The sequence below is a fragment of the Ursus americanus genome, chromosome 8 (assembly GCF_024610735.1).
Source record: "Ursus americanus isolate L20-20 chromosome 8, mUrsAme1.1.p, whole genome shotgun sequence".
Lineage (NCBI taxonomy): Eukaryota > Metazoa > Chordata > Mammalia > Carnivora > Ursidae > Ursus > Ursus americanus.
In genome coordinates this window covers 12,934,573-13,056,468 of record NC_142134.1, presented here as the reverse complement: position 1 = coordinate 13,056,468, position 121,896 = coordinate 12,934,573, and the positions used below count along the sequence as shown (strand labels likewise).

General features: G+C 36.4%; 1 protein-coding gene across 2 annotated transcripts; it reads left to right on the top strand.

Annotated features, from left to right (window-relative positions):
• Positions 1-19,043: 19,043 nt before the first annotated feature.
• Positions 19,044-82,908, top strand: MMRN1 (multimerin 1). 2 transcript variants are annotated; one of them, XM_045791930.2, is made up of 9 exons: positions 19,044-19,158; positions 24,916-25,738; positions 46,333-46,452; positions 49,576-49,682; positions 60,442-60,564; positions 61,934-62,107; positions 67,307-69,295; positions 80,432-80,584; positions 82,052-82,908. In XM_045791930.2, exons 2-9 carry the CDS (start codon positions 25,164-25,166, stop codon positions 82,471-82,473), a joined length of 3,663 nt encoding a protein of 1,220 aa, XP_045647886.2. In that variant the 5' UTR covers positions 19,044-19,158; positions 24,916-25,163; the 3' UTR covers positions 82,474-82,908. The 2 variants fall into 2 exon arrangements, with proteins under 2 accessions (XP_045647886.2, XP_045647891.2); XM_045791935.2 differs by lacking the exon at positions 19,044-19,158 and adding an exon at positions 19,250-19,312.
• Positions 82,909-121,896: the final 38,988 nt, after the last annotated feature.

The following is a 121,896-nucleotide window of genomic DNA, read 5'->3' as shown; positions in this document are numbered from 1 at the left end:
TTTTTTTGAGACAGAAAGCGAGCACAAGCAGGGGGAGGGGCAGAGGGAGAAGCAGACTCCCCACTGAGCAGGGAGACCAACGCCGGACTAGACCCAGGACTCCCAGGATTCTGGGATCATGACCTGAGCCGAAGGCAGATGCTTAACCAACTGAGCCACCCAGGCGCCCTAAAAGAGAATTATTAATTCAAAAATTAATGATGACATATTGTGTAGTTTATAACATATGTAGAAGAAAAATATATAGCAGAAAAATAGCACAAATTCTGGAAGAGCAGAAAAGGGAAAATACTTTTGTAAGCTTCTTACACTTTACAAGAAGTAGTATAATATCCCTTAAAGGTAAGTAGTGATAAGTTCAAAATGGATACTATTAACACTACAGAAACTAAACTGATAATATAAAGAGTTATTGCTAATAAGCCAACAAAGAAAAATCATAAAGTGTATCATAAAACATAATTAATTCAAAAGAAGGCAGGATAAGGAAAAAAGCCGGGGGTGGGGGAAGTGGTGGCAAGGAACAGACAGGATGAATAGAAGACAGACAGCAAGATGATAAATTTAAATCCAAATATGTAATAATCAAGTATAATATGAGTCTAAACATCCCAATTAAAAGGCAGACAACGTCAGATTAAACAGTAACTATATGCTGTCCATGGTAAATCCAAATTAAATATAAAACACAGAGTCCTGGGATCTAGCGCACTCAGGCTACCTGTTCAGCAGGGAGTCTACTTTTCCCTCCCTCTCTTTGTGCCCCTCCCCTCCCTAGCTTGCACTCAGTCTCTCTCTCAAAAATAACAATAACAATAATAATGATGATGATGATAATGAAAATAATTATGCCAAGCTTAAGAAGCCAGATATAATAGTGTTCCAATAGTAGAATTTCACTCATGAAAGTCTAGAAAATGCAAAGTTATCTGCAGTGACAGAAATACCATCAGTGTCTGCATGAAGATGGGGTATGGCGAGAGGGAGAGGGAACACTTACAAAGGGTATGTAGAAAGTTTTGGGGGTGATAGATATGTTCATCAGCTTGATTTAAAGTGATGGTTTCATGTTCTGCACATATATGTAAAACTTACTAAATTATATATCTCAAGCATGTGCAATTTATTGTGTGGTAATTATGTCTCAATTAACAAGTGAAAGCAAATAAATTGAATTTGCCTTTTTTTAGTGTTATTAAAATGACTTGGACCCCATGGCCTGGAGTTCTCAAGCATATTTCTAAATTCATGAATATATAGGCATACTCTAGATTCTACCTTAAAAAAATTAACTCCCAATTAAATTTAAAGAGCAGAGCTATACATGCAGCAAAATTATTGTATAAATGAGTCTAAAATACTTTGATTATATTTAGTATTCATTTAAAGAGTTCAAAGGGAAAGGTACCATTAAGGGAATCAATAAATCAGAAAGTTGAGGTATTGTTGAAGTTTGGGGATATATCCATATTCATGTAGTCTCGAGCCACATAATTTAGATTTGGAGAGAACCCCAGTGGTGTGCTGGAGCCAGCTCACACCAGTTTATGAAAAGCAAATTTGCATTCAGTAACTTCATACTGGTATCTTGATACTTACACCAAGGTAGTTATGGCAGGAGTGTTTATGAGACAAAAGTGGCAAATGATAGAAATCAAGTCTCCTCCTCACCCTCTAAAGAACCAGTGGTTAGACATTTGACCATCACTAACTTTAGGGATCATTAGTTGAACTCCTTTAGTTTATACCTAAGTTGAACTCCTTTAGTTATACCTAAGGAAACGGAGACCAATTACTTGCTCAAAGCATACTGCCAACTAGTGCAAAAACGGTTTAGAAAATCAAAATAAGAAGGGTGCCTGGGTGGCTCTTTCGGTTGACCATCCGACTCTTCATTTTGGCTCAGGTCATGATCTCAGGGTCGAGGGATGGAGCCCCACCTCAGGCTCTGTGCTCAGCAGGGGATCTGCTGGAGATTCTCTTTCTCCCCTTCCCCCTCTGCCCCTCCCCTCCTCATGCTCTCACTCTCTCTCTCTCTCAAATAAATAAATCTTTTAAAAAATCAAAATAAGAGAACCCTTTAAATGATTATCATTGTGTTCCTCTAATCAATTTTTCCTTATCTTTTTGCTTTCTCCCTTTCTCCTCTATACTCTTTTGATATTAAACTTCTCTTATTTAGTATCTGTTTCAGTATCTCTGATATTTGTTGAAATGGGTACCTGACAAGATGATGTAATATTATATATGATGAAAATCTTGTCTCAGCATTTAGGAGCAAGACAATTTAAGCATATATTCAGGTGAAATTTCAGAAAATATGAAAAACCACAAGGAAATAAGGATATTTCAAAGAATACTTCTGTGAAGTACAAGATCATACGTTTATTAAATATATTCAATCACACTTTAAAAATAGGATAAAGATTCTGGTTTCAGATTTTTTTACCCCCTTTTTTTTTTATACTGATGCAATAATTCCATAGATTACCTGGTGCTCATCACAAGGGCTCTCCTTATCCCCATCACTTATTTCCCCCCATCGCCCTCCCCCCCACTCTGATAAACATCAGTTTGTTCTCTATAGTTAAAAGCCTGTTGTTTGATTTCTCTCTCTTTCTTCCCCTTTGCTTGTTTGTTTAGTTCCTTAAATTCCGCATATGAGTGAAATCATATGGCATTTGTCTTTCTCTTACTGACTTAATTCATTTTGCATTATACTCTCTAGCTCCATCCATGTCATTGCAAATGGCAAGATTTCATTCTTTTTTATGGCTGAATAATATTCCATTGTTTAATATGTATATATACACACACATACATACGTATATGTAAGAATATGTATAAGTATATATATGTGTGTGTGTGTGTGTATATATATATATATATGTATATATATATACACACATACCACTTCTTTATCCATTCACCAGTTGATGGACACTTGGTGTCCACTCCATGTCTAGCCTATTGTAAATAATACTGCTATAAATATAGGGGTGCATGTATCACTTTGAATTAATGTTTTTGTATTCTTTGGGTAAATACCCAATAGTGTGATTGCTGGATCATGAAGAAGGTCTACTTTAAATTTTTGAGGAAACTCCATACTGTTTTCCACAGTGGCTGCACTAATTTTCATTCCCACCAACAGCGCCCCAGGGTGTACCTTTTTCTCCACATCCTTGCCAACATCTGTTGTTACTTGCATTGTCGATTTTAGCTATTTTGATAGGTGTGAGGTGATATCACATCGTAGTTTTGATTTGCATTTCCCTGATGATAAGTGACTTTGAGCATTTTTCCATGTGTCTGTTGGCCATCTGGATATCTTCTTTGGTGAAATATCCATTCATGCCTTCTGCCCACTTTTTAATTGGATTATTTGGGGATTTTTGGTGTTGAGTTTGACAAGTTCTTTTTTTTTTTTTTTTTTTAAAGATTTTATTTATTTGACAGAGATAGAGACATCCAGTGAGAAAGGGAACACAAGCAGGGGAAGTGGGAGAGGAAGAAGCAGGCTCATAGCAGAGGAGCCTGATGTGGGGCTCGATCCCATAACCGGGATCACGCCCTGAGCCAAAGGCAGACGCTTAACCGCTGTGCCACCCAGGTGCCCCGAGTTTGACAAGTTCTTTATATATTTTGGATACTAACTCTTTTTTTTTTTTTTTAAAGATTTTTTATTTATTTATTTGACAGAGAGACAACCAGCGAGAGAGGGAACACAGCAGCGGAGTGGGAGAGAAAGAAGCAGGCTCTCAGCAGAGGAGCCCGATGTGGGACTCGATCCCGGAACGCCGGGATCACGCCCTGAGCCGAAGGCAGACGCTTAACGACTGCGCTACCCAGGCGCCCCCTGGATACTAACTCTTTATTGGATATGTCATTTGCAAATATCTTCTCCTATTCTGTGGGTTGCCTTTTAGCTTTGCTCATTCGGTTCCAGATTTTAGATATATCTTTTAAGCTATCAATTTCATAGCCATAGAATTTTGTTATAAAAGTTTATATATTAATATTTATAGATATTATGTTTATATTGTTTTATTTCATAATTAATATATTATTATATTTTATGTAACATATATAATATATACTTGTATGTTATATTTATGGATATATTTTATATTTATAGGTTACATTTATAGATAAAATAAAATTGATTAAAGTGCCAGTATTTTACGTACTTGGGGGCCCACTTCCATTTTGTCCTCTCTGTCTCCCGCAGGCCTACATGTCGGAGTGCTCCATCCTGTCTTGTATATTCTCCAAAATGTCTCCATCATTGACCCTTTTCACATGAAAATATTTGTCATTTCTTGATTGTCAAGGATATCTTATCTAAGAAATTCATCATAAAGTATGAAAATATAAAAGATTTAATGTTCCAAAGAGGTTATTTTAAAATGTAACTTTTGACCCAAATGGGATCTTACGGTGTGGAACGTTTCTGAGATATATGCCATGTGTTTGCACCAATACCTAAATTCAATGGCGCTTCCTAAAGAGTAAAGACAATTTTACTGTCCATGTAGTCTGTCTTGAATCACCGGTTTTTTGGTTTTTTTTTTAAAGATTTTATTTATTTTTTTGGCAGAGAGAGTACATGCAGGGGGAGCGGCAGGGAGAAGGAGAAGCAGGCTCCCCACTGAGCAAGTACCCCGATGTGGGGCTCGATCCCAGGACCCTGGGCTTATGACCTGAGCTGAAGGCAGATGCTTAACCGACTGAGCCACCCATGCACCCACACCTTGAATCATCTTATTAAAATTTTTTCATCTTCTTGAGTACTAAATTAAAGAATTAAGCAGTTAATTATAGTTACAAGCATCTTAAATTCTATACTGTATGCGACTTTAAATGAAGATGCCCCAAATTAATGCATTAGTATTATTTTTATTGTTGTTATTAGTAACACACTAATTCATTATACTATTACCTAAATCATAGATCTGTTGTTTTATTATTTTTTTTTAATCATAGAGGGCTTAGCTTACATACATATACCTTAGATACATTTAAACTTTATGTGAAATCACTTCAGAAAAGAAAATAGGAAAAGCAACCCGGGTGATAACAGCATAGAAAATGAAAATGGTCCCAGCAGGGATAAGTGGAGGCCCAGTGTCCTTTCAAATAACCATTTATTTTGCATATTACAATTAGGAATGTTAGGTCCTAGTTCCAACATTATTGTAATGACTTTACAAAGCAGCACTTGATTTAGGTCATAGGAACACTTAGCAGGATTTTTACAAAGCCTTCAATTTTCCCTTCATATATTTCCCTGAAGCTTACACATGCATTTTTATAAAAATTAAGTTTCTCTCCTTTTTTAGTTCAAAATCAATGACAGCACCTCTCATTTGTCTCATGTATATATTGAGTTTGGCCTTCCTTTATTAACTATTCTTCAATAGCAAACCCCTTGGTGTAGAAAATGATTTGATGCTGATGGCCCCATTTATCAACTACCAGAAAAACAGAATTTAGTGTCTTCCTCCAGTATACATTATTGAAACTGAACTGAGCAAAGGAGACAACTTTAATTAATCCTCCTCTCCTTTTCCAAAAATCATATGCTGACTGATGCTAAACTTTCCCATGTCCTTCAAGTTTGAGGGAGAAGGGATTTAAAAGTTCTAACATATTCAAGTCACACATGTAAACTTTTCATAATGTAGATTGATCTCCGGCTGACATTGAGAATCATAACATCAACTCCCCACAACTGCAATTAATTTTCCACCTTCACAGATATGCTTTAAATGTAAAATATTATGTGTGTTTTCATTGGAGTTTGGGAATACAAAGTTGAAAAGATGGGTTATGCCAACCTCATTATTTTTCAAATAAGTAGTATGATCTCAAGAATTAGGAAAAACTGAAAGATCCAAGTCAACTTATTATAGGGTTGATATGTAAAGAAAAAATATGTATTATGTACATCCCATTTAAGAGAATTGAGATATAGGAACTTGAAGAACCTCACCAACATCATACAGCAAATAGATGCTACTGTCAGGATTTGAACTCAGATTTGACTGAGTTCCAGCTTCAGAGTCAACACCTGGGACTATTTTTTCTTCCCTTGTATAATGACATATTTTATCACAATGAAATTTCTAATATAAATGAAATCATGCTGTGGTATCAAATTTTCTTTTTCTTCTATTGGCAGATGAAAAGTTATATTTGAGTTCTATTTAACTAGGACACTAGTTTCTTAGAAATCAATTGTTTTTCACCAAGTGCAGAGAGAAATATCAACTTTTTTGGCATGATTTATTCTTTTCAAAGTTTAATCATTTTAATAGTATTGCTCTTAGAGGATTGTATAAAATACCCTGTTTTTTTAGGCCTTACCAAATATATCTTAGGAGGTATAAAATCATGTTTATGGTAGAGATTCAAGCGAAGAGGGAAATTAGGGAACTGTGAAGAGAATACATTTTTTTAATAGACTTATTCAAGGTCATTTAAATCAAAGTATAACATTTTCTATTGTCTTTTTTTTTCAGTCTTCGAATATAAATTGTTAAGGTGCCATTCATGGAATAGTCCCATTGTTAAGATTTCTTTGCTGCCTTCTGCTCTCCCGTTGTCTCTCTCTCTCTTTTTTTTTATTTTGTTATATTAGTCACTATACAGTACATCCCCAGTTTTTGATGCAATGTTCCATGATTCATTATTTGCATATAACACCCAGTGCACCATGCAATTGTGCCATCCTTAATACCCATCACCGGCCTATCCCAATCCCCCACCCCCCTCCCCCTGAAGCCCTCAGTTTGTTTCCCAGAGTCCACAGTCTCTCATGGTTCATTCCCCCTTCTGTTTACCCCCCCTTCATTCTTCCCTTCCTTCTCCTACTGATCTTCCTATTTCTTATGTTCCATAAATGAGTGAAACCATATGATAATTGTCTTTCTCTGCTTGACTTATTTCACTTAGCATAATCTCCTCCAGTCCCATCCATGGCTGTAACCTCTTTGACATTGGCCACAGCAAGTTTTTTCATGACGCTTCTCCAAAGGCAAGAGAAACAAAAGAAAAAATGAACTTGTGGGACTTCATCAAGATTAAAAGCTTCTGCACAGCCAAGGAAACAGTCAAAAAAACTAAGAGGCAGCCCACAGAATGGGAGAAGATATTTGCAAATGACATTACAGATAAAAGACTGGTATCCAAGATCTACAAAGAACTTCTCAAACTCAATACACGTGAAACAAATAATCAAATCAAAAAATGGGCAGAGGATATGAACAGACACTTTTCCAATGAAGACATACAAATGGCTAACAGACACATGAAAAAATGTTCAAAATCATTAGCCATCGGGGAAATTCAAATCCCATTGTCTCTTAATCATATTCACAGTGAAAATTTGCCTAAAAGTGGTAACTCTCCTGTAATTATATATTCATTTATTAATTCAACTTTCAAACCAATATTTGAAGCTCTGTGTCACTCTCTATGTTATTTAGCATTTAGGTTGGATGCCAATCACTGGAATTGCCTATTAACTGTGGCTTAAACTGGATAGAAGTTTATTGTTCTCTCTATTCGGGAAGTCTGGACATGCCCAGTCCAGCATCGGAGTCCAGCATCACTATGTCCAGGACCCAGGCTCTTCCATGCCAAAGCTTTGCCCCAAGTGGATTTTGTTTCCAAGTTATTCTCATGATTCAAGGTGATTGCCAGAACTCCAGATAGTCTATGCTGTAAGGAGGAAGGAGCAAAGAAAGATGCAAATACAATATTTTAAGAACATTTTCTGACAGGTGGACACACAATTGCTCTTATAACCCGCTAAATTTAGTCACATGGCCACAACTGACTGCAGGGAACAGTAGGACATGTGGCCTTCTTTCAGCTAAAAATAAAGGGTCCTATTACTATGGAAAAGGGGGAAATAAGTATTTGCAGATGTTACAGTTCAACATCTCCTGGAAACAGATTATAAGATGGAGATTACTTCCAAGGAAGTTTATTAGAGAGTGTTCCTGAGATCAATACTTACAGAAGGTTGAGGGAGTAGTTGTGGGCTGAGGGACAAGTTGAGCTGTTCTTTAGTCCCACTAAAGACCTGGGTCAATCCCATTCAGAATTATCCCTAGTCATGTGAGGAAGCTGAGTCTTCATATTTCAACTTTGGTCACGTGTTGAGGGAGACCGCTGGAAGGAGGTCCGGCACTGAGGAAGACAGTTCCTTTCAGCTGAGATAATTCCCAGAGAAAGCCGACGGTTGCAGCCCTCTTCCACCAGTCGGGGGAATGAATTCATTATTTCTGAAGAGGAACCTTGGTAGCATATCACGGCATCTTCCACAGCAGACTGCAGAACTGTGCTATGGACAATAAAAAAGGAAATAAAGAGCACACCTTGCCCTGGACACTTGAAGACTTTAGGTTCCAGTTAAATTCCAAATAGCTCTAACACGAGTAGCAAGGATTAAATCTTTAAAGAGAAATACAAATAAAGAACTATGGGTGTGCAGAAATTACTTTTCATCTCAGTTACAATTCTTATTCAAAACCTACTGTTATGTTGGATTCCATGCTAGGCAATGAAGATAAAACGAATGTGATTGACATGTTCCTTTGCCATCATGGAATTTAGTGGCTCATTTGGGGGAGAATGATTGAAAACAAATAAATAAATGAAATAACAGCTAGTTGTGATATGTGATAGGAAGGAAATGAACAGTAAATGAACAACTAATTGTGAAATACATATTTGAAGGAGATACTTGTAGGGGAGAAGGAACTATACAAGTTGAGAATTAATGATAAGAAGAAAACAACCTTAGGAAGACAGATTTCTAGGCAAGGGACTCCCAAATGTTCAATGACAAAATGACAAATTTAAGAACTGAAGGAACATCAGCATGACTGGGACAGAGTAAGCAAAGAAGAGAGTGATGTCAGGTGAGACTGAAATAAGATCATTAGGGTCTGAGAATCTGGGTTGCATTTTAGGCATAATGGGAAAGACAAGAATTTAACAAACGCAGGAACACACATAATCTGATTAGCATTTTACATAAATCACCCCTGGCTGCAGTAGACAAAGTGATTTTTAGGGATTGAGAAGGCTTCAGTAAACTTGACATTACTTTTTTTTTTTTTAAGATTATTTATTTATTTATTTGAGAGAGAGAGAGAGCATGAGTGGGGGGTGGGGGGAAGGTAGGAACAGAGGGAGAGGGAGAAACACACTCCCTGCTGGGCAGGGAGCCCAACAGAGGGCTTGATCCCAGGACCCCGAGATCATGACCCCAGCAGAAGGCAGACGCTTAACCCACCGAGCTACCCAGGTGCCCTAAATTGACATTACTTTTGCAAATTGATTTCAACAATTATTCTAGAAATCCAGTGATGAGATAAAAAGAGAAAAAATTTAACTCATGAAGTTACTTTACCACAAGGAGATTCTCTGACTCTCTCCATACACACACACACATGCACATAAATTTATGAAAATGAATATAGAAGAGAAGTAACCTCTGAATGACTCCCATGTCTCTTTATTTCCTTCTGGCTCTTTAAAATGCTTATTCCTTGGGGTGCCTGGGTGGCTAAGTCAGTTAAGTGTCTGATTTAGGCTTAGGTCACGGTCTTGCTACCTGGGATCTATCCTGGCCTGTCACCTGTCTGGCTCTGCACTCAGCTGGGAGTTTGCTTCTCTCTTTCCCTCCCACTCTGCCCCTCCCGCTGCTCATGCGCTCGCTCTTTCTCTCTCTCAAATAAATAACTAAATATATATATTTATTAAATGAAAGGCTTATTCTTTACCTTGTATTCGAGTTATTTGGGATATATATACACACACAAAAAAAATTATTTATATAGTCTCTAGGCTATACATGTAGCTTATACATGTATCCATGTCTATATTACGCACAGATACGATGTAGTATATACATTATACCACATAGACATTACATAAAATACACTGTATACTAAATTACGTAAAAATATTGTGTTGTCATGTTTTTTAAAAATTTGAGTAAGATACTAACTTTACTAGAATAGTTTGAACAGTAGGTTCTCAATTCTGTCATGCCCAATACTAAGCATCAGGCTCACACAATATTTTTTGTTGAATTCGCATACTTCTGTTTATATATTTCTATGAAAATAATTCTATATTTTTCTTGTAATGAACAATTGATTTAAATATCTTTGCCTCACGTATTGCATGGTGCACTGGGTGTTATACGCAACTAATGAATCATCGAACTTTACATCAGAAACCAGGGATGTACTGTATGGTGACTAACATAATATAATAAAAAAATTAAAATTAAAATAAATAAATAAATAAATATCTTTGCCTCTTTTTCAATTTTATGTGAAATTACATCCATCCAAGCATAATTTTTTTATTTTACAATATAATGTTTAAGGCAGACATTAGTGTCAAAGCAAAAATATTTTTATTTACTTATGACTCATGATCTAATTCATTCTATTTGTGATGTGATAATATATTTATAAAGTAATTCAGAAGTTTTCTACCCAGACCCTAAATAGGACCGGCCAATGGGGCACAGAGGAGAGCTGGATGCAATGCTCTTCATGACATTGTATTTTTATAGAATTCTGTGATAGAATTTTGAATTACTTTATGTGAGAGATTAACGATAGTATGTTCTGGTTCTACCTACTTCCTAAAAGCTGGGTAACTAATGGAATACATGCTTCAAAAGCAGACACTAAAAACTCACTGAAATTTAGTTACAATGACATTTCTACCCATATGCATCTAAACTTTCAAAAACGTTTCACACAGACGTGTCCGAATGCCGTAAAATCTGGAGACTGTATTTCAACAATGAACAATGTGCTTAGTTGGGGAGTCTCGGCTGATTGGAGTGAAAAATCTCTAAGGGAGCGAATTATACGTGAGGAAGAACGCAAACTTACACCAAAGCTTCCACTACTTCTCGCTACAGAGGCAGGCACCATATATTTATCGATCACCTACCCTGTGCAAGGCAAGTCCTGAAGCATTTAAAAGACAACAAAGCAGACGTCCTCCCACTGGCTTGCAGAAAAAGATTTGTTTACTCAACAAAAAAAGGTGACAAATGCTAAAACAGGCAGAAGCTGAGTGAAGGGATTCAGCTGACTGAAATCTATGTTCTAGAAAAATTCTGTCTAAGATGCAGACTTCCAAGAACTCATTTTCCACTCACCTGAAGGAGCTGTACAAGAAACTATAGAACGCTCTAGCAAAGAATTCGAACAGATTTATCAGTAAGGTGTGGCTGACTATGAAATGCTCTCAGGAGTGCAGCCCAGGGCTGCAGTAATGGTGTGAATCAAAAAGCCAGAGCAGTTTACCCTAGTTTCCATTTCTGTTTTTCTTGTTTCTGAATGGGATAGAATTAAAAGTCTCACTCTTAATACCTACGATTACAGACTATGCCTGCTTTCATGCAGGCTTAAATATTACTAATTAACAAAATATATTGCCATCAAGAATTTTGAGAAAAGTCTTAGCCCTGCATTATTTGGAATATGTTAATCACGATGGTGACTAAACCTTAGCTTGGATAACACTTTTTAGTAAGAATCTAGGATCAAATGCGACACTGAAAGGACAGGAGGCGGGCCGGGGTCAGTGCCCTCAGGCATCTTAGTTTCTTGGTCTCTGGGCTTCCGTTGCTAGGCATTCACAGAGAGAATAATGGCAGGGCCGTTGTAAGGGTGCTGTCCCCCTGCCCCTCTTAAGCTCCTGTTTCTCTGCTTCTGCAAGTAAGTGAATATTTGGAGACAGCCTAAAGAGAGACCCACAGAGGTTTCCACAAGTTAGCATCTACTATACATCACGTGCAAAGGATATTAAGGTAAGAGTGACCCATGGATTTATTTTTAATTAACATTCTGCTTGAAAGGAAAAAAAACCCCGTAAAGATAGAGAACTTTGCCCTTATTGCTTCTAATGAGCTTATAGGTCTATTTTGAGTATTAATAGTGTTAGTTATTACTTTGTGTAACATACAATGACAAAGAATTTTGAAACATTTACTTTCCTTTAAAATGTGTGACACATCACAATCCAGTAGGAATGTGGGGGGGGGGAATCTTCTGGCAGAATTTAACAATATTTATGAAAATAGCCTGAAGAAAAGCATTATATTGGAAACGGTTGTAATGTTATTATCACTCATGGTACAGTCAATTGTTAAGCTATTCTTGTAGTTGATAGACTAAATCATCTATGAAATCAACAGACTTCGTTTTGTGAAACTGTTATTTTTTGGACGTAGTCTATTGCTGTTTTAACTTTACAGATACTCTGATTGCTCCGGGTACAGAGGCCGCAGGGTAAGACAATCCGTGCATTTGTAAATACAGCAGCTTTCTTTGGAAACCAAGCTCTGTGTTGGCTGTTTCTACTAGTTTCCTAATGTAACAGAAGTTGACCTCTATTGTTAACAAAAATTAAGAATCTAAATCAATATGTGAGATCAGGTTAACCTGGGGGAGAGGGTTTAGTTGAAGCTGTAGACTTAAAGGATCTGGATTCAAACGGCAGTTCTGTCATCTTTCAGTGACCATACCTTGGCCAGTTACTCGATTTCCTGGTAAAATGGGGACCGTGAGTCACAACATCACAGGTTGTTAGAGAAATTAAATAGGATTCATATAGTTTATGTGCCACTCAATGCAATGCTTAGCACAGAGTCAGTGCATAATGAGCTAACAATCATTATAATTGTCAGGGGAAGGCAAATCAGTGTGAATCTGTCCTTCTATTGGCCTAAGATCTGTCCATTGAGAGTTTCTAGAACAGAGGAGCCACACAGAAGGCTTTCTAGTGCGTTGAGTAAGAATAAGGATTAAAGACATGCAAGGATAGGTGGGTCCAGGCTCTTGCCTTGGCAAGAAGAGAGGAAATGTAATGGAAATTAAGCATAGGATTGGTAAAGAATAGCTCTGGTTTCCTGAGATAATAATATTCCAACTTTTACCAGTATTTGACTTTACATTGTATAGAACGGTCCCACATGCCCTGAGCCATGGAATCATTGGACCAAGAATACAGAGGAGGTAGTGGAATCTTGGTGAGATCAAGAGACATGTCTAAAACCATACGAGCGGTACATGACAAAACGGGATGAGAAAAAAGATCTCAGGTTCAAACCTGCAGCCATTGGACATGCTGCCCCCTTTCTATGCTACCCTGCCTATGGTTCTCAAAAGAATAGTTAAAGGATTCAGAAGAAAGTGGTCCATGAAAATAAGAGAGAAACTTTGTGTTTACTAGGCTAGACGTATTCAGGAAAGAATCTCTTGGGATTTGGAGGCAGAAGCATTGATAAAATTAAGGGAAGGTTATTTGTTGGCTTTTTCAATGAAAATCTGGAGAGTTTCTTTGCCTATATTCATAGGAATGTTTTAAGCAGGTAAATTCCTTTTCTGTTTCTTTAACTTAACCAGTGATACACAGATTTTCAAACAGTAAGATAAGCAACAAACTGTAACTACCGATGGAGGTAACTTCTTAATTTTATTGGTGTGTTGTTAGCATCCAGTTAAATTTAAATTAAATGTGAATTCTAATCTGGCAAATACATACTTCAAAACTAAAATTTCATTTGTAAATTTGAAGCAAACACATTTATAACATTTTTCTTAAATTTAGGAACCGCTTATTGTAAGTTATTAAAGGAGCCCAAGGGAATGTGTCTCTGTCGTGACATACAACATTTCTAAAAATTGAGAATTCATGTTGGGTGTACTTGTTTTGTAAAAGTGAGTTCTTCTAACCATAAAAGCGAGTGTTCTCATTTTGTGTGAATGATAATACATGAATAAATTATATGCCTTTTCTTTCCTTTTTTTTTTTAATGAAGGGCTGAGAAAAGAATATTAATGAAAGGTGTTTTATGTCTGTCAGAGTTGCCCAGGGCGACTGTAAGATGTCATTCTAATCAGTACTGTTACTACAACTTTAGTAATGGTGTATCTAGCGTTGATTCATGTTCCTACCCAGTTAAGTATTGTATACCTTCTTCGATCTACTGATGTATTGTTGCAAATTATACATTGAATCCATTTCCACAGGGCTACCTTTCAATTTATTATTTAGCTTTTGAGAACTGGACAATAATGATACAACTGATGAAGGAATTGGGCATAATAAGTTATGCATCAAAGTTACTAAGAATACTTCAGACGAAAGTGTAGTGTTTTGTGAGCTATTTTTGTTCTAATTATAACACTTGTTTACGACATCTGGCTCTTTCCTAAATTTATTACTAATCAGAGTTTGTCAGCAGCTGATATGTCTCTATATTTAAGCTACATTTTTTTAAATCGGGGTGTTATCTGAACCATTTCCTGCTGCTTAGGAAAAGTAACCCTTGCAGAAAGATTACTTTCATATTTTGATGATATCTATATGTTACAATGGCATTTCAGTAGAATGAGCGTTCTTCTTTAATTTAATTCTATTAGATGGGTGAAATATTATTGGCTTTTCATTTTTCTACAGTAAGTGTGTTTTGTCATGGCAAAAAAATAATAATAGTTGGATTGCTTTTCGTTTACGTTTTTGTTGTTGCTATTTTTTTAATAAATCCATGTTCTTGATATTTAAGTATTTTTACCAATATTTTGGCTTAAAAGTAAATATGTATATAGACATATGTAATTACATATATATGTGTACATATATACATATTTTATGTACGTGTGTGTAAATATATCTATTGTTGAAACAGTACTTTAACATTTTCCCCCATTAATAAAATTAGAACAAGTCTAAGCTCTAAATTTAATTGGGTTTAGGTGGTTTTAAGACAATGTATTATGAGGACAAAGTTAAGTATAGAAAGACTATTGACTTGGTTTTAGAAAACCTAAATTTTAGTCCTGATTCTAACAGTGAAGTTTTCTCAGTGTCCCACTGTATTCTTACCCTCTGTTTCATGTTCCAAGCATATGAAATTTTTGGTAACTATCAAGCCAGCTTAAGTTGACTTTCTGTCCTACAGATCATCTCTGCTTCACAGATGAATGTAAGAATTAGATTTGTTCTATTTTGAAAAGGAAAGATTGTACACTTGATTTAAGAAAGATCAACTCACTGCTAGAAAGGGGCAAACGTTCTTGATTTCAAGCTTATTAAGTTCTTTTTCTTACACTTAAAAAAATAATGTGTAAATTACATACAACGATATGCTCAGTTAAGTGTTCAGTTCCCTGATTTTGACAATTGTATATACCCAGTACCCATAACCCAAAGCAAAATGTAAAGTATTTCCATCATCCCAGAAAGATCTTTTGCTTCCGTTGCTAATAAATCCTCCTACTCCCAGAGGAAGCTACTTTCTGATTTGTACCATAAATCAGTATTTCCTGATCTTGGACATTACATACATAGAACTATAACATAGGTACTCTCTTCTGCTTCAAATCTCTCACATAACATATTGATTTTGAGATTCATTCATGTTCTTACATATATCAGCATTTTATTCTTTTTTATTGTGGAGTTGTATGCCATTGTATGGATATTTCATTCTTCATTTATATCTTCTTCTCCTGATGGACATTTGGGTTGTTCCCAGTTTGGGGCTACTACTGTGAATAAGACTTTTCTAAATCCTCTTGAACAAGTCTTTTTGTGGACACGTTTTTATTTCTCTTGGGTAAATATGTCAGTGTAAAATTCCTCTGTCAGGGGTGAGGGTCATGTACTTTTGTTGCAGGATCGCATGGTTCTTGTCTCATGGAGTCAAAGAATGAATCCCGGGGACGCAAAAGGGTGAAGTGAAGAGAAAGTCTATTAAGTGAAGGTGAGAGCAGAAGGGAAAGAAGAAGCTCTCGAGAGGGAGAAGGGTCCCGAATGGATGCCACTGAGGTATTTAGTGGCAGTCTTTTATTGAGAACTGACTGGGAAGCTTGTGGCCTTCAGCCTCTTGTGCCATCTTGGTTTGTTCTCTTATCTCTATCTCAGCTTCTCCACCTGCCAGGAATAGTTTGGGAGCCCAGTCAGGGGAGTCAGGGACCTCCTATCTCTCCTGCCTAGAACTTAACCCCTACTCACGGGGCAGGGCCTGTGGGCAGAAAGAGCACTGGGATTGTGAGGAGTGACTGCTGGTATACTTTTTAGTTAGTGAGGGTTAGGGATAGCGCAAGTCTCCGAAGAATCTGGAAGCAAGGCTTTTAGGACCTTGAGGGGCCAGCTGCTACCAAGATGAAGTGACTTTTAAACATTAAGGCACTTAGGCGGCCATGAGTTCCTTGAGGAAGGTCACGCTTTGCATGTTGCAGTGAGCAGCAAGCTGTAAGGAGATTTTAACTGAAGCTACATTTCTTTTGCCTTTGTTTCCCACATCACTTGCAACTTCATAATTGCCACACTGTTCTCCAAAGAGGTGGTACCATTTTACATTTCTACTAGAAATATGTGAGAGTTCTGATTGCCTTACTCCCTTCCAGCACTTAGTGTTGCTTTTGTTTTTTGTTTTTTGTTTTACTTTTAGTTCTTCTAATGTCTGAGAAATGGTATTTAATTATAGTTTTATTTGCTTTGCTCTGATAACTGAATATGTCAGGCACCTTTTCATGTGTATGTTGGCTGTTTGTATATATTCTTTTGTTATGTGTCTGTTCAAGGGGATTTGCCAATTTATTAATTGGATTATTTGTCTTTTTATAATTGATTTATAGGAATTCATTTTATATTCTGGATGGGTAATTTGTTCAAATATCTAAATTCCTATTATTTTTATCCAGTGTAGGGATTGCTCTTCATTTTCTTAATTTTAAATAGCTGAAGCTTTTAATTTTGAAGAGGTTCAATGTATCACCTGTTTATGGTGCATGCATTCTGTGTTACATCAAAGAAATCTTTTTTAAGATCATGAAGCTATTCTGTTTGCTACTTGAAGGTTATGGTTTAGTTTTTATTTAGTACTTAGTGTACGATCCATCTTAAATTAATTTTAAGTTTAGAGTGTATTACAGGTGAAATTTCACTTTTAAAATTTATATATTTATTTGCTCCAGTATCTTTTTCTAATAAGATTTTTTTTATTATTATTATTAGCATTGAGTTGACAGTGCTTTTGCCCAAAATCAGTGTGGATTGATTGCTGGGCCTACTCTTTTCTTCAAGTGTTCTATTTTTGGAGAAAACTCTTACCCTTACATTATTTGGAACCAATATTCTACTGTTCTGACTACTGCAGATTAAAACTTAAAATCAGATAGTGTGAGCAATTCACTTTAGTTCTGTTAAAAATTGCTTGACTATTTTGCACCCATTATATTGTGAACTTGCCTAAATTCACTGATTAGTAGGGTTCTTTTTTTTTTTTTTTTTGAAGATTACATGGAGTTTCTATGTGCGTAGTCACGCCACCTCTATATAAGAGCATTTCACTTTCCTCTCGTCACTTTGCTTCTTGTTCCTTTTGGTTGCCTTGTGATGGCCAAGACTTCCAACACAATAGTGAGCCAAAGTTGTAAGAGCAAACATTTTTGTTTGTTTGTTTTTTATATTGGGAGAAAAGCATTTAAAGTTTCATGATCAATAAAGATGTTATCAGCACGTGCTTTGTTGATACTTTTGTATTTCTAATGTGCAGAAGTATTTTAATATAAACCAGTATTTAATTTTGTTCAATGCTTTTGCTGTACTTATTTGGACATATGCACAGACTTTTTAAAAATTAATTTATTTTCTTTTGATAATATGGTGAATTACATTGTTTGATTTCTAAATGTAAACCAACCTTGAATTCTTGGAACAATCTCCATGTTGTCATGATATATTAGCCTTTTACATAGTGCTATTTAGGTACAGTTTTTGTTTTTATGTCTGTGAAGGATACTGGTCAGTGTTTTAATTTTTCTTAAAATATTTGGTATTGTACTATTTGGTATTAATCTTTTTTGCCTTTCAGTTTGGATAATTTTTTTTGGCCTGTCTTCAAATTAGCTGATTGCTGTCTTTGATATTTCCACTGTGCTATTAAGCTTATCAAATGAGTACTTTATTGCTGGCGTCATATTTTTTATATCAAGCATTTCTATTTAATTTTTTTAACAGCTTTTGTCTCTACTGAAATTCTCTTTGTGGTCAGACATATTGCCTGCATTCTCTACCACCTTCCGTCATAGTTATGTTAAATTGTCTTTCGAATACATCTAATATTTCGGCCTTTCCTGAATTTTTTCTATGGATGTTTTCTTTCCTAACTATGGGTCACATTTTCTTATTTCTTCATTTGTCTCATGATTTTTGAGAAGCATTATGTGTAAAAGAACTGTAGTAAATAACCTTTGCCTCAGAAAAGGGCATGTCCTTAGTCCTGTCAGGCCTCTAGTGTGGGGGCTGAGTCATACCAATTTGCATTTGAGCTAGGTCTGATCTAAAGTTGTTTCAGGGCACCTGGATGGATCAGTTGGTTAAGTGTCCACCTTCAGCTCAGGTCATGATCCCAGAGTCCTGGGATTAAGCCCTGCATTGGGCTCCCTGCTCAGTGGGGATCCTGCTTCTCCCTCTCCCTCTGCTGCTCACTCCTCCTGCTTGTGTGCTCTCTCACTGTCTGTCTCTCTCTCTCTCAAATAAGTAAAAAAAATTTCTAAAAAATAAACTAAAGATGTTTCATCTTTTATTGGTTTTAACTCAACACAATCTTTAAATACTTTGACAACATGATCAGGATTGTATTTCCAACTAAGCTTTCTGAGCACAAACAAAACTCCAGAAAGTTCTTACCCTTTACAACACAGAAAAAGGACTCTCTGAACTTTATGTGATATGAGGTCTAAAATTAAGGTGCAATATCATGTGCTGCCTTGCCATGTGAAGCCCGGAAGGCCTCAGTTGGCCTAACCACAAGCTGCCTTCCCCACTTTGCCGTGGTGGATAAGGTCCCCTGGTCAAACAATCCTTCTTATCGAAGGGACCAGGCACACTTCCTGCTTGTCCCTAAGTGGTGGGTTTCAATTCCCAGTCAGTACATGGAATTATTTAAACAAGCCAAGTGCATCCTCCCATGGGAGCCAGGAGACAGCACACACCCTCATTATTATAAAGCCTACTTCATGTAGCCCCTAGTTGTTCACTCTGTTCCTGAGAGCTTCTGTGTGGTGTGTGGTATGTGATGTTGTCCTCCTCAGTGTGAGTATATGTGTGAACTGCTACCAGTCTCATCCATCCAGTGTCTGGTATCACGTGTTCAGCCATCCCCATAACCCTAGGGTGGGAATTCCTCCTCCTCAGTGGGGTAAAGAGGAGGTGATTACAACACCGCGGGGAGGCCTCCTACTTTACAGTAAGAAATCATTTTTCTTTTTTTTTTTTAATCTCTGGGGAGTTCTCTTATTTTTCCAGATCCACCTGTGAATTTCTACACCATGAAGATATCTCTCTGAACTTTTGCCTTCTATCCAGCTTTTTGGGGACCATTGGAGTGTACTCAGTGAAGACCTGGCATGCCTCAAAGCTATTTTTATTTTCCAGTTCTCTTGCCCTTTACCCAGCCTTTGGAGGGTTAGAGCAGTGACTCAGTGGAGCTCCCTTGATGATGAAATTTCTGGCTTCTCTATTGGCCTTTTTCCAGCAGCCAGGGGAGAGATGGGGGGCTGATACCCTGTCGCAACCTTGAGAAGGTGGAAGTCTAAGGCCCTCCATTCAGCCTTTGCGTCAAGGGTGGGCATGGGATCACATGTTTTCTGTAGCTTTGGTGGGGGTAGTGCAGCAATTGACTAGATGCCTGTCTTTCTGAGCTGGCCATTTTTTAGTCCTTTCTGGGAACTTTTATTGTTTGTGCTGTTGGTACTCCTAGTTTGCCAAATTCTCTAGCACTGGGATCTGAGACAAAAAGAAAATCCAGAGAACTCAATGTTATGTTGTTCCTTGGGTCCTCCTAGCCAGTCTGCCTTTTTTGTCTCTACCTTTCAGAGTCTTCTTATGTTCATTTGATATATACTGTGCAGGATTTTCAGAGGTGCTTAGCAGGAGAAATAGGGGAAAATTGCATCTATTCCATATTTTCAGGAGAAGTCACTCAAAGGCCAAAAATAAATTGGGAAATGAAATATTGTTATTTCTAAAATTTTCAAAAGAAATAAATCTTAATTTCATTTGAAGTATACTGTTCTACTACAATGGGAAATATAAATTAAGCACTAAGATAAACTATCAATATAGACTTTTGCTTATGTGGGATATTTTGTCTTGTGTTATCAAGTGTTCTCTATGTTCTTAATTGTAAAGTTAAAAATTTAATATTAAGACTAACAATGTTGTGTTTTCTTTCCTGACAAACTAATATGCTTTTCTCACTTAATATTAAGAATGATATAATTCATTATACTTCCATATTCCCTTTCCTACCAGCCCACAAAGACTTAAATTTTGTTCTTAATTTTAATTTGCATACCTTAGATTTTTTTCTGCCATTACTACTGCTTCATTGTCCTTCATTACACAGCTCTTAGTCTTTGCTTTGATTCTCATGTGCCTGTGGTGGTTTCAAAATAACCTATTTAAAATACATTTTGAAAACAGGTGAGGTAGAAATAATGGGCTTTCTAAATTTTATTTTGGAAAGATTTACAAGAGGCAATCTGGTTGAAGGGGTGGTCATAAAGTGAGTATATTGTGTTTATTTAGATTGTTTTTTGTTTCTTTTGTGTGGTTATGAGTTGGAAAAATAGATACCCTTTTTAGCCCTCTGACAGATGCTGTTACTGAAGTACATTCACAGTTTCATCCATTTATTCATTTATTTAACAATAAATATTTATTGAATACCAACTAGGCACTGTTCTAGGTGATGGGAAAGTAGCAGTTTTCTGCTGTCTTGGAGGTTCCATTCTAGGAAATGAAAGAAGCTAATTATTGTGCTGTCAAAAATAAGGCAATGTCATCCCTTACAATACAGCACAGAAATTGAAAAAGGCACCCAGCCAAAGGGAAAAAAAAAAACCACAAAAGTTTATACTAAAAGCAAACTTAAAAAAACACAAATTTTCTCCTCTAATTCCATAAACTCAAAGTAACTGAAGTCATTAAATTATTAGTGTATCTCCATATATGTTTTAGCTGTGAGATAAAAGCAAAAAATAAAGAAGTTAAAAACCATTGAGAAAATGAATTTAAGACAATTCGACAGTTATTTTCCTCAAATTTCCATAAATTTAGAAGTTTACTACCTCTTTTATGGGGTATATTATTAGATGGTGGAAAGACTCAGAATAGGACATAAATATCTGTTCTGTCAATTACCAGTGTGTTACTCTAGGACATTATTTAACTTCCTTAAGCTTAATTTTTTTATCAGCAAAATTAGAGTAGAATACTTACCTAGCATGACTGGGAGAATTAAATAATATGCCAAATTTAACTTATCTAGCACATTTTATGGCTCACGAAATTCTTGCTTAAATCTGTTTTTTTCCCTTTCCCTCCCCTTCCCAGCCCTTTGACTGTATGCTTACAACTCCCTTTGTCTGTATATATGTTCAAAAGGTTTTCATTACTTTCAAGAAACATAAAATTGAAAAAGGCTTAGAACTTTTTCTTTTTTTTCTTTTTCTTTTTTTTTTTTTTAAGATTTTATTTATTTATTTATTTGACATAAAGAGAGAGAGACAGCCAGCGAGAGAGGGAACACAAGCAGGGGGAGTGGGAGAGGAAGAAGCAGGCTCCCAGCGGAGGAGCCTGATGTGGGGCTCGATCCCAGAACGCCAGGATCACGCCCTGAGCCAAAGGCAGACACCTAACGACTGAGCCACCCAGGTGCCCCTAGAACTTTGTTTTCTGTGATTATTTTTTGGCAGTGACCATTTATGGAGGAGGGTTATAATGAAATATTATTTTTAATGTTTTAGGGCACCTGGGTAGCTCAGTCAGTTAAGTATCTGCCTGGGCTCAGGTCATGATCCCAAAGTCCTGGAATCACTCCTGCATCAGGTTCCCTGCTCATCAGGGAGTCTGTTTCTCCCTTACCCTCTGCCCCTCCCCTCCGCTCATGCTCTTTCTCTCCCAAAATAAATAAATAAAATATTTAAAATAAAAAAAAATAAATGTTTTAAACTATTTTTTAAAAATAAGAATTTCTCATGTGAAAAGGAAAGAAAGAAGTGGCTAAGAAATTCTATTAATCTAGTAAAAGTTACTTACACCTCAACATTCTACAAAGAATAATACTCTTACAGCCATAGAAATTGTTTTAAATAATACATAGCACCATCTACAAACAAGGAAATCCTCAATCTAAGATTCTCTTTTAACTCATTTATATTTTTATTTCAACTTAATAAGCATTTTTTCTAGTGATTAGAAAATCGATCCATGCATATTATAAGGGAAAAAAGAAAAATAGAATGAACCCATTATCTCATTACCTAAAGAGAACTCAATTTGCAATATGTATTCAATCCTATATTTATGATACAATGAAAAATGACCCAAAAAACCTCCTGATAGCACATAATATAACGAGTTTCATAGTTCCTTGCTTATAAAATTACTCAAAACGAATACACGGCAATAGGGTAAACCATAAGGTAAACAATCTAGTGAGCAATATGGGATATAGCAAAATGATGGCATACATGTATATGAGACTCTGATGGTACGGCGTGATCCACAGATAGTATTTAAAGCAGTTAGAAGAATGGATTGAGTATCTTTAGACAGTAATCCCAGGAATATTATTTTTCTTAATTGTTATTTGGTGAGTATTAGTGGGTCTGAGAAAGCAGAAGTTGAGGTTAGGCCTCTGACAGTTTCTGGAGTACAGATATTTTATGTCTCTAATTACAGGATGACCCGTACATCTAAAACCGCCATATGAGCTGGGGATTCTCTGGGGAGTTAGATGGAAAGATGGCTTGGTGGGTTGATAATGAGATGCAGAACCTGTAGCCTTTTGATCACAAGGTCATTTGTAAGCTAGGAGGAGGGTAACCAAAAGTCGTTATTGGTCAATACCTTACAAGAGCAAAACAAATTGCGTAGCTCAGTTCAGTGTTTATTACCATTTGAGAGCAATTTGTTAGCAGTTATAGATCCAATGAGAGACCCTTTACCACTAAAGTTCACTGTCCTGAACAGGATCAAGATGTATTTTACAAACCATGGAAGCAAAAAAAAAAAAAAAAGAAAAGAAAAAAGAAAAAGAAAGAAAGAAAAGAAAAGAAAAAAAAGAAAAATCTATGTGTGCCATCGTTCTGGTTGTTTCTTAAACTTTCAGGACAGTCTTTTCATCTGCTTTTACTAAATCTAAGAAAATGGATTTAAAATTGTACACCAAACAAAATTTTTTCTTGGGTTTTTCCCAATTACTCGTTTGCTCAAAGCCAAGACTAGTTGTTCGTGTCTTTTACAGATAAAGATGCTGTAATGTCTTTTTCTTACTAGTGAAGAAACCAGGTTTGTGTTGTGAAAATTATGCCCTTTTCAGTGATGAATTGTTGCCTGGATTTTCTGTGCTAGACCTATTTGTTCTTTTACTAATGCAAGGTTTGTAGGATTGTTCCATGGTGTATCCAAGAAACAGATGCTTTGTACTTCATATTAAAGTTAATTAGAGTTGCTACTGGTTAATATGTGTCTTAGTTTAAATAATCTCATATTATATATCTCTAATTTGTCAACAATATACTTGTAGAAATAAATGGCAAAAATTAAGGGGAGAAAAAAGTATTATGACCGAGTAGTTAGTAGTTCAGAGAAAAATTAAGCCTTGTCTCAAATCCTGGTGCTCTGTATACATGATTAGGGACAGGAGTGTATATCTGTGGTAATAGATAACCCAACAGGCACGAGGTTTCCGGTTATCCAATTCTGAAAGAAAAAAATTCTATGACTGAATATTCAGCAAGAGCCCAATGCCTGGCACAAAAATTAGCAGAAAGATTAATTACACATAGATCTGGCTTTCAGATAACATAATAGACCATAAGCAGGTGGAGAGCCAAGAATATTCTTGCTTTATAATCTCAGCACCTAAAAGAGTGCCTGGCTGAAGCTGACTGAGGGTTTGGGTAATTACTGAATAATGAATGAATGGATGAACTGTTATAATGTGTTATTTATATGTCCAAAGAGTCTGTTGTGGAGTTTTTTACAGATGAGAGAGCTTAATTGAAGCCTGAAAATCAGAGATTTGCTGTAGTAGTGAAATCATAAATCCCATGAAGCATCTCTACTAGGAAAACAACCATAGAAAAGTCTTTAATTGATTTAGTTCTCTATTATCTGCAGCTAATATACTTTTGCACCACAGTAAAAGTACAAAAGCATTATATATGATTCCATTTTAATTTATTTCATGTGACTTCATTCTTTCTTCATCCGTTATTATCCAAAATCTTGATTATTCATTCCATAAACAGTTCTGGTAGAAGTTCTGAGAGCAAAATTTAAAGTAAGTTCCATATCTACCTGTATAATTCAGTAATTTTTACTTTTCTGTTTTGTTATTACTTACCATCATTGAGATTAACTTCAAGTAATGCTTTGGCTGAAGTGTATTTATAAAAATAGGGAGATATATATATGTATGTATCATAATTCAGCCTGTGATGTGTAAAAGGTTAGAGGCTCTGTCAATGAGTTTTTGCTTGTTGTATGTGCATGAGTATAAGCATTTGAACAAAATGTGATTCTCTGGATGGGGCACAGTGGAAAAGAAATGTCATACTTTTTTTTCTCTCAGTTTCCCTGTGTAGTAGAACAAAATGTTAAACTCCTTGATTCAGTTCATCCAAACAAAATTCCATACTCCCTATCATCAATGTGAAATTTCTCTTCAAAATTGGCAACCAATGAAACATGAGTGGACATAGTAGAGGAAAGTTACTTCATGTTTTTCTCATGGGTTTTCCTGATAATAATTGCCTGTATTTTGCCATTTACCCTTAGCTTCATCAGACACCCTTCACCATCTCCACAGATCCATCCCACCAGAGGTCACAGATCACACAAAACCTACAGAAACAGGAAATCAAACTTCCTGAGTCCACTACAAAACACAGAAACCTATTTCCTCTACACATCTCAAATTGGCAAAGCTCTGTCTCAGCAGATCCAGTGTGGAAGCAGCTGTTGAAAACACTTGAAGGACTGTATCTCCCAATTTCACATGAGCTTTCTTGCTTCAAACTACTGAGATGAAGAGAGCAAGGCTATTTATCCTGCTTTCTAGTTTATGGAATGGGGGCTTTGGGCTTATCAACACCACGCATACTTGGACTACTGCTGAGGATGCAGGCTCCCGGGAGAACATGGCCTCTGCTACGGTTTCTCTAAAAAAAATGCTGCCGACCCCTCAGATCATGTCAGCTGAGATTGTCACAGTTCCTGAGGCAAGAACCTCTGAAGAGAGTCTGCTAAAATCAACTCTGCCTCCCTCAGAGACAGGCTCACCTCCTGGGAATGTGAGAAACCCAACTCTCACACCCCCAGAGAAGACAGAAGGGGTGCTGAAGTTACAGCCTCTCGCCCTCCCAACCAAACCTAGCCTCAAGTTCAGCCCAAGAGCAGAGTCGGTGGTCCTTTCCAACTCTACAATGAAATTTCTTCAGAGCTTTGCCAGAAAGACAAGTCAACAAGCCATCTCTCCCAACGCAGTGGCAGGCGGCCCGGGAAATCGATCCCCACGGGAAACATACCTCAGCAGAGGTGACAGCGGTGGAAGCCAGAAAACCAACAATCAAAAATCAAGTTTTGAAACAACGAAAGGAAAGTAAGAAACATTCTTTTCTTTTTTTTTCCCTCTCCCCAACTATTAAGTCTTTAAGATTGCAAGCTAACAGTTTCTCACTCTCAGAAAATGTTTTCATGTTCAGGGTGAAATTGAATCACATTTCAGTTAGATAGGTAATTAAGCATTACTTTATCTAATGGAGAAAAGATGAACCAAAAAAATGCAGCAATTTTGTTTTAATTGAACCTCTCAAAGTCACGAAGGGGCTTTTATTGGAGATATTCACTAACAAACAATGTAACACCACAGTGATTGTTAGTTGCTTATTCAACTCAAGGGTATGTTGATGGTGCTCAGAAGGACACCCACAACATGAAAGAAAAAATGACAATACGGTTGGGATGTGAACAGATTTAAAAATTGACAGAGCCTGGTGCTATGGAAGGTAGAGTTCTCAAGATCGAACCAGGCAGAGCTGGGGTGGAATCCTGGCTTCAGTACTGTCTTGGGGACTTTGAGCAAGTTCATTGAGCTCCCCGAGACTGAGTTTTTTCATATGTAAAATATAGATATGGTATAGGGGATACAGATAAAAATACCAACTTCACAGGGTGAATCCTGCAAGATTCATATTAATCAAATATACTTAGATGCATGCTTCTCACAGAACAGGTGCTATGAAACATATTTTACGAGTCCTGTTATATTGAGTTAATGCCATTATCATGAATGTGATGAATAGAAAAGTCAAATTTTCGAATTGATTTCGATTCAAAATTTGAGCAAATCCTATGTGAATTGTTAAAGTAAAAAAATAAAACTTTTAAGTATTGTTAATGAAGACTTTCAAAGGGGCCAAAAAAAAAAATACTAAAACAAAGAAACAAGCAAACAAAATAGCTGTGAAAAATGCAGGTCAATGTTTTTATTTGTTTAATGTTCAGAGTGATCTGTTTGAAATACTAGTAGTTTAGTGTTATGAAATTAAACTTTCAAATACCTTTCACCTACAATAAAATAATTTCAAGACATCAAATAATGCCTTGGGATCTTAGTTGAGTTAAACATCTTACTATGTAACATGGTTTAAGTTAATGATAGGAGCTTACACCTGCTCTGTGATAGGCATCGTGTCAAAGCTGTTGTTGATATAAAGATGAGGAGACACTGGGAAGAATATAAGCCAATAGATTCATATTTATGTATTCTTCATTATTTAAATCCATTATTTCCCTGTATTTCAGAGGTTATAGAATTTTTTAGAATATGTAAGTAAATCTAACTCTAACTAGATACTTTTTTACTTAGTGGAATCTAGAACAATCCCAATTTACTGTAAAACAAATGCTACAGATGACAAAATGTTCAACTTAGGTTGGGTAAACTTTGCCTATAATAGACATTTTCACATACACATTAAACTTTTTCATGTTTCATGACCACAGAATGTGGTCTATTAAATAGCGATAGCAAATGCCATGTCACTTACACAATCACTTCTATTAGTCATATTTTATTAGACTCTATAATTTTATTTTTTAAACCAATTATATAGAACTCTTAGGCACTCATTAAAAATGATTATGAACTTTCTAAAGATGCTGACATCAAAAGATTTTTCAGTAGAATATGAAATATAATCAAAACAGGAAGGGGAAAATGCACATTAAAATGTCACTTAAATTTTATATTGCATTGTTTCATAATTAGAACTAGTAATTGATCATTTGAGAAATACTAGTTTTTATATAAATGCTAGTTGTTTTATTACGTGCCTAACACTATTCTAGTTTCTAAGGATACATAGAATTTTTAAAATAAGAATGATTCTGCCTGCAGGGATATGTCTTATAAAAAGTAAGCAATAACGTATCTGTCAGATTTCTAAAAACTCAATGTGTTAGGAAGAAGCACGATATTAAAAGTGTAACCTGCCGAATAGAACATCGTCCCATGGAATTTCCAATGAAAATAATTTTAAATTATTTCTAGAGAAAAATACTGACTGTACTTAGAGATTCTGTAGCCTGAGGTCCTGGAAAGCCTGAGGTTTTCTTTTGGTGATCCTTTCCATCAAATCTAAGACTTCTTACTCATGATGCCATGGGATAGATAATGATAGATAATGGTGCTAGAGAAAACAGTTCCGTGCCTTATGGACACAATGCTGATACAAGGAAGCCTTGATAAAGTCTTCCATATTTTCATTTGATCAGCAAGTTATAACAATAGCAAACCGTTTATGACATCTCTTCCTAGCACTCTATTGCTTTGAGTGAATATATGTGTGTGTGTATATATATATATATTTTTTCTTCAATCATTTGATCACTACCATAACTTCATGAAGAAGATTCTGTTATTATTTCTTTCAGAGAGATTAAGTAATTTAACTAAGGTCACTTAAAAGTAAATCTCGGTATTAAGAAGGGCACGTATTGCATGGAGCATTGGGTGTTACACGCAAACAATGAATCATGGAACACTACATCAAAAACTAATGATGTACTGACTAACATAACATAACAACAACAACAAAAAAGTAAACCTTGGGGCAGAGATTCAAACGGGGTTGGCTGGCTTCGGAGACAGGCTTCGAACTCCTACATTATACTCCTTTAGCAAGTGCAGTCTGATCTCCCAAGTGGGTGAATGAGAGTGAACAGTTTATTTCCCAGCGTATGAGCCCTCAGAGGCTATTCTTTGCTTCCAGAATAAAGCCCAGATCCTTACCCAGTTCCCTATACAATGCCATCCTTGATCTGGCTTCTGCCTCCTCCCCAGCCTCATTTTCTGGGACTTCCTGGCAAGTAAAATTTGAAAATCTCTCGTCCATAATATGCTATTCATTAAACCTGTCTTTGTGCCCTGTTCATCTCTTTGGCTAACATGGTCTTTTCCCATCAACTACTTCCGTTACGCCCAATAATAATAGCTCCAGGAAGCCTCCTCAGGCTGTGAGGTGGCCCTTCTAACTTTCACAGAGCTCTCCTTGAATTCTTCTATCACTGCGTTTACATTAATAGTGCATTATAATTATGGTGAACTTTGTGAGCTCCTTTCTTATGGAGACATATTTGAATGCTAGCAAAGTCTCTGGGTTATAATAGGTACACAATAAATATTTAATAAGCTGAATGTAAAATTTATAGATTAATATTTGAATATAAAGAGGAATCTTTTCCAAAGAAATATCCCTTTTTTCCTCTGTGATGAAATCTAGATGATTAATTTTAGGTTTCCATTGTTGTTGTGCTTGTTTTGTTTTTCCTTACTGCTTTTGGAATATTATAGTGATTTTAGGTAAAAGGAATACCTCTGTCTATAGGATTTTTCTGGCATAATTTTTGTCTCATTTTGTACTTTCTCTGGTCTTAGCAGTGCAGAAACTCCTGGCTACCCCAGAGCTGTGGTTTCTTATCTGGTAGAGTGGTTGTTGGTCAGTGACCAAGTACTCTGAAATAGGCAGGATGAAAAGAAGAAATTAGAATTAACTTCTTTATGCATTGAACAATTATTTGCTGAAGATCTAATCTGTCCCCAGCATTGTGTTTGTGCTGGGGGTAAAATAGTGAACAAAAACTGCCACCTCTTCTGCCCTCGTAGAGTCTATAGTCCAGTGGGAAGGACATGAGGAGGAAAAACAGTGAATCCCAAATGCTGATGTTGAATCCGAATGGTGGTAAACATGCTGAATGAAGCTTACGAGAGTATGTAACAGAGTGAATGGCCTGCCTTGAAGGTGGGTAAGCCTCCCCTGAGAGGACACTAGGTAAAATGAGGTATTGATAGACATCAATTGCCTACTTAACTTCTCCCAGAATCCCAACCCCTGCACACACGTACGTGAATCTTCACCATCTCAGTAAATGTCTAGCTCCATAACTAGAAACCCCTGATATATTCATGACATTTTTCTTTCCCTCCTAACTTTTATCTAATCTATCAAGAAGTCTTCTTGGTACTCCTTCCAGTGTATCTTAAATCCCTCTCTATCTTCACTATACCGTCCTTTCCTAGCCTCCATTATCTACCACTAGACTCAGCTTTTCCACATGTTACCACTCTTGCCCCATGTAATCCATGTTCCACACAAGTGAGAGATGCTTTTAACTTAAAAAAAAATAGACATATATCACTGTGTAAATCTAAGGTGCTTAAACTTTTAAATCAGACTAATGAGTTTCATTGGATGTAAGACTTCATCTTTTGAGACACATTGTTTTACACACTACAAGAAAGAAAAGTATGACATCAATATTTCTTAGAATTTTTAAACTTAATTATCTTGTAGACATTATTTTGTGTATACATATACATGTCACTCTTTTGCATACTTAAAATGAAAATGTAAATGAAACTGACTAAGGTGTCTTTAAGGCAATGGCAATAACCACCGTCTGACAATAGTGACTGAAAGATACCATTGATTTTAAAATATATTCTTGATTTCAGAGATGTTGTCTTAAAATCTGTGGAATTTAACATTTTGCTCACATTCTAAAAATCACTCAGTAGCTTTCCATTCCATTTAGAATAAAATCCCAAATCCTCACCATGGCCCACAGGGTCTTGCTTGATAGGACTCCTGACTATCTCTATGATCTCATCTTCATCACACTCCGAGTTCATTCAACTTCTTTTCCTCTGGCCACACTGACCCTTTCTCTGGCCTTTTCTCTGGGTACTGAACTTGTAAAGTTTATATGCATCTCAAGGAACCTTCCTGTTTGCTCTTGCTAGAATGCTCTTCTTTCAGTATATGGAAAAAGAGAATTCTTTTCCTCATGCAACTTCAGCTTAAAGTCCCTCCTCAATGAAAATTCTGATTACCCAGTGTGAATTTGCCATTTTTATTGTAGCAGCCTTATTTTTTTCTTCATGGCACTGACATGAAATTATTGGGTTTATTTATGTTGACAGTTGTGTCTTTTCTGTTTTTCCACAAGACATCATACATCCCATGAAAACAGGAACCTTGCCTTTCTTTTTTGTTGTTGCTTCAAGAGTAAAATTCAGTGATCCATCACTTACATATAACACTCAGTGCTCATCACAAGTGGACTCCTTAATACCCATCACCAATGTAGCCAATCCACCCTCCACCTCCTTTCCAGAAACCCTCAGGTTTCTCTATAGTTAAGAGTCTCTTATGGTTTTCTTCTCTCTCTTTCTCACTCTCTCTCTCTTTTTTTTCCCCCTATGTTTATCTGTTTTGTTTCTTACATTCCATATATGAGTGAAATTATATGGTGCTTGTCTTCCTCTGACTCACTGATTTCACTTGGCTAACACATTCTAGCTCCATCCTCATTGTTGCAAATGGCAAGTTTTCATTCTTTTTGATGGCCAAGTAATATTCCATTATATATATATATATATATATATATATATATATATATATATATATATACCACTTTTTTTGTACATTCATCAGTTGGTGGACATTTGGGCTCTTTCCATAGTTTGGCTATTGTTGATAATGCTGCTATAAATATCGGGATGCATGTATCCCTTCAAATCAATATTTTTGTTTCCTTTGGGTAAATACCTAGTACTGCAATTGCTGGGTCATAGGAAAGTTTCGTTTTTAACTTTTTGAGGAATCTTCATACTGTTTTCCAGGTTGGCTGCACCAGCTTGCATTCCCATTAACAGTGTAAGAGGGTCCCCCTTTCTCCACGTCCTCGCCAACATCTGTTGTTTCCTGTGTTGTTAATTTTAGCCATTCTGACAGGTGTGAGGTAGTATCTCGTTGTAGTTTTGATTTGCATTTCCCTGATGATGAGTGATGTTGAGCATCTTTTCATGTGTCTGTTAGCCATTCTTATGTCTTCTTTGGAAAAATGTCTGTTCATGTCTTCTGCTTCTTTCTTAACTGGATTATTTATTTTTGGGGTGTTGAATTTGATAAATTCTTTATAGATTTTAGATATTAACCCTTTATCAGATATGTCATTTGCAAATATCTTCTCCCATTCTGTAGATTGCCTTTTAGTTTTGTTGATTGTTTCCTCCACTGTGCAGAAGCTTTGTACTTGATGAGGTCCCAATAGTTCATTTTTGCTTTTGTTTCCTTTGCCTCCAGTGACATGTCTAGTAAGAAATAGCTATGGCTGAGGTCAGAGGTTACTGCCAGTGTTCTCCTCAAGGATTTTGATGGTTTCCTGTCTCACATTTAGGATATTATCCATTTTGAATTTATTTTTGTGTATGGGGTAATGAAGAGGTCCAGTTTCATTCTTCTGCATGTTGCTGTCCAGTTTTCCCAGCACCACTTCTTGAAGAGATTGTCTTCTTTCCACTGGATACTCTTTCCTGCTTTGTCAAAGATTAATTGACCATACAGTTGTGGGTCCATTTCTGGGTTCCCTATTCTGTTCCATTGGTCTATGTGTCTGTTTTTGTGCTAACATCATACTGTCTTGATGACTATAGCTGTGTAGTATAGCTTAAAGTCTGGACTTGTGGTACCTCCAGCTTTGCTTTTCTTTTTCAAGATTGTTTTGGCTATTCAGGGTCTTTTGTGGTTCCATACAAATTTTAGGATTGTTTGTTCTAGCTCTGTGAAAAATACTGGTGGTATTTTTTTAAATATTAATTTGAGAGGGGGAGACAGAGAGAGCATGAGCAGGGGGAGAGGCAGAGGGAGAGGGAGAAGCAGACTCCCCGCTGAGCTGGGAGCCCAATGTGGAACTTGATCCCAGGACCCTGGGATCATGACCTGAGCTGAAGGCAGACGCTTAACTGACTGAGCCACCCAGGTTCCCCAGTACTGGTGGTATTTTGATAGGGATTGCATTAAATGTGTAGATTGTTTTGGGTAGTATAGACATTTTAACAATGCTTGTTCTTCCAGTCCATGAGCATGGAAGGCTTTTCCATTTCTTTGTGTCCTCTTTGATTTCTTTCATAAATGTTCTATAGTTTTCAGAGTACAAATCTTTTACCTCTTTAGTTAGGTTTATTCATAGGTATCTTACTGTTTTGGGTGCAATTACAAGTGGAATTGATTCCTTGATTTCTTTTTCTGGTGCTTCAATATTGATGTATAGAAATGCAACAGATTTCTGTATGTTGATTTTATATCCTGCAACTTTGCTGAATTCATGTATGAGTTCTAGCAATTTTTTTTTTTGATGGAGTTTTTGGGTTTTCTACATAGAGTTATCATGTTGTCTGCAAATCATGAAAGTTTGACTTCTTCCTTGCTGACTTGGATGCCTTTTATTTTTTTGTTGTCTGATTGCTGAGGCTAGGACTTCTAATAGCATGTTAAGTAACAATGGTGAGTGGACACCTTTTTGTTGTTCCTGACTGTAGAGGAAAAGCTCTCAGTTTTTCCCCATTGAGGATGATATTAGCTGTAGGTTTTTCATGCATGGCCTTTGTGATGTTATGTTCCCTCTATCCCTACTTTGTTGAGGGCTTTTATCAAGAATGGATGCTGTATTTTGTCAAATGTTTTATCTGCATCTATCAACAGGATCGTATGGTTCTTATCTTCTCTTTTATTAATGTGGTATGTCATATTTATTGATTTGTGAATATTGAACCACCTAGGAACCTTGCCTTTCTTATTTATTATTCTATTTATTGCCCCCAACAGTGTCAGGCCCATAGAAAGAAAGCTCAACAAAACTCTGTGCGATAACTAATTATTGGATGAATTTGGAGTTCAGAGCAGAGATCAAGACTAGAGATATAAATTTGGAAAATATGAAAATATGGACACTTGACTAAGGAGAGTTTTTTGCTTGTTTTTATTTGTTTGTTTGCTTCTGTGGTTTGTTTGTTTGTTTTAATGAAAGGGAGGAGAGAATAGAGCAGAAACCAGGGCTGTCAGAGTTATCTACTTCTTTGTTTTTTATTTTATTTTGTATACACAATGGTTATAAATATGGTAAAATATTAATGAAAGATGCCAGAAGCAAAATAAAAGTTGAATACCAAATGAGATGAGCATTTAATTTGCTAAGTTCAATGACCTTTCTTTTAGAACTTCGTTTATTTATTGATTTTCTATAAGCTACATAACTTGCTGTATGCACAAATAGGTAGCTTACTTTAATGAATTATGACTTCTAATATAATGTCTAAAATGGTAAGTTCTCCAAATTTTCCACTAGACCATTTGCAAGTAAAAATTTTGAACACCACATTTTAAAAGATACTGTTTAAAATTTAAAAACTAACCATTAAATTAATTCTACTATTGTAATATTCATTTTTCTGCTTATTTCTGTGAATTATGAGTAGGTTTTGAGTGTGAAAAATCTGATCAATTAAATGTATACGTTGTCTCAGTTCCTTGAGGCTGATATATACCAAAATAACACAGACTGGGTTATAAACAGCAGAACTTCTCACAGTTTGGAAAGCTGGACATCTGAGAGTAGCATGGGCAGGAGAGAGCCCTCTTCTGAGTTTCCAGATTTCAAACATGACAGAAAGTATGAGGGATCTCTCTAGGGCCTCTTTAATAAGGGCACTAATCCCATCAAGAGGGCACTGCTATCTCCCAATGGCCCTAGTTCCAATATTATTATATTGGGCATTTGGATTTCAATGTATAAATTTCGGGGGGACACAAACACTCGATCTTTGTCATGTGTATTTTGCAAAGTTATTATCAGACCTAATAGCCTCCAAAGGGGATTACTCTCACAAGCTGTAAAATTGTCAAGAGAAACACACCATTATGTTAAAGAGTATTTTTTTTTAATTTCCTTGGGAAATAAATGCATCTACTAGATTATTGCCAGTGAAAACCAACACTCAGTGGAGTATATTCTGTGTCTTAATTTTTTTCTCATTAATCATTTCCTTTTATTTCATTCCTTTGATATTTCTCCTCCCTAAATTGCTACTGAATATATAAATACATACTATATTATATATGCTAGAATTTAATGAGTGCTTATATAATCCTAGATGATTAAATGAGAAATTTTTGTATTTCCACAGCTTTTGGCTTTTTCAATATGAAAATAGTATTTTAAACATTTATTATTTAAGACAAAATGCTGAAAGAGTCAGTTTACAGGAATAACTGGAGTAAGTATAGAACTAAGCATCATAGCACCTGTTAGCCTGCCTTTTCTGAAGCTTTCTGGTCTGCACTCTGGGAAAGCCTGACACCTACTGGAATAGAAACAGTTTACAATGTCCCTGAATAGGCTGAAGTCACAGCATGGGGGGAGGAAGCAAAAAATAAAATAAAATTAGGTAAAATGAAACAAATTTATGAAGAAGTATATTTAAGTAACTTTAAGAATTATTACCTATAAATATGTAAATAAATTACATATATAATATGTTATACATTTCTAATTCAATGTGTCTCTTAAAAATATACTGTCATTAGCTTTAAAATTTAAAAAATATGTTGGATCAAAAAGCAAACTCCATACATATCCCCTAGAATGGGGACACATTCAGCTCATTCTCCTAAAATTTTACACTGAAAATATTGTATATACACAATAATTTGTGACTCTGAGGCACTGTATAGCCATCTATCATCAAAAACTCAATTATTTACCATACAGTGCCCATGATGGAAGACAAATTAATGATGCCTGACAAAAGACTTTAATTGCAAAAGTTGGTATATAAAAGAAGAGTTTCTTCATAAAACCTAAATTAACCAGAAAATTAAAGTGTCAGAATATCAGAAATTCCCTATGATCTGAGCTTTGCATGATTGCCTTTCAAACTTTGTTTTAAATACTTTCTACATGATTCTTTTATAAAACTAATATTTCTAGCCAAGTTTAAATATGATGTAGAATTTTGAAAAACATGGACTATATAAAGGTACTTACACTAAAATGTTAATGAATTACAAACATAAATTTTGTTTGAAAATAAGTTGTTTTCTTAAGGAGATTAGTATCTAGATGAACTCACCTTTGGACTATTAGCCAAACTAAATATAACAAGTCCAATGTTTTATTCATGTGTGATTTACATATCAAGAATCTTTTTACTAAATCTAAGTACTTGCTTTCAATTTCTATTATTTCTTCTTTCATATTGTGTATGTGCATATTTCCTTTGAAGTACTTTCTCATTTATGACTGGTGAACTCAGGTAAATTCTAGTCTCTCAAATTAATAATTTGATATAGGCGCTCTTGTTATACTTTGATTAAAAAATAAAGACTTGTATAAAATAAAGATTTCATAACATTTGGGAAGTGTTTATGTTGATAATTTTTTAAGACTACAGAAACATTTTGGGGCATCTGGGTGGCACAGTTGTTAAGCGTCCCACACTTTGTTTCAGCTCAGTTCAGGATCTCAGGATCCTGAGATCAAGCCCCATGGTGGGCTCTGCTCTCAGCAGGGAGTCTGCTTGAAGATTCTCTCCCTCGGCCCCTCTTTCTGCTCGTGCTATCTCTCTCTGTCTCTCAAATAAATAAATAAATCTTTTTTAAAAAGACTATAGAAACATTATATATATATATATATATATATATATATATGTATATTCTAAGAGCTAAGCTTCATCATGCGATCTGAACATGAAGGATGATAATATTCTGTAATGGTTTCCTGGAAATTATTTTTATTATTTTTAAAGATTGTATTTATTTATTTGAGAGAGAGTGTGAGTGGGGGAGGGGAGCAGTGGGGGAGGCATAGGGAAAGGGAGAAAAAAATTATATAAAACCAATTATGGTTGAGATAAATGTATCAGATCATTAAAGAAGCATAAAAGGAGCCATGTCTCTATTTGCATATATGGCAAAAATTGGGAGATATGTAAATATATAGGTAGATATACAGATTTCTATTCCCTTCATAAAAAATCCTACTAACTCTCTGAACCATGTAATCAGCAGCAAGTGTTTTATATATATCATATTAATTCATTTGGTCTCACACAACCCTGTGAGATAGGTTATATGATTATACTTACTGTGTAGAAGAGGAAGCCACAGTTAATGAACAAGCTGATGGCTAATAGTTGTGGAGTCAAAATCTCAAAGGAGGCAGTCTGCCTGGAGCTTAAGTCAACAACTATGTTACCTGCCTCTCTAGTCAGGGAAACTTTTCCTTGTTGTTTTGTTTGGTTTATGTAGGTATCCCGGTCTCTGCTCCTCCCCTTCTGCTTCGTTCAGGCAAAAACCAGAAGCAAAAACTCCAGACACAGACATGCAATCTCTTCTTCATTTGCCCGCATGTGTGGAGTAAAAGAAGAGAATGAAAACCTTGTGCGGGAGTCAGCTCTTGCTCATCAGTAATGACCTTCGAAGTCTGATTAGAGAGGTGGGAAAAACAGTGTTTATGACATCTGTGAAGTGGAGAGAAACACTCCTTTCCCTTCTCTTCCCTTTCCTTCTCTTTCCCTTTTCATCTATTCATACTGTAGCATGTGGCAGAATTCCTTTCCTTTTGAAGGCTGAATAATATTCCATCGTGGATAGATAGAGGACAGATAAATACTATAGATCACACTTTGTTTATCCAGTCATCTGTCCGTAGGCACTTTGATTGCTTCCACCTTTTGGCTATTGTTATCCATGAAATTTGAATGATGTGCTGAAATTAGGATAGTGTGCTAGGGAGAACATTTACCCTGACTGGTAGTGTTATCTGAAAACTGTTCTTTTTTTTACAAACTTACGGCACACATTTATCCTTAGGAACTTAGTAATGGAACTGTTAAACCAAATAAGGCTTTATTTGATTGTTTTTCTCTCTTATTATTGACATCAACAAAATTGGGCTTGTTAGGATATATTCTTGCCTTTATCATTTATTTTCCTTTTAAAATGAATTACTTTTTACTGATTTATAGGAGAGAGAGAGGCACAAAGAGAGAGGAGAAATTGAACACATATGTTATTGAGTTGAGGAACGAGCAGGTTGGATTTACAAAAGTAGTAAACACTTGTCATTAAAAACACATGACTACTTTTGATGCGTTTAGAATATGTTTACCTCACTTATTATCGTTGAACTTGGTGGGGATTTAATTGCTATGTATTTGAGGGTTTTAGTGTACAATGATGTACGATATCATAATTTCATAATTTCTCTATTAGTGCTGGTCAGACTTAGCTCAGGTAGGTTTTGTTGGAATGTATTTCCATGCAATCATCATTTTGTAATTAAAACAAAAGTGTTCCTCATGAGATGAATGAGTGGCAACAGGAATGAACTACTTTTTGGGGGAGGATTAATTAATATTCTTATCTATAAATTAAATCCCATTGGAAACTTAGTCCTTTCCTTGAGGCAATTATGAATTCATTAACACATGTATATATTTTTATCATTTGTAGTTTGTTGTCACCTTTAGGTACAAGGTAAAGAATGATTCTCAAGTCAGGGAGGCATAGGTGGTTGTTAGGTGAGGTGTGGGAGGGTGATAGGAGAGCTTCAAAATGATCCTCTTTCTTTGAGAATGTTGTAATTTTTCAGTAGCCATGACTGTGTTTCATTTTCCTCTTGTTCTTCTTTGAATCCCTAAATTCATCTCAAAAAAGAGATGACAGGTAACAAAATTATAGAGGTCCTTCACTTCATACATTCCCCCCAGACACAAAATTTTCTCCAACTTCCTAGAAAAAAATGACATACCGTTGGCTAGTTTATGGTGGGGGGTTTGCTGGTTTACCTTGATGTCTACTGAATATCCACAGTTCCTATTCTTTTCATGCCATTGTGTCAATTCAAGCCACAGATTATCAGTATACAAGTTTAACATTCAGCCTTTTATGAATAGGCTGGCAAGCAATATTAATATGAGTTTTAAGGACTAGAATAGACAATGTTAATTGGTTGATTGTTGTCTTTTATTTCTTAAGGAAAATATTTATTGTGGTCGTTGTTTAAATGAATCCTTTTTGCTCAGTCTACTCTTGGTTCAGGATAAGAATGGATATGATTGGGTCATGCTTTGGTCAGGGTATGCTTCAAATGACAAATCAGTGATTAATGGAAGATTTTTTTTTTAATTTAGTCTTTTTACTAGGTCCCTGGAAGACTGGGTTTCTAAAATGTTTCAATCAGAAGTACAGTAGATTGTCTATTTACAATGCTTCTCTTAGTTCATTATCCACAACACTTCAAGTTGCGTAAGTCAAACTAGAATCCTTTTTCTACCTTCTCTTTTGCATGGTCTGCAAGCTAGGCTAGTGTTCGTAAATAACCAAAGCTGCCTGGTTTTCCCTAGAACAAACCTTTTACCTATTAACTTGGAAAATCCAAAGAATCAATACAAGTTTTTTCAGTACATGCTGCTGCACAAAAGAAACCGTGTTATTACCCTTAAAGAGAATCCCAAATGCAGTCTGCTGTTTGGAGGGTTACGACCCCATGGAAAGCTAAACACTTCAAAGTAACTGCTCTCCGTCCGCCATAATCAGTCTGGAAAGGTACAAAGCATTTTTAGATTTCAGCAGAATGCTTGTCTGGGATCATTACATTTGCCTTTATACTGCCTGTCACCATTTTGCCATGCTTAATTTTCTGTTTTTAAACTTATATTTTCCCACAATTTGGTTTTAAAATTTCTATTTACATTTTTAACATGCCTTAATGAGCTTATTTCATCAGTAGCATAAGCCTAATTACAAGTCACACCAGGGCTCTTTGGCTGTGGAGACTTCTTCTAATTTACACTGGATCAAAGATTGCTGGGCCATGAGCAATCTGCTGGTCTGATTTTTGCCTACTCAACTCTTTCAGTCATGAGATTGTTTTAGTATTTAGGAATTTAAAAGATCTCTGCAGGTGACACTGTGATTTAGTCTCACAAACAATACCTATATCTATCTATCTACCTATGTATCCATCTATCCACCTAGTTATCACCTCTTATTCTAAAGCCCAGAGCATGTAGGGAGGGTGGTACTTCTCTCTGTCCTGCGTTGTACACCTCCCTCAACACTCATGTAGCCAAGTGAGGCGACAGACTATATAACTGCTTCTGTTGAAGCTGGTCATTCTCTATAATCAGGATAATCAGTGGATTTGCTTAAGAAATCCCATTCATATCTTAAAATATCCCTTTTGTGTGGTCCTCTCAATTTGAAATCTTTCGTATTTCTATTTCTTGCTTTTGCCAGTTCTTTGTTTCACAGTATTTTTGCAAGTCTCACCATGCTTTTATAAAATGTGCCAAAAGGTCTTTTTATTTCTGTATGGAACTAACCATTCAAACTTCTTATCCAATACGATAATAAGCTGTATGGTGCTCAATGTATCTGCTATAGTTGGATGAATGACAGAATCCGTTTCATTTGTAGAAAAACATTCAGTCCCAAGAAGCCTAAATATTCCAAAGCAGATGTTTACTAACTTCAGTGGTTCTACCCTGGGGAAAAACTGTGTTCCCCCTTTGGTCTTTAACATTTAGATTGATTTTTTTTTTTAGGATTTTATTTATTTATTTGAGAGAGAGACAGAGAGAGTGAGATAGCACAAGCCAAGGGGAAAGACAGAGGGAGAAGCGGGCTCCCTCGATGCAGGGCTTGATCCTGGGACCTTGGGATCATGACCTGAGCCCAAGGCAGCCGCTTAACTGACTGAGTGGCTCAGATGCCCCTAGATTGATTTTTGTATCATTTTAATTATTATTTGTATTTTTTGGCAAAATAGATTTCAAACGTTCTACTGATTTAGAGGCATATATCTCAGATTGATTTGAACTTGCAGTGATTAGATTATACAGTTATTTTTTTTTTTTAAGATTTTATTTGTTTATTTGACAGAGAGAGACAGCCAGCGAGAGAGGGAACACAAGCAGGGGGAGTGGGAGAGGAAGAAGCAGGCTCCTAGTGGAGCAGGGAGCCCAATGTGGGGCTCGATCCCAGGACCCCGGGACCACACCCTGAGCCGAAGGCAGACGCTTAATGACAGAGCCACCCAGGCACCCCACAGATTATACGGTTATATAACATTTCTTTTAATACCATATTTTGTAAATCATCCCTGACCCCCCCCCCAAAAAAATCTCATCATAAGTAAGAGGGAAGAATATAAATTAAATGTAATAAGATGCATATTTACAATAGGAAAAAAAGTAAGAAGAAAAAGAAATCACGATATAATCTAATTCAATTAACCTACAGTTATTAAGAATTTCCCATAGTTTGGTGTGGGGTCTTTTATGATACAATAACTGGTATTGATTGCAACCAGAAGTGAAGCTGGTTTTCCTAAACAGTGTTTATATAAAGATTCTGCTGCCTACCTTTAAAAATTTTAGAGAAGTAATTTATATAACACATTACAAGCACAATAAAAACACTTTCCAGACTTCTACCTACAGCACCTACGTCTCACCCATGTGTGTTAGATAACTTACTTTCTCATGTAATTTGTTTAATAACTTATTTTTATGCAACTGCAAGTAATTAATGTTTTGTATCTGCACTTATTTAATAGTGAACATTTACTTCTCTCTCCATCCCCTAGGACTCCATTTGTAGCATTAATGTATATTTACAACTTCAAATTCCTTGAGGTAGGGAACATCTTTAAAAATCTTTATCTTTTGGGTGGCTTCTAATGTTAGAATGTCATCTAAAAATATGTACTTTAATAAAGGCTGTTTTTGTCTGATCATGACATTTTTGTGGCAAATGACTTTGATGCCATGAAATCTTCTCAACTATTTCTGTACGATTTTATATGTTGAAGGGAATAAGCATACATGGATGGATATAAAGAAAGTTTTTTAGAAACTGGTTTGAGAAAAGTTATGGATTCAATATGGTCTCATTGTTAAGACATGAGTATCAGAACAGCAAGTCAGCGAAGTCTTTCAATAAGACAGGATTTATTTATTTTATTTTTAATTATAATATTTTGAATTATGCCATATTTGATCCATACAAAAGAGGTATTACTAAATATAATTTTACCATATATACAGGTATCCCTAAACAATACATTATCCATCTTTTTTTTTAGCTTTATATAAGAAAAATGCATCATACTGTTTCTCCTGTAACTTACTTGTAACACACAGGTTTGTTATATAAGTTCAGTTTGGGCTATTGGATAACATTGTAGTTCATTTTTTAAGGGTGAATAATGTCCGCTGTGTAAATATTTCAGCACGTATTGCTCCATGTTAAATGGACATTTGAGCTACTTTCGGGTTTTGATAATTATGAATAATGCCTGCTGCTATAAAAATTCAGGTATATGATTACTGGTATAAAATTATATTTTAATATAATTAAATTGATAGGATGTAGTTATAAAGCAGTTTAGTTTCTCTAAATATATATATATTTGGAATCGTTTCTCCTAAATATATATCAAAAAGTATAACCACTGGGTCAGAGAGTATTTGCATGTTCATCTTTACAATAGTAACAAATTGTTTTTCAAAGTAGTTGTACCAATGTGTACTTCTATCAACAGAATTTAAGAGAGTCCTTCTAGGGGCGCCTGGGTGGCAGAGCGGTTAAGCGCCTGCCTTCGGCTCAGGGCGTGATCCTGGCGTTGTGGGATCGAGCCCCACATCGGGGTCCTCCACTATGAGCCTGCTTCTACCTCTCCCACTCCCCCTGCTTGTGTTCCCTCTCTCTCTGGCTGTCTCTATCTCTGTCGAATAAATAAATAAAAACCTTAAAAAAAAAAAAAGAGAGAGTCCTTCTATTCTCTATATCCTCTGAATATGTGAGATTGTCGAATTCTCAATGTTTGCTTATTCTGGAGTATCAAATATTATTCCATTGTGATCTTAATTTGCATTTTCTTGATACCAACAAAATGAACCTTCTTTTTATATGTTTAATGGCCATTGGTATTTCCTTGAATAAAATGTTTGTTCAAGCAGTTTGTCCATTTTTCTATCGTTCTATTTTTTCCTTATCCTTGTCTTACTTATTAGTGGGAATTTGTTATATATTATGAATGCTAATCTTTTGATTCACAGCCTCTCTCTCTCTCTCTCTCTCTCTCTCTCTCTTTTTAGACAGAGAATGAAAGAGAGAGAGAGCAAGGGGGGCAGAGGCGGAGGGACAGGGAGAAAATCTTAGACCCGTTGCTGAGCGCAGAGCTGGCTGCTCACAACACTGGGATCATGAACTGAGCTGAAACCGAGTCGGACACCGAACTAACTGCACCATCCAGGTGCCCCCAGCCTCTTTTTAAATCACTTTGGTGTCTTGACATGAACAAAAGTTCTTAAACTTTATGTAGTTAAGTATTTTAGTTAGTACCTAGAAAAACAGTTGATTTTTCTGTATATTTGCCTTAGATCTTGCTAAGTTCACTAATTACTTAATTTTTTGTAGATTCATCATGATCTACATAAAACCTGTTCTGCAAGTAAACATAATTTTAACTTATTAACATTCAGTCTGGGTGACTTCACTTCTCTTTCTTGCCTATTACACTGGCAAGATAATCCCAGGACATGTGGATATATGCCTTTGCTTTCTTCTAACAGTTTTAGCTCTTACTTTTGTCTTTGATCCATTTTTGAGTTGATTTTTATATCTGATATGAGACAGGTATCCAACTTTACCTGTTTGCCTCCATTTATCTTACCATCATTTGTTGAAAAGAATGTTCTTTCCCCATTGAATTGCGTGGCACCCTTGTCAAAAATTAGTTAACCATAAATGTACAGGTTTATTTCTAAACTCTAAATTCTATTCCATTGATCTGTAGCACTATTCTTATGCTGGTCAAATACAGTCTCACTTACTGCAGTTTGTAATAAGCTTTGATAGTGGATAGCGTGAGTACTGAGCCTTCCATTTATTTTTCAATATTGTTTTGGCTGTTCTGAGTTTCTTGTATTTCCATATGAATTTTTAAAAAAAGCTTCAAATTTCTGCAAAAAAAAAGGCAGGTGGGATTTTGACTGGGATTGTGTTGAAGCTGTAGATCAACTTAGGGAGTAAACCCCTTCGAACAACAGCAAATCTTCTGGTCCATGAACCCTTTCCATTTATTTAGGTTGTCTTTCTTTCAATGATATTTTGTCATTTTTGTACTTCTTTTGTTGAATCGATTCCTGAGCATGTGCTTAATTTTGGTGCTATCGTAAATGGAATTGTTTTCTTAATTTCATCTTTGAGTCATTCATTGCTGCTGTGCACAAATACAATTGTTTTTTGTATATTGTAACCTTGTTGCACTTGCTTATAAGTTCTAGTAGCATTTTAGTGGATTTTTAATAATTTTCTACATAGGAGAAATATGTCTCCCTCTCTCTCTCTCTCTCTCTCTCTCTCTCTCTCTATATATATATATATATATATATATATAATTGCCTGACTAGAGCTTATAGCAAAATGTTAAATAGAAGTTACAAGAGCAGACATTCTTGTTTTACTCCCGATCTCAAGGGAAAGCTTTCATTCTTTCACCATTTAGTATGATATTAGTTGCAGGTTTTTCATAGACGCCCTTTATCAAGTCGAGGTAGTTCCCTTCTCTTCCGAATTAATGTCCGTCTGCTTTTTTTTTCTCTTTATATTTTTTATCTGGAATTTATCTATAACATACTTAAGTGAAGTTTTACTTTGTGTTTATCTTTCTGGATTTATTGAGCTTCTTAGATCTGAAGACTGATAGTCTTCTACCAAATTTAGAAAAATTTCAGCCCTTATTTCTTCAACTACTTACTCTTCCTTGATCTTTTTCTGCTACTCTTCTGGAACTCTAATATATTTTGGACCACTTGAGTTTCTGCTCATTTATATTTTAATATTTTTCCCTCTGTCCTTCAGTGTGGATAGTTTCTTTTGCCCTGCCTCCAAGTTCATTGATCTTAATGTCCAGAGTCCAAACTTCTGTTAAACCCAATCCAGACAATCTTTATTCATATTTTGTATGTTTTGGTTCTATTTGATGGTTCTTTTTTTTTTTTTTTGATATTTGCCATGAGCAAATATTTTTTCCTCGATATCGTGAACAGGTTTACAATAACTATTTTAGTCATCGGTTGCCAATTCAACATCTATGTCATCTCTGTTTTGTTTTGGCTCTGTTTATTGGATTTTTACTCATGTATTGGCCCTATATTCCACCTTCTTCACATATCTAGTTCTTATTGTTGTTTGTTTGTTTATGTTGAGCTGCTATGTTATGAACAGGTTTTGTTGTCTTCCCTTAAAGAGCTTTGACTTCTGTTCTGGCACGGAGTTAGTTATATCAAGGATGGGAATTTTTTTAAGGCTTTGTTGGCGTGTGTGTAGATTAGCCTTACCCTACGGGATGCAGTCATTGCTAGGGTCAGGCACTCAGATGTTTAATGAGAACTCTCCTCTTTGGTTGGTCAGAATTCTCCACAATGGGGTAAAATCTGGAATCTTTGTTCAGCTCACACAGCTTCATGATATTTGTTCTCAGGTGGCCTTGCAAAGACTACTACTTGCAAGCACTGTGTGGTATTCAACCCAAGATTTAAAAGAACCCCTACGTTGACTTTTAAGATGACACCTCTGTCATTCCCCCTCATTTTATGAACTTCATCTACATATTCTGACCACGTCAGCAGCCCCAAACTCAGATCTCTATTTCCTTCATCCAGTGCTCTCTCTCTTTGCGACCCACTCCTTTGCGATGTCGTTTGAAAATTGTTTGCAGGCAGAAAACTAGATTCAATGTGGAATTCACATCATATTGCTCCCTTCTCTCAAAAAATCATTTCACTGCATTGTTTGTTGTTCAACATCTGAAAATTATTGCTTTATATATCTTGTCCAGCTTTATAGATTTTGCCAAGGGAAAGTAAATCTGATGCTCTGTATTGGTCAGAGCCAGAAATTCTGAAATTTGGCTTATTAGTTTATTACATAAAAAATAGAATAAGCTTATTAAACTTGTATCAAATTAAGGTTTGCCTTAAAAAGGCTCTAAATCTGTGGATTAATTTGAGGAGAATTGATATATTTACATTGTCTGCTCCCATCCATTAACAGGATTTATTGGATTTTTGGGGGGGCCTTTCAATAAAGCTTAGCAATTATCTGTTATATCTTACACTTCTTTTGTTGGATTTAAGAAGAATAATGTTATTTTTGCTATTGTAAGTAGTACCTTTTTAAAATTTATTGTTGGTACATTGAACTGTAACTGATCTTAACTTTGTGGCCATATATTTTATTAATTATAAAAAATTTATATTGACCTTAACTACATTGCTGAACTCTTATAATCATTTGCATCTGGGCTATTTCATATTTTTTATTTATATCATATCCTCTGCTGCTAATAATAGTTATTTTTCCTCTTTTTTGATTCTTACAGCATTTACTTGTTTGCTTTTGTCTTACTGCACATTGTTCAATAGAAGGACTGGACCGAGGTCTGAGTCTCCAATTAAGCGCTAACACTGACATTTGCCATAAGGGAGGTCTTGGATTTTTACTTAACTTACAGCTGAACAATACAAGTTCTGGTTTTAAGTCTTATTTATTCTTAACTTACTGTGATTTTGTAGCTTTCCTTTCCTTTTCGTGCATACAGCAATGCAATAACAAGTATGTTTTCTCTCATCAGATATTTTAAAGCTAGATACCAATTTTTCAAAGTATCTAATCCACAACTCTGATAGCAATAGATACAGACCTATGAAAGTTATTTTAATGGAAAGAATTCTTTTTGACAATGATTTCTTTTTAACCAAAATTATCTCTTCCTTAGGAATTGGTGCGCTTATGTACATACGAGATTATCTCCCACAGTGATACTAGACAACCAAGTCACTTATGTTCCAAGTGGGAGAGGGCCCTGTGGCTGGGCCAGTGGATCCTGTCCTCAGAGGTATGTGAAACTTTTTGAAAATAGCCACTGCTTATACTGTAGTTATGTATGTCGTGGAATATATAGAGAAAGTTAATCATCCCAGGTGCAAATGTATAGTAGGGTTAAAGTACGGTCATCACAGTAAATTAGGTGCATGATTTGGGGTAAGTGAAAATGAAGATACCAATAATACATGCCTCATATGGGAATTTTTAGAATATATGAGAATGCAGTAATATGCTTAGCCTAGGGACACGTACTTTGTGAGTCTTCAATAAATGCTAACTTTCATGCTTATTTCCATTTTTACTGTTACTATTACCTTTATTCTATGACCTGATCAATAATCCTGTCCTTCAATTCTTATGAAATTCATACACAGTTTTAAAATTGTATTGATACTTTCTGCTTCATACTAGGTCAGAGAGAAGTCCATAACTTGGCAAGCCACCTTAATTGGCAATTGTGCATGATAAAACAGCTAAGTGGGGCCTTTCTTTATATGCCTATTTTAATGATTCATGTTATTTAATTTTCATTTATTCATGTTACTTAATTTTCATTTCTTAAAAAACCTATTGAGAACATTTGAAAGTTGTTCAGATGTGGGGCTGAGTAATTGGTAAATTCTCTGAATTCATACAGTCACATTAGCTTATCTGAGGGTGTTTCAGAAGACCCTGAAATAAAAACTAAAATTATTATTCAGGCCATGATGGCTCATGTTATGCAAATTGTCGTACAAATAACTCAGGCAATGAATCTGACACATTGGCAATCTGGAACAGTGCACAGGAAGGATATGTAAAATCAAGGTGTTTCTTACTCCCTGGACGAATAGCTAACGTTCATGGTCCAGAGAGCTAAGCACATCTTAGGGATTTGGAAGAGCTGAGCTCCAGTTCCGCTTTCAGCATTTGCTCCCTTTGTGGCAATTTCCTTGTCGACATGAGATACAAAGAATGCATTGTTAATTCTTCAGTAATGAAAATATTGCCACAGTAACCCCATTATACTGCCCTTCTGAGTTCAAGGTGAGTTTTTTTTCTCTTTCTCTCTTTAAACAAACCAGAATATGTATATTTATGCTCATCTCTTCACCTTCGAATGGGTCTCTTCCTTCATTATTTCAGGACACATGCAGTTTTTGTCACTTTCTCCTTTATTATGTCGGAGCCGCATATAGCAGGGATCCAGTTTGCTAAAGCACGGACATTGACTCTAGTAATAATGCAACTAACTGCTTGAGTTCATCCTAATAAACTCTAAAGAGTCCTTTTCCAAACAGCCTTACTTTCTATTTAGCTTTATCTCCTGGACTGGAGCTATTTCACTAGACTGAGTTACTTACTGAATATAATTAACTGACATAAACACAGGTAAATGACTAGCCTACTTTTAGAGATGGAGAGAACTTATAGCTCCTTTTAAAGCTGAGGAATAACCTCACACAGATTGAATTACCCTTCAAGTCACAGCAGAAACTAAAACCCAAGTCTCTTAAAGCCCAGTTGGTTAAGCTACATTCCCTCCACGTGATCGGGGTTTATCCAGGAAATTGACTACTGTCCCCACAGAGTTGTAGGGGACAAACTCTAGATAGTAAAAGGGAGGCTAGCCCACGCAGCGTGGATGAAAATCCCACCTCGATCATTTTTATTTTATTTTTTAAATATTTTATTTATAATTTATTTGACAGAGAGAGAGAGACAGCAAGAGAGGGAACACAAGCAGAGGGAGTGGGAGAGGAAGAAGCAGGCCCCCCGCAGTCCAGGGAGCCCAACCTGCATGGGACTCGATCCCAGGACCCTGGGATCGTGACCTGAGCCTACGGCAGACGCTTAACAACTGAGCCACCCAGGCAGCCCCTTGATCACTTTTAGTTTCGAGACTTTGAGCATGTTGTTTCAGCTCTGTGTTCCTCAGGTTCCTCATCAGCATATCAGGATAGTAACGATATTTTCTACATAGAACTAATAAGTAAATTAAACAAGGTAATATATACCCATTTCATAGGCCCACTTGATACATATTAGCTAAATTTTGAAGTCATAAGGGTAAGAATAACATGGACAAATTGTATTTATGATTTACATTTACATATATAGGGCCTACAATTTAGTACCATTCACCATGTATATGGATTGCTATGCTAAAATGTTATAGTTTCTTCATTTCCCTTTCACGGTTTCTTCTTAGAAATATTTTCTCATGTTAGATCCCTTCCTCTCTCCCTCTCATTCTCTTTCCTTCTCTCTTTCCATCCCTCTCTATCAGAGATAAATACCATATGAGAGAAATAATATTAAAAATTTAAAATCTACATCGAGCTTTACATCGGAAACCGGGGATGTAGTGTATGGTGACTAACATAATATAATAAAAAAACATAAAATAAAAAAAATTTTTAAATCTAAAACTTGAGAAAGGACAAAGTGCAGGTTAAAAAGCATAGTGGTTATCATAATTCAATTCGATCACTCATACACAGTTTCAGTTGTTTGATGTTGATCTGGGGGAAAACAGATCCTTTTAACTATAACGATATAAGGAATATTAAGAATTGAAATGAAAGAAATTGTCCTCATAAGCTATTTAAAAAAATAGAATTAAAATAAGTTTTAACATTGGTTTAGTAAAAGTATTATCAAGGGAAAAGTTATACTACGTTTAGAAAATGTAATGATAGGTATAAACTTAAAATACCAAATAGCATAACTCTTAATGTTTTTTGTAATTTCTTTAAAGAAATGTAAGTTTAACAATAATATTGAGGAGGGGCACCAGGGTGACTCAGTTAGTTAAGCGTCCGACTCTTGATTTCAGCTCAGGTCATGATCTCGGGGTTGTGAGATGGAGCCCTACATCAGCTCTGTGCTGAGCGTGAAGCCAGCTTAAGATTTTCTCTCTCCCTCTCCCCCTTCCCCACCCCGCCCTGCCCCACTCTCTCATGTGCTGGCTCTCCTCTCAATAATAATAGTAATAATAATAATAATAATAATAATATCGATGATGAAGATTATAATAATAATAACAGATAATGTTTACTGAATGTTTCTTACATTTTAGGTATTGTCTCCAAAACTTTAATTATCCCAACTGATAATTTAATGTAACACAAATAATTGCTCTCCTGTCCAGATCTCAGAAGATATCAAATCCTGTCTACAGGATGCAACACAAAATCGTTACCTCATTGGAATGGAAGTGCTGTCCTGGATTCAGTGGAGCAAAATGCCAGCTAAAAGGTATATTCTAATAGTACTTTTATAATAAGAATGAAAAGCATAAAACTTCTGAGGAATAAGCAACTGATTTTAGTGAAGAAAAGAGTTGTATTTTCCCTTTTGAACCAAAGTTAATGAACACATAGCCAAATCATTAAAACTGTTACCTCTCTAGAGCTTCCTAACTTAGTAGTTTAGCACCCTAAGTCTTCTAATGAGATATCTTATATATTCCTATATTGTATGTTAGTTTTAGAGGACGAATAAGTGGAGATCTGACTATCTACTGTTTCTTAACTATATGCTATGGAGGCATGCCTTATTAAAATATCAGAAATCCTAATTTTATATTTAGATAATCATTAGAAGTGCCCCTATATGAAAATAAAACTACCTTCTAGTTTTGTTCCAGTTCAATTATTTGAAATAATATTATGTATATGAATGAAATTCAGTTTTAAAAAATATACAAATGTGGCATGAATAATTGTGCTTTTCTTCTTAAATCCTAATAGAGCCATTTTATCAACTGTGATTTTAAGGATTTTCTGGTGGCAAGGCTAATCAAACACCCGGTAACCTGCTGTGGCCTAACATCCGTGTGGCTATTATGTTGCTTTTGAATTTAAACAGGTTTCCTTTGAAAAATAGGATATGGCATCAATTTTAAATGAATGAATATTACAAGAAAGACCATTAGTAGTGGTGAGGAATTCAATCAGCAGCGTGAGAGACTGTGATTAAAAATTAATGTAAGTGTGGAGAAGCCATTATGATTCACATTTAAAAAAAGAAAGTTGTAATACAAAAGCTCTAGGAAACTTGCAGCTTCGTTAGGGATGTTATATATGGTTTTTCTAGCCCATTCAATGAGAATCTGTAGGTAAATTCAACTGTAAGCCTATTTGTTCTGGGTCTGGCCTGAATTGCAGAGCTGTTATAAAAATTTAATACATTTTCAGGATATAGTATGAATAGGTACTTCATTTATAATCAGGTAGAATAAACTTTTAAATAAAATATCATCTGTGCCAAAAGTATTTAGAAACGAGGTAATTTAGCATATTCTAAAAAAGTCCAAATAGGATCCTGCTTTCACAGGATTCCTAATTTACGTGACGTGCACAGGCATATTCCCAGTGGTAAAACATATATAATCTGTACATAGCAGATGGTTACAAGTTTCTGAACGGTATTTAGAATTATATTCCTAAAGTCTAAGACTAGTTTTTGTATTTTTCCTCTTGCATGCAGAAGATCTTAGGAGTATTAATTCCATGAAGGATATCTTAGGAGTATTAATTCCATTATTATTCTTAAAGATTCAAGCGTTTGTTCACAGCATACCTTTCTAGAAATTAAGAAGGTCATTACACACCCTATGGCACCTACAGAACTAAATGCTGATGTGTGGCAGGAAACAAAATCTTTAGGTCGAAGAATGTCATGGGCTGCAGCTGATTAAGACAGCCGTTACTTCAGACTTTGTCCTTTTATACCTACTAATCGATTATTAATCACTAAGGTGGACTGTATCCATCTGTGAGGAAAAATCGTAGAATTCTATCATTATAAATGTATGCACAAGAAACAAGTTGGCTAGTTGGCAGTTTTCAATATCTGCTATGTATTGTCACCTCCTTTTTTTCAAAGCATCACATGAAATATTTACGTTGAATTCAAATAGCTTAGCTTTGATGATTTACTGACGTCTCATGTTCTATTTGGAAGCAACTTGTGGATATTTTTAATACCTGATTTGCAAATCGTTACCTTGAATCCCATTAAGAAAAATATTCCAGCACTGATCTGACATGACCTTCTGTCACAATACTATCAATAGAATTACTCATAATGCAGGCGTCTGCTGATTACGCTGTAGTGGAAAGGTCATCTTTCTACTGAAATCTGTGGTGGGAATAACTTTCTGATGGCAGCTATGCCCGTTGTGTCATGTCATCCAATCAATTCAGTATCACGGTGATTCCTAAAAAAAAAACCCTACTGTCGCCCCTAACGATCCTGTGACCATCCTCCTCCATTTTGATTGCAGTGCATAAAAGCTGTTGAATTTTTTATTAGTGCAGTTGATGCACTGGTGGCTCCAAGAACTAGTGTGTCCCTTTGTTCCTTGAATCAGTCTTCATTATTTCATCTATCCTGGGTTTGTTTGTTTCTTTCTTTCTTTCTTTTCTTTCTTTCCACGTTTTTCCCTTCTGATTCCTCCCCCACCACATTCCAAGTCCCCCCCACCACCACACTTTATCTATGTGCCAACAGTCTCGTTCTTAAACGGAAGGGAAAATTGTCAGGTTTCCTTTGACAAAACTCTCTCACTGTCTCATATGTCAAGCAGCCCCAAATATGACAAGAATAATCAGCGTGGCTCATCCATTCTTTAAACTTCTTCGGAGCCCTCAAGGGTTTGGTCATGTAGCTGCTGTGATAATTACTTCAGTGCTAGTCCTTCACATCGGGAGATCATTTTATCCACAGAAAATTTGTAAAATACTACATACATTTTACAAATCCCTACTTCCCCCAAAAGTTTCATCCCCACAAATAAAATAAATGTCATAATACAAAAGTAACAATTTCTTTTTCATTTCGATTACGGTAGGGAGATTTTTGTAAATATACAGGGAAGATCCGTAGAACAGGGATAAAATGGAACAGCTAACAACTGTACTTTTATTTCTCCTTCTCCACTTCTCTACCTTTTTCTCCTTTTCTTTCAACCCCCAACCCCTCTATAGCTCCATCTCCAACCTGTTAGAAAGGGATATTGTGATTCAAAATCCAGGAGGCAATTCATCTTGGTGTCTTACTCCACAGTATGCTGTTTGTAATATTACTGAACCTCCACACGTGCTCATTTTGCTACCATTTAGATAATCAAAATTCTGGTAAAACGTTCTGGATTAGCTAATTAAAAATATTAGTCATACTATCAAGACGAAACCAATTTTTTAAAAGTCTAGGTGAATAGAATTTTGTTGGGTAAAAAAAGGAAGAAGTATTAAGTCCAACAGCAAAGTACCAGTTTTGGTGTTTTTCACATTTGGTATACCTTTTTGAGGATCAAAGAGTTTATCTTCAGAAAGGGACCTAATTTTGTGATGTGGGCTCCAAGACATTTTTTTTTTTTTGGAATGTCAGCAACAATATCCTTTTTAAACCAATTTTATAAAATTTGCAATAATGTGCTTTTCCAGTAGATGTCTCTAAAATGTTCTGAAGTAAAACAAGGAAACTCTGGCTTGCTCTAATGCCACAAAAGACAGGAATTTAAGTTCAAATAATATTTGATTAGAGAGGAGGAAAGAAAAGCTTCTTTGTAAATCTGTTAAAAAAAAAAAAAAAAAAACTCCAGTCAGCTTTAGTCAGATCCTCTCTATAGGAAAATTATGTTTTATGAAATGTATCACAGATAGCATGAATGCTGAAAAATACAATCATGCAGTTATTGAAATAAACTGACCCCCTGCCATGGGTTATGAATATATAAAAATCATTTCACAAATGCTGTGAAATAATTCAAGAAATTTTATAAGCAATTGTAACTAGCATTTTAAATATGGGACTTCTCCAGTAAAATTATTTTAAGATATGACTTCAATTACTATAAATATTTAAACCAGAAAAAAGCCCCTGTATTTCTTATATATTTGCATATCTAATTCATCCTAGTGGCATTTAATGCTTTCTCCTTTTAAGAAAGAACATTACCATCTATAAGCATCTTGCTCAATTATGATACATTTAGTCAAAAGTCACCATGTATCTTAGGTCTTTGTAGCACCAAATTGCTTTCTTTGGTTTGACTACCAAATCTCAGGAAATCTTTATATATGTACTGACCATCACCAAGTAAGTATTCGCCTGGTATTGCAGGATCAGCGGGAAACTGGTCTTGTCACACAGGAAGGTTTTAGTTCTAAGAGCAAGCTTCCTCATTACTGAGTTGCCATCAATGACTTCCTCTATATGCCTAAAAGGTCTGGAAGAAAAAAAAAACAAAACACTTATAGATAACACCTGTCTAATAAAAGGAGGCGGCGGAAGGAAAGAGAAGAAAGGAAGGAAGGACGGAGAGGAAGGAGGGAGTAAGGAAGGAAGGAAGGAAAGAAGGAAAGAAGGAAGGAAAAGCACCTACTAGGGAAGTTGTAGCTCTTGACACTTGCTGACCTTGCTTCTCTAAGTCCTTGATGCATCAAGGTCAGTGTTTCCATGCAGGGAAAAAAGAGGAATTTTATTGAGCGAATAGAAAAAAAAGGAATCTGATGTTTAAAAATACATTACATTTTTTAAAAATCTGAAGTGCGTAAAGATCTTTAAAAGTTATTTGACTTAAATAAATGTCCTTCTGTCCCAGCACGTATGTCTCAGAAAGAACCAAGAAATCCGCTCTATAGAACAAAGCAAAGGTCTGTGCTGAAGTGCAAGATAAGATTGCCTGGGAAACCTAGAATTTGTAGCAGTTCTTGTGGTAGCGAATCCATTTGGGAAGACAGAAACATTGCTCAATGAAAAAATAAAAGAGCATCAATCTTCCAGGAACTTTATCACAGGAGAGTAACTGATTCCAGTGTCAGAGATGCTATCAGCACTGCTCCACTGGCTAAATCCCATGCAGTAAACTGGGATGAATGCAAGTATTGAACTCCAGTCAACAAACAGAGCTAGGAAAGGATAACATAAACTAGTGAATTTGTTTAACAGGCATTTCAAGTTTTTAACAGCCTTGGCAGGGACCCGATCCGATGAATTCCTGAGAAGAGAGATTCATATGACAATTGGATCTCAAGGATCTTTTTATGGTGGTTAATAGTTGTTTCTTTCACTTAGGAGTACAATTTCCTCACCTAGTTCCTCTTTAAACAATTAATTTAAAAATAATTACAGCTAAGAGCAAGTGGAAAGTTTTACATGTGTACACACAACACACAATCACATCAGTTTTTGTCACTTAATATTTATTTTTCCCATTACATTTTCTTTCAAACCAGTCTTCTTAAACTTCACAAAAATATGGAGAAATTTTCATTTTTCTTATTTACCATACATTATGTTTTCATAAAATGAGGAGTGAATTACTGAAGATTAGTATGCAAGAAAACTAAAGACTTTCACTTGACACTGCTATGTATTATTGTCTCTTTCAATAGATTTCTTTTTTTCTCTGACAGTTTTCTTTATTTGCTTTCTCTTCCATTTGTCACTGATTCAAGGGGTTTTTTTGGGGGGGGGTCTTTTTAGTTTTTATGTCTAATCTGCTGACTTTCTTTAGTATGTCGCTTTCTATTCCCTTGCTTACAATGCAATAAATAGCATTTTTCCAGATTGCATGAATGATATTTATCTGAAATACTTTTGACCCTAAGGGCAATAGAAAATCAGACTTGAATGCTCTTCGTTTACCTCCTTTCTTGCCCCTTTACTTTTTGTCCAGATTTGTTTTTACTTTTTGTACCTTTAGGATCTTGCCCAGACTACATGGCACAGAGAGAACTGTGACTTAAGGAAGTAACTAACCCGGTCAGATACAATCCTAGAAGACTTAAAATACCCTCTACCTTCTCGTGTGTGTGTGTGTGTGTGTGTGTGTGTGTGTGTGTGTGTGTGTGTGATTGTCAGTCCTTATCAAATGAGAAAGGTCACTAAGTGAAGTAATGTTATAATCTCTACATTAAACATGCAACATATAATACTTATGAAGAGTGAGATGAAGGACCTGATTTCATTAGAATATAATAAAACAATTTAAAACAATGCTTTACTATTCATAATTAAGCTTAGGCTAAGTATTTTGAACGTCTGGAAATAAACCCTGTATAACATGCTGTTGTGATTTTTATTGTGGTTACTCCACACCAGGATCATCAGCACCCAAGCTGATTATGAGGATGGGGTGAGAAGGAGCAGGGGTCATAGTCAAACATATAACAGCTAATTTAATAGCATCAATTAATATATAAATCAGTATAAAAATCAAAGGTTAAAAATGTATTACTTTTAAGTTAATGCATATATTTTCTATGTATATATTTCATAGATATAAATATTGTGATTTTTTAAATAAATGTTTAATGATTATATTTAATAATTTACTTGAATACTTATAAATATGTATTTATAAATAAAAAATATATTATAAAACATATCAAGTAATAGAAACCATAACACAAACCATTCATCTTATTATTCTAGTATTTCTAAATAATGTATTAATTTCTAAAACTTATTGGCACGCTCTTTTTTTGACAAGGGTGATGCCAGCTAAATGACGTCTCTGTCAGATAGATGATTTAATGTAAGGTACTGTCTCAACCTCCTTTAAAGAATTCTCTGTCAGATTTAGAGTCACTGGGTGATACCAAGACTCAGCAAGTTGGTCATTCCTAGTAACATAAATGATAATGTCATTCTGCTGAATTATCTATTAGTCTTTACTGAATTAACAATGACTGCATTTAAATATTTTCCAGCCCTTAGATACTATGTGCATTTTTTAATATTCAATATATTTATTACTAACTAAATCATGAACATCGTAGGAATGTATACTTAATTAATTCATAGAGCTTTGCAAACATCATTTGGCCAAATTCATGGCACCATAAATCAAGGAATGTAAACATTTATTATATTTTTTAGTTTTGTCATTAAATACTATTTTCATATAATTAGAAAAATTGATGTTTTCTCATATAATTGATTGCTTATTAATTTTTTTTCAAATACTATATATACTTTTTCATATCTGAAATGTCTTTCAGTTTTCAGATTATCTACAGTTTAACAAGGTGAATATTTTTTCCCCTATAGAGTTTAAGGAGAATTGACATCTCTATTAGAATGTCATTTCTGGGGGTGCCTGTGTGGCTCAGTCAGCTAAGCATCTGACTCTTGATTTTGGCTCAGGTCATGATCTCGGGGTTGTGAGTCTGCTCAGCATGGAGTCTGCTTGAGATTCTCTTTCTCCCTCTCCCTCCACTCCTCCTCCACCCCCGCTTGTACTCTCTCTCTCAAATAAATAAATAAATAAAATCTAAAAAAAAAAAAAAAAGAATGTCATTTCTGAAAAGCAGTTCTCCACTTTTCTAAAACAAGGCTTGTTTTACAAATATGAAACATAAAACATTCATAATGCTATGCCTATGTAGGAATTATATTAGGTAATTCTATAATATTTTCTTTTCTAAAAGTGATCTATTATTTAAATTATATAATGTTAAAATTCTAATTTTATTTCCTAAATATTTTCCTTTCTTTTGATTTTTTTATTAACACTGATAAAGTGTTTGTGGAATTTTTTTATTATTTCAAAAATTTTGCTTTACTTGAAAATTTTTATTATAAAGCTTACTTCATGAGACTAATTTCATAAAGTTCTTTAATATTTTCCTCTTGATTGCCAATGAACTTTAACAGAAATTGATTGTCATTATGAAAAATAAATCTAGTAATTTAAATTTTAAATGACAAAAATTTAGAATATTACTTGAGTCAAAAGTTTATATAGCACATAAAAATCCACTGATTTTTATTGAAAATAAAATAAAATTGATTTTCATTCCAGAAATACCCATTGTTTTACGTTTAATTGACTTTATATCAATTTGATGTTTTCATATCAAAAGATATTCCAGAATGATTTTTTTTTTTTTAGAGAGAGAGAGTTGGGGGAGGGGCAGAGGGAGAAGGAGAGAGAGAATCGTCAGCAGGTTCCAAGCTCAGCACAAAGCTGGACACAGGGCTCCATCTCACGACCCTGAGATCTTGACCTGAACTGAAATCAAGAGTTGGGTGCTTACCCTACTGAGCCATCCAGACATTCCTATCATTGATAACATTTCTGTGGTTTTCCTTTTTTCAAAAAAATCACACTCATAAGAAGTGCTCCTAAAATTTAAACTTTTGTCTTTTTTCCAGTGTTTTTAGTATTTTATTATGAATTCTTTAATTATGTTTATCAAAATTACCTCCTCCTTATAAAGGCCCACTTCTCTATGGAATGATAGGAGACTCAAGGTTGTCATTTATTAAAGTCTAATAGATCATGTCTTTAACATATGTTCTCATTATCAACAGGCAGGTGTGGTTGTTTAAAAGTTTATGAAGATCAATTTCTGGATTAAAATTTTAACATGAAAATATCTGTAATTTCCTGCCTTGTAACAATGAAACATTGGAATTAGAATTTTTTTGCAATTTTTTCTAGATCAGTACTTCTTAACCAGGGTCATACATCAAAAGTCACTTGTAGAGTTTAAAATTATATGTATACAATATAAAATTTATATAATAAAATATGTAAATATACACACACATATATTTATATTATATGTATATAAAATTTATATAATAAAATATGTAAACACACACACACACACACACACACACATGCTTAATTCCCAGAACAGATCCACTGAATCAGAATCTCCGAGTCGGGGGCGCCTGGGTGGCACAGCGGTTAAGCGTCTGCCTTTGGCTCAGGGCGTGATCCCGGCGTTCTGGGATCGAGCCCCACATCGGGCTCCTCCACTATGAGCCTGCTTCTTCCTCTCCCACTCCCTCTGCTTGTGTTCCCTCTCTCGCTGGCTGTCTCTATCTCAGTCAAATAAATAAATAAATAAAATCTTTAAAAAAAAAAAAAAAAAAAGAATCTCCGAGTGGGATAATGGAAAGGACAATGACACTTTTAGTGTTTCAGAAGTTATAGGTGCTTCTGTTTTCCATCCATGATGAAAAATCACTATTCTAAAGAGGTAGAAAAAAGATACTGTGTTATAAGTGAATAACAGATAGAAAAGGAAATTGAAATTGTTACTTGTTTGTATGCCACAAAACAATATAATATTTTTTTTCTCTTATCATGCATTGCTTCCTAACAAAGTACCCCCTCCCTACTGTGTTACGGAAATGCCTTTAAATGCACCAGCTCTTTTCGTTTTCCTATGATTTTTTGGTTTTGTTTTCCTGTGATTTGATCAAAAAGGGAAGCAGTAAGAAAATGTAAAGATCATTTGTTCATCCTGCTGAAGCCACATGTTCCTTTTGCTATAAATACTCGCATGTATCCTGAACCCTCTTCCACTCCTAAGAGAAATAGAGAAGGCAGTTAGGTAGGCAGCTTCTAAGGAAGATTTATCTTGATGCTTTATTCCAGTGGTTCTCAAACTTCAGTGTGCATTGGAAACATCAGCAGAGTTTGTTAAAACACAAATTACTGCCCCACTCCAGACTTTTTTAAATTAGTGGGTCTGGGATGGGGCCTAGAAGTTGTATTTTCAAAAGTTTGCAGGTGGGGAAAAAAAAAAGAATAGTACCCATAAAAGAAAGTTTCCAGGTGATGCTGATATTGCTGATCTAGGAACCCCGGTTTGAGAACCATCACTTCACTTTCTAGTTACCCTCTTAGGTAGGCTTAGATTTTAGCTGGTAGAAAAATGCCCTGTACATCATCTAAACAGGAAATTGATTAAAACCTATGCAATTATTTAATAGATGTATTTATATGAATTAATTTGAACTTAGGCTAAAGGAACCTTATTGCTAGGACCTAAGAGAAAATTAACACTTTTTGCCACTTATGTAGCCCTGAAATAAGTATAATTTCCCCAAGCTGCAGATTGTTTTCCTCCAAATAAATCAACAATTATACAGAACTTTCTATAATACAGTGGAGAGAAAAAAAAAAGCAATATCAGAACAAAAACCTTGAACATGAATGGAAATTCGTTAGTTTAGCTCAATGCCCTGAAGAAAAGCAATGAAAAATTCAATCTAACAGTAGAGACTAACTCACATTAATACCAAATACATTATTCTTTCCATGGAGTAGAGATCCTTTAGAATTATTGTCACAGGCACATATGCCTTAGGGAGCATAATTAACAAGGGCCAGAGAGACAGTTTTATTGGTACGTAATTTCACATGGGAAGAAGCAGAGTTAGACACCAAACACTTGTTTTCTCATGTCTGATATGCAGACTTCAATGAATACATTTGTTTATTAAAAGTCTACACATTACAGGCCTACCCTACGTGATGTGTTCAATATTTTTAATAAATTTTCACTCTAAATTGTTTTCTCCAATGAAAAACTCTATTTCCATCGAAAATATTACTTGATTCATGGGAAAGGGGAATCAATTCTTTAACAGAGAAGACTTATTTTATAAGAATTTCTATTTGTCTGAAATTTCCCTGATTTTACCAGTTGATCCCCTTAAGATTTGCCATGCATGTAATAGTTTACTTTTACCGGTAGTCCTTATGTTTTGAGTCTGGGTATTTCCTAAAAACCTGGGAACAACCCATTTATTTAAACGATACTCTTTCAGTGAGGAACCTGTAGCTCTCCCTTATTTCCGAGGAGACACCAGTTGGAAATTACGTTGTTAAACAAGCCTTTGTGGCAGTCCGCTTAGAAAGCCACGGTCGCTCTTAACACAGCTGGTTTTAAAGTCCCCTCGATTATGCAGGCAGCGTACGTCCTCCAGTTTGCACAGTAGCCACAAACTACCATCCATTCTCGCCTAAAAGGAGACCTGAATAATTTTGTTTTTTCCAAACGGAATTAGAGTCCTGCGCTTCCAACGTGCTGGCACGTTGCCCTCCGGATGGGGGCGGGGCAGCTCCCTCCGCAGTGCTCGCAGACCATCACGCCTCGGTGCACGGGAAAATGAACCGCAGCCACATCACCGAAGGGCTGGAAAAAATGAGGCAGTCCCAATGCTTAACTCGCCCTCTTCTCTTTTTGTGTTCTTCTAGCCCAGGAACAGCAGCACTTGATACAGAGCAGCCAGGCTGAGAGTCACGGCGCTGTGGGCAGGGGGACAGCCGAGCCGCAGCAGCAGCAGCCCCAGCCGCAGCAGCAAGACTGTGGTGACCCAGGTCGCAGACTGTAATTACTAACATCCCTAACCCAATTATTGTCAACACTATTTATAACAACTTCCAAACGAGAAATCACTCGGCTGTCAAATGTTTGGGGGTGACACATTAGCAGAGCCCTCAATCCTTTTCTGTTGGTGGCCCACGTTGGGAGAAACCGTGGAAGGCTGTAGCTTCCCAGCCTGAAGGGGCTACGTATACTTTTGAAGCTCTGCGTGCAAACACAAAAGACGATTAAAAATGCTGTTATCCTAGTTGCAAGGAAATCACAGTTTTTTCCAAAGTAAGGTCAAACCTTTGTCCTCCAAAGAGGGCAGTCATGGAAGCATCTTGAGGGGGAAGGAATGATGTGATCATTTGAAGGAGCTAAAAGGCTCCCTTGCACGGAGGGGTAAGAGATCACCAAGGATATGGATCATTGACTAGAGAAAAGAATTCTAAGAATCAACAGGAACTTCATGTTGATCCAAAGTTGGCAAGCCACATATCTTCTCATCTTTCCAGTCATAAGTATTTTACCATTTCTTTTAGGCCTGACTTGATCTCTTAGAAACATAAGGTTGGTTACTGCTGAAAACGTCTCTGTGTTTGCCACAGATCTAGTCATACTAAATAGGGCACTCAAATTGAGAAATGGGACTTGGGGGGCATGAAGGTGAATATACCACAGAAACTGTACATTTTTTTATAAAGGGATTGGAATTCAGTATCTTCATAAGATACTATAAAATCCTCCTTGAATTATTAAAGTGCGTGCAAAAAAGCATGGGAAGTATCATTGCTATATGAAGCGATCAGACTAAATCTGAATCTTTATCACTCATTAAAGAACACCTCAGTAAAGATTAAAATCCTCAGACTACAGCTACGACCACACACATATATAGAGCCACACATATTTAATTCTGTAATTGGATTCGAAAGCAGGAGGTGAGATATTAGCTCTGCAACCTCAAACCGGTTACTTAGGTTTTCTGTCCCTCAGTGTTTTCATCTCTTAAGAATGTAACAATAACTCTTTGAAGTAAAAAAAAAAAAAAAAAAAGACTGAAGATTCTGGGAAAATTAAAACATTTTAGAAATCTAATATATTATAAATGCTTATATGTATATGTATTTTTTATTTATATATTATATATTTATATATTATAAATTTTCACCCTTAGTGTAAAATTCAGGCTGCCATTTAGTCTATATTTTCAAATATATAGTACAAACATGATTTATTTGAATTACCTTTAAACCTATCATGATATTTGAATAATGATGTTTGAATGGTATTATATGTATGTGTGTGTGTATATATATGTGTGTGTGTATATATATGTGTGTGTGTACATATATACGTATTCTTTTCTTCTACATGCAGCAGTGACACAAAAGATGACTGAGCAGATGAACCACCAGGCAATGAAACTGACCCTTCTCCAGAAGAAGATTGACAATATTTCTTTGGCTGTGAGTGATGTAAGGAACACGTACTCCTCCCTAGAAGGGAAAATCCATGAAGATAAAGACAGAGAATTTCAATCTTTTCTAAAAGGTAAAAGTAAAGTAAAATATTCATTCAGTTAAGACAAGAGGTGAATGACTCATTTATCTTCTCTCATATCATTTTGGAATCTTTGCTTTAGGTTGGGTGGTATAAAAGTCTAAGACTATATTTTTGGAATAAGCTATTTGTAACTCAATCTCTGGAAGAATTTGAAACATCTAAATATTTTTTTGTACTGTAGAGTCAAATCTTTTACCCAATATCTCATCTGATTTATTTTCATTAAATACTAGTTACAGCTTCACTTGTATTTCTTTATAGTTAAAATGAGCCGTACTTAATTTACTTCCATTGTGGTTTCCAGTTCAAGATAAAGATGAGGTTAAGAAAGGATTATCAAGGCACAAATATATGGTTGTCTTAATAATATTGATGAAGATATTGAGGTTAAACCTAAAGTGTGTTGTTACCCCAGAAAATTATCTAGCTTATGGAGTATAATCAATAAAATATATCCTAAGACATCTCAGGTAATAGAAATTATAATTTCTTTATAAATGTAAATCAGCTTCGCCCAACTTTTGTGCTCTTTAAACAGCAGGCTGTATTCCTTTCTGGAGGTTTTACAGGATAATCCATTTCCTGTTAATTCCAGTTGTCAAAATTCATTTTTGTGCAGTTGTGGGACTGAGGTCCTGTTTTGTTGATAGCTGTAAACTGAGGCTTGGTCCCAGCTTCTGGAGCCCACTACACTTCTTGGCTCATGGCCTTATTCCTCCATCTTCGAAAACCAGCAACACTGTTGAGTCCTCATGGCATGTCTCAAGCCCACTCTTCTACCTTCCTTTTCCTCTTTTAAGGGCTCAGGGATTTCACTGGACAGACCTGAATAATCCAGGATAATCTCCTCACCTCAAGGTCTTTAACCTTAATCACATCTGCCAGGCCCTTTCGCCATGTGAGGTAACATATTCACAGGTTCAGAAAATTAGGGTGTGGACACGTTGAGTGGAGCGGCATCAGTCTGCCGACCACAGGGATCTGTGGGTAGTGAGCCATCGCCGTGGTAGTGCTATGCACAGGGTGCAATGGGACCATTGATAGTTTCAACAAATCCAATCTAGGGGCGCCAGGGAAGACCTCTACAAAAAGAAACCATCTCAGCTAATAGGCTATGGATCAGGAGGAATTAATTAGGCAAAGGGGTTGCAAGGAGGACATGGATTTTCTAGCAAGTAATTTGGTCACTAGGAATATCTCAATTCTCTGGGTCTATTGTATGTTTCCAAATTTCAGGATTAGTGATCCCTTCCACTTCGTTTTATACATTAAAGTATACTCATTGTATAACCCCATATCTATCACGTTATTTTTTCTTTCTTTTTCACCTGTGATTCACAGGGTAAAAGACAAGGTAGAGGTTTCTGTATCATCTACCAGTGTGGCAGCAACCATGATTTTTTTAAAATTATGTAAGTAATTGATGCTGTTAAGCTCCTGAAGGAAAGCCCTGCCCTACATTTCTGTCATGTCTCCCATGGCCGAACTTACCATTGGCAAGCATGAGAAAGGAATATATTTTCCCTGAAGTAATAACATGTGAAAGAAGTCAAATAGAAACAGTATATAATTGACTATAACCGCCATAATGAAATTTGTTTAGAAAAATTTGGTTATCATTACCAAAGAGAATTAGAGAGAATTAGGCCTGTCAACAGCTTTTTGTGAAACTACTAACAAAGATTCTAGTAGTGACACAGGAAAAAAGCATACACTCATAACAACAACAACAAAATTCTCCCCTCAGTTGGAGGCGTTAGTTGTATGCTAAGCATAATCAGTTATGAAAACCAGAGAGCTTGTAGTTAATGAATGTCCGTTCAGGTAAAAAAACCAAACTCACCCCATGGCACTGTACTTGCCTAACAAAACCACAACCTCTTCTCTTGCTTACTTTACAACCAGGATGAGGAACACGGCTTATCTACTAGTAGCCACAGAGACCATTCGACATCAAATGTCCCAATTCCTTAAGAGGTACCTGAATGTTATGAATAGGCTACAGTCACAAACACAGAGGGGCACGTCAACATGTCTGATATCATACGTATCAAGCCACCAAACACAATGTCATCTTTTTTTAGGAAGTAGAAGCACGTGAGTCACATGAAGCAGAATCAAATAGAGTTAAAATTATATTCCCACACAGGTATTGACATAAAGCACTTTGATATGTATTTGCAAAATCAGATTCTCGTGCAGACAATTTTTTAGCAACAAATTATAGAAATGTTATCTGAAAAGCTCCTTTTCCAGAAACATTATCTGTTTTTAAAGCTAATAGTCTGTTTGATTTCTTTTCAGACACTGCTGTGATTTTACCCTTTACCCAGTATATTTTTCCAATAAAGATTTAAAAAAAAAGGGCCCTGGGTGGCTCAGTCAGGTTGAGCATCTGCCTTTGGCTCAGGTCACGATCCTGGGGTCCTGGAATCGAGTCCTACATCCGGCTCCCTGCTTCACAGGCAGTCTGCTTTTCCCTCCCTCCGCCCCTCCCACCTGCTCATGCGCTGTCTCTCTTTCTCTCTCAAAGAAATAAATAAAATCTTAAAAAATATATATAGTAGCTGAAGAACCTCCTAATTTCCATTTTCATTGTTCCTTTTTTCCTAGTTACTTTGATCAAAGGCGGAAATACACTTTACCTATTTACAGTTCTTTTACCTATCATTCTTATTCTGAGTTTCTGATCACATAGGTTTTTTTGCCTTTAAAATTTTTATTTATTTATTTATTCATTTAGAGCATGCTTGCTTGTGCAAAAGTGGGGGCAAGGAGTAGAGGGAGAGGGGGAGAGAATTTCAAGCACTCTGTGCTGACCACGGAGCCCAACACTGAGCGGATCTCACAGCCCGAGATCCCAACCCCAGACAAAACTAAGGGTCAGACACTTAACCCCCTGATCCACCCAGGAGTCCCAGATCACATAGTTTTTTGTTAGCTGAATTTAAATAGCTATTTTTATTGTTCACAATTAATTAATTCAATTACACTTGTTTAATTTTACCTTTTCAATCTTGAAAAACACTTTAAGGTCAAAATGATATAAATTCCAAGAAGGTCTGATGCCTAACCTTAAGTATTTTATTGTATTTCATCAAATTGTCATGAAAATTTAAGACAATTTTAACTGACAGGAAATGACTAAATGATCTTGTGGGAGGTGCAATAAAAATAACTTTGCTATCGAGTAGCACCTTACACCCAGTGAAGCTAACATACTCTACTTTTAGTATCAGAAATCTCATTTTCCAAAGTTTACTTTATGTGTAGAATATAAAATACACTCAATGAAGATTTGTTGTGCAAATGAATAACCGGTTAAATGCTAAGTAAAATTTAGAAAATAAAAATACTTTAAAAGCCTGTGGTGTGATTATTCATGCTAAAAGCTAGGACTGTTTCAGTATAATTTATCCTAATTGTGACTGCTTTAACTTTTCTAATTAATTTAGCCTTTCTTTAGTACTTTGGTGCTGTGTCATTATCTAGTGTTCCCATACTTTACATTTCTACTATTTTTTTCCATTATATACAGATTGATTTTCAGTTATTTATATTTTTTGGACTTTAAAATGTATTTCAGTTTTCACTATGTTTGGAAATGGAAAAAATATATATATTTTTTTACTCTGGAAGTACTATTCCCTAAAGATCAATTAGCAATATTGACCTGTAGGCTATAGGATTTCCAGGGAAATATTTTTTTTTAAGATTTTTTTAATTTATTTATTCGACAGAGATAGAGACAGCCAGCGAGAGAGGGAACACAAGCAGGGGGAGTGGGAGAGGAAGAAGCAGGCTCATAGTGGAGGAGCCTGATGTGGGGCTCGATCCCACAACGCCAGGATCACGCCCTGAGCCGAAGGCAGACGCTTAACTGCTGTGCCACCCAGGCGCCCCTCCAGGGAAATATTTATTCATGTAAACAGCATTTACAGCTTTGTCTTTCTATCAGATTAATATCTAGATGCTCAAACAATACATCATTCTATTTGCTATAATTGATCTTTTACATACTTTTTATGTAAATTTCTCCTGCATCTCAGATACTTTTTAAAACTTGCTTACAAAATAGAGACATGTAGAGACTAAATATTTTTATTGTACAATTATCTTTCTTAAATAGGCTTCATGACAGCCATAATTCATTTCACAGTTGTGCAGACCTTCCTGTTCAAATACTTTGTAGTGTGTTGCTGGTATTTCATATGACAGTCATTATCTACTGTTTGGATTTGAGTGGAGATAGCTTCCATTTGTATGTGCTTCATAGCTATGTACTATAAATACACCTCAACCATATGTTTTATTTTTTCCCATTTTCTGTTTTTATATGTAGCAGGGTTGGTTTTTTTCCATTTTTAAATATTAATTTCCTCTTCTGAATAGTTCTGAGTTTTGAGTACTTCAAGACCCTTTTCCTTTCTTTTTTTAATGCTACTTTTAGAGCTGTCCGTAATTCTGATTTATGATCAGTCTATGCTTTCTAAAACTGGAAATACTAATATGTGTTTCATTAGAGGCGAGTTTCTTCTTATTTTTGTTAAGAATTAATGTCATATTATGATAATCGAGGTACATCTTGAACCCCTATTTTCATTTGACTTTGTTTTGTGATCCCCAAACCTCTCATTGTTATTTTATTGTTGATATAAACTATTGTTGAATCTTGTGACTATTACTTCATATTGCTCCTCATTTGGGAATTTCATTAAATTTCTTCTCTGCAGTCAATTTATTAGTTTTTATGAGCTCAAAACACAAGCCCTGACACCTAATTACCAGCAACCTAATAACATAGTCATGAGATAACACCAAGTATTATTTATTGAGCCAGAAGGCCCAAAGCCATTTATTTTCGTACCAGAATACGACTAGACTTAGACTCTTAAGATACGAGGATCTATTAACTGAAGTCAGTAGCAATTCCTTCACGTCTTTTGTTTATGGTTCTGGTATGTTCTACACCACAATTGATCTCTCCCCTCAGACTTATCAGTTAAGAAGGTAATCACCTTCTATGAACTATAGTAATTTTTAAAATTTCGTAAGTGTAGTGAAGAAGTATTTTTATTATCGTGTGTTATTAGTGCTTAGTCTCAAACTTTTTATCTTTTTAGAGATATCTAAAGTTTACATAGTTAAAATCATATATCATTTATTGTTTAATATTTCTTTCTCTAGGTCTAAAATCCAAAAGCATTAATGATCTGGTAAAGAACATAGTAAGAGAGCAATTTAAAATTTTTCAAAATGACATGCAAGAGACTATAGCACAGCTCTTCAAGACTGTATCCAGCTTATCAGAGGACCTTGAAAACACCAGACAAATAATTCAACAGGTTAATGAATCTGTGGTTTCAATAACAGTCCAGCAAAAGTCTGTTTTAATGCCAGAAAACAGGCCCACTTTGACTGACGTACTGGATCTAAAAAATCACATTGTGAATATAAGGCAAGAAATGACTTTCACATGTGAAAAGCCTATTAAAGAACTAGAAGCAAAGCAGACTCATTTAGAAGGTGCTTTAGAACAGGAACATTCACGGAGCATTTTGTATTATGAATCCCTCAACAAGACTCTTTCCAAAATGAAGGAAGTACATGAGCAGCTTTTATCAACTGAACGAGTATCAGATCAGAGGGGCGTTCCAACCGCTGAATCAGTCAGCGGTAATGTCACTGAGTACGTGTCCGCTCTACATGAGACTATAAAGAAGCACGGTTTGATGATGCTGCAAATGTTTGATGATTTGCACATCCAAGACAGCAAGATTAACAATCTCACAGTTGCTTTGGAGATGGAGAAAGAATCTATCAGGGGTGAATGTGAAGACATGTTATCCAAGTGCAGAAATGATTTTAAATTTCAAATTAAGGACACAGAAGAGAATTTACAAGTTTTAAACCAAACATTGGCTGACGTTCTCTTTCCAATGGACAATAAGATGGATAAAATGAATGAGCAGCTAAATGATTTGACTTACGATATGGAGATCCTTCAACCCTTGCTTGAACAGGCAGCACCGTTTAGAGAGACAGTGATACAAGAACCACCAAAAGAAGCAATAGCTATAAAGAAAAAAGTGGAAAACCTGATTAGTGCTGTCAACAGTCTAAATATTCTTATCAAAGAACTTTCAAAAAGACACAACTCACTGAGGAATGAAGTACAGAGTCGTAGTGATGCCTTGGACAGACGTATCAATGAATATGCCTTAGAAATGGAAGATGGCCTAAATAAGACAATGACTATTATAAATAATGCTGTTGATTTCATTCAAGATAACTACATGCTGAAAGAGACTTTAAATACAATAAAGTATAATCCCGAAGTCCATCACAAATGTACCCAAAATATGGAAACTATTTTGACATTTATTCCTCAATTCCAACGCTTGAATGATTCCATTCAGATGTTGATCAATGACAATCAGAGATACAACTTTGTTTTGCAAGTTGCCAAGGTCCTTGCAGATATTCCTAAGGATGAAAAAGTAAGTCAGTCCAGCTTTCAAAGGATTTATCAAATGTTCAATGAAACCATTTCCCAAGTCATAAAGTACCAGCAAAATATGAGTTATTTGGAGGAAAAAATACTCTCAACCACAAAGAGTTCCAAAAATTTTGAAACTAGGTTGCAAGATATTGAGACTAAAGTGACCAAGACAATCATACCTTATTATGTTTCACTAAAAAAAGGCAGTGTGACTACAAATGAAAGAGACCAGGCTCTTCAACTGCAGGTACTAACTTCCAGATTTAAGGCTCTGGAAGCAAAATCCATCCACCTCTCAGTTCACCTCACTTCACTTAACAAAACTCTATCTGAAGTTTTACTCATGTGTCATAATGCTTCTACACGTATCTCAGAACTGAATGCAACCATACCTAAGCAGATAGAAAGTTCCCTACCTGATCTTCCGCTTCTTCAGAAACGTCTGACAGAATTTGTGGAATCAATAATTGAGATAAAAACTCAGATTGCCGTATCTAATTTAACTTGGTATGTAAATCGAACACTGTCTGATAGCCTTGCCAATGTTGTCAAGTCTCAGAAGCAAATAAAACCAATACTGAAGAAACCCAATTCACTTAAAAAACCAACAGTGAATCTTACCACTGTCCTGATAGGCCGGACCCAAAGAAACACAGACAACGTTCTAGTTCCTGGTAAGCAATTGCTGAAATAATAACTTTTAATCTCTCTTTCTATTTAAAGGGTATTTAGTAGATGTGTGGGGTTTAATAAGACCATAAGACATAAAAGGCACTTTCTTAAACTTGGGTAAATAGTTAAGAAATTCAAAGATCGCTGATGGACCACTTGAATCTGATCCCATCCTATGTAAATTAGGCCTCAAGTGCTTATAGTGTAAATATATGTCTACATGTTTCTTAACTTTTTTTCTGACATGACCCTATAATATGACCAAATTTGCCCCTGTAGAACATTTTCGCTTTCATATGTAATTAAGGAAAGCTATTAGATAATGAGCTTCTGGATGAATGAATGAGTCTCATTCATTTTGGCATTATCTAACAAAATGTCTGGTAGGCAACTGGAACTCAGTAAATGTCTGTTGAGTGACAGAATGAATGAATCCAATTTGGGGATATCACAGCAAGCCACGAATGCCAAACTAAGTGTCTCAGTGCATTTGGGCGGCTGTAACAAAATACCAATGACTGGGGTAGCTTTCAAATAACAGAAATGTATTTCTCGCAGTTTTGAAGGCTAGACAGTCCAAGATCAGAGTGTCAGCATGGTCAAATTCTGGTGAGGGCCCTCTTCCAGGGCCACAGCTGGTGACTTCTTGCTGTGTTCTCCCAAGATGGAAAGTGTGAGAGACCTCTCTGGGGTCTCTTTTAAAGAACGCTGTTCCTGTTCATGAGGACTCCACCTCCCAAAGGCCCCGCCTCCTAATATCACCAACTTTGGGGTTTAGAATTTCAACATATAAATTGTGTGTGGACGCATTCAGATCATAACACTAGGCATTTATTTATTTATTTAACACTAAGGCATTTTGATACGGTTTTGTAAGATGGTCTTTGCAAATTTGGAGCAGAGGGTTGGGTATGGTAAGAACTATATCTCAGAGGCATGAAGCTAGCAGGAGTATAGAGCACATCCGCAAAGAATGAAATTAGAGATACCAGTCAGGGCAGCATTAGCAGGGCAGTAAGAGCCAGATCTAAGGAAGAGGAAGCTGAAACAGAGCACATATGTGAAACTTGTTGCGGAAGCAAAATTAATGGAACAGCAGGAGAATGAGAAAATCAATGATCCAAGGAACAAAAAATCAGGATTCTGGTCCCAGTTGTTCAGTGATTTCTCTGTAACCTTAAGCAAATCCACCTCTCTGGGTCTCTGTTTCTTCCTTTTAAGTGATGGGATTGTGGTGGGTGTTTTGCTGAGCTCATTAGTAGGAATACTTTGCAGAGCGCATTATTGTCAAAAACATGAGCTGTTCACGGCCTGAATGCATGGCACTTGGGGAGGGAGAAGACCTAGAATACTCTGAAGTTTTGAATTTGGGAAATGAGAGGGTAGCAGGATCATTCGCAGATGTAAACACCAGAAGAGAAGCATAAATTTGGGAGGAAGGCGGAAGAATAGCTACTGATTCTTACTAAAAGAAATGACAGTGTTCCTCTCATATGAGTCTGCTATTAAATTATATGCCCAACTTGATGAATTCTTTTATTTTATTGCTTTCTAATTACGAAAGAGTGATCATTGTCCTGACCTAATATGACTCCATCTTTAATCTCTGAATGTTTTGATAATATTAAAACTCACAGAATAATACAAAGCTGAATTGTTTCTTGACCACTTAAATTATTGTATTTATTCATGACTTGCTTGCAATTCGTCTGACCCAGGAAGACTAATCTTGTCATGTGGAATCACAGAACAAATGATTTAGACGTTCGTGTTTCCTAGAGAAAGGTGTAGTAGTTCAATACAAGATGTTCTTATAATAATTTTGGAAAAACAATAAGTTGTTCTCTTGCCATTTTATTTCAATCCTTGGTCTCCCTGTGGACATTGCAAATGAGTTTCAGTTAAGCTCTACTCCAGCACATGCGATCATACACCAGGCAAATCATGTCATACTTTTTTCTTAAACCAAAAAATACCTGGATCTATATAGTAAATATAAAATTTAAATAGCTTCAGAATTAATTGAGGTAAAAGCTTTAAAAGAACACAAGAACTTATAAATTTTTGTGGTATAAAGAATACATGTTAGGAGCTTATAAAAATTGTGGTTAGATATTTGTATAGCAACTGACTCAATATTAAACTTAATGGGCTAATAATTAACTTAGTTCTGATTCTCTTTTTTTTCAACGATGCCTTGATAAAATTGTTTCCTGTTCCTTTATTTACTGGAAGTAGAATTTTTTCTAGACCTCTCTACCAAAATTAATAATTAATTTAAAGTTCTTTACTTCAGGAAAGATAGCCAACGATGTCAGGGCAATAAAGATATATTGGCCTAATTTCGTGAACTGGGTGGATAGTCACTATACGTAGGACCAGCAGCATGATGTGTAGGACCCTTTTAGTAGGCGTGTGGATATGCACGCTCACTAAGCCGGCTTCTAGGGGCCATGAAACTGATGGCATTCGTTGACAGCTGAGCTGGTAAAGTCTGTGCGTGGTGGTAAAACCAGTAGACTCAGGCTGAGGTCTCCTGTAACAATAAACCAGCTGTGGGGTGCTTGGATGGCTCAGTTGGTTAAGCGCCTGACTCTTGGTTTTGGCTCAGGTCATAATCTCAGGGTGGTGAGATCAAGCCCCTTCAGGCTCTGTGCTGGGTATGGATCCTGCTTACGCGTCTCTCTCTCTCCTTCTCCCTCTGCCCTTCCCCCTCCCTGCTCATGCTCTCTCTCTCTAAAAAAAAAGGAATAAATAAACCAATTGCAATTAACTACTTCACCTGATAACCCTGTTTCATACCAGGGGTGAGACACACTGGCATACTGGCTAAATTAGACTATATTTCCTTTGACCTTTGCTATTATATTATAAATACCATGTAGCCAGATTGCTCCCCTACATAACTAACATCAGAAGATAATTTATCATCATTTTATGAATCTCACAGTAATATTAGATTAGAGCCACTATCACTTGCAGAATAATAAGTGCAGTTAATAGAATGAAAAATCCTATGAATTTAGTATTTAAAATTTAATTTTAATACTGGTAACTTCCTTTGAAGCCTAATAATAGCAGTATTATAATAACATAATATTGGATACTACTTATTAACACTATATCATAGGTTCTGTACAAACTATACTATATATGTTAGCTCATTTAACGATACTTAGGAAGTAGCTATCATTATTGTTATTTTGAAGACAAACTAACCCTCAGAGACATGAACTGACCTATTCTGCTTAAGGTCATGCAACTAGTTAGTGATAGAGCCTGGCTCCTTGTCTGTTGGACTCAGGCTCAGTCCTTAACCAGTCTACGCAACGAGATTGTGGAGTATGTTCACCTGCCTTTCTCTTCCTTCTGCTTCTGTTCAGTGCATCAGATCTATCTCAGAGCCTGGCCATATATGGATATTCCAGGTGGCCAGAATCGATACTCCGAAGGAGTTTCCCTTCTTGAGGATCCGAATACTGCCGTTCATTTCTGTACTTACCAGGAAGTAAAGGTGCTACTTCTCCGTTTGGATTTTTCTGCAATATGGCTGATAGGCAGTTGTCATGGGGAGTGACCATCAATTATTCACACAATCTTTTTTTTTGACTGATGCGGTAGAAGGGCAAAATTCAGAGTCCTCATCCCTAGCACTTCTTGTGAGGCACCCCCACATTCAGTGATGTTAATTATGATTCCTCCTAGGCCAGTGCAGATCAACTGTTCCGGTTGAATCACTAAATATTTGATTTGTGTCTAAACAATATTCCCATAGACACTAGGAGGGTTTTATTTCATCTTTGAAGATTTGTTTGTACAACAATTGGCAGACTCGTCCCTGCAGAGAGCGTTTGGCTGCTTGCCTTCTACGAGGAGCTCAGTCCTGCCGTAACGCATCCATATCGGCGGCAGGACTGAGGACGAGCACCTGCTGCTCGTGAGACCACCGACTTCTTATTGCGACCAATAATCCCAATATTTACCAGATATACTTAACTCTCATAATAAACCTCTTTTATTCATAATTGCCCCTTTAACTACTCCTTTTAAGAAAGATTACATTCCACATAAGACTTGGTCGTGTAACAAATACAACTTTTTAAAATTATCATTGCTGAGGATATAAGGAATTTAAAAGAGAAAAAAAATAAGAGTCTGGATATCAATAAAGGTGTCAGTTGTTGGAAAAATCATGAGCTGGACAAGAAACTGGGAATATAAAGGAAAAGAAAGCGAGGCTCTGGCTCAGAAATTGTAATTTTACTTTAACAAACGTTGATAGTGGAGGATGTACCTATAGAACAATGGGATATTTGGTGGTTGTTGTGTTTTATGTATTTTTAATGTTTTTGATTTTTCATGTGCTTAGGAACATTGCATTGTTATAAAACTATTTTGAATGTGAAAGAAACATACCAAATGTATACTAAGCACTAAATAAGTGTTCTATGTCTTCATTATTATAAGGTTTGAGTTTCTTATCGAGAACTGGATGTTTGGGCAAATATCACGTAAGAGGTAGATTTGGACTGAATATTCATTCGATCAGCCATTTACATCCTGTGTTGAGTGTACTATGTTCAGATTTATTCTGTTGGTAACAAAAATTTTTAAGCAGGAATATGGCTAATTATGTATGTGCATTATTAAGTTTGAGTTCTTCAGACAGACCAGGTAGAAAATCATTATAACAGCTCTGGCATGAATAAATGAAGATCTCAACTAGGTGATAGAGACAGGACTAAAATGGAGGCTGGGCGTGCCTGTTAAATGTGAATATTTATTTAGTAGAAAACAGCTAATTGAAAATACGAATCCTTAGAATGAAGAAAATACCAAAGTTTGAATAAAGCATCCCTGATAGGAAGTTGATTGAATGGAAATAGGAATGTTAAGGAGAAAGGACAAATGTTTACAGGAAGAGAAGTTTAGTCTGTGACACATTAGTTTAAAGATCTATTATGTCTATGGGAAAGTCCATAAGTTAGTTAATAATGTAGGCTTGGAACCAGAAGATGCTTTGCAGATAAAAGTTGGAATTTAGTTGCACAAAGGTGATATTTGAGGACACAAAAGCAAACTAGATAGAAAAGAAAAAGAAAAGACCAGAAGATAAAAACGTGGAGATTTCCTATATTTGATGAAAGCAGGAGAGAGAAGAGGGAAAGAGAGAGAGAGATCACTGAAGGAGAAAAGAAGAGTGATAAGACCCAGGGATGTGGAGGGATGTGCAGTCTGTGAGTTTTGACAAATGCAGTCATGTAATCACCACAACAGTCAAGACAGAGAACATTTCCACCACTCCCTGAAATTTCCGTATGTACCTTCGTAGTTAGACCCTACCCCCACTCCCAGTCCCTCGCAATAAGTGTGGTCTGTTGTCATCCCTCACAGTTTTATCTTTTCCAGAATTTTTTATAAATGAAAGGCGAATACTTCAGCTTCTCAGTCTGCCTTCTTTCATAGTATACTATGAGATTCATCCATGTTGTTGCATGTATTCCTTTTTATTAGCAAGTAACATTCCACTGCATGGACGTACCACAGTTTGTCCATCCATTTACCAGTTGAAGGGTATTTGGGTTGTCTCCAGTGCGGGGTGATTATGAATAAATCTGCTGTAAACATTCACACACCGGTTCTTGTGAGCACACAAGTTATCATTTCCCTTGAATAAATATATAGCAATAGCATAGCTTGCTTATAAATAAGCAGAGTTTTAATTTTATAAGTAATGGCCAAGCACTTGCCATTTCCACTAGTAATGTACGAGAATTGCTCCACAACCTTACCAATACTTGGCATTGTCAATATTGTTTATTTTACTGTTTTCATAGGTGTTAGTTCTATCTAACTGTGTTTTCTTTTGCATTTTCCTAATGACTAATGATTTGAACATATTTTAATGTATTTGTCATTTTTTAAATAGTGCTTTTGATTAAAGGTTATGACTTTTAAGAAAAAGGTAAAAAGAGTTGGTAATATAACATAAAAACATTTCATTTCCTAGGTCATGACTTAAGATAAATGAATGATGATTTAATGACAAAGCTTAGAGTAAATCTGGTACAGGACTAATACATTTGGTAAAGATTGCTGATATGATTAAATGAGCTTTAAAATTATATTTGAAGGGCTGAGAAAAAAGATCCCAGAAACAGTATCAGGAACAACAGATGTGATTTATAAAGAACAAAAATAGAAACATAATTTGAAGGAAAAGTTGTAAAGATGGTTGAAAACAATATTTCCATCCATCTATACACCAATGGACAAAATATGAGTAGTTAGAACAATGAATTTGGAAATTTCATATAAACAAATATTCACATTTCTTAAAATTGTTGGAAAGGAACATATGGAGTTTAGAACAATGGGAGGATAAACCTTATTTGATAGGAACAATTTTGATAAGAGGACACAGTATAGTGCTGACAGTTAATGTATCCATAAGTGGAAGGAATCATTTTAGAGAGCATTGGAATTGGGATGAAAAATAAAGTCCTAATGTTGTGTGGACATGTTACCTTGAGCAAAGTTGTGTAGTGGACTTGTATATAAAGAGTTTGACAATGTGTATGACAAACTGGCCCAGAGGCAATGCTAGGTTTCCTCACTAATCTGTTGGAAACTCCTTTCTGCTCCAAGCAGAGATCAGGGTTATCTGCCCTCTGCAATGTTATTGTTAAAATAAAGAAAGAAAAAATAAGATCTTGATGATGAAACAGGACTAAGCAATGAAAATACTAAATAAAATAAAAATAAAATATATAAAGCATTATATAAAACATACATAAAAATACGAATGAAGGAGAAGGCAGTCTCTATAATATGCCACTTCATTTTATCCATTTAATACTTATTGAGTATGTGTTGAATGAGTCCTGAGAAAGATTGAGTGGACAGAGCGGTAAATTCAACACACTCCCTCTTCTGATGGGCCTCATACATTACGCAAATAATTATAACAAGGAATGGCAAATATTAGCAAAGGCAGAGTGCTTTTGAAAATGTAAGGAGCTCTCCAATCAGTTCAAATTTAACGTGAACATTTATGAAATATAGAAGTAGGATTAATAGGAAAGTGTAACTTGAGCACATATTAGGGTCCAGAAAGAACAGACCAGAACAAATTGAAGCTTATGAAACATTCCAAGACAATGGCACAGGAATTTTAGTCATGTTCAGAGCAGGGAAATGAATATTGAAAGATTAGTTATGCCATTTGCACAAGACAGTAGAATGTTGAGTTGGCAGAACTGTTCAACAAATTGCACTGACCTCTACCAAAGAAAATAAATGGGCTGGAAAGAGTTTAAGAGTTACTGAAGCCCCAGGTAGGAGAGAAGCTGTGGGAAGTTTGCTTGAGAAGATTCCATGTCTCTAGAAAAACATGCCAATGACATCATAGCATCAAACTCTACCTGGTCTTTGAGAACTGTGGAGAAGGGATAGAGTGTTGGATTAAGAATGTTGTCTTCTACTCAATCTTTCATTAATTTGTTTATTCGCCTTTATTTTTTTTAAGTTTTTATTTTCATTCCAGGTAGTTAACGTACAGTATTATATTAGTTTCAGATGTACAATGTAGTGATTCAGCACTTCGGCATCACCCTGTGCTTGTTTATTCATCTTTGAAAAGACATTTTCACACTTGGTATGTCAGGCACTGTGCTAGTTAGTAGTGACACGAAGTGTCGTGGAGGACCCGAGCCCTGACTTCGCAAGAGCTCACAGTCTAACTGGAAGTCAGGACATGGGAGCAATTACAGTGGAGTGTGATACGTTCAACCCGAGAACTTCTGAGCACCTGACAATAATTAAGAGAATTAACGTAATTAATTCTATTGATGGGGGTGAGAGAAGATTTCAAAAAGAAAATTATGCTTTCTGGGGGGTCTGATTTTTGTTGTTAATTCAACAAAAACACGCCTTTTGAGCACAAATATGTGCAGGAACTTATAAAGGTACCGAACCATTTTCTAAGTATTTTAGTAATAAAGTAAAAAATGTAAGTTGGATGATGTAGGTTTTAGCTGATTGTATATTAAAATGTAAATAGTTTCAATTTGATAAATCAATGCCAGTCAGTCTCAGTTGTTATAAAGCTCTGTGCTCGACACTGAACCATTAAGTATTTTTATCAGTGACTGGGATGAACACATAAAATTGGAAATGATGAAGCTGGGAGAGTTCATTAAGACATTGTATGCAGAATTAGAACAAAGAACAGCTTCTATGGACAGATGATAAGTCCAATAAGATCAATGTAATTCTTGATAATAATTGCAGATTCATGCCAACATGAATTAAATAAACATAAGATTTTAGATAATGTCAGTGACATCAGGGCATAGAAGACCTGTTATGACACAATGTAATACAGATGCAAAAATAGACAATGACTACTTCATGCTAATATAATGTTAACAGAAGTATCAGGTCATTTCATTTCAGTATAAGATCATAACTGGCGATTGTTACTGTAGCCTGCTCTGATTAGAGTCTATCCTAATATATCCAGTTCTGAAAGCCATGGGCATAATTTTATGTATCATAATGTGAATTATTTAGTAAGGGACTTGGAGACCAGAGATAGCTAAAATATCAAAGAAGGCAAGAAAGGAACTTAAAACACAAGCGATGGAAGCAGGTGCAGACCAGTGTGCCAAGGACCCTGAACAGGAACTCAATGGGAGCATGAGAGATGTCCCAACACGCAAACCATGTGTATTCTCAGCAAGTTCCAGCTACTACAACGATAGGAGATAGCAGGCCCCAAGCAAACTCAAGTGAACCTTTCCTCCAGATGAATGACCCTGCAAAGAGATCGGAATAAAGGGCAAATGGCATCCTCTGAAACGACTCAAAGAGAACAAGGAAACACCATTCCTAGAGGTAATGGAATATGAAAGGTGCATCCTAGACATTAAATAGAAGGCAAAGGCCTTGGTCATATAGAATCACAGTAGTGCCAATAGCAATACAAAAAAAGTACATTTGTTTGATCCCTGATTCATGCAAGGGGCAGAGTCTCCAGGTAAGAGTACATTCTCCCATCTAGGAAAATGAGAATTATAGAGCTAATCAGATTGCATAAATAATTCAATGTCCCCCCAGCTCCACTGCACAGTTGATTTATTCCTAGTGAAACACGGTAATTGACCACCACCCTGTGAGTCGATCACTGTGTTAGATTCAGAAAATGTGAAAACAAATGAAGCCAGTGCTTTGACATCAAGAATTCACATTTCTAAGGTAATAAAGAATCGCTGAGGTTTTTAAAGCTAGGAAGTAGTGGGCTAGGTTTTAGAATGGTAGATGACAGTAAATAGAAGGGTTTAAGAACCTATTCACCTGGTCGAGAAAAGATGTTAAAGAAATGCAGGCCAGTTTGAAACATTTTTGAAAAGGTATTGCATGTATGTAATATTTTCCATATGTATCTTAGTAAGCAAAATAGTCTATGAAATATTGCAGAGAATATATCAAAATAAGGTAAACTGATTTCTAATTGCATATATTTTCTTTGCAAAAAAATTCTAATACAGGCAAGTAGTTTAGTCACAATCTATGTGAATTTGAATTATTTAAATATGAAACATAATGTATATAAAACATTTACAGATCTCACTTCTTGAGAAGACTGTTAAACCAAACAACCCTATAAAAATCATTAACGGGATTGGAAATGAGTGAATTGTAAACTGTTTACACTTTTGTCACAAGATGGCGCCATAGTGGTAACTGTGGCCTGTAATGTATCCTTCCCCAACCTTTGTGTTTACATAATTATGTATTATGTTTATAAGCATATTCATAATTTTAAGTTTTCTAGCTAATTAAAATTATTCTATAGTTAATGTGTGAACTGGAGCTTGCTGCTTTCAGTAAATCAAATGTGTTGGGAGATCTATCTCATTCTTTAACTGCTGTCTAATATTCCTTAGGGAAAAGATACCTATAATTTATTTAACTATGAAGTGGTCATTTAGGTGTCTTACAATTTTTCACTAATGCAAATTATGCCATAGAGAACATTTTTTAACAATTCTCTTTGTATACTTAAGCAAGTGTGTCTGGAGTATATATTGGGCCGGGAAAAATTTCTGGCTTTGAGCAAATGAACCTTTTTAATTCTGATAAATATGATTAAATTGTTCATTCAGAGGTTCTAGCAATTTAAGCTCTAACTAACATTGCATGAGAATGCCCATTTTCTTCATAACTGAATATTTTCTATCGTTTTGAATGTTGGCACCTGATATAAAAATGTTGGTGGTGAAAATGTATTATTCCTTAATTAGTAGTGAAGTTGAATAAGCTTTAAAAATTTTAATGAACTTTTGCGGTTTTCATTCAGTAATTGGCCAGTTCATATCAATTGCCCATGTTTCACTTTTTTTTCCACAAAATTTAAGATTGGTCAGAACTTTTCATGTTATGGATATTATCCATTAGATCTTTGTGTCTGTCAAGACATTGTTCTCTTAATCTGTCACTTATCTTTGAACTTAATAATGGTGACATTCATTGCAAATGTGTTTTAATTCTTAGGTGGTCAAATGTCAGGATTTTTCTCTTATGGCTTTTGGATTTTTTGTTTTGTTTTGCTTTGAGTTCTCCAAAATTTTAAAGCTCTACAAAGATATTACTTTCATTTCATTGTAATACAATCATATGGATTGTTGGGTTTTTTTTTTACCTTTAGTATTTTTGTACATGTGGAAAGTATGTTTTTATGAATATTCAATTATATTAGCAACCTGTAATGAATAGACATTTTTCCTCTCCAACGATTTGAAATATTACCTTTATCACGTATCAGTTCCAAATATATATAAACTGTGTCCAGATACCCTATTCTGTTCTACACTTGACCAAAATCTTAACATTTTCACACAAAGAAATACAACGGATTATCCCCACTTTGACTATCATAGAATGATCCCCACTTCAAAGAAGCCGCAGAAAGAGCTCAGAGACTTAAGAGGTTTGTATTAAGTCCTGTGACTACACTGGCAGCCAGCCTGGGCCTAGGGACCCATTTTTCTTACTTCTCTTCCAGCTTTTTTCCCATTCTGCTGCAAACTATAAGATCTACGAGAAAATAGGTCACTATCTTGATTCTTTTTCAGTAACAGAGGAGTATTCAGACTGTAGCAGGTCCCCATGCCAGAACGGGGGCACGTGTATAAATGGAAGAGCGAGCTCTGTCTGCGCTTGCCGACATCCTTTCACGGGCGACAACTGCACGGTCAAGCTGGTGCAAGAAAACGCGTTAGCTCCAGGTACGAAAGGGCATGCGTCCTTGGATTTGCTCGCTATCGTAAACAAAAATACTTGTTGAAAAAATTTACCAATGAATATTTAAACCGGATTAATCTGGACTCATGTGAGGATTACTTCCTTTTACTTCTGAAACTTCCTGAGTAACATACATGATTTATGAGTGGAAATGTCGGCCAGGTAAATCCCTATTGATGTACATTCGTTGACATTTTCAGTGTTGATATGAGAGGCAGTCTTCCCCCCCCCCCACCCCGGACATCTTAAAAGAAAAATAAAGATGCATATATCTAATTAGTATAAACTCTTTCTCCTCAAACAAGTTGGTAAAGAAATATACCTTTGATTAATATCACATATGATCATTTAAATGAAACTTTAAAAAGTAATTAGCAGCGTGTCTTCCATGAAGACAATAGCTTACAATAGTAAGCTAATAGTGCCATTTTGACTGGGTGAGGACTTTAGAACCTGCTCAAATGTATTGAGTAGAACAAAACACATTTTTTTTTGTCCATTTACCTTCATAGGTATTGTTCATTATAAATTAACTTCAAGAGTGTATCATTTCCGATTTTTATATAAAAAATGTGTGCAGCATTTAAAATATTTTTTCTTTAATGACCACAAAAACATATTTCAAATCAGGCTTGTCTTAATAATATGCTGCATAGCGAAGAGTAAATTTTTTAGTCTATTATTTGAATCTCAGCCTTTGTAAGTACGTTTGGCATTAATTACATAGAAAATTGCTTTTGTCTACTTCTCTATAGTGCATATGACTTCGTTTGGTTTCCGTTTTAGCCTCTAGAAACTGTTTGACAAGGTGCTGGAAAAATTGTTTCTACATCATGTCAGCTTCAATTCCTGCAAGGGGCTTTAAAACATTCTGGCATACCATAATAATCATAGAGTGCTTTGAATTCCTTTATCTCTGGAGAGATCAAAGCAACATGCAAATTAATCTTTGAGACATGTCTATGAGGAATATATCAAGTGCTATTATCATTCTATCTTGGTCTGAATGAAGAAACTGAGGCTCACAGAGAGCAAATGATTTCAGGTAATTCAACCAAGAGAAGAGGCAAGCGTGCAAACATCTATTTCCTCGTTAAAAAAAAAATCTGATGAATGACCTTTGTTCCTTCTGCTACCTCTTTTTATAACTCGATAAAATGATAAAGAAATGAGGAAAGACATGGGGCGCCACAGAGGTTAAGCGTCTGCCTTCGGCTCAGGGCGTGATCCCGGGGTTGTGGGATCGAGCCCCACATCGGGTTCCTCCGCTATGAGCCTGCTTCTTCCTCTCCCACTCCCCCTGCTGTGTTCCCTCTCTCGCTGGCTGTCTCTCTCTCTGTCGAATAAATAAATAAAATTTAAAAATCTTTAAAAAAAAAAGAAATGAGGAAAAACAAAACCTGATAAAAAAAAAAAACATGAAAACTGACTCCATTTTTTTCCTCTAACAGATTTTTCCAAAGGGTCTTACAGATACGCACCGATGGTGGCATTTTTTGCATCTCACACGTATGGAATGACGGCGCCTGGTCCTATCCTATTTAATAATTTGGACGTTAATTATGGAGCTTCGTATACTCCAAGAACTGGAAAATTCAGAATTCCTTATCTTGGGGTGTATGTGTTTAAATATACCATTGAGTCCTTTAGTGCCCATATCTCTGGATTTTTAGTGGTTGATGGAAGAGACAAGCTTGCGTTTGAATCTGAGAATATTAACGGTGAAATACGCTGTGACAGGGTTTTAACTGGGGACGCTTTATTAGAATTAAATTATGGGCAGGAAGTGTGGTTGCGACTTGTAAAAGGAACAATTCCCGCCAAATTTCCCCCTGCTACGACATTTAGTGGTTACTTGTTATACCGTACATAAATTAGGATGAAAGACAGACTATCACCTTTCCTGAGAAGGAGCCAGTGTTTTTATTTATCTTTGCCTGCACATCTGCTCTGTTTTTGGCTTTTCTACATGAAACAAAAATCAGCTTGTTTTTTAATCTGAGTAAGGCTGTAAGGTTGTTTATGTCATAAGATTATTTGAATAACTTTTGGATAACCTGTATGCAGAGAAGTTCTTGCTCCTGAAGAGATTTAGTGGCAGAGAAAACAAAGTGCATTTGTGAACATAACAATTCTTATTCTCTCATGTTAAGTCATTTTAATGTAATGTAATCTGACTAGATGGCAATCATGCAGTTTTGTCAGTCACAGTAGTCTTTCCAATAAAATGCTTACCTCTTGTTATCAGTATGTATATAAATATATAACATCTATTTCCTAAAATCACAATTCCAATAAATTGCTCAAAGACCACAAAGTGTTGTTGTTGTTGTTTTAACTTTGATTTTTACTCTACACTATTGGGTTGATCAATTGTATATGTTAAAATTTTCATTTTTAATCAAAATTAAGAAAGTTGTATTTGAAACTTGAAATATGCTTAACTATTGTTATCTGCCTGTAATAAGAGGCTAAAGTAATAATTGACAAATGGTTGAACATTTACATCTACGTCTAAGCGTATATAAGTGGATCTTTTACCTGCACCCATTATACGATATCTACAGGGAAAAAAATAAAGGCTTCGTCTAATGAGCATCCTTCCAGAGTAGCACATGCGGGCCTGCTCATATTCTTATAAAGCGCACATAACCTTCCAAAGTAATACTATGATTTACATAGTGAACGTGTCCTGATTCTCTTCTAAGGAACTTACCTGTAACATCTCACTGATTCTGCATAAAAACTATAAAGTGGGTATTAGTGTTATCATTTTTACAGCCAAAGAAACGGAGACACTGAGAGATTAAGGAATGGACCAAGCTCCACAACTTAGCAAGGACTGAGGCAGGATTTAGACCCAGGTCAGGTCTCCTTCTATCACAGGTCTCCTCCTGTCTGGCCCGCCTGTCACAACTTGTCTGTACTGCCCCCAACAGGTCTACCACAATTTATGTAATAATCTCTTTAGATTATAGAGTTTATTGTAATAATATTATGGTAATGAACACCCTTAAATGTACATTTTTTACATATTTGATAAAGCATTTCTGGAGAATAGGTTCCTGTAAGTCATAGTGAAAATAATAATGAAAAAGAATTTTGGCATGCCAAGCATTTTTCATGAATTAATTTATTGAATGTTCACTATAATCCTATGAAATACATATTAAACCTATGAGATACACATTACGTATTATCATCCTCTTTCCACTGCTGAGAAACTGAGGCACACAGAAGCAATTACAGCAAATTCTGGGGAGTTTCTGGAATAAAGGATAAGCATATTCTTTTTTTCATTTCTATAAGTACTGTCAAATTACGCCTGAAAAGTTTGTGCCTATCCAGAGTCCCATTTCGCTCATGCGAAAGAGTATTCTTTATCCCCTATACACGCTCATCAAAATTCACAGTTTTTTAAATATTGCCAGTCTAGAAGGTGAAAATGGTATTTTCTTACAGCAGAAGCTTGGAAAGATTTCAGATTTGCCAAAACTTGATACCTTATGTCCATACAAAGACTCATACATGAATGCTCCTGGGAGCTTTATTTGCGATAGCCAAAAACTGGGTATCACCTAAACGTCCAGCAAGAGATGAATGGTTAAGCAAACTCTAGTATACACATTCAGTAGACTGCCAAGTTGTAAAAAGGAATTAACATGCAAGAACATGTAGGAAACTCATAATAATCAGGTAAGAGAAGATTTCAAACTATAGCCTGATAAAACTTGACCAACCCTGCAGAAAAGTATGGAGTGAATTTTTTTAATTGAGATATAGTTGAATGTTTAGTTAACATTTATCACCTCACATAGCTATAATACATTGTTTTTTAGTGATGAGAACTTTTAAGAATTACTCTCCCAGCAACTTCCAAGTATACAATTTAGTATCATTAACGTTAGTATTGCCCATCAGAATGTCACATGTTGAGCCCAAATAGCTCACAGAGCCTCACGCAGTCATAGACTCAGGCTACCAGGGAATTGTGTGAGCTAGATACTGACAAGTGGAGGCTTGGTGACTCACAACTTCTATTCTGTGTAAATGTGTCATTTTTGAAAATATTTGGAAAGTTTTGATAGTTTCTTTAGTCTCTGCCTAAAATTGCATCACAATTTATAATGTTTTTCATTTTATTATTTCAAGTACTCATAGATTAAACAGAATTTCTGTCTTACAAACATACATAGATTCCAATGACTTCACTGTACTTAAATATTAGCAGAACAGGGACGCCTGGGTGGCTCAGTTGGTTCAACATCTGACTCTTGGTTTCAGCTCACGTCAGTCATGATCTCAGGGTCGTGGGATCAAACCCTGCTTTGGGCTCTGCACTCAGTGGGGAGTCGGCTTGAAAATTCTCTCCCTGCCCCTCGCTGCTCTCGTGCGCTCTCTTTCTCTCTCAAATAAATAAATAAAATCTTAAAATATTAGAACAGAAGGAAGTAAACCATTTGACATTATTTGTCATTGCCATGCACAATTTAGTTAATCGATTTTGTAATTAGATAATTAAGAACATTTAGCATTAAATCGTGCTTTGTTGTTTGGAATTTTAATTATTAATATAATTCTTTATCGTTGTACATATTTTAGAAATACATAAATGACAAATTACTATGAATAGCAAAGAGGCATTGTAGCAACTCTTAAGTTGCTGTGATTTGTTTGGCTATTTTTTTTTAAATCCACCCAAAATAATGTAAGACAATTAATTTAGTCATATTTTTCTATTTGTCATGACCAAACATACCCAGGTGTAAAAACTCCAGCACTGGGGTTTTCTCGATTTCTCCTAGTGAGACAGTGACTTTCATGGATATTATTTTGTAGTTGAATTCCAGAACCCTTCTCTGTTGCCAGACCTTCCTGCCCAGCAAGCTCCCGAAGTAGAGAAGGACCCTAGTTACTGATGACAATCTCATATCCATTCATTCATCAATTATTGAATAAATACCTACTTTGTGACAGGCAGGATAAATCATATTTTAAATAATATAAAAATAAATATCAAATAAATCAGTACAGACGGATGCTGCATTTGAAATACATTATCCAGACTCATGCTGACATTTGTTACCACAGAAATCCCGAGTAGCTCTGTAAGGATGGGAAATGTATGCTTACTAACCATCCCCTCCTTTTTCTGCACCTCTGACCAAGCTTCCATCACCTCCTTGGGATCACTGCAGGAATTGAAGAAGTTCATATTTAAAGCCAGGTGTGCCTAAATTGTTCTTCCTGACTCTCTTCCATCAGTCAAAACTCTTATTTTGGAAGAATGAGTAATATCATTTGAGCATTAAGAAATGACAATTTAAATGTATTAAAATAAGCCATGTTGATTTTCAGTTGACTAGCCTAGTTAATCTCCTTAGAGGGGATCTTTTGTCATTGTTCATCTGTTTCAAAATTTAAATTTACTGAACCAAATGAATTTCTAATTTGTAGAAATTCAGTTACATTATATATAAATATGTTAGTTGTATATTATATATTTATGTTAATTTATATATGCATGCAGCTATGTAACTTAAAATTTTCATTGATCTAATATATAATATAAATATATATCATTTTCTAATATATAATTTATAATACATATTTATAAAACTTAAGATTTTGATCACATATTTTCATTCAAGTCTAAAGAAAATGTATACACAAACTTGCACCTTTTTTAAAAAAAATTGCTGTTACAGTCAACTTTTTCATATTAGAACCTAGTTGAGTAATATTCTTCATCTTCCTCAAAAGCAGTCTTTAATGTAACAAAATTTTTCTTATTGTTCAAACCCATTCCTCTATCCTTGCAAGGCACATGCAGGACCCGTTCAAGCAGGAATGATAAGCCTGGCCTTCTTAGACTGTACATTTAGTTGGGTGGATCTCCCCTGTCAGAGGCAAAGACGTTTGCTGCCCCCGGGGTTTCAAATCCAGGGTTTCATCAACAAGCCGAGGAGTGTTATAAAGCCCCTTCCCTTGAGAGCTTTTACCACAGCTCAGTGAGAATCTTCGTGAGCTATACTGTGTTTGTGCTTAGAGAAAACAACAACAAAGTAGTGTTCATTTCTCTGGGCTGACATCCTAATTAAACAATCCCAAACTCTGGAAAAAGTCCAAATTTTGGAGTTTTCATTACTTTTTTTTCATGGATTGCTTCATGAATTGTTAAAAGCTTTAGTCAAAACATTTTACAGTTACCAAGTGTTGAATGTAGTAATATTTAGAATATTTTAAAATGTTATCTTCTTAGCTTCAAAAATATCAGTCTATAGCAGATCCTGGTTGAAATGTGATTTCCTATTAGATTCAAATAAATACTTATATCGCGCCCACTGAAGATCATAGTGAAAATGCTCCATGACATAATCTAGGAATTAGTGGGTTGTTGTTGTTTTTTTTTTTTAATTTTCAGTGTCTTTTCAGTGTATCTGAATCTAAATCCAAAAATTTGGATTCAAACACTTATTTGAATTTCCTATTTTTTAGATTAAAATAAACACTATATCAAATTCATTCAAGTTAAGAGCAAGAATGCTACATCACACAACCCAAAGCATGGGTGTTTTTATAAATACCCTACTTTGCTTACTAATGAAAACAATGACTCACTATATTCTTCTTACTAGGATATGATTACAGATAGTTTCTAAACGTTTTTTTTGTAATTTACTTCCCCTCACTTACCTTTGCCACCACCATCATTACCACTAAAGCATGTGATTGTGCATAATTTGTATAAAGAAGACCACATGTGTATTCCTTTATCTCTATGAAATCTGTAGATTAGGATGACAGTAATTTGTCAGAAAACTTGTAGGAAAAATTCATTTATTTATATTACCTAGCCAGATTTGAGGTTGCTAGATGGATAATATATGATAAGAGAAATATTAAATTTTGACAAAGATAGTGGCCACTTATAAACAAATGTATGTCAAGAACACATACTTTTTAATTCGAATTTCTTAGATATATTCACACGCACTGATTTTCGTGATGTATCACAGAGTTATCTTGCTGTTAGCAGAGAATATCCCACAGAGATGCCTCCCACAGTCTCAAATCCTCTTTCAATTCCCTACTGTCCCTCACTCCCTCTCCCATCATTGTAGATTTGCTATTTAACGTACATATTTAGATCTCTTTAATCCTGCTGAGGAGCCAGCTAAATAGTGTGGAAATTATTCTGTAGATGAAATTTAAAAGACCCTCCAGAGATCGCATGTCTTCTTAATGTGACTTTCATTGCCCTTTCCAAATTTTGTCGTTAAATCTTTTGAATCAGAATTCTGTTTCGTACACTCTAATTCTATCACCTTTAAATGGTCAGCACACTAAGAGGTCATCAGTGAGTTTTAGTCTCTCACACAGCTTCCTCTACTTTAACAGCAAACACTGAACTCAACCCCAGGCAATGAATGGAAGCAATAATCAGACTATCATGGTATTTCTGTATCATTTTGGCTTCTCTTTTTCCATGTATATACTCAAAGTAGAACATGTTTGAGAAAACAACAACACCTATATACCCTAAAGGCACTCTTGAGTACCACAAAAAAATTAAGAAATACATTGTAGATATCATGGAGCAATATTGGTATATGAAAACTGATTCTGCAGTCTGTTCTGAAAAATGGACAGACGCTAAGATGCCTCTATGGCGTCTGAGAATTCCATGAGGCCTCTTGATAATGTTCTTGGCACTACAGCTGGTAGAAGGTCATTGATATTACTAAATGCACAGAACATGCTGGGAGTGTGGAAAGAATTAAATGTCTTAAATTCATTAATTAAATTTTAGAAATTCAGAAAATTTTCTAGGAAAATTCATTTTACTCAGACTAATGGAGAGGTACTTGAATTTGTAATCATCAATCGCAAAACTATTCCAATTTTTCTTCTTTTTTTAATCTAGGAAATTAAAAGGTGACATCTGTATTTGGCTAATGTTATCTTTCTTAGACAGAGGTCTTAGGTCTATGATGAAGACTTCAAATTGTCTTAAAATGCTCTCATTCTGGGCTGTAACAAATAGCTACTACATGCCCTAGATATAACCTTAATATATTCATGCAGTTTTGTCAACAAGATACATCTTTTTCACACCAGTGGAGACATTATTTTGGCAAGTGACCTTGTGAGAAAACTATTTGCAGTGGGGCCAGTTACCACCTCAGGGAAAATGATCACTTTCAAGAGTAAAGAATTAGGCAGAATTTGGTCTGCCATTCTTTTTCTGAAGTACGCAGGACCCCAAGGTACTAATCTCCCTTATATCACTATAGTTTAAAAGTTATAACATCATTTCCCCCTACAATTAGAAAGTCAAAAGCAACACAAACTTGAGGGAGAAAACTCCTGTATATTTTCTTTCCCTATTGCTTCTGGTGGCTATGTGTCAGAAAATAGCAGAGACGTGAGGAAGAAAAACAAGAAAAAAGAGCAAATCAGAAATAAGGAGGAAGAAGAGGAAGAAGGGTGGGAGGAGGTGGGTGTCAATGAGAGGAGGAAGGCAGGAAGAAGGAGAAGGAGAAAAAACGAGAGCCCACTTGGTCAGTGGTGAGAGTATGAACAGACACAGAATGAGAGAGTGAGGACGAGTGAAAACCAACTGAGTTGTAAGATACTGCTACCACTTCATCAACTTCTCTCTAGCCCAGATAATATAAAAAACTAGCAGAGGAAATTTATTTTTATTTTTTTAAGAGTTATTTATTTATTTATTTGAGAAAGAGAGAGAGAATGAGCAAATGAGTGGGGAGAGGAGCAGAGGGAGAGAATCTCGAGCAGACTTCCCACAGAGCTCGGCGCCTGAAATGGGGCTCCATCCCACAACCCATGAGCTGAAACCAAGAGTCTGGTGCTCAACTGACTGAGCCACCAGGCTCCCCCAGAGGAAATTTATGATAGGGAAATTACTGTCTCTATTTATCCCCAGCCGCCATTTTGAAAACCCGTGAATTTGTCTTAAAAAATTTTTAAGATATATATTGCCCTTTGGACTTTGTGGAATGCTATTCTTTGAGTAATTGTAACACTAGCCTCACAAACTCGGAAGGAAAGGAACACAAATTACTCCCTATCTCCCAAAATTCTTTGTGGTTAATGTGTTCTTATTTTTTCTTCTCTTGTTTCTTAAAACACAGCAAGCTGTCAGACAAATTGTCTAACAAGAGAGAAACGTAACACTCCACACATCTTTTAGTAGAATCCCAAAATAGTTTCCTAATAACACGATCACCAGTGTGTTCAGCGTACTTCTTGAAGTCCTATGAAGCAGCTCTGTAAATTAAAATACAAGTCATGGATGGGGAAAGTGGGCACTTTTTTTTTTACTAAATGGAGCTTAAGCTCCGGTAATGGAATTGCTAAGTTTCTACACAGGTATTGCCGCTGAATTAATGTAGGAAGTTAGCAAATTTAGACTTTCTCTGTTTTCTGAGCTCTGAAAGTGAAGAAAATGCTATAGATTTTTTAAAAAATTTCTTAGAATAGTGGCTTTATTTTATTTATTTATTTTTTAAAGATTTTATTTATTTATTCGACAGAGATAGAAACAGCCAGCGAGAGAGGGAACACAAGCAGGGGGAGTGGGAGAGGAAGAAGCAGGCTCATGGCGGAGGAGCCTGATGTGGGGCTCGATCCCATAACGCCGGGATCACGCCCTGAGCCGAAGGCAGGCGCTTAACCGCTGTGCCACCCAGGTGCCCCAGAATAGTGGCTTTAAAATGAATCTGCTCTGAATTCAGGCTGCCCTTAATATAAAGCAGGTTCTGCATAAAAATTGAGCAGAAAATGATTGTAATAACATGTACTTCTCTCTCTCCAAAACAGCTCTTAAAAGAGAAGAGACAATTTCCATCTGAAATAAAATTTCATTGATTTCACCTGCATCTCTTTTGGAAAAGGAGAGAATACTGGTAAATAAACATATAAGTAAATAACTGTGGGGGTGGAGCTTGGGAGAGGAGATTTTTGTAAAATCTCAGGACAGATACCAGAGGCACATTCTTCTGATTTTCCCTTCCTGAGAGAACGCCATCCAAGATTAAAACGACAGCTTTTCAGAATGAATGGAAAGATACTCTGGAAGTGACCCTATTTTGTTTTCCAAGGCTTTGGTTGGAAAAGGCAAAGAAATATGAGTAATTCTGTTCCTTTTCTGCCCACTTTACATATTACTTTGACCTCTAGATTCACTCTCCGTCCCCAGGTTTCCTCAGGAGCCTCTCAAACCACTGTCATTTACCCAGTGATCAGGAAGCTTCCAGGTGCAGACGAATGGCATTTGCAGTACCTGAGAACTAGCCAAGACCCAATTGCCTCTCTCCAGGTCCCATTGGCAGGAATTTTATTCATTTCTCCCCGCACATCCACTCCTTTTCTATGAAAGCAAGCCTCAAGGCAGGAGATCACCTTCCCATTACCCAACAGCTTGATTCTCTACGTGAGCCCCTGAAAGGCTGCAGAGAATGTCTGGCCTTGCTAGCGGAAGGGAAAGCTTTGGTCTTTAACTTTCATGATCCTGCTTCTTTTGTAACTCCTGTCTCCTCTTTCTCCTCCCCCCTTGTCCTTCCCCCACCCATCTTCCTCCTCTTTTTCCTTGTTTTTCTTGTTGATCTAACTGCCTGTGTTCTCTCTGCTTATCCCCTATTCCTCTTCTGCTCCCTCCTGTCCTTTCTCCTTCCCACTCTGAATTTCTTACACAATTTCCCATAAAGCATCATCTAAAGAGCGGTCAGATCATAAAACCCTGATGATCATTTTGTCATGTTTATTTTTACTCCATATTTTCTAAGGTCCAATAATAATTCAAAATACTCCCTAGGAAGTATTATGTTTTCAATGAAATTTATTTTCATTGTGTACAGTACTGAAGCAGGCCCTAACTGTATTTTCTTTATGAAACTATTACTGCTAATGTGCATTGGCTTCTATGGCTATCTAAATAAATTAAACTGCCATCTGAGCAGTATATTTCAAAGAAATAATTTAACATCATTATTTACAAATTGCATCCAATTTAAGCATAGATGATAAAAGAAAAAAAGACCGTATCTGTAAAAAACAATAGCTACCTTTATAGTCAAGTAATATGAACAAAATACACAACTAAATAAGATTATTTATTTATTTATTTTTAAAGATTTATTTATTCATTTTAGAGAAAGAGAGAGAGAGTGCCCAAGTGGGGGGGAGGGGCAGAGGAGAGAAAGGGGAAAAACAACTCCCCACTGAGCTGGGAGCCCCACTTGACTTGGGGCTAGATCTCAGGACCCTGAGATCATGATCTGAGCCAGAAACCAAGTGCCTGACACTTAACTAACTGAGACACCCAGGTGCCCCTAAATAAAATTATTTAGAATAGTGGATGAAGAAGTCCTTGGGGTAAATTAGCCACCATACAAAAAAAAGGTCTCAGTCAAAAAATTTGCTCCTAAGTATCAGAAGCCTTTTGAGTGTACAGCCCTCACATTATTGAAAATCAGTACATTTCAATTGATGAAGATTAAGCGTGATGAATGCTTGATTGTCTCCGATGAAATCACATGTGCTGACAGAACATCTGTTACAGCCTCCCTTCTTGTTATTTTATTGCAAATTTACAACCTATTGCAATTAAAATAACATGATTAAAATTATAGACATTTTGAATAAAGGATAATTTATAGACCTCTCTAAATAATCAAACCTACTTTGCAAATGATTGAAATTTTAAAAAAGAAAAGATTTCTGAAACCCTATACATATTGCTTTTCATGACAAAGAAACACTCGTATTTAGTATTTATATTTGGCATAGCTATTGGAGAAATTTTTTAAAAAAGGGAGTGAGGGAAGAAAAAGAATCCCAAATCTGCAATACAAACTTATTTGTTATTTTTATTAAAGCCATTTCATAAGGCTTTAATATTGTTTTTGTTGATGTTTGCAATATCCACAAGGTCCAGCCCAATGACCAAAGTATAGCAGGCATTTAGTTAGTGTTTGTTTACTGAATGCTTGACTTGAGAAATAAATGTATGAGTAAGTGTTCATAGGACATATGTTTTTGTTGTGCACAAGTATATCATGTTTCCTTAGAAAGTAACTTCGACAGAAGGATGCCATAAAAATTGCTTAATTTATATGTGCAGGTGTATGAAATAGTAAAAGTCATAGCAAATGTTTATAAAAACTATCTTTCCCCTATAACTGCAGTTGCCTGTAATCTGTCTGTTCAGTATAACCATTAAATTAAATCTGTGGAACTGGATCAAATCCAAATAGAAGGCTATAAGGATCATTTTTAAACTACAGTTTGACTATTTGCATGTTGCTAAAAGTTTTTATTTCATTATTTTTCATAATTATTTCATAATTTTCTGACCAGAATTCATCACAGATTTAGGTGCCAAGAAAATCAGGTGTTCCTTTCTTACCAAGGCCAGAAATTGGAACAGGGAAACTAAAGGGACCCCCTGAAAATCCACTTTTTTCCCCCTCCTTTTCCTGCTTCTATTCTTGCTAGGTCCTACACGCCTGCCTCATACACACCTTATACAATAAATAATGTATGTTCTCCTTGTAAAGGTCAAAGATTTAATAATTTCTTTGGAGTCTTCCAGAACAATAGATAACATCTAAGGAGTGACTGGGCAGAGTCAGCCTGAACGGTTTCCAAGACCACTGACTCACCAGGACCCCTGGCTCCAGGGCATAAGTGACTTAAGGAGAACACCTAAACACTTGTCTTTGTTCCTGGATGCCTGAAATGACAGTTGCACCAGGTCACCGTCCTCAATAAAAACCCCAGGTCCCAAACAAAGAAGAGACTCACTCTTCTTTCCTTTCTGAGTCTCCCAGACACTCTGTTTGTATCTACACTCTCTCTACATCTTTAATGAACTCTGCACCCACTTCCTCTCAGCTTGTGTTTGACTTCCATCCTGTGCAAAGCCATGGACCCTCTTGGCTGGTCGTGCAGGGCCCCCTCTGGGTTCCTGGAGCTGGCTGCCTGCATCAAAATCAGCTGTCAGTTGGTCAAACCCAAAGGTCACACATAGTTTATGTGAGAGGCAGTCTATAAAGGATGGGGGATCTGATGGGCAAGGATTGACTGTATTCAAACTCCGGTCTTAGGCCATTTGACTTTGGCATTCCTGTGCCTCATTTTCTTCATCTGTAAATAGACATAAAAATTAGTTCCTACTTATTATTAGGATTCTTTTGTGGATGACAATGCATGTAAAGCATTAAACACAATGACTAGCACTTAGCAGATCTATGGCCGGCTAGCACTGTCATGTTAGAAAGAAGATTGTGAAGGGGAAAGAGGGATGCCCAGAAGAGATGATTAGCAAGCTCTCAATAACTGCTTCTTGTTGGATTCAAATTTTAACAAAGAAAAAGAAAAGCAACAAAATGAACAGAATTAGTAGAGTGAGAAAGCTCATGAAAATGAATAGGGCAAAAGATACCATGTCACCAGAAAAAATCTTGCACAAGCATCGTGCGACAGATTAAAAAAAAAACTGAAGGGGAAAAATGGATGAAAAGATAGTCGCACACCCTGGATTGCATACATCTGAAAGTGGACATTCCCTCCATGTTGACATTAGTCTGTACTTTCTAACTGATTAAGTTCTTCTTTCCAGCTTATCTCTTAACTCAGGCAAAAGACCCGGCAGGCAAAGCATCCTGTGACCGAAACTGAAATTACCCCCTCAAGCAACAGGGACTTCCCTGACATCAGCAAGCCCCCACGCAATTGACCCCAAGACAAGGATCGATTTGACCTTCACTGCCCACCTGCACACACCCACCAACCTTTGTCCCATGTTTTCTTTATATAAACCTAGAAGTACTTTCAGCACTTGACCGTCTGAGACGTTAGTCTGCTGTCTTCCGGTGTTTGTCTCACGGAACTAAATTCCTTTCCTGTTTTACCACCGCTGCTCTCTTTGCCTTTGGGTTTTGTCAGCAGTGAGTAGTGAACGTGATCTGTTTGGGACCCCCGGAGCCAGGTGTTCCTGCACTCTTGGGCCCCAGTTATAATTCCGAAATGAAATAGCCTATTACCTCAGCTTGAACTAACACATCAGTGTTTAGGGAAAAGACATCGGAAATGAAGGCATATGAAGAAGAAAATTATTCATTGGACTCCAGGTGCTATGCTAATTCATCATTTTTCTTTACATTTAGTGACATGTTTTAACCTTGCAGGGATGTAAAAAAAAAAAAAAAAAAACCCCAAAAAACCCCAAAATGGTTAGTTACAAAAGAATATGAAAAAAAAAATCATTGCCAAGATAAAGAATTTTCCACATAAGTAAATTTTATTTTAGGTATTATATGAATCATAAATGTCAAAATAACAAATCACACAGAACAGGTAGAAGTTAAAGCTATGGAACTTCACAAGCTGTTCTAATGCATCAAAATTGTATGAAAATTAAGGAAATCATTTTATATTGCTAAAAATGGTTTGGTTCAGTATTAGTAAAGTGCTTCACTGAACTTTCTTGATTGAACTATCTAAAGTAAGAATTTTCAAATTGGATAAAAATATTCATCTCCCTCTCTAGCACACTGGAAAAGGCAAAAAAAGGAAAGCAGATTAACTAAAAGGTTTTAATTAAGAGGCAGACTGCCTAATGGTCACTCAAGGTTGCTTAGCTCAAAACCTGGCTCTGCCACTTACTCGCGGTGTGACCTTTAGTTAGTAACTTAGTCTCTCTGAGTCTCAGTTTTATCTTCTGTAAAATAATTAGTAATCATAATAGGTAACTCAGAGGGTTAGTGCAGGGATTGAATTAATGAATATGCAACATTTAGAATGGTAATTGGTACATAAGCAGTACTCTTGGAGTATTCATTCACTAGTAGTGTTTCTGGAATTCTTCACTTAGGAAATGATGGCAACAATTAACAACCTCGAAGTCCAGAAAACGTGATACGAACGTTTTGGGTGTCAGTATCGTGTTGCTCGGGGTTGTCTATCTCAATTTATTACCCAACAAAATATTTGTCCCTAATTTCAAGAGATTTCACTTGAAGCAAATATTTTGAGATTCTCCAAATCTTGCCTGAAACAAATATAAGGACAAAGCTATAGAAAATATTTTATAAGGAATCTCTTGAGTAAGCCAGTGTAGAACAGAAACATTCAGATATGAAAATGAATTTCCCACTCATGATTTCCTTCTATCTCTGTGGCCCTGCTAAAGCTTTTTTACATGATGAAGTTCCTCTCCTACCGCAGAGGTAAATCACAGATTTCAAACTTAATCCACATGGCTTCCTGCATGGATTTAGTTGTCTGTCACTCAAGCAGAGGGTCAGAAATGTTCTGATTAGCTATTTCACAGAGTGGTTCAATCCACTTGTGATGTGGGTGATATAATAAGAAATGTATATTTGGTCTTTATCCCAGGTTCCTGGCACAGAGTTCCTAAAACCCTTGTCATTTCTTGAGTGATATGGTTGAGAGGAGTGTCTTTTGTTATTCATAAGCCCCATTCAACCACACCTGAGTTTATATTAATTAGATGACTGATGGCTGGAACCTACAAAGCTTCAGGATGAGGGCTGGTTGCCAGAAGAACCAACCATGTGATTAAAGAGTTGAAATTTTCACCTCCACCTGCTGGACCTGCAGGAAGGAAGAGGGGCTGCGGTTTGAGTTATTCATTAAAGATCAATGATTAAATCAATCGTGTCTCAATAATGGAAACCTCCATTAAAACCTTAAACAAAGGGGTTCAAAGAGCTTCTGGGGTGATGAACACATCTGAATGTGGGAGTGTGGTATACCCCAAACTTGATGGAAACAGAAGCTCTTGCATTTGGGACCCTTCCAGTCCTCACCCTATGTACCAGAATCTGACTGTTTCTAGATCCTTTATAATAAACTGGTAATCGTAAGTAGAGTTTTTCTCCTGAGTTCTGTGAGCCACAATACAAAATTATCAAGCCTGAGGAAGAGGTCATGGGGGCCCCCAGTTTGTAGCCAAGTTGGACAGAAACGTGGGTAATCTAGGGACCTATTACTTGTGATTGACATCTAAAGGTGGGGAGGCAGTCTTGTGGGACTCAGCCCTTAACCTGCAGGTCTGCACTAACCCTGAGTAGCCAGTGGCAGAATTGAATTAAGTTGTAGGCTACCTAGTTGTTGTCCACAGAGAATATGGAATTGCTTGGTGTGAAAAACCCACACATTTGGTGTCAGCAGTGTTCTGGATAGATAAAAAACAGATCAGAGTAGTAGACCGCTATAAAAAGGTATTCCGATTAAAGGAGTATTGATGAAAGAAGAAGCGTATTAAAACAACCCAACATCCATTGACAAAGAATGCAATTAGGCAGAGCAAGCTGGGGCTAGAATTAACTAGGTTAAGACTAACTCAATTGTGCTGTCAGATTACTGATTTGGCAGAGAAAAAGAAAAGCAACAAGATGAAAATTGACAACGAACTAACAAAAGATACTATGTTCTCTATCACACATATACATATACAACTGAAAAGTTGAAAGAAAAAAAAAAACACTAAGAGAAAATGGTTTTGTTCTCTGGATTTCCCATCCACTTCTGAAATGCAAATGTGTCACTAACCTCTAATAAAACAGTCTGTGAGGAAAAAGCTCGGTATTTAAAATGAGAGCATAGAGATGGCAAACGTAATAGGAGATTATTTTCTGAAATTCAGAGTTCCACTTACTGTATGCTATTGTATAAAGTAAGTAAATATTTTGTTCCATTTAGAGGTGAGAATAACAGCACTGGCATGAATTATAATATGATTATAGATTAAAACTATTTTTATTATATAAAAATGCCTGATTTTGAGAAAAATTAATTTATTGTTTTAGGATATGTGTTCACTTGACTATAACAAGTTCTGAGAAAAAATTCAACTTAACATTCCGTATGAAGAAAGGACCAAGTTACTTGTCATGTGTAATGGTATCAACCTGCCACAAACACAGGTGTCAAATCCACTTCCCTTTCTCCTAGTACTGGCTCCCCCCCCCCAGGTGAAACCTGCCTCCTGACTTCATGATCCTGTGCAGGGAACACAACAGCCCGGGGAATCTGATTCAGTCACACCTCTCAACCTTATCCCCCATCTTCTTCCTTTTTCTGCCTGCTTCTCTCTTGGAGAGCAGCTCCCTCACACAGGGCTTTCTATATCATTGAGAATAAAAATTTCGTCATTTGGTCTAGTCATTTGATCTGTCATGAATTAGGAGACAATACAAAGAGTAGAGATACAATCAGAACAGGGCAACATTTTTGAAATTATTCCAAAAAAATCCATTTGCATAGTACAGTAAGCTATCATAGCTCTTAAGACACACAATGGGCGGGGCGCCTGGGTAGCGCAGTCGTTAAAGCGTCTGCCTTCGGCTCAGGGCGTGATCCCGGCGTTATGGGATCGAGTCCCACATCGGGCTCCTCCGCTGGGAGCCTGCTTCTTCCTCTCCCGCTCCCCTGCTGTGTTCCCTCTCTCGCTGGCTGTCTGTCACATAAATAAATAAAATCTAAAAGTGGCAAAAACTTTAAAAAAAAAAAAAAGACACACAATGGGCTGCACAGTTCATTCTCTGGGGAAAAAAAAAAAGGATGCATCGGTGTGTAGTGGTTTTTAAACTGAGGAAAGCACAACTGGTTAATACTAAAAGAAGTTCTCATGCTGATTTTTAAATTATTAAATTAATAATAGTCATAAATTAATAACAAATTTAATAAGTTATTTCAAATAATAATTTAGTAATAAATAAATTGAATTATAAATTATTAAATTAAGAAGAAGAATACGGTAACTATCCTATTGTATTTCATAGTCTTTGACCTTCCAAAAACCCTGGATGCCTTCAGATATTAAAAGGGTATTCAATTCAGCTTTGAACATATCTACAGGTTTTTTCTCTGGGTGGAGACAAATCAGTAATTGCATGCAGAATTTAGATAATATGCAAATAATCCAATTACATTAACAGTAGAAATTAGAAGTGTAGTTCATGGAAGGTGGTCTAGGGATTATCCTGCCTCCAAATACTTTATTGGATGGTGGGGGTAACTACATAATGAGAAGTCCATTCTATTTTAAGGCACATATGTTGTTCTCAATATTAAGGTGAAATACATTTCCTGTTATTCTCACAAGTGAGTTTAGTTCAGTTACATAGAGTGGCACAGAAAATAATTTCTACAGCCTTGCTATTGCTCCTCAATGCCTCTTTCAGAGTGTCCCACCCAGAAGGGAATGCTGTATTCCAAGGAACAATTCAAATGTCATGTGGGAGGAAGCTCAGAACAGGAATTGTCAGCGTTATCAGGCTCTTGACACTGAGATTGCCAATGTCAACCCTCAACACTTCCAGCTTTCCTGGAAGTGTCACTCAGGGATCATTTGAGATAAGACTATAGGCATCTTTCCCCACTTTCGTAGCAGCTGAGACCTAAAATCTAGAGTCTATTTCACATTATTTAAGACATTTTGATAAATGAAAATGAAACACTGAACTTAACGGTAAAATTTAGCAACTGTAAGCAAACTCTATTAACCATATGATAGTACATTTAATTCATATAAAGTATATTGTTATGGGCTGAACTGTATGCCCCCCCACCAAATTCATACGTTGAAATCCTAAGCACCAGTACTTCAGAATGTGACTGTACTTAAGAGGTAACTAAGTTAAAATGAGGTCTTTAGGGTGGACCTAATCCTTTGACCTATGTCCTTGTAATCAGAGGGGCATGGTCTCAGAGGAAAGACCATGCGAAGGCACAGTAGAAGGTGGCCAACTGTAAACCAGAGAGAGAGAGGCCTCAGAAGACACCAAACATCTTGATCTTAGATTTCTTATTTCCAGATAAAATAATTTTCTGCTGTTTGAGCCACTCAGTCTGTGGAATTTTGTTATGACGGCCCTAGCAAACAAACACGTATATATTATATATAATCTCATACATACATGTATTAATTATGTACAATACATGCACTGATATGTAAATTAATATGTAAAATATAATATTATATATTAATGATATATAACATTAATTTATATGTTAATATAAATTGATAACATTACATCTATGTCTATATCATTTAAACCTGTAAATGTTCCCATTGGGTGAATTCGCTTGGAAGAGATATTGAGTTCAATACCACTTATTTATGTCAGCAAGCAAATTTTTAGAAGTATTTGCTCACAGTGGAAAACACTAACTGTGAATTAAAAAAATAATAATAGACTGCAGAGATCATTTCTCATAGATAGCTTACAGGGGATGTTTAATTCTACTTTGCTACCAAGCAATTTGCCTTCTCCAGCCAAGAGCATTTTAAAAAGTGCTGACAACACACTTACACAATTGCCTCCAACCTAACAACCTTAATGAGAAATTTCTATCTGTGTTTTGATCTTTCCACAGCATGATGGCTGCCTCTTTCAGAGTATTGTACCAATCATTTGCTCAGGTACGCTGATAACAGCATGCCGTCAACTTCCACATTGTTGGGCCGGTCTATTGTATTTGACGTACTTGATCATGGGTCCACACATTCCTCTACTGCAGATGTTATTGCCCTAAATAAGGCTTATTCTTTACTCCTGCAGTATATATAGCACCTTATTGCTAATATCGCCGAACATCTTCCCATTTGTTTTAAACATACCCATTAAGACCCGTGGGATTTAATTATTGAATAAAGGCGGCTCTGGAATGGTTGAATCTAAGTTATATTCTCCTTTTAAGACCATCATTCTGAAGTACAGTTTCAGTTGACATTGTTATGTTCATGATATATGAGTTTATTTTTCATCACTCCAAAAGCAATTTAAAAATTGATTAAGTGCCTGAGTGTCATTTGTAAAGTAAAACTGTGAGCATCCATCCATCACCTGAATGGTGCTTTATAATTCTCGCATTCACATGAGTTGTATTTATTCTGCAACTATAGGGACATTTTGATTCATATATTTAATGACAGCAAGAAACTTTCCTGGATCCTACTATAGTTCAGGTTGAAAACATTTTGGTACTTTCCTTCTTTTAAATGCTTCTGGAAGTGGCATCTTAGAATAACATCATATTAAAACATCTTATATATAACAATTTAAAATGCAAAATGAGTCTACCAGGTAGACATTGTTACCCCTATTTTACATAAGAAGTTACTGAGACGCTCACAAAGTTTAGATTATCCACTACTCTGAACTGGACGTCAGAGGAAGTATATGAACCATGTCTGATGCCAAAACCCACTCTCCTCCCTATTTTGCTACAGTAACACATAGCTCCCATTAAAATAATTGGGAATGAAATGTAACTGGGTCTGCACCTGAAGATTCATTATTTTATGGTTGATGTTATTCCATAAACCAGGTGTTTCAAAATAATTATTTGAATTCATGCAGCTGGTTGATCACACGATTAATAGCAAGCATTAAAATTGGTTATGTAAGCCCTATCATAATAGAAAAAAATTAGGGCGCCTGGGTGGCTCAGTCCGTTAAGCATCTGCCCTCAGCTCAGGTCATGATCCCAGGGTCCTGGGATCGAGTCCCATGTCAGGCTCTCTGCTTGGCGGGGAGCCTACTTCTCCCTCTGCCTGTTCTCCCTGCTGCTCCCCCTGGTTGTGTTTCTCTCTCTCTCTCTCTCTCTCTCTCTGTCAATAAAGAAAACCTTTAAAAAAATAACAGAAAAAAATTAGATATTGTGTTTGATACTAAAATTAACAATTGGTCCACATACAAAAATGACACTAAGAAAGTGAAAAGCAACCTACAGAATGAAATAGATTATTTTCACTACATGTATCCCACTAAGGGTTTATATTTGGAACATACAGAGAACTCCTATAAATCAACAAGGGAAACACAGCTTAGAAGAGAAATTGGCATAAGTCTTCCGCAGGAACTTGACAAAAAGGATATTCAAACGGGCACAACGTCGAAGAGGACGAACAACAGCAGGAAACGCAAAGTAGAAGCACCAGGAGGTAAGCGTACGGACCCCCGAACTGCTGAAAATAAAATGACTGAACATAACGAGTGTCAGTAAGAATGTAGAGGAATGAAATTAAGAATTTTCCTGAGAATAAAATCAGGAAACAAGAATCAGAACATGGTATTTGTCAAAGCTCATCTTTCAAACGCGGTGTGGTGGGGCTGAAGGCCTTCATATCTGGAAAAGCTTCCTCAATACTCACGTGTGACAGTTTTGAACAGCATTAGGCCTGACCCAATTATTTTCAAGATGTGCCAGTTTTATCTCTTCATCCCTCCCTCTGACAGCTTTGAGTGACTGTGGAATATTCAACTTCAATTTGAATGTTTTTCTCTTCTATCATTTGGTTTTTCACCTAATAGGACTGATGTGAAAGCTGGAAAAGTTTGCAGTGATGACTGATAACAGCAATTTTACCATAGCAATACCTTCAGTGGTGTGATTGAATCATCTAAGAAACTGTTTTTAGCTTTTTTTTCTCCCTTTGGCTAGGAAACCTGATGTGTGGAGTGTAAACAAATAAAATGGGAAAACCTGATCTGGCTGTAAAAAACGATTTGGGAAGCATGAGGGTCTTGGCCACAAAATGCTTAACTCTCTCTCTTCAGGTAATTGAGGGGAAATAATGTTTAATTATCTGAATGATTAATACACTGAAACGCAGATCTACACCACCGCTTCCAAACACTGTTTCTTTAGAAGAAAATTTTCCAGAACCCTCAGGAAAATTGTCCCCAAATTCCAGTTGATAAACATTAATTGAAGACACTAAACTCTTAATCTAATAAAACATTTTAAATTATGAATTAGTGCGATAAATGAGAAGTTTCATCTGTATAACTGTGAAAAAATAGTTTTTAGGGTGATCATTGAAATGGAACCGCGCGATTTATGATTTCTTTTTAAATTTTTGATTCCGGGTTTCTGTGTATAGTGTGCCTATATGCAACCAGTTTCAGAAAACAGGAAAACGCGTCACCGGCTTCTAATTTAATGCGAGGTTTCTGCAGCGAGGAGGCTGGCATCTGGCTTCGGCCCCGTCTGTTATTAAGTATGTGCCTGAATAGGTCGCTTCGACTCAGCGTCTTTTTCCTTCATCAGAAATGTTACACTACGTGATCTCTGAGGACTTGTGTAGGCCAAACAATGCCTCTCTCTCCCAAATCTAATTCCTGGAACCTGTAAAATTTACCTCTATGGAAGGTAAGGATCCTGAGATGTGGGGATAATCCTGGATTGTCTGGGGGGCCCTAAATGCAACCGCATTCTTTATAGGGGGGAGAGGAGGGGTACTTACAGAGGGGAAACGGCAACGTGACTAGGGAGTGAAGCAGCCGTAGCCAAGGATCGCCAGAGGGACAAGCCGCGGGAAGAGGTGAGGACCAGATCCTTCTCTAGAGCCTCTGGAGGGACTATGGCCCTGCTGCCCACACCTGATTTTGACCGGTGACAGTGATTCAGACCTCTGATCTCCAGAACCATGAGAGAATAGCTTTCTGTTGTTTAAAGCCATCAAGTTTGGGGCGCCTGGGTGGCTCCGTCGGTTAAGCGGCTGCCTTCAGCTCAGGTCATGATCCTAAGACCTTGGGATCAAGTCCCGTGTCGGGCTCCGCGCTCATCCGGGAGTCCGCTTCTCCCTCCCTCTCTCCCTCTCCCTCTCCCGCCTGCTTGTGCTCTCTCTCTCAAATAAATAATAAATAAAGCCACCAAATTTGTGACCATCTGTTACAGCAGTCATAAGAAACTACTATAGATCCTTCCACTGATACAGACTCCTTTAAAATTGTTTGACTGACAGAAACAAATTGAAGATGCGGAGGTCGGCAGGCACTCAGAGTAACTTGCTTTTGCTAACTAAAATTCTAAAGTACAACTGGGAAGTTAAGAGCCTCTCTGACGTCTGTGACCCTGATAGGTGGAGAGATTGGCTTTGAATCTTGCTCACTCTATGTGAACGCTTTTTACTAGAAAAATAAAACCAGTCATTTGTTAGTATGGAACTGACCTAATGTCTAATTTCGGACATCCACATTCTAGTCCCCTGTGGTACGGGCCTTCCTGACCTTTGTCTTTTCCTACCCCACAGTTCATCCTGTGGCCGGCTCAACATTTCACGTTTACTGAGGGACCCATTGGTTGTTTGGATATCCAATTCTCAACAACTACCTCTCAGGAACCTACTCTTTCTCTGTTTTCCATTGTTGTATTTGATTTCTCACCTCTTTCTCACTCTTCAATCTGCTCGGCTCTGGCTGTTGCCTCCACCATTCTGATAAAACTATCTTTCTACGGTCACTAACATCCCCCATACTGCCGAGTGCAAGGGACGTATTTCTGTTCTCTCTTTAACTTCACCCCCACCCCCACCAGCAGCACTGGACAGAATTGATTTCTTTCCATCATGAAAAAATTTCTTCTTTTAACTGATGACTGTGGTACTTAATTTCATGGTTTCCAAGAACATGTTTGTATTCCTACTTCTTGATAATTCAGTTTTAGGAATCATTTGTTTACTTGCTACTGTGGAAGATAAGCATTTAACTTTCTTCCCTTAAGTCCCGCCGATACACACCCATCCCACGGCCAAGCCTCCCAATATAGTTATGTCATTTGATAGATTAATATTTTGTGTGTACATTTGATGATTTTGCAAATGCTAGTCACAGATGTGTTTTCTCTGGAGTTAATAATCATCTTTGTTTTCTCAGTTTTCTTTATACTCATCACTAATTCAATCCTAAACCCTTTGCCAATTGTCTAAATCTTCTTCTAAATGATCAGATCCATGAGTCATTCCATCAACTTCATTTTTTTGACTCCAATCTACTTTCATTGCCTTTTCAGCCTGATGGCAGAGCTGTCAGCCAGGTACTTTTTTTACTCTCATAGTGGGGATTCCCTTCATGTCTTTCCAAATTGAAACTGTTCCATGTTTTCCTCTTTCAAGGTTTACTCCTTCATTTTAATGGGTCACCTTCTCTAGCCTTCTTGGAAAGAGTACAAGAGACCTAATTCTTTGTTAGCCTGCAGGACTAAAATATCTTTCTTCTATCCTCATTCTTGATTGAGTATAGATTTTTTCAAATTCTCAACTTGAAATAATTTTCCTTCAGCAATCTTAGCATATTACCCATGACCTTATTAGCTTCCAATGAGACTGCAGAGAAGTTCAAAGTCACTTTGACTCTTCATCCTTTGTTAGTGCCCCTCCTCTTTCTGTTTTCTTTTCCTCTCTGTAAGCTTGTAGAAGTTTCTCTTTGTCCATAGTGTTCTGAATGTTCATTATGTATCTAGGTGTGGATTTATTTGTATCCATTAGTTTGGGTGCTCCATAAAAAGAAGGGAAAAATGAAAGAGGGACCAAGTGTATTTGTACCCGAGTTGGCAAAATGGAGGTAATTTCTGGTGGATTTTATTTTTTTAATAAGGTAAGATCTTCTCATAAAACTTTGGGGAAGTTTTTCAGGTCAGGCACATGGGTGGCTCAGTCAGTTGAGTGTCTGCCTTCAGCTCAGATCATGACCCCAGGGTCCTGGGATGAAGCCACTTGTCGCACTCCCTGATCAGCAGGGAGTCTGCTTCTCCCTCTGCCCTTCCCCCTTCTCATGCTTTCTTTCTCTCTCTCTCTCTAGCTTGGTTCTCCCTCAAATAAATAAAGAAATTCTTTTAAAAATTTTAAAAAAGAAAAATTTTCAGGTCTATTGTGGAGAAGAAGAAAGAGTTCATATTAACCAAGTTTATTCTTTTTTTTTTTTTTAAGATTTTATTTATTTATTCGACAGAGATAGAGACAGCCAGCGAGAGAGGGAACACAAGCAGGGGGAGTGGGAGAGGAAGAAGCAGGCTCATAGCGGAGGAGCCTGATGTGGGGCTCGATCCCAGAACGCCGGGATCACGCCCTGAGCCGAAGGCAGACGCTTAACCGCTGTGCCACCCAGGCGCCCCAACCAAGTTTATTCTTATCTATAAGTAAGATAATGGAACTCTGGGACTTGAGTTTAGCTGAGAGCCCAAAAATTCAAGAACTTGTTGCTAGTTTGAGAACTAACAAATAAATTGCAAGTATTTTCACATTTCCTAGTGATATGCTAGGCATCTATGCAGAACTTGTAAAACAGGCGATCAAAAATCAGTTTTATACCATTCGGCCCAATACCTTCCCCAACACCATCACCCCCTTGAGTGCTCAAGGTTTGTTGTTAAATGATTATGAGAGAAAATTTCTTTGAGGCAAGTTGGTGAAGTACTGTAGCATTTCCTCTTTCCTTGCCCCTTTCTCTGAAAGGACGAGAAGAGCACGTTGTGGCCTTTCACCATGAGCATATAGTGTGAGTACTCAAAACTACTCAGTGAGTTTAACTTGTATTGCCCAGAGTTTTTAGGAGGTACTGAGTCAATGCCACTAACACCTGGAAAGTTTAAAAGTGAGATATTATAGATGGCTAGCTTCTCTGACCTCAGTGCAAGTCCAGGTGGCTCTTTTGAAAAACAAAAACAAAAGCAAAACTTATATGTGTGGGTATGCAGAATCTGGGGACAGCTTAGGAAAAATATTTTTTCTGAGTCAGTGTCATCTTGAAGGAACCTTTCCCAAGAGGGTGGCCAACCAAGGGAGGAGGAGACACAACAGGAGCTCAGCCAGATAGATAGATAGATAGATAGATAGATAGATAGATAGATAGATAGACAGATAGATAGATAGACAGACAGATAGATAGATAGATAGATAGATAGATAGATAGATAGATAGACAGACAGATAGATAGACAGACAGACAGATAGATAGATAGATAGATAGATAGACAGACAGACAGACAGACCGACAGATAGACAGACAGACAGACAGACAGACAGATAGATAGATAGACAGACAGACAGACAGACAGACAGATAGATAGATAGATAGAGATAGAGATAGAGATAGAGATAGAGATAGAGATAGAGATATATCTCATGACATAGATACATATCTCATGTAAATGAAAGATACATTATGCAAGTCTTCACAGAAGTGTTCCAGAATGAAAATCAGCTTTGAACACGTGCCAGACATAACAATCTTCAAAGCCGGATTGCAGCAGTACTGATAAACAGATTCCTGATCCTTAATGGATTAAAATCCAGTATTGTGGTTGTCAATATTGCTGCTCAAATAATAGGTCCAGATATGAACATTAGGCTGAATCTTGTCCCTTTCATCTGACCTCCATCTCTTTTTTTTTTTTTTTTTTCCTCTTCTAGCCTGTTTGTACATTCTGGTCCCACAGATGCTCTAGACTCCTCCTGCATTTTTCCTGCCACAGCCCTAGAATTACACCTTCGCCAAAGGGCTCCAGTTTCCCTTATTGCAGAACGCATTAAAAACCAAGGTCTGGACATTAGATGTGCTCTTTGATGATGGACTAGTCACTGCTTCTGGACTCTCTCAGTGTTTGGAGCTAGGAAATATATGTATGTACACTCAACACTTACTTACACATCTATACTTACATTTATTTATGTACCTATCTATTTGTAGGTACGTATTTTTAATTAGTTGCTCCTAGTACCAATCTAATCAATATCATGGACTTCATTCTGCCCTTTGCTTATTTGTAACCCCTTTCTCTGATAGTGAAAAAAATACTGAAAACCTTTAAAGGGCTTTCCTTTATACTCAGAATAATATTATTTTCATGGGCTACAAGTCCTGCTCACTCTACTCTTACTGTTATATACTCTGCTCTGAGCTCATTGGCCTTATCTCCCTGTCTTGAAAGCCTTGCTTTATTGCAAATCTGGTTATTTGCTATAGAGATGTCTTTCTTGCATTTTTTTGTCTTGCTGGCTCAACCCAAATATCACCTTCTCTGGGAGGGATGCCATTCCTAGCTTTGACCTAAAAGTGACACTCTCCTTATATCTCTGTCATATCATCCTGGTGACTCTGTTTATTGCACTCAACAATAACTAAAATTATCTTTTCCGGGACGCCTGGGTGGCGCAGTCGTTAAGCATCTGCCTTCAGCTCAGGGCGTGATCCCAGCATTCTGGGATCGAGCCCCACATCAGGCTCCTCCGCTAGGAGCCTGCTTCTTCCTCTCCCACTCCCCCTGCTTGTGTTCCCTCTCTCCCTGGCTGTCTCTGTCAAATAAATAAATAAAATCTTTTTAAAAAAATTATCTTTTCTATTGGTTAACTTGTTTATAGTCTGTCTCCTCAAATGTAATGTAAGGGTCATGAGGGAAGAAACCCCTCTCTGTTTTCTTTACAGCTACATCACCAGAGCATAGACTAACTCCTGGCATATAATAGAGACTTAATAGAGGATGACCCACAGAATGACTGACAGTCAATAGTGGCAGTCTGGGGGGCGCCTGGGTGGCTCAGTCGTTAAGCTTCTGCCTTCGGCTCAGGGCATGATCCCAGCATTCGAGATCGAGACCCGCATCAGGCTCCTCCACTGGGAGCCTGCTTCTTCCTCTCCCACTCCCCCTGCTTGTGTTCCCTCTCTCGCTGGCTGTCTCTCTGTCAAATAAATAAATAAAATCTTTAAAAAAAACAAACAGTGGGAGTCTGTTTATCAAGATTGGATGCCATGAATTTACTGTAGTACCAATTTATGAAATCGTGAGAATTCAGTATCTCCTGCATGGGAGAAGAAAGGCGGAGTTAATTTCATCTAAGATTGTCATTTTGCCAAAAGGATACAACAAAAAGATAATAGGATAAGACTATTATGAATATCGTCAAGAAAAAAGCTAGGCAGCAGAAGAGGGGGACACAAAGCATGGAGGATGATCTGGATATTACCTTTCCAGAATTATTAGTCAAAGCAAGATATTGCTGGTGCAGGTGAGGGGGAAGAGAGTAGAAGGCAGCAGGTCTTAGATCTCTCTGAAATTATATTCTGTATTGAGTAATTGGATTTATGGCTAAACCATAGCACAGGTGGCCAGCAAAGACTGTCAGTGTAATTTTTTGACCTCTACTAAGTTATTCTGATACTTATAGACGATTGAAGACTTAGGACTCTGTAGGAGTAAACATTGGTCAGCTTCTGAATTCCAGTTAGTACATAACTATCTCGGTAGAACACCTTAATATGTTATCACATAAGTGGCGATGGTAAGTTCAATTTTTGTGTTCCTCCAACCCCTTTGGAGCTGCATCTTGCTAGAATGAAGTCTGCCTGGTAGCTACAATTAGATCAGTGAGTGCAGTCCCTGCCTTTTTCTGCTATAATTAACTATGGTCATTTCCCAAGAACGAGTTCTGAAGACATATGTGTTTAGATGAAGACATAGGGGGCAGATGATCTGTGAGGTTAACAGTGAAAAATCAGAGAGAGAGACCAAGACTGATCCTTGACCTAACCTAATGGGAATAAAACAAACAAACTACAACAACAAAACAACTTAAAAGACCCAAGCTGTCCAGAATGTCCAGAACCTAACAGAAAGAATTGAATGAGACATAGATTTTTTTTCTCCTAAATTTCATGATCTCTTTCAAGCCCCTAAAGTACAATTTAGTTCACTAGAAGTAATTTACTAAATGTATTCTGGAGGAATCCCTGAGTCCATGTATCACTGAAAATGAGCAATTTGTTCCTTTCTTGTAGTAACAGGCCCAACAAATTTTATAGAAATAGGGGAAGAAGAAATGTCATTAAATATATTGAACTAGTTGAAGTAGTGGTTTTCAAACTGTGTTCCAAGGTCAGAGGCCCCTTGCAGAAGGGCAAAGCACAGGTGGCTTCTTTTTATATTGAGCTTCTACATGGGATTAAGTTTAAAAACAGGATTCTGCTCTACAGTAAATTAGGAAATCATTGCTCTTCTAAAGATAGAAAAGATGGAACATCTTTAAAGTATACCACACAGCTATGTTCAAATGCTATATAACATATTAATGAATATAATATTTTCAATTTCTGTAGCTATCATTTAAAAACAATTTTGTATATCTAATTAATAATTTTTAAACAAAAAGAAAGTAAGAAAGAAAAAGTGAGAGGGAGGGAGGAAGATAGCTTGGGCTGGATTCCAGTCTCAAATTTATTCCTGTACCCTAAGGTAAAACACTGATTGGCAATTCTTAAAGCCTATGACTACAAGAAAATAAATTTTAACTAGACATGTGATCATTTCTTTTTATTCATAAAGCTAATAAAACATTGTTTTAAAAAAATTAAGTTTCCCCAGAAGGAGGAATCAAGTGATACTAAAATTTATTAAATAAACAAATAATGAATAAAGTCTCAGGAAAAGATATAAAGCTACTATTTCACTTATTCATTCAAATATAAGATGATTATTGAAATTTTGTGTAAATATATACTTCCACACATTGTCAGGAAAATTTTTTACCTTTCTCTTGGTTCTCAAGAAAAGGACTTATTTGGTTCTCTCTTTTTTTAAGGTAAAATTCACAAAGCATAATATTTTGAAGTGAACAATTCAGTAAGATTTATTACTGGATTGACAATGCTGTGTAACCCCTATCCGCATTCAATTCCAAAACATTTTCATCATCCCGGAAGAAAACCCGTACCCACTAAGCAGTCATGCTCCGTCCCCTCTCGCCTTAGCCCCCGGCAACCACTAATTTGTTTTCTGTCTCCGTGGATTTATCTGTTCTGGATATTTCATATAAATGAGATCATGCAATATGTGACTTTTTGCATCGGATTTATTTCATTCACTATAATGTTTTTGAATGTTGTAGCACGTATCAACACTTCGTTCCTTTTTATTCCTAAAAATATGCCATCGTGTGTGTACCTACACTGTGTTTATCCATTAATTGGTTGAAATATTTGGACTGTTTCCACTTTAGGCTATTGTAAACAGTACTCCTCTGAGCCTTCACGTACAAATGTTTTATTGAATACCTGTTTTTAATTTTCCAGGGTATACATCTACAGTGGACTTGCTTGGTCACATGGTAATGCTATTTTTAGTTTTTTGAGGAACTGCCAAACTATGTACCAGGGTGGCCACACCATTTTATATTCCCCCCAGCAAAGTATGAGGGTTCCAATTTCTCCATATCCTCACCAACACCTGTCATTTTCCATTTGGCTGTCTTTAAATCAAACATTTCTGCGATTAAATATAGTGACGGGTTTAATAGGGAGAGAACTTATTCAAAATGAATTTCCTTTTTCATATAGTTGCTTTGCTATTTTTCCAAAATGGAACTCCTACTCTTCTTCATTTCTTTATTAAGGCCCAAATGTAGAACACCGTATCATTATACTGTGGGGACCTGCTTTCTTGAAACAGAATGCCAGGACTCATTAAGGAGCCCAGGTAACTGTCCCAGTAGTTTTTATCCCTTCCCCATTCATTCCCATAATGCCATATGTTTTCTTTTCTATTAAATGCTTTTGGTGTGGAGTATCTAGGTCAGTTATAGCGCATGTTGGGAAAGAACAGGGAACAGAAACAGAAAGATGTGAATTAGAAAATATTCTGAAAAATCACCATTTACACAGTTATATCCATACTATTCGCTATTTCACATATGTATACAAAATTATTTCATGGCATGAGAAAGCAGAAGTCCCAGAACAATAGAAACATGGATATTTTGGCCCATCCTTTCACATTTTACCATTATTTCCTTTGGTTTTGCTGGTAAATTCACTTTTTGTTCAAATTTTATTTTTCTGCTCCATGACTCCTTTATCATCTAGAGTCGTTGTTTAGGTGACTCTAATGTGGCCACATAGCAGTTTAATGCATTTCTGCTCGAGCAGTGATCAGTCACACACCACCTGCCAAGCATTGTAAACGATCGCCAAGTAGACAATTTTGACAGGTTGCTCCCAGGGGAGTCCTGTGCTGTTTTGTAACAGGCGGCAGCCCAGCGGGATCACAGTCTAGGCATGCTGACCCAAAAGCAAGTATGAAAAAAGAGGGAAATAAGACTGAAGGTGACTATGCACAGGTAAAAACCTTTAAAGCTAGAAGTGTTGAAAGATTATAAAACATGAACACTGGAGAGAAACCGATTATTAGTTTGGCCTCAGAATTAGAAAGAAGTTAAAAAGACTACACAGCCTGATGAACAATGAGAATTAACTGTAAGACACACAGAAATGCAGAAAGTGACAAAGGGGAAAAAGTAGCATTTGGCAATTTTTGCCACATAAGTTGGAAGGATAGAGGACATGAAGTCCAGCTTAGTAGCAGTGAGCAAGGAAACCCACGTTGCACACAAACAAAGCAATAATTTCTAAAGGCTGTAGTTCATTGACAGAACACGTACCTTCCCTGTGTGAAGTTTGAGGTTTCTGTCCCATCATCAGCCATTTATGTGCACTTGTGGGAGCTCAGTCAATATTTTTTGGTTCTATAAGAAAGCAAGGCATGCTACGTAGAACGTCTACATATGTAAAACATAAAGAAAAAAGCATTTATTTTTTTTTCTTCTGACCTGTGGAAATATGTTAATTTATATTTATTGTTATTTCTTAAATATGTCCTTCCTCTGAGACAGAATAATGTGTCTTTACTCTACGGTGTACTTACCAAGAAATAGCACTAGGTAAATCATATAAATATAACCAAAAGAAGAGTGTTTCTTTAAGATTCCTGTTAAGAGATGTAGGCTGGACTTTGCATGACGTGGCCACCCAAAGGTTTGTTCCTATTTGACTGTGAGTCGTGTGGCAGGTGGGAGGACCACAGGTACACTCTGCTTCCTCCTGTCACTCTCAACAGACCGGAGAATCCACAAGCAAGGAAACCAGGGCTGTTGCCTTGAATCCTGTTCAGGAGGAAGACAATGGTGCCTTTGTACTGGCTTCTGCCCAAGGGAGAGTCTTGTGGGCACGGGATCTGTTACTGAGAACCTGCCTCGAAGGAAAACATATTTGAGACCAGACGCTGGGTCATTGGAGATTCAAGCTTTTGTGAACTAGAACCTACAGGGGACAGCCCTGATTTGATTGGTAAATATCTGCTCTCTTTAAACCGTGTAGTAGTATCTTCTTTTGATGAAGACACTGAAGCTGGCTTGGTGATAGGAAACTTCTAGTGTTACCCTTGTTCACCTGATGTTTATGAGTTACAGAATGGAACAAGATAAAGTCACAAAGACAGAAAGTCCAGGGACACAGTTAAGAAAAAAATGACTGAAGATAGAAAAGTATCGCAGAGTTGTACTAAAGTGGGTGTGGTGCTTAATACACTGGAGTCCAAAGAAGTTTGCACGGCTCCTGGCTGCCTCAGTCAGTGGAGCATGCGACTCTTGACCTCGGGATTGTGAGTTCTAGCCTCAGGTTGCGTGTAGAGATTACTTAAAACTAAAATCTTTAAAAAATAAAAATAAAATAGTTTGCATAAGGAGTGTCAAACAGCTATTTATTCTGCCTCTTTAGAAAAATGTAAGAATTTAAAAGAGTGTATCCTCTAATTCTAGAAATTCCACCATGTGACATAACCCCTCAGTACAAAATGGGACTATACCATTCAGAGTCATGTGAGGATTTTTGACACCTCGTCAGGGCCTGGTGAAGAGTAGGTACTTAATAAGTGGCAGATTTATTTTGGTTCATATTTTTCTTCCCTCCAGTTGTTCTAGGTTCAATCTCAAAACTCCAATGATTTTCTTTCTCAAACAAATCTTGCCAACCCAATTTGTATTGCTTATTTCATAAATAAATTGTTGATACTAACATCTATATAAGAAAGGGAAAGCTGGCAGCAAGGGTTTGTCAGGTGTGTACACACAATTGACAAGTCCTGTGTATATATTTCTCCCACAAAATACCTTCTACCGTAGCCACAGTTGGGGTTTTAGCAATATTAACTTATGTGGGAAAAGAAACTCTTCTAGGCTGAGTGTGGCTTGAACATACTATCAATAAAAATGTCCTTTACTAACATATTTAGTGTGTCTTCACTATCTCAGAGGCAGATGAATTCAAAAGCTGTTTCTTTGCTAAAGTCAAAATTATCAATACTTCATTAACTATGTGAAATCTACCAGATATGTTTTCACAAGTATAACCCATGTATCACCTGGAATTTCATCACCCCTCGAAACTTATTAAGATAAACTTGAACCCTACTCTATGCACATGCATAATCGTCTAAGATTTATGAAAGATTTATTTGAGAATATTTGTTCAAAGTTAAGAAAATTCTTAAAAGCTTATATTTAAAGGGTCAATTCTAGCTCCAGGGTTTTATTTGCACACGTACTATGTCAACCCATTTGTGAATCTCAAGCTTTTATCTTAATCTTCACTAAAATTACATGATTCATTCAGGACACATGCATGAAGTAAACTTAATTAAAGACATTGGTGGGAGTGGTAGAGTTGAGGGAGATTTACACTGTGGCAACACCAACCATTTCCAAACAGACATTGACAACCCTGTTCTTTAAGATTCTTCTGGCTACCATGGTACTTGGGGTCTCTCACTGGCACTTTGCTCCATAGAATGCCTAGACATAAACTACCCCACTCAGTCCTTCTCATTCCACCCCATTCTCTCTGTTGTTGCTGTTGTTTTTCTTAATCAGTCCCTCAAATCGTTAACTAATGGAGGCTTCCAATGTCATCCATCATAGTATTATCTAAAGACTTTGGTCAGCAAAAGTCATTAAATTCCTTTAGTAAGTTTTGGTTTAGCTTTCTTGGCCAAAAGGCATAGTTGAGTCAATCTGGTTTTGCACTGTGACATGCCACCAAGATTCCTCTTTGGTGATGTCTCTGGGAGTCCTGGAATTGGCTAGGGAAGAGAGAATCTCCTTGGCGAGGGTGATGCTGCCATCCCAGAGTCAGCTCACAACTAATAACCGGTCTGTATGGACATGTAAAGGCCTGGCTGCAAACTTACACTCAGGAGATTATGACAGGCCATCTCAGCCCTGGTGCTCCCTGCAGTACCACCTGCCCGACTGAGCTGCAGTCTTTGCTTTGACTGTGTTGTTGCTCAACTCCCTGTGCTCCATCCTGCTTTCCTTTCCGTGGTTGTTATTCCAAAGACCACTCTCTAATCAACTTTCAAAATGAAATTTTTTAAAAAGATTTTATTTATTTATTTGACAGAGAGAGAGACAGCCAGAGAGAGAGGGAACACAAGCAGGGGGAGTGGGAGAGGAAGAAGCAAGCTCCCAGCAGAGGAGCCTGATGCGGCGCTCGATCCCATAATGCCGGGATCACGCCCTGAGCCGAAGGCAGACACTTAACAACTGAGCCACCCAGGCGCCCCTCAAAATGAAATTTTTATCTTCAAGTTGGCTTCCCAGTCAATAAGGCAATAATCCCTTATTAGGATAATGTAGTAAGCAAAATAAAGATGTTTGAGAGGGATGAGGAAAATACAAGTAAGTGTGGAGAGACCTAAAAAACAATTTAGGATAAGAGAAGAAGTATGAAGGGGAATAACCAGTTTTCAACACTTAAGAATGAAAAGAATGAAAATTTTAGTTGCCAAATTCTTGGCAGTGTCAGTCTGGTATTAGGAGAGCAAGTAGCACTTGATGGAGATGAAATAGAAGGAAATGCCCTAAATTAAGGTGTCATTACACTAGAGGAATATTTCTTTACAGCAGTCAAAATGGCGTAGTAGGATTTAAATCATCTCGTGCTTCCAGCAGTTTTGAAGTACACAATGTTATACTTTCATGAGACCTAATTTTTGGTTCATTGATACAAGTCCAAAGATTCTTACTTCTCTCCTAAATATAGAAGCAGAGGTTAAATGCCTAATTATGAAAACTGGGAATATTTTAACAACCTATTTCAAAAATGATTCCCAAAAGACATTGGCCGTGAAAACCATTGAAAGATATTTCCTTGGGTTTGGTCACGGTAGGTTTACATCTGGCATTTGGTCAATCACTCATTAAATATTAATTAGCATTATTTATGCAATTTCAATGCTCTTTTACCCCTTTAATGGGGGAAAACCTAAAGAAAAGGGACCTTCAAAGGACAGTTAGATTCTTTTTTACTCATCTGTCAATTGCTTATCCAATTTAAATAAATTTATTTTTCACATTTCCCTTTACCCTATTAAGACTGAAATAGAAACAGTGAGTTAAGTGCAAAGGAAAGGTCTTTGCTTCTCATCTTGCAATTTCCTTCCAAATAAAGAAAAGTTATCCAGGTAATTGCTATTCATATAAAGAAGAAATCACTACACTATTTAGCATTTCTTGAGTTTGTATTTTCAGTTTTTTAAATATATAGAATAATTTTCAAATAACATAATTCTAAATTAAGGAGTTTTATATACAGAAAGATAGCATACGTCTAGCAATTGTTAAAATATGCCACACAAATTTGGTTCTTCAATGTGCCAAGAGGTTAAAAACCATTCAGTGACAATGCAGGGATTCGGAAATATTTTGTAATAGAAACATGTCTCAATGAAACCATATAATTCTTTTTTCCCAATACACGTTTGAGCCTCTGTTATGCGTGAATCATACACATAAAGGGTTTCAGAAGTAAACATGACCTCCTGCCTACTCAGCACGACCTCACCTTCTAGTGAGGAGACTAAAGAAAAGTTAGTAATGGTAATGTAGTGGAAAAAAGTACTGTGATAGATCTCTGCTTGGAGAGAAGAGAGAAGAAGTTCGAATCCATCCTGATAAAGGGGGCATGGATAAGGAACACTTGCTTATAGAGCCTAAAAGTGTGTTAGCCTTGAACAGGTGTGAAGTGAATGAGGCAATAACCCTGGGATAAGAGAAAATATACATTCAAACCTGAAAGTCGTGAGGGATCCTGGTACATTCTGAGAATGTCAAATGTGTCACATCACTGGGCATGCGTGTGTGTACGTGTGTGTGCACACGTGTGCATGCCAGCAAATAAGAATGAACATGCAGCTCGTGAGAAATTATTGAAGGGTTTTATATGCTCTGTTAAGAATTTTAACTTTTTTCTGAAGCCCATGGAGACCCAAAGAAAGATATTCCAAGAATTTTATTCAGGAAAGACGAGGCAGCTACGGCTTTAAGAGATTGATGGAGGTTAATCTGTTCCATACTTACGGCCCTTGGGCAGTATTAAGGGTCTGTACTGCTAATTCTTTTCAGGGGCCCTGGTTATGAACAACACAAAAGGCCAGACCTCCTAAGATCACCCATACCAGAGGTTCTCAATAAGAATTACCCAAATATGTGCTTTAATTTGTCCAAAGAGTTCTCTGGGTATGGGTATCTTTTTTTAATAAGAATTTATTTATTTATTTATTTACGAGGAAAGAGAAAGAGAGGGAGGGGGAGGCACAGAGGGAGAGGGAGAGAACCTCAAGCAAACTCTGCGCTGAGCGAGGAGCCCAACATGGGGCTCAATCTCACAACCCTGAGATCATGACCTGAGCTGAAGTCATGAGTAGGATGCTTCACTGACGTAGCCACCCAGGTGCCCCTGGGTATGCATATCTTTAAAAAGCTCTATTGCTGACTCTAATGGGCAGTAAAGTTTGGAGCTGCTAACTTTGCCTAAGTCATGGAAGGTAATGAATAAATACAGAATGTTGTAAGGTTTATAAAGAATGGGGAAAAAACTGAATTGCAATGTTCAGATATCTGAGATGTATGTATCCCCCAAGAGTCTAATGATTAATAGGTGTTAAATAGAAGTTGTAATACAGAGGGAAGGGGGGTGGGGGACTGGGATAGGCCGGTGATGGGTAGTAAGGAGGGCACATATTGCATGGTGCACTGGGTGTTATATGCAAATAATGAATCATGGAACATTACATAAAAAACTAAGGATATGCTGTATGGTGACTAACAAAATAAAAATTATTATAAGAAAAAAAAGAAAACACTACTTCAAAAAGATTAAAAAATACATAAATAGAAGTTGTAATAAATAAATGCATTTTAAAAGAAGGTTTATGAGCCAAAGTAAAACAATTAGTCAGTGTTGAGGGTATCATTCCTCTAGGACATTCTACACACACTTTTCTTCAAACATCCTCTTCATTTTTATGGCGCATGTGCCTTTGCTATCTAGAATAATGTCTCCCAAACTGTTCACATGGAAACATCCGGCCCATGTTTCAAGGCCACTTTGCTGAATCTTTCCCAACACCTCTTTCTCATCCAGGGAAGAATGGATTGTTCCATTCACCAGGTGCCTCTAGCACAGTTTTATTACGCTGATAAAGCAGTAACTTCATCGTGCCTGCTATCCTTGCTGGACTCTGACCCCAGGAAGGGGAACTCCCCTTGAAATCCATCTGCAGTGCCTAATAGCACGTTTGCTGAGTAGCTCTGGGTATGGAAAGGGGAAAAAGAAAGTTGCGGATTATATATTCAAAGACGCATAATGGGGAAGGTGCGTGAGCAGAGAACAAAAGGGATGAATGTCATTCTGAGAAGTATTTTGCCTGACTGACAGACTCGACAGAGAGTTGGAAGAAAAAGAGCATTGATTATTATGCAATATTGACAGGGAGGGAAATCCTTGTTCATTTCCTGTCTGCGGTGGACGTGGGCTGTTGCTGCTCCGAGTACAAAGAGATAGAAGGGGCACCACCATCTTGGTTTACATTTGCATCAAGGCTGTGTGGAGTAGAGTGAACCCGTCCTAGTGGAAATTCTCTAACCTTTTGTGACCTAAACAATCAGCAATGACTTGGTGGAACTGGGAATAGTTCAAGCGACAGTCAACTATTTTGTGGATTCTACAGAGTACGAAGCTTTTCTTCTTTCTTATGTATTTACTTAATTTTCTTTTTTAACTTGAGACTTTGGGGGGTACAGACAGCAAAGAAAAATCCAACAAACAAAAACTTCGTGTACCACTTTAGACAAGAAAAAAAAAACACAAAACCAGACCCAAACCACTGAGTATGGCGGCACTGTCACCTTTAAGCGCAGACCCAGTCTCCGAGCACAGCCCCGGTGATAGGGCACATTACGTCACTTCCGCATCTCTTGTGCAGGTTATTTGGATACACTTCTATTGGGCATTCTGTCTTCGGTTGTCTGAAATTTCTTTCTGCAATTACAAATATCAGATCAAATCTATTCTTTACCTTAACATGGGCTATGGCTATGTTGGAAAAGTAGAATATTCTCTCTTCTTTGGAATATCAGTATCTCTACCGTTAGAATTACCAATTTTGGAAATAATACAAAATCTGCATCTTAGGCTGTTTGTAATGTGCTAGAGACTAATAAGCCTCCGGGCTATTGTGATAGTCACTAAAAATGGAAGATATAGATCAGAGGCTTGGAGATTCAAAGTATACAAACATAATATGTAGGATATAATCAAACCTAAATCTTCAGATTTTATTTTCTGCAAAGTCACTATAAGATACTTCTTATTAAGGATTAGGTAAAATTGAATAAAAAACCAGCTTCTTGTTTTGTTCTTCTTTCCTGCTGATCTGATTTTAAAATGAAGTTCAGATGTCAAAGCTACTGTTGAGATAAAATAAGTTTGGTTTGATTCTGCCATCGATACCCTGCGCAACCACGGAGTAGGCCTTTAACCTTTCTGAAATTCGCATTTGCTATGTCAAAAAGGACTTTATTATGAGGTTAATAAGATCATGTCTGTAGAGTACTTTAAGCTTTTATTTTCAGAATGTTAAGCAAATGTGAGGTTTTATTATCATTATCATTATCATTGGCTTCAAAGGGAATTTGGCTTTCATAGCTCGGTGGGGTGAAAAAAGATAAGAGCCTGGCGGCTGGTGTTCAAATAAACGTCAGGGTTAACAATTCAAGGGGAAGGTGAAGAGACCGGGAGAAAAGCTTCATTTCATTGATACATCACTGATGAGCGCTAGCTTGAGCAAGATTGAATCCTAAATAAACTATCAGGGCAAATTATACATATTCTCTCTTTCTCTGTCTGTTCTCTCTCAGGCTCAATCTTTTAAATTCATTCCTCTGTTATTCAATTTAATATATTACTCATCCTCCTATGTTAAATTCAAAAGATAAGTAAAATCATTCTAAATGTATTCCTGACTGCTTTTCTTAGCGCATACGTTAATAGAATTTCCCTACATGTTTAATGTTGCATATATTAATAAAAAATACGGCAGACCACTTCTGTTAGATTAGCCCAAAGCACAGTTTGGTCCTAAGAAGTCCCATCTGTAATCTCCCAGTTTGAAATGGATGGTAACATTAAGAGGAAAACCTTAACTTTCTACGGTTGTGGGTACTCCTGTGGTAGTGAAATCAAAAGTGACACATTCTGAACATCGTTTAACACTTGCATTTCTTTTTAGCTCAATGAAGAGCGAAAAGAAAAGTTTACCTCCTGTATGTAACACTGTTCATTGAAATGTAAATCACAGTCAATGATACTTGTAGAAAAAATGGACAAACAGCAGGAAAAATAAAAATGTATTACCTCTCAACAGCCATTTGTCTTCTGATAGCTGAGTAAAGCTTCAGTCAGATACAATTAAATGGACTGAAGCTTTAACAGTGACTTTTGAACTGCTTGAATTAACAAAATCAATCCTCATAAATTAAGCTATCAGTGATCTATGATACAATTAAGTCCCATAATCAAAAAATGCTACAGTGCACGCAGTGTCACTTGTGCGATTTCTAACACTGAATTTTCACTGCTGCTGGCTAACTCTTCCTGCAGGGCTGTATAAAACTCCATCTGGCACACTAGACACTAGCATGATACACGGTTTCTTTTCCATTCTTCAATTTAGGCTGACATCTGGTGGTCTAGGGAAATGACAAGCAATGCTTCTGAATGTAAACCATTCACAAACGTGGCTTCTTTTCAGTTTTCCCTTTGTCTTTCTGAAGTGCTTGAAATTGCGACCAAACCAGTTAATTACATGGAAATTCACACAGAATAACAATTTAAACAGCAGAACAATGAGAGAGAAGAAAGTGACCTTCACGTGATGAATTATATACATATAAGTATATCGAACTCCGTAGTGACTAAAAAGCATCACTAGAAAGCACCATATATTGGCCAATTAGACCCACTCAGAAAGGGTACTATTTAATGGCACCACACTGGGGATCATAATGGAAATGTTCTACATGTAAGATTTCCCTCTTTCTTTCTCCTTGTCAGGAGAGTTGGAGGGAGGAAAATGAAGAGAATGAGGGGGAGGGGAGGAGGGAGCTACTGTGTGTAGTCAGAAATTGATGTTTAAACAGGCATAAGGTAGTGTTCAAAAGCATTTATCTTTTATTTTTTTCTTTGGGAGGAAGAGGGCACTTCCAGCAGTTACTGGCAGTCCAGATGGTAAAACACATTGGGCCAGAAGCAGGAGCAATTTAACTTTCCTTATGCCTAGGATTAAAAAAAAAAAAAAACACACTTCCAATTAATTTATTGTGGTATATTCCACTAATTACCAAATTGTGGAGGAACAGAATGATACACTGTCAACCTTATGACTTTCATATGTACAATTTACTAGCACAGAAAAAGAGAAAAGAAAAAAGCTCTTCTGATTTTTCTCACATTCAGCACATAAGTATGCCATTCTGTTGTGCTCGGGCTATGAAGAGACTTAATAAATGGGCACTTTTGTGATCAGATTTGGACTCCTGTTTCTCTGTGTGTCTCTTGCAGTGTTTGTAAATAGTACCGGCAATAAATACAATGCTCAATTGACTTGATTCTATCTCCATATTTATAAAAGGTTCTAGACTGGCAGAATTGTGGATAAACCACTCTGTAATGAAAAACAACCACAAAACAAACCAAAACTAAACAAAAACAAATGAAAAAGACTTTAACCTTGCCCAAGAAAAACCATTGTGAATGTTTGGTTTGGTCCCTGTTTCCACTTAACCTTGTGACCCTCAAAAGGTTATTGGAAGGAGTGCCAATTATGTTGGTGCTTTTGAAATATGGCCAGGTCCTCTAGGAGGTAGCCTCAAGCTGCCAATACCTAATCTCATAAAGGTCACTGAGAAGTTCAAATGAAATTGCTCTTAGTAGCTATAAAACTCACCTGAGCTGAAATGAGTACACAAAAGGTAAAATGTTTCCGTCTGCTTTAATGTCCTTCTCCCCTTTTTAAGGGTGAAGATTAGTCCTAATCAGCAGCCATCAGATTTCCCAAGAAGGAAGGATTTTATTTTCTTTTAATAAACTTATAACTACTTATAAACTTTTTAAAAAGGAGAAGAATGAATACATGTTCTGTAAGAAGAATGTCTATAGCAAATAGTCAACTGGAAAGGCAGTGCCTTTCTAGTAGACTTCGTGCGACTAATATTTATTAAAGGGTTTAGGGCAGAGAAAAACTTAGACTGTGATTTTAGGAATACTCAAGGAGTCTTTGTATCTCTCACAAGT

Bases quoted from the DNA above. Each gene is read 5' to 3' on its own strand.
- MMRN1 (XM_045791930.2), top strand. From the start codon at position 25,164: ATGAAGAGAGCAAGGCTATTTATCCTGCTTTCTAGTTTATGGAATGGG. The intron at 62,108-67,306 runs GTAAAAGTAAAG...TTCTTTCTCTAG, and splicing joins ATTTCAATCTTTTCTAAAAG to GTCTAAAATCCAAAAGCATT. The intron at 69,296-80,431 runs GTAAGCAATTGC...ATTCTTTTTCAG, and splicing joins AGACAACGTTCTAGTTCCTG to TAACAGAGGAGTATTCAGAC.